At 33.7% G+C, this 105,477-nt stretch overlaps 5 protein-coding genes and 1 pseudogene across 11 annotated transcripts; 3 read left to right on the top strand and 3 right to left on the bottom strand.

The window, feature by feature from the left end:
• Positions 1–3,679: 3,679 nt before the first annotated feature.
• LOC100253610 (protein DETOXIFICATION 21-like) lies at positions 3,680–21,577 on the bottom strand (annotated as a pseudogene).
• A 24,019-nt stretch (positions 21,578–45,596) lies between these two features.
• On the top strand, positions 45,597–47,262 carry LOC100263915 (presenilin-like protein At1g08700). Its single transcript, XM_002267328.5, has one exon. It carries the CDS (start codon positions 45,744–45,746, stop codon positions 47,088–47,090), a length of 1,347 nt encoding a protein of 448 aa, XP_002267364.1. The 5' UTR covers positions 45,597–45,743; the 3' UTR covers positions 47,091–47,262.
• A 3,974-nt stretch (positions 47,263–51,236) lies between these two features.
• On the bottom strand, positions 51,237–62,914 carry LOC100267217 (cysteine synthase). Of its 2 annotated transcripts, none has more exons than XM_002271930.5 (11): positions 62,597–62,914; positions 59,066–59,175; positions 58,643–58,700; positions 58,217–58,480; positions 58,004–58,141; positions 55,487–55,538; positions 55,323–55,372; positions 53,725–53,784; positions 53,415–53,495; positions 51,778–51,952; positions 51,237–51,703 (listed from the first exon to the last, which is right to left on the bottom strand). In XM_002271930.5, the coding sequence occupies exons 1-10, from the start codon at positions 62,864–62,866 to the stop codon at positions 51,863–51,865; spliced, it is 1,173 nt and encodes a 390-aa protein (XP_002271966.2). In that variant the 5' UTR covers positions 62,867–62,914; the 3' UTR covers positions 51,237–51,703; positions 51,778–51,862. The 2 variants fall into 2 exon arrangements, with proteins under 2 accessions (XP_002271966.2, XP_010653156.1); XM_010654854.3 differs by having other exon boundaries at positions 51,237–51,699.
• Positions 62,915–63,678: 764 nt separating this feature from the next.
• Positions 63,679–71,973, top strand: LOC100251893 (uncharacterized). Of its 3 annotated transcripts, XM_010654853.3 has the most exons (4): positions 63,679–63,959; positions 70,269–70,805; positions 71,036–71,175; positions 71,423–71,539. In XM_010654853.3, exons 1-3 carry the CDS (start codon positions 63,717–63,719, stop codon positions 71,138–71,140), a joined length of 885 nt encoding a protein of 294 aa, XP_010653155.1. In that variant the 5' UTR covers positions 63,679–63,716; the 3' UTR covers positions 71,141–71,175; positions 71,423–71,539. The 3 variants fall into 3 exon arrangements, with proteins under 3 accessions (XP_010653155.1, XP_002267243.1, XP_059594851.1); XM_002267207.4 differs by lacking the exon at positions 71,036–71,175 and having other exon boundaries at positions 71,423–71,973; XM_059738868.1 differs by having other exon boundaries at positions 71,036–71,973.
• A 7,912-nt stretch (positions 71,974–79,885) lies between these two features.
• On the bottom strand, positions 79,886–81,338 carry MYB60 (R2R3 MYB60 transcription factor). The gene is made up of 3 exons (NM_001281093.1): positions 81,206–81,338; positions 80,703–80,832; positions 79,886–80,588 (listed from the first exon to the last, which is right to left on the bottom strand). The coding sequence occupies exons 1-3, from the start codon at positions 81,336–81,338 to the stop codon at positions 79,886–79,888; spliced, it is 966 nt and encodes a 321-aa protein (NP_001268022.1).
• Positions 81,339–86,032: 4,694 nt separating this feature from the next.
• On the top strand, positions 86,033–104,958 carry LOC100250039 (uncharacterized). 4 transcript variants are annotated; one of them, XM_002271565.5, is made up of 10 exons: positions 86,033–86,291; positions 95,115–95,277; positions 95,385–95,487; positions 96,225–96,337; positions 100,274–100,342; positions 101,108–101,223; positions 101,315–101,369; positions 103,777–103,897; positions 104,178–104,320; positions 104,669–104,958. In XM_002271565.5, exons 2-10 carry the CDS (start codon positions 95,137–95,139, stop codon positions 104,768–104,770), a joined length of 963 nt encoding a protein of 320 aa, XP_002271601.1. In that variant the 5' UTR covers positions 86,033–86,291; positions 95,115–95,136; the 3' UTR covers positions 104,771–104,958. The 4 variants fall into 4 exon arrangements, with proteins under 4 accessions (XP_002271601.1, XP_010653152.1, XP_059594850.1 ...); XM_010654850.3 differs by having other exon boundaries at positions 86,034–86,291; positions 96,240–96,337; XM_059738867.1 differs by lacking the exons at positions 101,108–101,223; positions 101,315–101,369 and having other exon boundaries at positions 86,090–86,291; positions 96,240–96,337.
• Positions 104,959–105,477: the final 519 nt, after the last annotated feature.

Below are 105,477 nucleotides of genomic sequence, written 5' to 3'. Positions count from 1 at the left end.
TTGGTCCATCTTTCTAAGAAATGGTAGAGAATAAGCATGTTGGTACACTCCTCAATACCAATCAACCAACCATAATGTTGATGATGAAGTTCCTAATATTAGTAAGCAAATTGTTATTGGCATCTCTTTTCCTTAGGTGCAACACATAGATAACCAAGGAACTCATATGATCATCAAAAGTAATCTCAAGGCTTATCCCAATCTAAAGTCTCAAATAGTCACTTGTATTGCCACAATAAGTAATATTAGTCAACCAAAAACATAATGTACTACACTAAAAATTCACCATTGGTTCGAAGCAATACAAGAGGAGATCAATGCTTTAACCCAAAAGCAAACATAGGATTTGGTTCTCAAGCCTTCAATTGAAAATATTGTGGGTTCTAAATGGGTGTTTAAAAGAAAACTGGAGAAAAATGGAACCATAGATAGATACAAAGCATGATTAGTTGCTCAAGGATTTTCTCAAATACTAGGCCTGGACTTTGGAGATATCTTTAACCTAGTTATAAAGCATACTACAATCAGATTGATCCTCTCACTAGTAGTGACCTTGGGATGGACGATGAGGCAATTGGATGTCAAGAATGTCTACTTGAATGGATTTATAAAGGAAGAAGTATTCATAGAACAACCTCCTGGATTTATAAACCAAGACCTTTCTGATCATGTATGTAAATTGAATTGGTGTCTTTATGGCCCCAAGCAAGCTCCAAGAGCCTAGTTTGATATATTATCAATGTCTTCTCCATTTGGAGTTTTACTATGGTAAAGCAGACCTGTCTCTATTTATTCTTCGCAAAGGTCAGCCCATCGTTTTGCTACTTATTTATGTTAATGATATTATAGTCACAGGCAATTATAACAACATCATCAATGACCTCATTAGGACCCTGAGTAGTGAATTTTCTCTCAAAGACTTAGGATCCTTGCATTATTTTTTAAGATTGGAGGATAAATATTCTTGATAGGTTATTTGTTTCTCAAACAAAATACATTAGAGATCTTCTAAAGCTCATAAAAATGTGGAGTATACTCATATCAACACAATCATGACTCTTAAGTCCACCATCACTGTTAGGATAGAGCTCTTAAAAGCATGACATGATGTAATAGATTTCGAATTCATTATTTATTTAATGATATTTTGGTTTACTTTTATATATTTGTATTCCATGCATTGTACTATATGAGCATTCTCATCTGGCATCTCTTGCATTGTACATAAGTTAAGTGCATTAGGAGTTATACGAAATATCCAAGCCATGAGTTCCATGTAAATAGAGGTTGTAGTGCATCACCTACTAATTTGAGGGATGACAGGTCTTGGCTATTATGATAGGCTTCTTATGGTGAGTGCACTAGTGTGTATAGTACACATTGGACAGGACCTACGACAAGTCATGACTTAAGGCTATTAAGTAGTTATGACCTTACCAAGTTACTTCATTGTATTATCTCTTAACCTTAAGAGAATATTGAGGTAGTGTTATAGTTACTAGTGGCTTTGACTTACAAGTGAGATCGTAAGTTAATCATAAATTCCTTATGGATTGGGTTGTTTTTAAGGAAGCTGGTAGCAATAGATATTCTCAATAAAGGCACCATGATATCTCATAGGATTAAGACAGAGTGTCCACTTGGGTGATCCTAAGGAAATGTGTTCATGGAAACTATGGTCATAGTAGTTCCTTAAGTAGAACTTGACATAGGCTCTTTGAGACTTAAGACATATCAGTTGAACACATAATAGGAGAATATGTAACTTAATGATAGTAGATGTAGTCTCGAAAGATTGATAGCTTTTACATTATTAGACTATAGACACCAATTCATAGGGAGACTAAATGCAATGGATAACAGGTCACGGACCTGGGCATATAGTGTCTTGTTGTTATTTACATAGGATACTAGAGTTCAATTAATTCTTTATAGTAAAATGTTAAGTCAACTTCAGAATTAGATTATGAGGGAGCTAGTACTCTTATGGGTCCCAGTAGTCCTCACTTTGAGCTCTTATACCTTATTTGCATGAGTTATGAGGGTCAGATTAGGTCTAGGTTCACTTTTGTGTATTAGAGCATTTTGGTAATTATGCAAGGTTGCACAAGGGTAAGTGAACAAGGTCTTTGGATTGAGCTAATTGATTAATCAGTAGACCATGTTGGGTTAATTAATCTATTAGGACCCAATTTAAGCTAGATTAAGTGACCAAACCTATATGGACTCAAGTCACTTAAGCCCGGTTAGGAACCCTATAAATACCCTCTAAGGGTTAAGGTTTCCATCACTTTTGTCTTCCACCACCCATAGAGAAAGAGAGTCATAGTGTCCACCATTCTTTCCTTCTTATTAAAAGTGTGCCAAGAACAAGGTTGAGTCATCAAGTGGAAGATCAGAAGTTTACAAGACTTCCAATAACTTCGAGGTTATCTTCAACACTTAGAATTTAAGATTTGGGAACATCCAAACCTGAAGGTTAGTACTTTAACCCTAAAGATCAATTTTTTGAAAAAAAAAAATGTATTGCTTTCGTTGCTTGGATCTACGAAGCCAACAATCATACCTTTTGATGAACAACATATTGATCCTACATAATATAGGCACAACTCGTTGGATCTCTCCAATATTGAACCTTCACAAGGCATGATATTGTGCATGCGATCAATAAGGCCTACCAACATTTCCAAGCACTCACTGAAATTGACTTGCAAGCTATCAAATGTATCCTCATATATTTGAAGGAAACAATAAAGTATGGAATCAAGTTTCTCAAGTGAAACTCACTTTGTCTAATTGGTTTTTGTGATGCTAATTAGGCGGGATGCACAAACATAAGAAGAAGCACATCTAGGTATATTGTATTTTGTTTAGGAGCCAATTTTATCTCATGGTCCTTAAAGTGACAACCTACAATTTCTAAATCAAGCACAAAAGTCAAATATCAATTCCTTGCTTCTAGTGCGATAGAAATAACTTGGCTCACTTTCCTTTTCCATGATATTGGCATTCAACTACATGAACCCTCTTAACTACTATGTGATAACCTGCCCTTCACATGATAGTAAATCTCATCTTCCATGCACGCTACAAGCATATTGAGTTAGACTATCATTTTTTCCGAGAAAAAGTTGTGAGTGGCATTCTCATTACTCGTTTTCTTCCATCATCCTTACATAGTTGATGTATTCACAAAGGCATTTCCTAAGACCTCATTCCAAGGTTTTTTTATCCCAGGAATGCACAAGTTACCACTTATTAGCTTGCGAGGGACTAATAAAGGAAAGTCCAACTCAGCATACAATCTACCAAAGTAGAATCTTTGCGTGAGAAGCTTATAATGCAAAGTTGCTGCATGCAATATGCCAAGGAAAAATGTCCACATGAAAATGCAGCCATAATGGAAAATTGCTACTACTCTCCATGTTTGCAATGTGTGGAAAATCAAGACTGGAAAGAAATTTTTCACTTATATTTTCTGTATATATTCCCTATGTTGCATAAAGAAAGTGTGATTTATTTTTTATTCTTTTCAACGTTGTAATTATCCATAGGAAAAGCAAAATGGTAAGCAAAGAGAGTGTGCAGTAAACCCTTGGAAAAATTCTTTTCTATTCTTCACATATTACAAACTAAACTTTTATTATAATCATTCTCAAACAAATCCTATGTTAATGTGTCACATGTCTTGTGTATTAGGATCAACATCCTTAAGTTCTATCAGGTACCATTGGTTTACACGAGCTCGGGCTATAGATACCTATAGAAATGCAGATACACAACCTTTACAATTCTAAAAATTTAAGGAAATAAATTCAAATAAGGCAAGTACCTGTTTTTCCCAATCAGTCCTATAAGTGATTATGACAAGAACAACAATTTGAAGAAATGTTCCAATCAACATTTCCATCCAAACACCCTACAAAATATGTCATTGCAAGGACAAACAATTTAGTGAAGAAACAACTTGCATCTTAGTTTGTCGTGCGACAGCAAATTGAAGTTCATATGATGGGTCATAGAGATTTTTATATATCACATGAGAAACCAAGCTAAAAAGTATTAGAATCATCTAATTGAATCATAAAGATCACACGAAGAACCGGTTCACAAATAATTTTTATGAGCGCAAATATTGTAAAAGTTTTATTAAATCGAATAACTTCCAATATAAGCCATGTATTCAACTTCTATATTAGGAACTTTTTCAAGTCATATAAATTATTATAACAAAATTAATTCAAACAAGTATAGACACTCTTATTAAACTTAAAAAAGTTTTTAACTTTTCAAAAATTAAATATAAACATGACTTTAATCCCCGACTTCTAAAGGATAGATGTAGAAAACATAATCTCATGAATGTGTCTAGTTTTGAAAAAGTAAGTTGACATATATGGTTAATCCATTTTCAAACTCCTCTAAGCTATGCTACTTTCTAACTACAAATCTAGGATGAAAATTAATAAGGAAAGCAATCGGATGACTCACTTCAACTTGAAGATTGACAGTATAACTGAGCACAACTCCAATTGGAATCCCTATTAGGTAATAGCTCGCTATGTTAACACATGCCACAATGCTTTGCCAGCCAACAGCAACTCCTATGAAGATATCATCCTAGTTCAATGATTCAAATCCATACATCATCCCCATGTTTTATATCCTAAAAGAGATTAAGAATTTACATGAGAGAACTGGTTAACACTGTTCAAAAGCATGGAGCAAGCCAATAGAGGGGACAGATCTGTGATTGCCTTGGCAACGTCGTGACTATCTGTAAAAATGTAAGCGAGGAGTCCCCTAAAGAACAGGAAAAATATAAATAGTATGAATCCTGTAGCGAAGGATGTAAGGACTATCAATACAATTGAAAACTTTGCTGCTTGTGAGCTCCCCCTCCCAAGCTCATTTGAAACTCGGACACTGAAAGGTTTCCTGATTACTACTCAAAAAGTGCTATTTGATAGCTTGTAATTAACTCTTTTAAACACTTTTGAGTAGTAGTTATTGCCTTTTAACCCAATTAACATGTTAAGGACCCTTGCAATCAATTCTAATCAAATTGTGTTAAGTTTTGGTGTTTTGATAGCTTTTTGATCACCAAAGCAATCCAAGAATGAGGGAGAGTTGTATATAGTTCATGGAAAAGCTTTTGGAAGCTCAAATTCATGAAGAACCAAGCTTTGGATCTTCATAGCCCTTTGCCAAAGTCGTTCAAAGTATGCAAGGAAAGAACAACGGAGAGAGGAAAAACAGAGTGAAGAAAACAGAGGACAGCAGCTGCAGTCTTATTTTACACTTTTGGAGCACTTTCCGAAGTCCATTTTCTACATGCTATATACCATTTCAAAGCTCAGGAAGTCAAGAATCCAATGCTTTAAGCGGTATGCGATTCGGAGTTGAAACGAAGAAGTTACAGCCACTGCAAGTCAATCACTCTAAGCTGAAGGAAGCATTTTGCAAAGTGTTGCGAAATCACCCTTTTGTTGCGAAATGATTTCGCAGCCTTTTTGTACAGTGCTGTGGATTTCCCCTTGAAGTTTCCCATCACATTGGAAGCTGAACACCACAAGCTGAAAGACCACTTCGCAGCGTTGCGAAATCAGCCATTTGCTGCGAAGTGATTTCGCAGCCCTTTTTGTGCGTCTGCGAAATCTCGCAGACCTCGTTTTCACCTGCGAAATGGTCCTTAGTACTTCCCGATATTTGTGACCGACACTTTTGGATATTTTGCTTCAGATTTTTGATGTCTAAATCCCCATTTTCTCCTTGTAACCCGCCAATTATAGGATTCCTTAGTTATTAAGTTTGGAAAAGGGGTGAATAATCTCAGATATTTTGTTTTGTAATTTTCTTTATATAAGACTCTCGGGGAGTTGAATGATGTAATCCAATGATATATAGATATATAAAATATATAGAATATACAGAGCTGTAGACCCTCTATTTTGTCTTTCTCGCACATGTCGTTTACAGCAATTCCCTGGTGGCCCATTAATACTCGTGTAGCCTATCTTTTCTAAGCCACCTCGGAGACTTTGGTTGAGAGATTATCTGATCCCTTATTGTGACCCTTGGCAGTTCTAACTTAGACTTAGACTTTTCTTGCTTTTTTTTCAGGATAGCTTTTAGGCACCCTAGGCCCACTTAGGTACCCTAAGCCCATTTAGGTAACCCTAGGCCCATTTAGGTACACTTGGCCTATTAGGCATCACTTGAAGCCCATTTAGACACTTTAAGCCCACTTAGATCACTTTAGGCCCATTTAGGCACCTTAGGCCCATTTAGCCACTTTAGGCTCACTTAGTCACCCTAGGCCCACTTAGATCACTTTAGGCCCATTTAGGTACCCTAGGCCCATTTAGGTACACTTGGCCCATTAGGCATCACTTTAGGTTCACTTAGTGCACCTTAGGCCCATTAGACACACTAGGTCCATTAGGTACCGCCTTAGGCCCATTTATACACTTTTCAAGGTTTAGTTTCACTTAGATTTGTTTTCTTGTTTTATTTATTTATTTATTTTATTGATTGCTTTTAAGATTAAGTGAGTTTTGATATATTTATATTATTTCATCATTATTATTATTTGTATTTTTGTTTATTTATTTTATTTTATAATTGCATGAAATGAGTTTTTATTATTATTATTATTGGTGGCTTGAGTTTGACACTTCGACTATTATTATATGTTGCATTAGTTTAATTCTTTTTATTATTATTATTAAATATATCTAACATTTATTTATTTATTTTTAGGTATGTATCCTTTTATCTATGTATTGATATTTTCCTATTTGGGATTTAAGGACTTCTTGAAATTTTAATGAAAGGAATTTTGACTTTGAATGACGGGAATGGTTTTGACTTCATGGATTCTTGCTTTCTTTTTTGGAATTTTTTTTTATTGTTATTTTTCCATGTAGGTGGAGTCAATGGGAAGGTGTGCAGAAGATGCTCATGGAAAGGGACCACACTATTTTTTGGAAAGGTGGATTCGGGGCGTGGAAGCAGAATATAAATAATGGATGAATAAGGATGGTTTTTTGGGGAAGATACAAAGAAGGACCAGAATTGTTTAGAAAGGAAGGAGAATGACACGCGGGTTGATGGATGAATGAAGCCGGTTGTAGGGAAAATTACCAAAGTGGTTTTGGCAAGTGAAAAGGAAAAAGAAAAGACTCAGCATGTACGTGGACGGAATGAGGGCTAGGTCTAAAAAAGAAAAAAAAAGGAAAATTCTGAACGTGCATGGAAAATGTATGGGGAAGGCTGGTTTTTGGAAAGTGAGGCTGTGCAGGAAAAGATAGCATATTCGGTGATGAAGTGGGGTGGTTTTGGAGGGAGAGAGCAGCCTACATGGGACTCAGAATTTTCTCGGCTGCATCTCCAAAAAACACGAGCGCACATGCTAATCAGAAATCTCTCTCCATCGACGCCCCACTCAGCAATATATCCATCCCAATGAAGCACCCTTCGCGGACCGGATATGATTGGGATGCAGCAGCAGCCGCACCCCATCCAAAAGTGAATCACGCACATTCATAAAGGCGGATTACGAGATTCTCTCTAGGCAGCCGCACCATTGAAACAAGAGTGCATCACGCACCATAGCAGGGGAAAGAGGTGCAACTGCACCATTTTAAAAGGAAGCCACGCACCAGCATCAGAAAAACGCATAGCCCACCTTAGGAATTCTCCTCTACCAGCCGCCATCTAGAGATAAAAGCTCCGCGGGCTGTAATTGAATGGGCACAGTCCACTTTGGAAAGTAACTACATGACCACAATGGGATTCTTTTCTTTTGAAGGGAGAGATTTTTTTAGAGATCCAGGGAAGAGATATTATTTTTCTGGGATTATTTTGCTGAAACAAAAAGAGGATTTTTGGGCTTGAGAAGAAGGGCATACGGAGAGATATTATTTTTTTAGGGAACAAAGAGAAGCCTATGAGTGGGAAGAGAGGAGCAGTCGCACCACCATATAGAGGAATTCAAGAGAAGGTAAGTTAGAATTTCTAAGGATTTTAGTTTTAATTTTTTATTGGATTGAAAGTTAGAGTTTTTTATGTATTAATTTTGATTTTTTTTAATTGGATGAAAAAGTTGGAATGTAGTTAGTTTGATTGTGATTCATTGTCTTGGTTTCAAAAGTTAGGTTTTGTTTAGTTTAATTTTAATTCATTATGTTGTCTCGAAAAATTAGAATTTTTGTTTGATTCAATTTTTTTATTCATTGAACTAGATTGAAAGGTTAAAATTTTATTTAATTTATTTTCTATTCCTTGCGTTATTTTGAAATGTTTGAATTTTGTTTAATCTAGTTTTGGATTTTTTTATATTAGATTGAAAAGTAAATTTTTGTTTGCTTAGTTTTGATTCATTACTTTGGTTTAAAAGGTGAGAATTTTTTGTTTTATTTCAATTTTGATTCATCATATTACATTGAAAAATTAGAATCTTTGTGTAGTTTGGATTTGATTCCTTGCTTAGTTCGAAAGTTAGAATTTTGCTTAGATCGGTTTTAATAGATTTAATTTTAAAAGTCAGTTTTTTTTTATGAGTCAGTTTTTTTATTTATTTAGTTCAAGTGTTTTATAATTTTTAGTCTATTATTCTAATTGATCCTATGTAATAAAGTTTATGTTTTTAAGTTTATTTTGATCATGTTTTGGTTCATCTTAGTTAGTTTAGGTACTTTAGAATTTTAGCTCATTAGTCTATTTGATCCCATCTAATTAAATTTATGTTTTTAAAAAAATTGTAGATCGTTTTTCTGATTCATCTTTTTTTAGGATTTAAGTTGATTAGTTTAAGAAATATTTGGTTAATTCTTGGTTGATCCACTTTTAGTTTGTATGTTTTCCAAAGTTTTAGACAACTAATTTAATTAACCCTAAGTCGTATTATTCGTGTTTTGAGTATACTAATCTTCATTCTTGGTTTATCAATATTTAGTTCATGCTTTTTTTTTCTAATGGGTTAATTAGTTTAACTAATCTTATGTTATTTTGCTCACGTTCTAAAATTGATGATTCTAGTTTTTGATTAGTTAATATGTTTTAGAATTCTATGTGCTTGTGTTACTATATTCACATTATTATAATTACATGTTTAGGTGTTTGGTTGATTTTAAATTAGTTCTTGATTGTTTATCTCAATTTATGTGTTTGATTGATCCTTATAAACTCCCGATTAATATTTCGTTAGTTTTATTTGATCTAAAGTCGTTTGGTTTGTTGCTTTGGTGAATATTTATTAAATTTGACTTTTAGAGGCCATTGGAAAATCATGAAGATTGGCCTCTATCATCACCATTATCATTTTTGTTAATTACTAAAAAATTTTACTTTGAGGTTTCATTTTTGTTTTGTTTGGTATTTTATTTCTTATATTTTATTTTTTCCAAATTAATTCCTTTTATTTTAAAATAAAATACTTTTCTCAAAAAATCATTTTAAAAATCTATTTCAAAAACTCATTTAGAGTCCTCAGGATCAAAATCTTTTTTTTATTTTAAAAAATAATATGCAACCATATTTTGTTCGGTTTGCATCCTTCTCGGTTTCTAACAAAAAGTTTGGTTTTGAACAAAAACACGAATCAAAGCTTGTGGTCCCAAATAATGGGATAATTCTGGGCTAAATTTGTGTATATTAATTTGGGGAATTGGTGAAACCCCTACATAAGAAAATCTTTTCAAAAATTATTTTTGTTGGCATTTTTGTCACTTTTTGAAATTATATCTATCTTTTTTTTTTTTTTTTTTAGAAATTGTATACAAGATGAGTGTGATAATTATTGTTTTCATATATTTTGACGATTTCTGCTATGATAATTAGATAACGAGCATGCTAGGACTTCTTATTTTATTGTTTGTTATCTAACCTCTCATGTTTTGTGGAAGCGCATTAGGAGTTAAATATGCTATCCAGGTACGTTCCCTAATACCCACTTTCTAAACCCTATGAATATGTATGCCCATGCTTGTTATCCTCTTTAATTGCCTTGATATACATTTGATGATTGTTTGACTATCTTTGATAAAACAAATGTTGTGTGATGTATCTCCAAACTAATCTCTTATGTTTTATGATAGCGCTTGGGAAGCCGTCCAGGTACGCATTTTTAACTCTCCTTAATTGTGATTTGATTTTGTTTGATATGTTATGTTTTTTTGGAATCACCTAGCCTACTTAGGTATCCGAGATCAACCATTTAATTGCCACGCTTCCCTTAACTTAGTCAATAGAGACCTCTTTAGGGCTTAGAGGGGTGCTACCTCCTAGAGGTACCTTCCCAATAAGTAACCTGATCCCCGGACCAAGACTTGGGTTTTCAAAGACACGCTTTTCCAAAAATTATGGAGTCAATTTTTTTAGGGTTTTATTTCTTGTTTTATTTTCCCTTCAAAAATAAAAATAAAATAAGTGGCGACTCCAACTTTTTTTAAAATTAATTTTTCATAATAAAAAGTGAGTCTCGCCGATCGAGTGGGGGCGCACGTGAAAAATGCGGGTCCATAAGAGCCTTGCTCTGTTTTTCCTTCTCTTTCATTTTCATTTTCTTGCTAGCCAAACATTCTCTGAGGATTTTTCCTTAGAGGATGAGAGGCTAGGCTTTTTGTCTCTTGGAGTGAGGAAAGCCGAGTAAGTTTCCACATGCATAATTTGGAAGTTTTGTTGTTTTAGTTTTTAATGAAGAAAAAGTGTGACCTGTTAATGGTTTTTATCTTTTTAGTTAACTTAAAACGCCTTTAATTCACCTGAGCCAACACTTGGTAAGGCAAGTGATCTCCGTCCATGGAGATTCACTAGTTTATCTCTTGCGAGCTTTTGGGAGGTGGTTTGAAGGTAGGATTTTCTAGAATAGCCAACACTTGGTAAGCTTTTGGACTCCAAGGAGACATCCATTAGTTATCTCTTGCGAGCTTTTGAAGGGAAGTCCAAGGTTAAAGATCACCTTGAATGGCAAATGCTAGGTGAGAGATACGAGCCATTGCAAGGTGTATCAGTGAGAGAGATTTAGCGTTGAAACCATTAATGGCAAGCATCTGTACAACACCGGTTGGAGAAGGAACTATATGTTAATTCTCTAATGCGAGGAAAAGAAACAAGTGACCGGAAATCCCTTTTTTTATGAGGAATCTGAGTCTAGTGATCTGAAACTCCAAGAAACACTTTTCTTTGTAAGTAAAATCAGTTACTATTTTTGGTTAGTTTAAAACCAAACCTTTTTTTTTCATTCAAACATCTTTATGTTTTCTTTTAAAGCTAACCTTGAAATGAAAAGGCACCAATTCAACTTTGAATTAATATCATTTGTGAAGTGAAAACTCATCCCAGTGAACGATCCTAAAGCCACTATGCTATAGTAGCTTTGTCTTTGCTACCCTAGTAAATGGTGTAATAAGTTATAAATTTTGTTGATTACTCCCTCGATGAAGGAGCACCAGTTGGACACGAATCAGCTGAGACACCAATTGGGCATGAATCATTTCCAACCAAAATATGGTTAACGAGTTGGTTAAATTTTCTAAATATATGTTTTTTAGTTGATAATGGTACCTTGTTGTAGCCAAGAATCCAAAAGAGATCATCATCTCCCACCCATTGATGTTGAGGTTACAAATGAGGAAGCCAATATACAGATGAAAGAGAAGGAGCAAAGAGAACCCCAAAAACAAAGAGGGGAAAAAGAAGTACCAGATGGAGAGAGCATCTATGGCAACCTAGGCATTCTTCATGTTCCCTATTAGGAAAACCAATACCGTGTTGTACCAGAGCTCAAGACTGTCAATGGCACCCAATGGCAGTAAAAATCAGTTTTGGATTACTTGAAATGTTTTCTCTAAAAGTATTTTTAGAAGAATCATCTATCAAGTACTTTTTTATGAAGCATTATAAATGTTTTTTCAAGTTCTTTGAAAGTGTTTTCTTAATTTTATTAAAGATCTTCTTTCTTTTTTTTTTTCAAAAATACTTTTTATGTTAGAAACGCTCTTTAAAATCGCTGTCAAATGGCTTCTTCCACATTGGTATAAAACCCAAAACTTCGACATTTTCATAAAAGCAATGATACTATAGTTTAAACTCCCAGTTGCCCCAAAAGCTTAGGCATGTTTGGGAACTGTTTTCAAAAATAGTTTTATATTTTCTAGAACAAAAAAATTGAAAAACATCTTTGGCAACCAGAAACTGTTTTCTATTTTATGTTCTCAGAAAACAGAATATAAGATGTTTTCATAAAATATTTTTTAATTGTTTTCAATTCTTTTCACATGTTTTTTATAGTTGTTTTAAAAAATAATTATACAAACATATATAATGATTAAAAATAAAGTTGTAGATATAAAAGTTATTTTTAAAACATATTTTAAAATATTAAAAATAAGTTCTAAACATTTTAAGTTTTCAAATAGACTTGTTTTACAAAACATCATAAAACAATTTTCAAAAACTATTTTTAAAAACTATTTTTCAAAACTGTTTTCAAAAAACAGCTACCAAAAAATGCCTTGAACTCCAAGAAAATGCATGGGCTACAGCTATGTCTTAACATCATGTTTGGATCTTGAAAAGTAGTAAGAAAAGAAAGGAAATTTAGAAGAGGAAAAAAGAATAAATTTCAATCTCTTAGTTTATTATGAAAAATACGAAAGCAAATGAATAATGAAGATCATTTTATTCTCTTTTCCTCTTTCTCCTTTCCATTGTTGTCCTTATACTTTTATTTATCCAAATGGAGTCTAATCTTATGTGTAATGAGATAATAATGTATATCAAACCGAATAACACTATAAACCTACTTCTGATCAGCAATTTCCTGAAAACTAGTTGACAAAGATCATTTGAAAAAGTCCTTACCAGACCATAACACCAGATGATAGAGAAAGCTTGATTACAGGCCATAGATCCTTTTGAAAACCAAGGATGAGAAACCCTTCCAAGTTTCAGGACATCCTCCATAGAAAATAAGCATGAGCTGACCGATATTTGGAATCCAATACGCCAATGCTGTTGACACCAATGCACCCTCGAGTCCAAACTTGTACTTGACTGCCAAAATCCAAGAGAGAAACACATGGATTACGAGTGAAAACGCTGCCAAATAGGTTATGGTCATGTTCTTGCTTTGTGCTTGTAGGTATATTTTGCAGGTGTAGGACACAATGAAGGCAAACATAACTGGGATTGGCCAGCAAGAAATGTATCCAGCAAGTTTTGTGATCTCTTCTTCCTGGCCTACAGCCTTCAAGATCAGGGTGGTGAAGATGAAAAGCGCTAGAAGAAAGAGTGATGCTATGGTTACAACTAGCCATGATCGTTGAAGATATATGCTTAGCATATGGTACTGCTTTGCACCAAATGATTGTCCACATAGAGTTTGTAAAGAGCATGCCATGCCAAACTGCACACATTCAAAATGAAGATCGAAGTATAAATTAATGATACTTTTGCATCAATTATTATTCAGATTGTAGACAAATTTAGACCTATATATAGCTATGCATAGATGTGCCTGATAGAAGTTGTTACACAGATCAGAAAATACAGAGTAAGAAGAAGAAGAATTGTCTTATTGTTTAAGAGTACATCGGTGTGGGTATTTATAAGCTAGGTGAGGTGGTTAGGTGAGTTGTTACACGGTTGTTCAGTTACAACTGTGGGAGAGGAGGTTAGGTTAGAATCTGTTTGGTTATCATCCCTCCTCAAGCTCATAGGCAGGGAGGTGACTGTGAGCTTGCTTCGTAAGCTACAAAATTGGGAAATAGACAGATGTTTGGTTAAAATATCAGCAAGTTGATCAGTGGACGGCACATAGCAGATTTGAAGCTCTTGTCGCAACACCTTTTCCCTGATAAAATGCAAGTTTAATTCGATGTGTTTGGAACGAGAATGAAAGACCGGATTGGCAGCAAGATGAGCTACACTTTGATTATCACATCATAAGACTAGTGGAGAAGTGGGCAAGCAAAGCTCTTGAAGAAGAGACTGAATCCATACTAGCTCAGTTGTGAGAGAGAATAATCCTTGGTATTCAGATTCAGCACTGCTCTTAGAGACTAAGCGTTGTTTGGAGGAGGACCATGAGATGAGATTTGAGCCGAGGAAGACACAATATCCGCTAGTGCTCCGGCGATCATTCAAACAAGAGGCCCAGTCAGCATCACTATATCCCTGAAGCTCCATAGAAGTGGAAGGTTGAAAATGAAGACCAAGAGAGATGGTGCCCTTCAAATAACGAAGAATGCTTTTGACAGCCAACCAGTGAACATCAGAGGGCTTGGCCATGAACTGACAAGCTTTGTTCACGGCAAAAGCAATATCAGGTCGAGTAAGAGTGACATACTGTAAAGCTCCCACTATACAACGATATTCTGAGGGATCTGGGAGAGGAACACCATCAGACTGAAATAATGTGCGTCTAAGGCTACCGGGTGTAGGGACTGGTTTAGAAGCCTCCATCTGAGTGCGGTGGAGCAAGTCAGCAATATATTTTTGTTGATTGAGATGCAAAACTGAGCCTTACTGTTGAGCCTGAATGCCTAAAAAATATGATAAAGGGCCAAGATCTCTGAGGGCAAATTTGTCATGGAGATAGGAAATGAAATGGGAAACCAGCTTGGGATTACTACCATAAACCAAGATATCATCCACGTGTACAAGAAGAATAAGAATGTCAGAAGCGGTATGGTGAATGAAGAGAGAAGTGTCTGCCCAAGATGACTGAAAGCCATAATCAACCAATGCAACTCGAAGCTTCTAAAACCAAGCTCTAGGGGCCTGTTTCAGGCCATAAAGAGCCTTGTGTAATTTGCAAACATAGTGAGGATATTGGGGGTGGAAAAACCCTTGAGGCTGAGCCATAAAAACCTCATCTTGAAGGTCCCCATTAAGGAATGCATTTTCCACATCTAATTGACGAATTGGCCATTGAAAGGAAACTCCCAAGGCAAGGATGAGGCGTATGGTGCAGGGCTTCACAACTGGACTGAAGGTGTCAAAGTAATCCACTCCCGGAGTCTGGGTGAAGCCTTGAGCAACCAGCCTAGCTTTATACCTTTCTACTGAGCCATTAGGGAGATATTTTAACTTGTATATCCAACGACAACCAACAATGTGTGTTGAGGGCGGAGGAGGAACTAGACTCCAGGTGTGGTTGCGAAGAAGGGCCTTGATTACTACTCAAAAAGTGCTATTTGATAGCCTTTAATTAATCCTTTTAAACACTTTTGAGTAGTAGTTTAGGCATTTTAACTCAATTGGCATGTTAAGGATCCTTTAAAGCAATTTTAATCACTTTGTGCAAGTTTTGGTGTTTTTGTTAGTATTTTGATCACCAAAGCAAGTCAAGACTGAGGAGAGCTATGAGGAATCTTGGGCAAAGCTTAGAAGTTATTTGCCAAGAGTGAATCCGGATTGCAAGGAGTAAAAGCAAAGAGAATATGCCATAAAGCATATTCTTGATGACAGTCGTGGCAGCCACTTTTGGAGCACTTCCTGAAGTCCAAATGATGCATGTTATATACCATTTCAAAGCTCAAGAAGTCAACAATCCAATGCTTTAAACGGTGTGCAATTCGGAGTTGAAAAGAGGAAGTTGCAGCCATTACAAGCCAATCACTCCGAGCTGAAGGAAGCATTTTGCAAAGTGTTGTGAAATCACCCTTTTGTTGCGAAGTGATTTCGCAGCATTTTTGTACAGTAAGGTGTTTCTCCTTCTGACGATGAGATTTATGCCGCGAGAAGGAAGCTAGGAACCTCAAGGTGGAAGCCAACTTTGCAGCCTGATGAAGATAGCTTGGTGTTGCGAAAATATTTCGCAGCCCTCTTGAGTGTCTGCGAAATCTCGCAGACACCATTTTTCTTCTGCGAAATGGTTCCTGAAGCCTCCCGAAGTTTGCTACCGACATTGGGAGATATTTTCCATTAGATTTTTGTTGTCTAAATCCCAAAATACTCCTTGTAAACCACCAATTACATGATTCCTTAGTTTTTAAGTTAGTAAAAAGACTAAATATCTTTGTAACAATTAGTTTTATATTATGTTCATATATATACCTCTCGGGAGCCTGTTCTCAGGGAGGAGTTCCTTCTGAAAACGTTTGGGTAAGCAAGTAAAGTCTCTTTTCTTTCTACTGTCTTACCTTCTCACTTTGTATTTTCATTTTATTTCTAAGTTATGAATTCTCTGAGGAGTTTTCCCCAGAGAATGAGTAACTAAACCTCTAATTCCTTGGAGCTAAGGTTGCCGGGGAAGGTTCCAAGTGCAAGAATGCAAAGCTTTGTGGTTTTAGCTAGTAATGAAGAGGAAGTAAAATCCTTTAGTGATTTCTATGTTTTTAGTTAACTTAAAACACCTTAGAGTCACCTGGGCCAACACTTGGTAAGGCAAGTGATTTCCAACCATGGAAATGCACTAGTTTGCCCCTTGCGGGCCTCTGGGAGGTGACTTTAAGGTAGGATTTTCTGGAATTACCAACACTTGGTAAGCTTTTGGACACCTAGGAGGCATCCATTAGTTATCTCTTGCGAGTTTGCGAAGGGAAGTCCAAGGTTAAAGATCATCTTGAATGGTAAGTGCTCGTGAGAGGCATGAACCATTGCAAGTTGCATCAGTGAGAGAATTAAAGTGAAATCTAATTGAAGGAGTCTCTATACAACACCGGTTAGAGAATTGACTATATGTTGAATCTCTAACGCGAGGAAATGAACCATCTGACCGGAGCTATGTCTTTTGCATGAGGAACCACCCCAGTGAACCTAACTCTCCAAGGAATGCTTTTCTTCCTAAATTATTCCAAACTTCTGTTATGTTAGTTAGTTTAAGTCTAAACCTTTACCAATCAAAGTTTGTGTTTTACTTCTTAAGCTAACTGTGAAATGAAACAAGACCAATTCACTTAGAACTGGTATCATTGATTGCTTGTTAATCATTCCCAGTGAACGATCCTAGAGCCACTATACTATAGTAGCTTTTTATTTGCTACCCTAGTGTATGGTGTTATAGGTATAAATTTTGTTGATCACTCCCTCATCCAAGGAGCACCAGCTGGACACGAATCAGCTGATACACCAACTAGGCATGAATCAGGCCTAATATTCATGTTGCATAGCCTGAACCTAAGGTTCACTCTTAGAGGCCTGATTGTAAGTGTGAGGCTCACTTGTTGTCTGCATAAGAAAGCTTTTTTTCTTATGAATTCCAGATTTTGCCTTGGTCACCATAGGGTGGGTGTTGAGAGGTGAAGGAAAAGAGGAAGGTGTAGGAGAAGGAGTGGGTGCAAATGGGACCTGAAGTAGTGGTGGAAGAGAATTTGAAGTGGATGTGCAATCAGGACTTGAAGTATGGACAGGAAATGACACAGTTGGAGGTGACGATGTAGATAAGAGATGTGGATTTATTAAGGCAGACGTGAGAGGAGTGTGTTGTGGTAAGGGTAAAGGAGCAGGTATTGACTGAAATGGAAAAGAGGATTCATGAAAGAGAACATCTCTGGATATGTATAAACGACTAGTGGAGACATCAAGACAAATGTAACCTTTGTGAGCTGAGGCATAGCCAAGAAACACACAAGCAGTAGATCTATAGGAGAGTTTGTGGTGATTATAAGGTCTTAAGGAGGGAAAACACAAGCAGCCAAAAACTCTGAGATGATGATAGTTTGGAATTTTATGAAAAAGAACTTGTAGGGGAGATTGAAAATTAAGGAGTTTAGTTGATAGGAGATTGATGAGATAGACTGATGTTTGAAAGGCAAATGACCAATACTTGGAAGGTAAGAAGCTTTGAGCCAGAAGGGTCATACCTATTTCAACAAGATGGCGGATTTTCCTTTCTGCTCGACCATTTTGTTGGGGTGTATGTGGACATGAAAACTGATGAACAATTCCATGAGCTTCAAGGTAAGGTTTAAATGCTATGAATTCCCCACCATTGTCAGATTAAATGCATTTTATGGTGGAATTTAACTAGTTTTCAATCATTTTGCGAAATGTAATGAAAGTGGAGAGGGTCTGGTCCTTAGTGGAGAGAAAATAAATCCAGGTATACCTGGACTAATCATCAATGAAAAGAAGAAAATACTGTGCACCTGATGTGGAAGGAAAAGGAGCAGGACCCCATAAGTCAGTGTGAATAAGAGCTAAGGGTTGGGATGCATGAGAAGATGACAAAGAATAAAGTAAAGAATGAGACTTAGCCAATGGACAAATTTTACATGGAGCAATTTTATTAATCTAAAATGAAACAGAAGGATTACAAGAGGCTAAAGCCTTGGAAAGAATAGGAGCTGTTGAGTGTCCAAGTCTGGAATGCCAAATTGCACCAGGAGTGAGAGCAGGAACGGAGCTTGTAGACACAAAAGCATGAGTAGATGATGAAGAAGGAAACTCATACAGACCATCCCTAAGCCATCCCTTGAGAAGTGTCTGCTTGGTGACCTGATCTTTGACAAAGAAATGGGTTGAATGAAACTCAAAAAATACAGTATTACCAATGCAAAATTTGGAAACACGGATGAGGTTAGTGGAGAGTTGAGGAACATGAAGAACTTGATTTAAGCAAAAGACCTTGGAAGGAAAGAAAAATGATTTGTTACCTGTGTTTAGGATGGGTAAGGAATGACCATCACCAATGGTGACCTGATTAGCACCTGAGTATGGTTGAACATGAGAAAGAGTCTGAGCAGAATGATTGAGATGGTGGGTAGCTCCAGTGTCAAAGAACCAAGAATCTTGATGATCTGGTGTTGTAGCAAGCATGGCTTGTAATGGAGAAGAGTCTTGTGAAGGAGATACACCATTGGTTCCTTGATAGGTGATGTCAAAATGGTGATAACACTTTACAACGGTGTGTCCAAATTTACCACACAATTAGCATTGAGGGCGAGTAGGGAGGTAAGGAGGTCTGTGAGGAGCAGATGAGGAAGATCTGTTAGCAGGTCTGTTATGAGGTCTGTTATGGGGTCTGGTATGAGAAAATGGAACCTGCTGGTAACTTCCTGAGTGATGAGATTGGAATCGAGGTTGAGGAGATTGGAATCTAGGTTGATGAGGTCTGAGATGTTGGGTGGAAGGGGCAGCAGCTATGTGGGCAGCCGCAAATGGCAGGTCTGTAGATGAGGTATGTTGATGGTTTAAGCGTTGCTCATAGGTAAGCAGAATGTTGTGGACATAGTAGAGAGAAAGATCATCTTCACGGGTTGTTAAGGAGGCCACAATAGAATTGTATTCAGAACCCAGTCCTCCAAGAAGTTGCAAGATATGATCAGTTTCCTTAACAGGCTCCCCAATAGCAGCAAGATTATCAGAAATAGTCTTGATCTTGAGAATGTATTCTAGCATAGGATCAACCCCTTTCTTTGCTGTCTGAAACTCAAGATGAAGCTATAGAATACGAGCCTTGGACGAGGCAGAAAAGATTTTGTGCAGAGCCATCCAAGCATCATGGGAGGTCTGAAACCTAATGATTTGGCCCATAATATCTGGTGTTAACGTGGAATACAACCAGCTAAGAACCATGCAATCGAAACGTCTCCATTGCACAAAAGCAGGATTGAGTTCGCCAGTATGGAGCTCTTGAGGCGGGCATGGCTTGGTGCCGTCGATATATTCTTCAAAGCCATTAGCGTAAACTACATTTTCCATCTGGGTTTTCTAGGGAATGTAGTTGTTACGATCAAGTTTGATTGGGAGGGCATGGTTGAGGGATAAAGAAACGGGGCTGGAGATTGAAGAAGAAGGCAAATGAAGATCAGAAGAGTAAGTAGATGACAGCATCTTGAAAAAAAATCAAGAAAACAAAGCTAGCTCTGATACCATGATAGAAGTTGTTACACAGATCAGAAAATACAGAGTAAGAAGAAGAAGAATTGTCTTATTGTTTTAAGAGTATATCGGTGTGGGTATTTATAAGCTAGGTGAGGTGGTTAGGTGAGTTGTTACATGGTTGTTCAGTTACAACTGTGGGAGAGGAGGTTAGGTTAGAATCTGTTTGGTTATCAGTGACACAATCTGAAAAATGTTGCATTTAACTGTCAAATATTCTTCAATTAGATCTTTGGTAAGTCTCCATGCATAAATATTTGCTAGTGAATTTTTTTGGTAAAAAAAATAAATTAAATGTTGTTAAATTCACTTCACCCATCTTTTAAGATTCTTTTAAAATATATACCTACATAAAATGTTGAAAATTCATGCTTCTTATTTTTCATCTTTCTCAAACCCTTTATCTTATTTGCCATTCAAGCACCATGCATGTCATCTTTTTTCCACAAAAAGATGATTAGAAGTAAACTTTTTCCACTATTCTAGTGATCGAAGAATTTCTTGCTGCCTTCAAAGTTGCTTTGGCCTTTCTTAATATTTTTGCCTAATTGAAAACCAAATCCACGGGTGAAATAATTAATAGTGATGGAGGTTGTGTCAAGTGAAGATACTTCTTCATTTACGAACTCTTCATGGTTTACAAGTTTGTCACGAAGTCCCTCAAATGAAATGGGAGTCACAAGTGCACAATGTTGCCACAATTTCCTTATATTCAAGGTGAAGAGTATATGAGCATACATCATCACTTTGTATAGATAGCAAGTTCATCAATAATAGATTTAAGACCACAAAGATATTCAACAACACTCTTTGTACCTCGGGCATAGCAGCAAGTTAATTCTTGAGTTGAATAACTAAAGAATGAGATCGATTTGATAGAGTTCTATTATTCAATCGCACACATCTTTGCCGATTTTGGTAGAGGAAACTATTGCAGATTGATTATAGTTGACTAATGCAATTGGCTATTAAACGATGGATGAATTCAGACATTAGGGGATTTTGATAATACCTCCCTCAGACATAGGAATGATTGGTCTGACTACATTAAAATCTTGCGTACTTTGAAATTATAGATTTATTTTTATTTTTATGTTATTACAATAACACGTGACATGAAAGCTTTCACTTGTGTGATATCCCACATCAGATAGAGGAAAAAGTTTTTTGTGGTTATATATATGTATGACCTCTTAACCTATAAGCACATTTTAAAATTATAAGGGCTCTTAAGACTCATAGTGGATAATATCTATATGTTTGAAAACAAATCATTACAAATGGTATTAGATTCAATCATCAAGAGTCTATTTGACCACATAAGAGGTATCTTTTCTATTTGGCCCTAAAATCCCATGGGACACAGCAAGAATGTTGTGTCTGCATGAGGGTAATTGTAATAATCTCATATCGGAGACGGAAAAAGTTCTCCATACTATATATGTATGAGTTTCTCTTAACCTTTTAGACACGTTTTAAAATCATAAGGACCTTGAGGACTCATAACAGACAATACCTACAAGCTTAGGAATGAACCGTTACAACTTGCATAATGAAAATAATAGAAAAGTGTGAAACATTACCAGGATGCCATTTGCAAACCTCAAGAGGACAGTGAAAACCAGAGCATATGCAGCAAGTTCAGCAGAGCCAATGTGGCCGATAAATGCCTGGCTGATGATGTTTAGACCAAAAGTGGAAAATCTAGAGAATATAGCAGGCCTGCAACAACCCAAAGCTTCTTTGTCTCACTCCTTGAGCTTCTGTCCTTTTTCTCCTTCATCATCAACTTCTATATCTCCTCCTAGATTTTCCACTTTGTTTGGAACCAACTTCTTCATCTCACCCGCCATTTCAATGGCCAGAAAACACTTCTACAGCTGTTGAAACATGCACACATAACAGTGATGAAATCAACTTCCCATTCTAACTCTGCAATGTCATTCATATATGTTGAGCATTTATATATATATATATATATATATATATATATATATATATAGATATATATATGAAGGAGAATGGTGCTAGCATTAAAAAGATAACACATAAACAAATAAATAAAATCCATAATGGGTAGGTCAGGTTATAAAAAAGAAACTGTGTAAGACTTTGTATGGAATATATTTAAAAGTTAAAAATACAAATATTTGTTCACTTATGGAGATAGACCCAAATACTTAGAACAATAATATATAATTTTTGTATGGTATTTAAAAGTTAAAAATACTATAAAAAAATGACATTTAAATTAATATAAAAGTTTTAAGATAAGTGAAAAAAAAGGTAAATATATAAAAATAAATTAAAAGAAATATATACTATTGAGGGACGAGCTTACAGATCAAAATCAAGAATGTGCTGCAGCTCTCTCTCTCTCTCTCTATATATATATATATAATGGGTACTGAGCAGAAGAAACCTTAGAGATGGATGAATAAATACAGTAATAATAATAAGATCTCTCTCTCTATATATATATATATATGAAGGCAATATTTTCTTAAGATAAATTCAAGAGTTAGGTGGTGTTTGTTTTTTTGGCTTTTTACTGAAAGTAGTTTGTTTCCAGAATTTAGGTTGTTTGTTTTTTTTACTTTTTCATAACTTATTATAAACTTTTTACTAAATAGAAAAAGACAAAATATGTAGTTTTTTCTAAATAGAAAAAATAATATATTGGTTTTTCTTTACTTTTTAATACTTAATAGAAATAAAATACTATAAAAACAAACAACTTAGTATTTAACACTATTAAGCATTAATTTTCTATTTAGAATTAAGTAAAAAAACAAACGCCACCTTAGTAGTATTCGAAAAATTGGAATAACTAATAATTAAAAATAATAATTAATTATTTGAAATTAAATATAGTTATTATTCTATTTGCTTAGAGGTTTAGATAGAGGTAAACTAATTTATTATAAAAGGAAAGTGGAGGAATCAACATAGACTTCTCAAATTCTAATGTTTTCCAATAAAATTAGCTTAAATGGTATATTCAAAAATCAATTCAAAATAAGGCTAAAAATATCTTTCTTATGAGTCGAAATATAGCTTTTACAATAAACAATAATTTTTTAATTTCATATTAAATTTTTTAAGTCATGAGCATTTTTAGAAAAAATATTTAACTCTAATTGAAAAATGTTGCTTGTCTTAATTTTTTAATTATTTTATCTATCTTTTAAATTTGTAATATTGTGCAAACTTAACTTTAATACGGTTGAAATCCCAAAAAAATTAAAGAGAAAGAAAAAAAAAGAAAATATAAGATTTCTTATTATAGATTCTCTTGAAAATAGTTACAACACTGTTAGAATTTAAATAAACCTAATGAAAGAAAATAAAGACTAATTTTTACCCTTACTTCTAAAAAGAAAAAAGATAATTCTAATATAATAATCAAATATATTAATAACTTCTAACATCCCTACAAACTCATGATACAGTTATAAGAAGTATTGAGAGTTTGTCAACCGAAATAAAAAAAAATGAAATGAGTGTGACTTGATAACCAACTTTGCAATCATACTATTGTGAAAATCCCTTAGTAACGAATCGAGCTTTATATCACTTAATTGAAATACCAAAACTAATACATTATGAACTTAATTGAAGTACCAAAACTAATACATTATGAATTCTGACTATAATGTTTCTCTTATACACATAATTATATTTCCTAAATTTTATCACTAGATAAATAGATTTTGAATTAAGTAAGACATAATTAATACTTTAACTTCTCTAATGAATCTTTAAATTGTTAAGAATAATTTGGATTTCAAAAAGTTGATCCAATTAATTGCATTCTAGATCAAAAGTATTCTAGAATACTTTATTTATAATTTGAGTGTTAAATGTGTGAATGTAATGAAAAACTTAACTCATTTACATGTTAAAAAATTAAGTTTTATTCTTTTTAAAATTTATTTTTAATAAAATACTATTGATAATTATTATTATTGAATCATTTTTGTTTCTTTTTAACAAACAAAAAAAAAATCAATTATAGCTTTATAAAGATGTTAATATCCATATTTTTATAACATAGACTAAAATAGTTTTTTTTTTAAAGAAAAATCTATAATTTATAATTTTATTTTAATATCACTATTCATATTTTATCAAACACTATTTATTTTTTAATTGATTTGTAATTACAAAATTATTTTTTAATAAGAATTAAATTAAATTTAACTAATATTATATAAAATTGAATTTACAATTTTTCATAAAATCAAAACAAAAAATTAAAAACAACTTGTCAAATATTCTTGTTTTTATAAAATACTATAAAAAAAAATTGTTTTAAAAAAATTTATCCTTTAACTTAAAAATAATTTTAAAAAATAAGTATAAAAAAACATGACCAAACATGCTTATATGAAAAGAAGTTCTATTTATTCAAAAGTTAACTAAGTGGGTGTTTCGTAAACCCCTTACTTAATAACTTAATTTAAGTCATTAAATAAATTAAATATATTTGGTAAAATAACTTAATGGTATAACTTAAAGTAAAAAATAACTTTAAATAATAAATAAAAATAATTAACTTATTCTTAAATCCATATTTTCATTTTATTTTTTTATTTTCATTTGTCCTAATTACCTCTACGATATTTTTTTTTGTTCCACAACTTCTATTTTTACTCGAACTCCTTTACAATAATTATAATTTATGAAGATAAATATATCAATTAAATGATTTAGAATAAATTATAAGTTTTTTTTTTTCAAACCACCTTGGTACTTAAATTAAAAATTAAATAACAGGTTTTAAGTGAACAACTTAAATATTATTTAACTTAAACTCAACTTAAGTAATAAGTATTAAATTTTACCAAATAAAAACTATTATTACATGAAAAGGATAATTCACTTCCTAAAGTTATATATATATAGTAACGAGTCACACATGCACTTCACAAATCAAAGGAAGTCATATATACAAACAATGTGTATATATATATATATATATATATATATATATATATATATATATAAGTAATTTGCAAGGAGATTAAATAATTTACAAGATATGGCAACGCAACTCGAGCTTAATTGACTTAGAGGACATGAAGAGCCTAGGACCCCCAGCGGTCTTCCAAACATATGCCTCGAGCAAGCTGGGTTTTCACCATCAGGTGCGCTAACGAAAAGATGGAGTAGGTAAATGCGACCGGCGTCTGGGGCGAGGCTCATCTGCCAGGCTTCAGCCACCACAAGGAGCTTCAGGTTCCCACCATCCGACTTCTGGTTCTGCTCATTCACAGCGAACTCTCCCAAGCTTCGCATCTCCTCATTGTCTGTGGTCTGTATAGGCATCCACTGGGCGTCCGGCGGTCCGACGCTCTGGGATTCCACTTGCTCTTGAGCCATCCTCCGGCGACCTGTGGAGACTTGTCTAAGCTGTGGTTTTTGGATGGGGTTTTGTGAGGTGGCATGCAGCTTGAATTTATAGGCAAAGAAAAGATATGGTGGGAACTAGGAACTGCCTTTAACTCCACGCATCAAGTTTCCGGAAAGGAAATAGAAAGGAAAGGCAGAAAAAGAAAAAGTGAAGAAAATTTGACATAAATAAATAAATAAGGGAATGGATTATTTTTACATAGTAATTCAAATTCATTTAACTTATTATAAAAATTAAATAATTCAAAAATGTATAAAGTTCTAACTAATTCCAATTATATTTGATTTTTTTTATATTTTATATAATACCTTCAAAAAGTAAAAATAAAAAATCATTTTTTTTTAATATTTATATATTTCCTTATTACTTTCTAATAAGCAAACATAACCTAAAAATATGATGTTGGAAGTAACAGGTGGTCATATTATTATAATAATTATAGTAGTAATAATAATAAGAAAAAGAATTTATGACAATTGTTTATTGAATTTATGACGATTGTCTATTTTAATGTTTTGAAATAATTTTAAAAAATCACATTTAGTGATTTGTTTTTACTTTTATTTTTATTTTTTAAACTTAGTATTAAAAATTCAAATAATAATAAAAATATTTTAAAAAAAATATTCTCTCAATATATAACAAATTAATGATATTGACGTATTACATACAAATATTAAAGAATGTTGGAAAATCAAGAAAAATTGAATCACCAAAATCATCCAACCGGAAAAATCATTGAATTTTTTTGACCTTTATTATGTAATTATATAATATATTTTTTTAAACTATTAAATTTATTTATTTAATAATTAAAAAAATATATATGCATCTTGTATGTATAAAAGTAGAAAACATAAAATAAATAAAAATATTTAAATATGATTTTAATCTTTATGACCCTTTTTTCAAAATAATGTGCATATTCATTTTTATATTATTTTTATTATTAAGGTATTACTATATTTCTAAAATATGAAACAATATTTGAGGTTTTTTAAAAATATAATACAATTTTAGAATTTCCATATATATTTTTTATTTTATAAATAGTAAAAAGTTATATTTATGCTATAAAGTAATCCATCATTTTTTTTACTATAAGTTCTATGGTTTTATTTTTCTAAACTCATCTCTTTGAGAAGCCTACAATTTCACTTTTGCTAATTAGTCTCAAATGAAGAAATAATGAAAATCATATGTTTTTTCTTGATTAGTAGGCCATGAATATTAACTTTGCTTTAAAATATCTGCGTGTGCAAGTTTTGATGGAGCATTTTTTATCCTCTTGTAGTAAAAGTCTTCATACTTTCCCTATTTTAAATAAAGTTAAGTACAATCTTATCCTTCCTAATTAAACTCTCAGTCTCTTAACCATAAAATTTAAAGCATAGTTATGTTAAAACTTGGGATGTGATGACACAAGATTGCAAGGTGTTCACAATGAGTATAGCTTATAATTATTGGAACAAATCTACTCTATTATTTTATCTCAATTTTAATCAATATTTTTAATACCTTCATTAAAACTAATTATAAATATCTTTTAATTTTAAAATTTTGTTTCAAAATTTTCTTCTTATATACTTAAGCTAAATGGATTACAAGTTGAACATGTATAAAGAAGAAGATTATAAGAACATATAATTATTCTTGAATTATGACTTTTTGGCATGCAACCTTGTTCTCTAAGGAGTGACTTTAATTTTCCCAACCTACCAAGAAAGGAATACAAGTAGTAACCTTATTAACCTTATCAAGTAAGTAAAGAATTACTTAACCAATATGCATATTTGTAAAGTTCAACATGAATCTTGAAATACATTTTAGGTTATGTTTGTTTCTAGGAAAGTAGCAAGGAAAAAAACTTATTAAGAAAAATAATTTTTTTGATGTTTTGTTTTATAATGGAAATTACAAAGAAAACCAAATATCATTGAATTAGTTTAAAACTTAGGTATTTTTAAGTTATTTAATATTTAAATATAAGAGTTAACATAAATGAAATGAATTTAAAATAATATATAAAAATAATTTATTAACTTCAAATCTTTTTTTTTTCCTTCAGTTCTACTCTTATGTTTTATTTTATTTTCCTCGTATTTTCCCTCAAATTGACCAATGACAAAGCTTAACCTTCTATAAAAACTAGAAGATTATCGAAATATAATAATTCTTAAAGTATAACTATGGTTGGGCATGAAACTTTATATTTTGGTGATTAGTTTAATTTTATAAAATTAATCTAAAAAGAAAGATATCATTAATTAATTTTTTTTAATCATATCCCAATGGACCTGTTTTAAAATCGAAGTATTCACCAACTAACAAACAAAGAAGGATTCACTCGTGTGTCATCAAAATTGTTTACCAATATCTCAAAGGAGTACATGCATCTCTCTCTATCTCACACAGACTAACACACAAATTTAAAAGAAACAAATAGAAAGAAAAATTAGAAAAAGAAAATGAAAATATGAAGGAAAATTAAAAAAATTACTAGAATTAAACTTAATAAGTTAATTAATTTTTTATGTTACTTCAAATTACTAGAAATAATTCTAAAATGTAGATTTTATAACTAATTTTAATTATATTTAGTTTTCTTTGATATTTTTCTAGTAAAACAAAATACAAAAATCCTTTTTTTAATATTTTTCTTTACCTCCTAAGAATCAAATATAACCTTGAATAGAATAATTCTTTGATTATAAGGTCTAACTTTGCTAACTTTATAAGCAAGCAAAGAATTGTACTATCAATTCCAAAATTACTCTTACTTTAACTATGAGTTGTCTTAATATTAAAATTAGAAAAGAAAATGGTTAAATAAAATCACTTTCTTTAATTTTATTTGATTTTTTTTAGTATTTTGCATAACACAACCAAACATAATTTTATTTTTTCTTATTACTTCCCAAGAACCAAATGTAACATGAGAGATGAGGTTGGATATAATGGGTGGCCATACAATTATAATAATATTAATTTATGACAATTGTCAATTTTTAACATTTGAAAATAATTTTTTAATATTAGATAATATTAATTATCTAATATGTTTTCTTTTAAAAAAATAAAGATTAAAACAATAAAATATACTTATTTAATAATTAATTAAATAAGAATACATATTCATCTTCTATGTATAAAAGTAGAAAAAAAAAAAGTAGAATACATATGCATTACTAAGATCTTATGTTAAGTTCAACTTAAGGAATTACTATGACCATAGTTTACATGAATACATCTCCTTAAGATCATCCAAGGGAACACTCTATCTCAATCCCATAAGATATCATGATACCTCTATTGAAAGTACTTGTTACTATCAACTTCCATTAATAGTGACTCAATTCATAGAGAATATATGATCACTTTAGAATTTCACATGTAGTTCAAAACTACTAATAACTTTTGACTACTTGATAGCCTTATCTTCAAAATTTTATTAAAACTTTTGACTCAATAATCTTCTCCCCTGAATCAAAGCAAGAGTTGACTATGTCACTAAGCTTTGAATAAAATACAAAGAAAGTTTGATTCTCTTGCATCCTTATACTCTTAAATTTGGTAGTGAGCATCTAAATTTAAGAACAACTTAATAGCCAAAGTGCATTCATAAGTTAGTGAGAAAATATCCCAAGTTTCCTTAACTCATTTACATGTGGCTATCCTACCAAATTCATCAAGACTAACCCCATTAAAAATATTGTAGAGAGATTAAGCATTCGCATCACTACCCTCGTTGTCTAGTTTGTCTCGCTCTTGTTTGGGCTTGAGTTCTCCAATAGATCTTCCAATCTCATTCAATTTCAATGATGATTCCCATCCAAATTCCACTAAATTCCAAACTTTTCTTCCTTGTATTTTCAAGAAAAACTCCACATGGGCCTGTTTTTTTTTTTTTTTTTTGTAAAACAGGCATAAACATTTGTCAGTGAATTTTTTTTGTAAAAAAAATAAATTAAATGTTGTTAATTCACTTCACCCATCTTTTAAGATTCTTTTAAAATATTCCTATGATATATACCTAAATAAAATGTCAAAAATTCATGCTTCTTATTTTTCATCTTTCTCGAACCCTTATCTTATTTGCCATTCAATGGAGTGTAGGCAATTATGTGATTAGCTTGAGGAGTGGGATGGAGATTTGGAAATACCATGCATGTCATCTTTTTTCCACAAAAAGATAACTAGAAGTAAACTTTTTCCACTATTCTAGTGATCAAAGAATTTCTTGTTGCCTTCAAAGTTGCTTTGGCCTTAAGACTCATAGTGGATAATATCTATACGTTTGAAAACAAATCATTATAAATGGTATTAGATTCAATCATCGAGGGTTTATTTGACCACATGAGAGGTATCTTTTCTATTTTGCCTTAAAATCTCGTAGGACACAACGAGAATATTGTCTCTGCATGGGAGTAATTGTAATAATCTCACATCGAAGACAGAAAAAGTTCTCCATAATATATATGTATGAGTTTCTCTTAACTTTTTAGACACGTTTTAAAGTCGCAAGGACCTTGAGGACTCATAGCAGACAATACCTACAAGCTTAGGAATGGACCATTACAACTTGCATAATGAAAATAATAGAAAGTGTGAAACATTACTGGGATGCCATTTGCAAACCTCAAGAGGACAGTGAAAACCAGAGCATATGCAGCAAGTTCAGCAGAGCCAATGTGGCCGATAGATGCCTGGCTGATCATGTTTAGACCAAAAGTGGAAAATCTAGAGAATATAGCAAGCCTGCAACAACCCAAAGCTTCTTTGTCTCACTCCTTGAGCTTCTGTCCTTTTTCTCCTTCATCATCAACTTCTATATCTCCTCCTAGATTTTCCACTTTGTTTGGAACCAACTTCTTCATCTCACCCGCCATTTCAATGGCCAGAAAACACTTCTACAGCTGTTGAAACATGCACACATAACAGTGATGAAATCAACTTCCCATTCTAACTCTACAATGTCATTCATATATATTGAGCATTTATATACATTCATACATATATATATATATATATATATATATATATATATATGAAGGAGAATGGTGCTAGCATTAAAAAGATAACACATAAACAAATAAATAAAATCCATAATGGGTAGATCAGATTATAAAAAAGAAACTGTGTAAGACTTTGTATGGAATATTTTTAAAAGTTAAAAGTACAAAAAAAAAAAAATATATATATATATATATGACATATAAATTAAGATGTTTATGTTATGAATAAGTAGATAGCTTACATATTCTCTACAGTTTACATGGTATCAGAGCTTTCGTTGGCACAACAAGTGGTATCAGAGCTTGGGTTGAAAATTTCTGAAAGAGTAAAAGATCACAGAGCACACAAGATGAAAACAAAAGGAATTTTCAATGAAAGTGGAGTCGATTGCTCTCTCATGATGATATGATAGGGTATGGAATTTAGTCCAATGTGGAGATTGTTGGGAATTGTCTCAAATTCCTAATTAGTAAATATTCCTTTTTGTAAAGAATATTGTATAAAATATTTCCTAAGTTAATATATTATTGTAATATTAAATTTCCTTATAGAATAAGAAAAATTGTTGGAAATATCTCTATAAATATTCTAGGTTATGAGGGGAAAAAGTAATGAGATGGAGATGGGTCTATAGAGACTATACAAGGTGGATAGAGATGTGATGAAGAATGGGAGGTACCTGGTGGAGCGAAAGGGCTCGTAGTAAGGTATGGATGGGATGTTTCGGGAACCCAATAGTTATATCTGGTTCTGTCCTCTATAATATTCTCTATTGTATAGTGGAATCATTCTCTCTCATCCGTAGATGTAGGTATGATTGGCCGAACCACGTTAAAACCTCGTGTACCATATGTGTGATTGTTTTATCTTTGTATTCTTGAACTTACATTGTTGGTATCAAAGATTTCGTTGGCACAACAATATAAAAGTTTTAAGATAAGTGGAAAAAAAAAGGTAAATATATAAAAATAAAATAAAAATATATATACTATATATTGAGGGACGAGTTACAGATCAAAATCAAGAATGTGCTTCTCTCTCTCTCTCTCTCTATATATATATATATATATATTGGGTACTGAGCATAACAAACCTTAGAGATGGATGAATAAATACAGTAATAATAATAATAAGAAGAAAATACTTGTGTGTCGGTGATGAAAATTAATTATTCTTGCCTGGTTGGGTTAGGCATATATATGCATGTTGTGACAAAATGAGCCATAACTACCCCATGCTTTTGTTTTCTTTCTTCTTCTTTTTTTCAATTTAAATTTATGATGGCATTTTTAAAAATTGATTCAGGAAGATTCTATGGCTACCTACCTTTTTATATATATTTAATTTTGCATACAAAGTGCCAAATGTAAAAATGTTGAGAAAATTAATTTTAAAAATATGATTCGGGAAGATTCAATCAGTTTAATTCACATATTAATTTTAAAAACTTTGTTCAGACAACTAGCTAGTGTTTGGATATAAACAAAAATTATGGTGCTACTATTTATAGTGTCAGTTAGAATTTGAGAAGGCAAAACTCTATTCTCTTTGTAGGAGAAACAAGAGTAAAGGAGTTTATATATTGTTCAAGAAACTCTGTTACAAGAAGTAAAGACAGTTGTAGAGATAGCTGTCATAACAGAAAGCAAGTAAACTATCACGTGGGATTTGTAACCACTTCCTCTATCTTTGACTTATCATCCCCCCTCAAGTGAAAGGGTCTTGGAGCTATGCAAAGCTGTGACTTAAGAGACAAGAACCGAGAACTTGTAAGATGCTTAGTCAAAAGATCAGCTGGCTGATCTTCAGTAGGAACAAAATGCAGTTGTATCTTGCCTCGTATGACTTGATCTCGGATGAAGTGAAGATCTATTTCAATGTGCTTCGTTCTAACATGAAACACAAGGTTCTTTGCCATATGATAAGCACTGATATTATCATACCAGAGCAGGGGAATCGCAGGTATAGGAACACATAACTCTTGCAACAAGGCTTGCATCCATATAATTTCTGCAGTAGCTAAGGCAAGGGCACGATATTCAGACTCGGCACTGCTGCGAGACACCACCTTTTGTTTGGTAGAGGACCAAGAGACTAAGTTACCTCCCAGATACACCAAATAGCCACTAGAACTTCGCCTATCATCAGGTTGAGCACCCCAATCTGCATCTGAGAAGCCTTCGATTGTCAAATTGGTTGAAGGACTCAGCAATAACCCATCTTGCATTGTTCCTTTAAGGTAACGAAGGATTCTTTTTACTGAAAGCCAATGAGCTGAGGTAGGCTGTTGCATGAATTGACATGTCTTATTAACTGCAAAAGCTATATCAGGCCTTGTTATTGTTAGATACTGAAGTGCCCCTACCACACTTCGATATTGAGTGACTTCGTCCATAGGATCACCATCAAACTTGGACAAATTTTTCCCAACAGCTCCGGGTGTTTTTGCTGGTTTGGTATCAAACATTTCAGTTCGATGAAGCAGATCAGAAACGTATTTGGTTTGGCTTAAATTCATAGAGCCTTCATGGTAAGAGACTTCTATACCGAGGAAGTATGATAGTTGTCACAAATCTCTCAAAGCAAAAATAGAATCAAGCTTAGCAATGAGTGAGGAAATCTGTGTTGAGGAGCAGCCAGTGATGATTATATCATCAACATAGACAAGAACAATCAAAGTAGTAGACTCACCAAAGTGTAGAAACATAGAACTATCAGTTCTAGAGTTGCTGAATCCCCACTGTATAAGGGCAGAACTGAGTCGTTGAAACCAGGCTCGTGGTGCTTGTTTCAAACCATATATAGCCTTCTTCAATCGACACACTTTGGTTAGGAATGTAGTATCCAAGTAGCCAGGAGGTTGAGACATGTAGACTTGCTCTTCTAACTCACCATTGAGAAAAGCATTGTGAACATCAAGCTACCTAATTTCCCATTGAAAACTGAGAGCCACAGTTAGTACAATTCGAATGGTTGCAGCCTTAACCACCGGACTAAAGGTCTCAAAATAATCAAGATCTCTCTATGCTCCCATCTGGCTTGTGTTTCAACTTGTATACCCACTTACAGCCTATTAGATTAACTTCAGAAGGCTGTTCAACAAGATCCCAAGTTTGATTCCGATGAAGAGCAGCAATTTCTAAATCCATAGCTTGAATCCAATTTGGATCCTTGAGAGCTTGTTTGAGTGTATACGATTCTGAGATCTTTACAGCAGAGAGATCAAAAATGGTCTTCTTCTTGGTTATACCTCGCATTAGCCTTGTTGTCATGCGTGGAGCAGGGGAAGGAGAAGGAGGTTGATCCTCATGTATAGCTTCGGGTAAGGTACTAGAGGCAGGAGTAACAGTAGGACTACTCACAGAATCAGAAGCTTCACTCGTGGAAGGAGATGAAGAAAGTGAATATGTGTGGCTGCCATTAGAACAGAAGGTTGGAGAAGGAAAGGAAGTTATAATGGTTGGAGTTAAAGTATCTGTTGAAGTGTCTTTGGTTGGGGAGAGAGGGTGAGGTTTAGCTAGAGGAAATTGTCCCTCATCAAAAACAACATGAGGAGTGATGTAAACTCGTCCAGTCAAAAAGTCAAGACACAAAAATCCTTTGTTATGAAGACTATAACCAAGAAATAGACTTTGAACAGAACGATATTGAAGTTTGTGACTGTTGTAAGGATGGATGAATGGATAACACAAGCAGCCAAAGACTCTAAGGGACTTGTAATCTGGAACCTTTTGAAAAAGTGTGAAATAAGGGGAGTTATTTTGGAGTACCTTACTTGGCATTCTATTGATGAGAAATGTAGTTGTTTGGAAAGCATATTGCCAGAATTCCATTGGTAAGGAAGCATGAGCCAACAAGGCCAACCCGGTTTCAACAACATGCCTATGCTTTCGTTCAACTCTCCCATTCTGAGTTGAGTTATACGGGCAAGAAAACCGATGAAAAATGCATGTTTGCTGAAGAAACGTCTTGAATGATCTGAACTCACCACCATTATCAAACTGTAGGCATTTGATTTTAGCATCAAATTGATTTTCTACTTGGAGTTTGAACTTCTTAAAAACAGGAAGGGCTTGGTCTTTTGTTTGAAGAGGATAGAACCAGGTGTACCGTGAGTAGTCATCTAGAAACAAGATGAAATATCTAGCACCAGAGGTAGACTTGACTGGGGCAGGTCCCCAAAGGTCAGTGTGAACAAGTTCCAAAGGTTTGGAAGCACAAGAAAGTGAAAGATGAGTAGGTAATTTGTGACTTTTAGCAAGCTGACACGAGGAGCAAACAGTAGAACAAACAGTATTTTTATTCTTTTCAAAAGAGACATTACAACTCTGCATAATTTGGGTTACAATGTCAGTAGAAGCATGGCCTAGTCTGTGATGCCATAACTTCACTTTATTATCAAAGATACTGGAATTATGAGAGTAAAAAGTACAAGAATTAGTAGCACCAACAAAGGCTACTTTCTTGCTGTTCAAAACTGGGAATTGGTAAAGTCCATTCTCAAGCTAGCCTTGAGCAAGCACCTTCTTCGTATGTAGATCCTTCACAAAGAAACTATTAGACTGAAACTCAATTAAGGCATTATTGTCTGAGCAGAATTTAGCAACACTTATCAAGTTTGCAGATATAAATGGGACATGAAACACCTTTTTGAGATGAAAAGAATGTGAATCAGAAAGTAAACAATGAGAACCAGTATTGGAAATGGATAGGTGCTCACCATTACCAATTGTCACCTTATCTATGCCCGTGTATGGTGAAGAACTGGTCAGATTACCCACACTCTGAGTCAGATGATGATTGGCTCCAGAGTCAAGATACCAAGTGTCATCTGCAAAATTATTAGAAGAGGCAACCATAGCAGGTATAGAGTTTGGATAACCAGCATTTGAGGGAGAAGTATTACTGCTCTGAGAGCTTTGATAGGAGATATCAAATCTGTGATAATAGATTTGAACAGTATGACCAAACTTGCCACACAACTGGCATTGTGGCTTCTCAGAGCTGTTGGAATTGTGCCTCCCATTTTGGCCATATCGACCCCCTCGACCACGACCTCTGTAGGTATAGTTGCTGGTGTTTGGGGTATGATTCTGTCCTCGACTGCCATTATACCTCCTTCCACCACCTTTGCTATTAGATGAAGAGGCATAATTGGCTGATATAGGAGAGAATTGTTCAATCGAGCTTTGTTGCTCAAGGCGATGTTCAAACGCAAGAAGCATACTGTGAACAGCTTCAATAGAGATCTTGTCATCTCTAATATTAATAGCAATTACAACTGCATTATAGTCGGATCCAAGTCCGCCGAGGAGATTCATAACCTGGTCTTGTTCTGAGACAGGTTCTCCAATTGCTGCTAGACTATCTGCAGCTCCTTTAACCTTCATGATATAATCGATCATAGACAGAGAACCTTTCTTGGTTGACTGTAACTCGAGCCTTAGCTGCATAATTCTGGCTCTGGAGGAAGATGAGAAGGTTTTCTCCAATGCATTCCAAGCAGAATGAGAGGAGTTGTGACCAATGATTTGTGCCATGATCGCTGGTGTGAGAGACGAGTAGAGCCAGCTGAGGATCGTTTGATCTTGTCTTCTCCAAGCAACAAAGGCAGGATTGATCAATCCTGAACTGAGTTCTTTATCTGGACAGATGGAAGATCCGTCTATGAAATCTTCAAATCCATTGGCAATAACAACATTATCAATCTGAGATTTCCACAGAATGTAATTAGTCCGATCAAGTTTCACAGGTAGAGTATGATTGAGCATCTGATAAAAAGGATGGGACGCCATTGTAGTGCTTTGTCCAGATCCAATCGAGTCAGAGGATTGGGTGGAAGCGGAAGCCATGATTGGATCTTAAGGAAAGAAATGGAAAACTGAGAGAAATGAGAAAAAATAGGAGAATACTCACACCTTTGATCGAGAAGCTCTGATACCAAGTTAGAATTTGAGAAGGCAAAACTCTGTTCTCTTTGTAGGAGAAACAAGAGTGAAGGAGTTTATATATTGTTCAAGAAACTCTGTTACAAGAAGTAAAGACAACTGTAGAGATAGCTGTCATAACAGAAAGCAAGTAAACTATCACGTGGGATCTGTAACCACTTCCTCTATCTTTGACTTATCAGTGTCAGACATCACAGGATCTAAAATTTATAAAGATGATGCATAATATAATATATATATATATATATAAATCAGAAAAATCCCATAACTCCCTAACCATGAAGACTTCTTCTATCTCTCCATAACAAGTCTTTGTTTTGAACCCCAGCAGTTCGAATTCATCTCCATACTTGGTCAATTCTAGCTCCGACGACTTCAATTAGGTACAACTTCAAATTGTTATATCCAAACTATGTTTTTTTTTTCCAGAAGCTTTGTTTTAATACCAATTGAACTTCTCTTTCTCATAGTTGATTTTACTCTATTTTATAATGCAAATGCAGATATTATTTTATAGCTTTCGAGTAATTTGGGTTTCTTGTTCACTTCGGATTTGGTTTTCTAAATATGGGAATGAATGTTTTGTGGATCTCTCATTTGTCACTTTGTGATAAGAGTTCAATTATTGAATATAAGTTATTGGAACGATTATATAGATTTTGTTTTATGTTATTAAATATTGTGATTGGGGATGAAGAATAAAACTAGAATTTGCGTCTCCTAACTAGGACTCGAAAATCTAGCCACGATCAAACTCTGAGTCTCCTAACCATAAAATTTAAAGCATTGCTATGTTAAAACTTGGGATGTGATGACACAAGGTTGCAAGGTGTTCACAATGAGTATAGCTTATAATTATTGGAACAAATCTACTCTATCATTTGATCTCAATTTTAATCAATATTTTTAATACCTTCATTAAAACTAATTATAAATATCTTTTAATTTTGAAATTTTGTTTCAAACTTTTCTTCTTATATGGATAAGAATATATAATTATTCTTGAAGTATGACTTTTTGGCATGCAACTTTGTTCTCTAAGGAGTGACTTTAATTTTCCAACCTACCAAGAAAGGAATACAAGTAGTAACCTTGTTAACCTTATCAAGTGAGTAAAGAATTACTTAACCAATATGCATATTTATAAAGTTCAACGTGAATCTTGAAATACATTTTAGGAAAGTAGCAAGGAAAAAGAATAATTAAGAAATTTTTTTTTATGTTTTGTTTTATTATGAAAAATACAAAGAAAACCAAATATCATTAAATTAGTTTAAAACTTATGTATTTTCAAATTATTTAATATTTAAATATAAGAGTTAAAATAAGTGAAATAAAGTTAAAGTAATATATAAAAATTATTATTAACTTTAAATCTTTTTTTCTTTTTTTTTTACTTCTACTTTTCTTTTCTATTTTCTTTCCCTCTTATTTTCCCTCAAATTGTCTAATAACCAAATTTAACCTTTTATAAAAAGTAGAAAATTATGAAAATATAATAATTCTTGAAGTATATCTATGGTTGGGCATGAAACTTTATATTTTGGTGGTGAGTTTAATTTTATAAAATTAATCTAAAAAAGAAAGATATCGTTAATTAAATTTTTTAATCTCATCCCAATGGACATGTTTTTAAAGTCGAAGTATTCACTGGTTCACAAAAAAGAAGGATTCACTCATGTGTGATCAAAATTTTTATCAATATTGTTTTCCAATATCTCAAAAGAGTAAGCACATGCATCTCTCTCTCTCTCTCTCTCTCTCTCTCTCTCTCTCTCTCTCTCTCTAAATCATGACATACAAACTTTTGAAACTATGGCTATGTTTGATTCTCCGAAAATTTAATTGAAATAGGAGGGGGGAAATGAGGAAAAATAGAAGAAAATAAAAAATGAAGTAAGATTATAATAAAATAAAAATAAAAAACCTAGAGTTAAAGTTAATAAATTATTTTTTAATATCACTTCAAACCCCTTTCAATTATTTTAACTCTTATATATAAAGATTAAATAATTTTAAAATGCATATATAAGTTTCTAACCAATTTTAATTATATTTAATTTTATTTTATATTTTTATAGTAAAACTAAATATGAGAAAATCATTTTTCTTAACATTTTCGTTACTTACTAAGAACCAAATATAGCCTTAAATATAATAATTCTTTGAAGTACAAAGTCTAACTTTGTTAACTTTGTAACTAAGCAAAGAATTGTCCTATCAATGCCAAAATTTCACCTCACTCATGAAAATATATTTATACTCTTAATTTAATTACAAGTTATCTAATAAATATTGAAATTAGAAAAGAAAATGATTAAATAAAATAAGGTAATATGCAAATTATTTATCAAAACATGTATATATAAGAAAAACTAAATTATTAATTCATGTAAATTTAATAATAATAATAATAATAATAATAATAATAATAATAATAATAATAAGATAAGATCACCAATCACATACAATTTTTTGAAAATAAATAAATAAACATAAACAAATAATAATTAATAAATAAGTAAATAAATAATTAAATAGAATCAAGCACATGCAAGTGTTAAAAATGCAAATCATGCTAACTATGTAAGTCATGCAAGAATTACCTAAAAGGTAACCTAGGTGGGTCAGGATATGCCTAAGTGTACCTAGCGAACCTAAGTAGGCCTAAATGTGCCTAGGTGAATCTAAGTGGGACAAAGTAAACCTCAGTGGGCTAAGTGTGCCTAGGTGGGCCTAAGTAAACCTAAACGGGCCTATGTGAATCTGAGTGGGCCTAAGTGAACCTAAGTGGGCCAAGGTGAACTTAGGTGGGCCTAGGTAAGCCTGAAAAGTTCCTAAGTGGCCTAAAGTGATATGAAAAGTGTCTAAATGTGTCTAAGGTGATCAGAAAGGTGCCTAAGTGACCTAAGGTGTACCTAAATGTGCCCTAGGTGAATCTAAGTGAAGTGTAATGTGTCTAGGTGACCTAGGGCTAGCCTAAGTGACCTAAGGTGTGACTTAGTGGTCCTAAGTGTCCTACGGTGATCAATAAGGTGCCTAAAGGACCTAAGGTGAGTGCGTATAATCTAAAAGGTGCCTAGGTGACCTTAAGTGAGTGTATGCAAGCTAAAAGGTGTCTAGGTGTGCTTGAGAAGTATCTAAGTGAACCTAAGTGATTTAGGATGCATCTAAGTGACCTAAAAAGTGTATCTAAACATGCCTAAGTATGTTATCCTAAAGGTGTACCTCAATGAGCTATCCTAAAAAAGGAAGAAAAATCTTAAGTCTAATTTGGAGCTACCAAGGGTCACAATGAGGCTAAATAAGCCTCTCAACGAAGCGTCCTTGAAGATGTCTCGAAAAAATTTGTATAAGTGTCAATGGGCCACCATAGGATGACTACAAGTCAAGAGAGAAGTACAAGAAAACACCAAGTGTCATATGTGCTAAAAAAAAACAAAATTGAGGGTCTACAACGATTAATGATATTTTAGCAGATTTATTCATAAAAGTCTTACCTACTACAACATTCAAGAAGTTCATACATCAAATCGAAATGTATCAACTCAAAGATCTTAATATTGAAATGAGAAAACAAAGGTTATGCTTAGTTAAGAAAAACACCCAAAAAGGGGGGGGAGGGGGGTGAATTGGGTTTTTAAAATATTTTCAATCACAACAAATTCAAACACAATGTAAGCAAAATAAAGAGATAGAGTTTAGAGAATTCAAACTCGGGTTTATAGTGGTTCGGCACTTCCTTGCCTACGTTCACTCTCCTCAATCTCCTAACCGAGTGAGGGTTCCACTAACTTAAAGCTTCAACCAAGCTTCCAATCTTCTTGCACTTGGATTCCGGCTCCAATGGGCTCTTACACAATCTCTTCAAGATTCAAACCTCTTGAAGGCTTTGACACTCAAATTTTTACAAGAAATGATCCCTCAACCTAGCTTAAGGATAGCTCAAATACAAGACAAAGCTAGGATGACACACAAGAGTGCACTAAAGGATATGCAAGTGGTGATTTAATGCACTATGAAAGAAATGAGAGCTTTTTGATCAAGAACGGGTAGGTAGGCTATTGAATGCAAGTGTTCTCTTGTCAATAAATGAAGTGGAGCTCTCAATTTATAGGTTTCTAAGCTCCAGAGTCAAAAATAGCAAAAGGTAACCTCGTCCGATTGAACTAAGGGTCAACCGGTTCACTAGTCGTTGGAGCATTTAATGCATGACAGGTTACCGTTGTCTCAATCGAACCTCGACCGATAAGAGAATCACCTCGATCGGGAAGAGAAGGTCACTGGGAGAAAGAGAAACTTTTTGTGCATCCTCGATCGGACGAGGTCAATCGGTTGACCGGTTCCTCAACCAGTTGAGCCAGTTGACCATAGCCTCGACGGTTGAGCCTTTTTGGCCCCGAAAAACTATTTTTTTAATTCCTTTCTCTTCTAACACTTAGGGTCTGTAGGTGAATTATTAAGCCAGTTATAAAACATTTTGCCTAAGGTACAATAGTTAAAAACTCGGGTTTTTAATGAAATCAAAGTTTTAAAGAATAAACCGAGTTTTCTAAGTTGCATGAAACGTGTGAAAATCCTAAGTGCACTCATGCATTCATATTAGTTTCTTACGATCACAAGTTTTCCAAGCGTCTCGATCTTGTATCCATTTGATCCTTTGATGAATTTTCAAGTTTATACCTGAGATTCTTAATCATTAAACCAATTAGTCACTTAATCATGGTTTGTTATCATCAAAACCTGATTAGGAGAACCCTTAGGCTAACATGAACCATTAAAGACAACATAATCATGCTATCATAAGGGGGAAGTAACATATTATACTCTTTTTTTCCTTTGTCCAAGTTTTATCCCTTTGGATTTTATTAGTAAGGTTTTTAACAAGGCATTTCTAACAACTAATGTGTATCTAATTTTATCTTAAGTGGTGATAGTCATTCAAGGTGAGTGTTATAAATGTATACGAGTAATTATGAGTAATCATATAGTTCCCTATGATAACCTTTACTCTTTTTTATTAGAGAATTGAATATTGTATTTAATTTTGGCTTTTTCCAACTCTTATAAATAGGAGAGTTGGATCAATAAAATAAATTCATCACAGTTAATTCATAACTCTATTTCTTCTTCTTCACTGTTCATTTTATTTCTAACAATACTTACCTAAACTTAAAAATTCTTCATCTTTTCTAGTTTATATTTTTCTTAAAACTTTCACAAAAAATCCCTTATTTTTATTCTATTTTATATTTTCCTTAAAACCTTCAAAAATTTTCAATAAAATCATATTTTCTGTAAGAATTATTTTAAAACAATTTGAACTTTTTTTTTAATAATATTCTATTTTTTAAATTATTAAAACTAATAAGCATTATTGTTAATCAAACGACTCACACACATGAGCAAAAATAAAGAAAAACATGAGATGTTTACATAGTTCAATTATCAATATGATCCTTACGTCCACAAAGTGCACCAACATCAAGAATTCACTAATCAAATTAAAAAAAAAATACAATGGTAGAACTCTTACTCTTATCTCAATTGTGGTTGTATTCTATTTTTTTTTTCTCTAAAAAAACAAAACCATAAATTATAAGAGGATTGAAACAAAATAGGGGTAAACTCATCATTCAATAAATTTAAAAAAAAAAACAAACAAACAAACAAATCCAAGGGACGTTGGCCATTTAAACCATTGAGAGTTTACCAGGTAGCTTGACCTCCAACATCCTCTACAAAATGTAACAAGATTGATTCAGGTTTCAAAATCCAACAATTTACCACTTGAAGACTTAAACACAAGTAAACATTCTCCTTCAATGATTAATGAATATGGTGCACTCAAACAACATATCTTCAACTTTGGCCCACTGAAGTTGGGCACAACTTCAATTATTTCACTATTATATTTACTTTGGTCAACATGTCAGTTGGATTCTTAGTACCTTGTATCTTCACAAGTATTGATACCCCATCTTCAAGTACAGACTCGATGAAGTGATAAGGAAGTTCTATATATTTACTTCGTGAATGAAATACTGAATTCGAAGTTAGATGTATTGTTCTTTGGCTATCACTATGAAAATACATTTATTACCCAGTTCCCAACTCGGGCATAAAACTTTGCAACCAAATCATCTCTTTACTAGCTTCTATCACAACCACATATTGCATTTCAATTGCTGATAAAACAATAATCTTTTGCTATTGAAAAATTCAACGAATAGCACTAATATCTAAAGTAAACACATACCTTGTAGTGCTCTTCCTATGATCTATTTCACCCAAAAATCAGAATCCACATATCCCTACAGTTTCAATTTGCCCCTTCTAAAGTATGAACACTTTTTTATAGTACCCTACAAGTATCTAAGTATCCATTTCACTACTTCCTAATATTGTTTGCTTAGATTTGACATAAATCTGCTCACTACTCCAACTAAATAGGCAACATCTGGTAGAGCACACACCATGGTATACATCAAACTTTCAATAGCTAAGGAAAATGGGACCTTAGCCATGAAGTTTTTTTCCTCATCTGTCTATGGACAATGCTCCTTAGACAACCTAAAGTAATTTGCTAGCAAAGGTGTTCCAATTACCTTAACATCACTCATGTTGAACCTCTACAAGACCTTATAAACATACTTAGCCTAAGATAATAATAAGTTATTTGTTTGTTTGTCTATGTTATCCTCATCCCAAGTATCCACTGTATTGCACTCAAGTCCTTCATCTCAAACTCTAGAAACAATTGTTTCTTCAACTAGTTGATTTATTTAAATCTACATCAGCTATTAACATGTCATCAACATAAAAGTAGTAAAATAATATAGTTAGTGTTAGGAAATTAAGTTTTGTTTATATATTGGCAATTTTATTCCTTGTAATATTTAGTCATAGAAGTCTTTTTAGATAGTGACTTGTTCTCCATTGAAAATCAAGGGTTGTTATTCGTCCAACCAAGAAGTTACAAGTACATCTAAAAAGGTTTGGCATATGACATATTTAGCTTCTACGAAGTATAAAGAGATTCGATACCTTTTTCTCAAGTTAAAGTAATTTTTATTGATTTTTTAAAGAGAAAAGGATCGCTTAAGAGATCAACACGGTTCAAATGATCAAATCGCTCAAGTAGAATAAGTCTACTTGAGCAATCATACTTGTTCTACTAAGAATTTTTCAAGCGAATTGAATTTAAAACTCTTCCAAAATCAAATCTCTTAGGTTTAGTTCCCTATAAATATCTCATTATTACCCCTTAAGGGTAAGAAGGGATCAAAAAGTGATTGATAGGAGATCACATGTTCTCTAAAGAGGGTTTCCTAGAGAGAACGCCTAAAGTGTCATATCATTCTCGATCTCTCATTCAAGGATTAGATATATGGATATTGGTTTGAAAACATTCATCCCTTCAATGAGGCTAAAGTGATCTACTGGAGTAATTGAAGATTGTTGCAACATGGACGTGAATCAAATACTAGGTACTAGAGAGTAAGTCTATAGGGTAAAGCAACTAGATAAATCTATATAACTTGATTTCGTATAGTGGATTTAAATTAATATATCATAGACCTCATGGTTTATCTCCAAAGTTAGTATGAGGGTTTTCCATGTAAAAATCTTTTTCTCATTGTTTATATATTTCATATTTGATATTTTGTTTGAATTGTTTATAATTGATAAAATAAATTATCCTTAACATTTCACAAGTAAAAGAATTTGGTATAACATATAAATCTTTATTAAATTTTTTTAAATCAACTCATTCATCCTTTCTAGGTGTTCCCTATTCGATTTTCGGTTTTTCATCAAACATAAGAAAATCATTTTTCTTAATTTTTTTTTTCTTATTACTTTTCAGAAACCAAACATAGTTTAAAATTTTATTTCAAAACACTTAAGAAATCTCATAATTTTTAAAAATCCCAAATTTTAAAATTTAGAAAATATAAATAAAATAAAAAGAATAAAGAAAAAAAAACATATTTAAAGTTAATAAATTATTTTAATATACTATTTTAAATTCATTTTATTTACTTTAACTCCTTTATAGAAATATTAAATAATTCGAAAATGTATAATCCATATTTAATTTTATTATCTTCATAGTAGTACAAAACATAATAAAATCATTTTTCGTAATTTTTTTCCTTTTTTACTTTTTAGGAATCACACATAACTTTAAGATTTTATTCTAGAACACTTAAGAAATCTCATAATTTTTAAATATCATGATTTTTATAATTTTTTTAAAAATCTTTTTTTTAGAAAAATCACGAGACACTTGAGCATCCTTGAGGGGATCGCTTGAACTTCGCCATTTGGACATTCAAGCATCCAACCAAGTTTCCCTACTTTTGTACCAAAAGATTGCTCGATTGTTCTTGCTTGCTTTCAAGTGTCTTTTTACCTATCTTTTTAGAACTAAAATTCAATTCCCTTCATTACTTTAACCCAAATTCAAACATATAACTTAGTTACATGAGTATTCAACTATAAAGACTTCTAATTCGGTTTCGAGGCATACAAGTCTTATTAGAAATTAAAGCCCTATTTAGTAAATAGTTTTTTTTTTCCTCAAAACAAAAAATTGAAAAACACGTTTAATAACTTAAAATCAAAAACCAGTTTTTCGTTCTTAAAAACAAAAAATATTATGTTTTTTTTAGAATTTTTAATCGTTTTAAATTGTTTTTACTTGTTTTCTAATAAATATTTTAAAAAATAGTTATATAAATATGAAAAATGATTAAAAATAAAATATTACATATAAAAGTTATTTTTAAAACATATTTAAAATTATAGAAAACATATTAAAAACATTTTAGATTTTCAAATAGATTTTTGTTTTACAAAATATCATAAAACGGTTTCAAAGAACTATTTTTTTCTAAAACATTGGCTTAGGGTCTCGTTTGGTAACTATTTTCAAAATCAGTTTTACAAGATAGTTTTTGAAATTTCCATATAATGTTTTGTAGAATAAAAGTTTGTTTAGAAATGTAAAATATTTTTAATATTTTAAAAATATTTTTTATGTTTAATATTTTATTTTTAATATAATTGTTTTTTAAAACAATCCTTACAAAATAAGTAAAAACGACATAAAATATCTAAAAAATATTTTTTTTAAACATCTTGTTTTCTGTTCTTAAGAACAAAAAATAAAAAATAGTTTTTGATTATCAAACTTGTTTTCCTATTTTTTTTTTAAAAAAAAAAAACTATTCTAAAAAAATAGGTATCAAAAAAGCCCTAAAAAAATCCAAATTAATCAATTTTGGGGCAAAATTATCGCCCAAATGTGTTTTCTTTGACCAAAATGTAAATTGTCTAAGAAAAAGTAACGAAACCTATATGTATATGATACACACATCTTGAAGCATGCCATTTGGTCAAGCTAAGCAGAAGCCTCTTTCTTCAGTCACCGTCTCTGCAGTTTCAAACAACGTAAAAATCAGAAATCCCTAAAGTTTCTCCCTCATCTTCCTGTAAAACCTAACCGTAACCCTAAATTCCCCATGGATTCGAGCATTCTCGATTCTCTCGGAGTCGAAATCATTGGCGTGATGTCGCCGGTCTCAGTCTGCATGCTCCTGGTGGTTCTCCTCGTTTACACCCTCTCCTCCGCCACCTCCTCGGCCGCCTCCGACACCATCAGGACCGCCGCCAACCTCGTCTACCTCGAATCCCCCTCCGACTCCACCACCCAGAAGCTCGAGGGCGCATTGCTCAACGCTCTGGTCTTCATCGTCCTCATCGCTATCGTCACGTTCGTCCTCGTCCTCCTCTACTACTACAATTTCACCAATTTCTTGAAGAATTACATGCGGTTCTCCGCGTTTTTCGTGCTCGGCACCATGGGCGGATCCATCTTTTTGTCGGTAATTCAGCATTTCTCAGTGCCGATTGATTCAATTACTTGTTTCTTGTTGCTGTTTAACTTCACTGTCGTTGGGGTTTTATCGGTTTTTTCGAATGGTGTTCCGATTTTTGTGAGGCAAGTGTATATGGTTGTTTTGGGGATTATTGTTGCAGCTTGGTTCACCAAGTTGCCCGAATGGACCACTTGGGTTCTGCTTGTGGCTTTGGCCGTGTATGATTTAGTGGCGGTTTTGGCGCCGGGGGGGCCGCTGAAGCTGCTGGTTGAGTTGGCGTCGACCCGAGATGAAGAGCTTCCCGCGCTGGTGTACGAGGCTCGGCCTGTGGTTTCGCGGGGTCCGGGGACTCGGGGTTCGGGGACCCGGGGTTCGAATTTGGGGCTTTTGGTGGGTGGAGTTTCAGAGTCAGGGAGTGTTGAGCTGCAGGCGGTGTCTCAGGACAATCGGAATAAGAGTGATGAGGACGTTGGAAATTTAGCAAATGAGGAAGGGGAGACATCGCCTTTGGTGCCTAATTTGCGGGATAGGCCAACATCAAGCAGTGGAAGCTCTGAGTACTCAGTGGTGAATGTTAGATTGGACCGAGGAGCCCAGTTTGGCAATAGGGAATCAGAGATTGTTGTTGATGAGGAAATGTCTCCTCTTGTTGATATGTTGGAGTTTGGGGGCGATAGAGAACAAACAAGGGGGGAAATTCCTGAAGCATCTATGGGAACAAGTCGAGGAATAAAACTTGGTCTCGGAGATTTTGTTTTCTATAGTGTTCTTGTGGGTAGAGCTGCAATGTATGATCTCATGACCGTGTATGCTTGTTACCTTGCAATTATATCAGGACTTGGATGCACTCTTATTTTGTTGTCTGTATGCCACCGAGCTCTGCCTGCCCTCCCTATATCCATCACATTGGGTGTGGTATTTTATTTCTTAACTCGGTTACTGATGGAACCTTTTGTTGTTGGGACATCCTCAAATCTAATGATGTTTTAACTTTATATCATTCATCAGAGGGAACTACACCATTAACAGAACTTCCTGTTGTTTTTGAAAACCTTTTTTTATAGGCCATTAAATGCATTATTCCATGAATCATATCCTTTACAGATTGTAACTTTCTCACAGTTCAAATTTTGGATCATGCAATGGAGCAACTTGAAGGTCATCTGGTGTTGTATTTGAGTTATCACTTGACTTTCTCGTGTCTTTTTTATATCAATTCTAGATTTATCATATTAAACTCCTATTGAGATCTCTTCATTCAGCTTTTAGCTTACTGGAAATATGAAATAATTTCATTCATAATTGGATGAGGAGAACAAGAAGTGCGCCATAATTGAATTAGTACTATCATAGCATGTAATCCTGTCTCAGTTATTGAAATAATGTTAATAAAGACAAGAGTGATTGCTAAAATGGTGCCTTTAGTGTTCAATATGTTGATAGGAAGTGGTTATGTAGGTTTGCACAGTGGATTTTTAGCATCTCTATACTCCATAATTGGGCTGAATTACAGAAGATTCTTTGAAACCAGTTGCCACTACAGAATTAAAACTTGATAATGTACATCATGTTTGGAAGTCAATAAATCTTAATGACAAAATAAAGTTTCATATTAGAATTGCTTTCATAAGTAGCAGTGACTAGAATTTGGGAACTGGGCTAGAAACAAGAAGAAATGATCAAGAACACCTATCGAAAACAGAAAGGAAAAAAATAATAAGTTTGGAGCATTGAGGATATGAGTTTTTTGTTTAGAAACTAAAGCAAGAGTCAAACTAATGATTCACTTCTTTAGGAGACCTTAAATGGTTCGATAAGTTATATACCCCTTGTACTCTCAATTATATCATAAGCAGGTTAGTTAATGTCCATGTTATTCCCACCATGACAAGCTTATAGATCTAGTCATGGGTCAAGATTTTCAAACCATCCAACATAGTTGATAACAGTGTGACCATAATACATCACTTAAGAGTTGATGCATCCTTGTGTGCTGAGTCCAGGGCTTCAAATGAAATCATAACTCATGCAATAGGCCCATGTATTAGAGTGAAATCAAATATCAACACAATTTTAAGGTATATGGTCAAAATGCAGGTGTCATAATTTTAATTCATGCCACTTGATACACCTTCATCTATTCTTTTTCTTTATTTTGAACTTCAACTCCATCAGCTTCATCATTCTCCGTATTGGAGAAGAAAGCATCTAGCTTTAATTTGTAATGGACATATGTTACATTTAAAATGTGTTATTTCCCTAGTTGGGAGAAATCAATTCATCTAATTAATTTTTTGTCTTTCTATTTGAAAGCAACTTGCTTAATTCTTGATGTCTTTTCCAATTAATAAGCTCATGCTGTCTGTACTGTGATAGGCATCTAAAGCTTAGACAATGAACTGAGGTGTAGCTGTCACCTTTTAGAACATTATTTGGAATTAAATAATGAAATATGCTAGATTTTTTTATATATATATATATAAGAAACAATAAATTCGGCAGCTATGTTCTGGTTGTTTCTTTATGGAAGTTTGATTTCTTTGAACAGAGCATACATTCTTGCTTATGACAGTTTGATTTAATTGCAGTTGTCCTAATTTCCATTACTAAAGAAGTCTCATATGTCTTCTTCTTCCTGTCAAAGTTGGAAATTTATGCCCATAAATGAGTTGAGAGGTGACAAATGGATGGTATTTGTTGATTGACCATCTAGAGAGACCATTTATTTGTTACCTTACAACTCTGTTTGGAATAGAGTTGAAAATGCACTCCTCAGCAAGGAATGCCTTCTTCAGGAAGAAGAGTAAGAAAGATTGAAGAGCTGCCCCCTTATGTCTATTATGGACTATATAGAAGAAGAGAAATAAGAGATCATTTGAGATACCATACGAGCGGATAAAACAATCAAACAATCATTTATGTATAATTTTTTTGAGTGGGTTGGAGTGTACATAGGAGATTACGTTTTGTCCATAGTGGACTTTATTGATTGGCTAAGCTCTGTGGGAATTATTTTGTGTATCCCTCCACTTTGTGTGGCCTTTTGGCACCTTTATATACACTGGGTGTACTTTAATGGGTCTTTTTGTTAGGCATTGCTAATATAATGAATATTTGCCTCTTAAAAAAAATAGATGATCTTTGTAGTTACCTTTTAAAGAATGATAAGAAACCCCTGAACATGGGATGGAACTTTTATTTGTTAATACCAGAAAAGACCACAAGCTAGTGAATATTCCCATGAGGATCTGAATTAAAAGTGTGCATCTTGTCAAAACTAATTATGAAGAGCAGGTGTGAGCGTATATACTGAACCTTGGAGTAGAGTTTTAGGAACTGCATGATGGCCAAATACTTTTAATGCAAGTAACAGAAATTGTTAGTGATGTGGAGGAATCAACCTCTATTTGGATGCTTGTGAATGAGACTAATCTTCAATATATTCATACTTAAAGGACCAGCATAGGACCAGCATGAGGGTTAAACCTTATGAAAGCCCTTATTTTCCTGCCATCTTGGGCAATTTATGCAAGTAGCCTTTTCGTAGGCAAATTTGATATGCTAATATCATTCCATTTGCCAAATCCACCTCAATATGATAATACTGTTGCATTTCCTAATCCAACTCAATCCTAGCAGGGCTTGTATCGCTTGCTGTGTTCCCCCATTTGTAGAAGGGAATTATGAGTCAAATTTATATTTGTAGAGAGGTGATGGAAGATCCATTAATAACTCTTTCATGACTGGAGTTCATAGTTTATGAATGATTTACTTTATTCATTAGGCTTCTTGCATTTTATGTGTGTGGCTGCTAAGTGGTTGATTGTTTCTTTAACTGTTATTAAGTATTGTTTGGATGATTGGAACTTCAGTCCAAATTAGAGTCTTGTTTAGAATCAGAAATGAAAAGGTCAGTGTGACAGATACTGACACCTATTTCTAATGAGCCAAGGCTCATTAGAAGACTTCTTGACTCATTAGAAATGTATCATAATATAGCCCCTGGCTAATCACCTGGGTGTATTTTTAAATATGCTCTTCCTTGAGCATACTGCTTCATGCTATCCTTGTATAGTTCCTGGTTTCTGTCACCCATGCTTATACATTCGTTTGGCAATTCCCTCGTGCATCTAGTACAGTGTTGGTTAACCTTACCCTCCTCATTTGAGGTGTGGTCTTGGTGATGCCTAGGTGACACCCACTTCTCCTTTCTCAGTGCAAAGCTCAGGGACAGAGTGCTTAAGGTAAGAGCCCGGTATTTGTATGCTAGACTCTTGTTATTACTGAAGGAAATGTGAAAAAAATCTTGTTGCAGAATAATATAAACTGCTCTCCTGATATCCTGACTATAATTGCTCTGCTAGAGATCAAGGGGGGCTCTGGGCACTGGGTTGGTTGGCTATAGACCGTTGCCTCGAACACTGTTAACTAGCAATCCTGAGTTTGTGAGGGGGCATATCAGCCTTTTCTTTTTTCCTTTTCCAGGTAAAAGGTCACTCACGCTGTTTTCTGGCCAGATTATCTCTTGTTAGGAATCTGCAGTAGGAAAAAACCGCCATCAGGTTAATCAAGAGCTTTCTCAGTTCAGGTGGATAAATGCCGTTCAACTTAATTCTTCACAAAGAAAATTTGACCTGATAGATTGTTCAATGTCGCTAGGGAATGCATTTGTGTTTATTTTCACTTTTAAGGTAAATCTTTCAGCAATCAAGAAAGCAGCTAATTTCAGGGTCGTAGGCGAGAGGAAGCAATATTTGATCTGAATATATGCTCAAATAGAAGGTGCCTTATACCATTTTTTTTCTATTTTATAGGTTATTGCCGTGTCCTGAGGATGCTTGGTATTCCTATGGTTTTGGTAAAGTTAGTTTCCAAGTTTCTTGAACAACTCCAGGATGTGCATAACCCAGAAACCCTAGCATCCCTCTCAAAATTCTGAACCTAACTTAATCCCAACGGACCACCACATGTTCTAGAAGGTTCGTTGCAGGCTCACCCAACCCAATTCAATTCCAAGTCCCACTTCCACACCCTTGAAGCTTGAGAGCAACCTGTTCCAACACCCATAATCAGTCCATATAGAATAACTTTAAACAATAGCATGGATGAGGGCCAGATCATATGGCTAGATGGATAGGTAAAATGATATTGGATGATTCCCATGATTTTTTCTATCTTAAAGAAGAAAACTCTTAACTGATTTTACAAGTTCACTTTTCCATATGTTATGAAATGCCACTGAAATTTTGTATGCAAAATGCTGCAATCTGTCAGATGATCGATAAAAATTACAAAATCTGAATATCAAACAGCCCTGTTATATAAAAGCTGCCTCTTCAACTCAGACCGATTCATACATCTTCCAATATCAGATACCGTCTTTATTAGCAGCTTGCATCTTGGATAAACAATCAAATTTGATCATATTTGCTGGAGGAGAAAAGAACCAAACACAATCCACGAAGAAATGGAGAAGCTGCACATTGAGGACACAATCTCAATCTCAACCGCAGTTCCATTCTCATCAAGGCCCTGAAGCACTGGTGAAGTCTTCTTCTGAACTTGAATCACTTCTCTTAATACCCTAATTCCTGAAACTCTGCCTGAAAGGGAACAAAATGCATCAACATTGAACTGAGAATAACTATTCATAAAAACTATCAGCTAAGCTCTTTACCAGACAAACGAAAATGGTGGCTGCTCTTTCATTTGGGGATGTGGGGGTGATGTCGAGAATGCTTATACTTCTGGAATAGTTCATGCTATCTATGTTCCATTTTTCGGACCTCTTCATGGATAGAATGGAAAAGAATGGTGGGGATATACCTTTCACCAAAACTTGGAAATACAACCTATGGCATTGGAGATCAGGAAAAAAGTAGTGAGAAATAATGATTCAGATGGGTGCAATATGCTAAATGAAACAAACTCAAATTGTGATTTTAGCAGCTTAAAAACTCTTTCATATTCAAGTTAATTCAATATCGATGACAATATATATGATAACACAGGTGTAGATCTGTTGCTGATGGTGAGCCTTATACACCAATATACATTCTTGTGATGATATAAGGAGAGTTCAGAGTGACTATAAGAATGGATGAATCATGTTAAACAACTAAGTTCCCTAAAAGATGTATATCATGCTCTAATGCCAAACATCAGCCAATTCAAACAATCTGTGCCACAACCAGTGTTATCAAAGGTGATCGCCTGGATCGCCTAGGCCATTAGGCGAGGCAAGGTAGATAAAAGTCGCCTTTTGAAGACCTAGGCAAGGCGACTTCAAAGAGACAACGCCTAGGCAATCGTCTTGGGATAAGGCACAAGGCATAGAAGCAATCACCTTTGACTATGAATTAAGATTAAACACACTTAGATTATAATTTCATTCAATCTAACATTGGATTAAACAAAGTATAAGATAAAATATTATATTATCAATCATAGAGATTTCGCCTTAGGCTAAAAGGAGTTTTATCGCCTTGATATCACCTTTTGCTTTTGACAACACTGGCCACAACCTCAGTACAATAGGGCAACGGATAAAATGATAATCAGCCATGTCTCCACAGTCTAAACATAAGAGTGTTGGAACACAATGCTCACATAAACTGCTTTATTAGGCCTTGTAATCTATAATAAATCATTAGAATTAACCCTTGTAAGGACTTGCTGAAAATTAAAGGCAGTATCAAAATGAAACTATTCAAGTTTACACTAGTTCAAGGCTCTATAAAAACAAAGAATCATGGTTGAAGAGCAGGAGCATCACCTAATATAAAATATTCCTACAACTAATGGTAAACGCAAATTCTTATTAATTTAGTGCTACAATCAAGCAGCATTGGTATCTATTACTAACCAAAATAAAATTGGAAGCTCTTTCTTGGAATCTCCCCACACATGGGATTAGAATGAAAACCAACTCCTACTGGAATAAACTCGAATATAACCTTTCTTTGACTTGAATCTGACCACTTACAAACTTTCACTCAAGAACAAGGCATGACAGATGAATGTGGAAAATTTACTGTGCCTCAGCATGTACTTGAAACACTTGGGTGATAAGCTTCATATCTCCTCAAGAACAGATCCTACAACATTGGTTTATTCTGTTCTTTATTTTTAACTTTGATTCTCTGTTCCTAATCATCCTTCAAACACTGGCTTATACCCAAATAAGATGAGTCAAAATTGAAGTTCAATTTAAGTGTAGCATGCATGTAGCTACAAGTTTCTTCCTTTACTTTGCTAAAAGTGCTAACATAAAAGTCTGGTATTAAATTCGAAATTAAAGTAAATTTTCTTTACCGCAATGAGTTTTCCTGCATTTTCTGGCCTTTTGGCTATGCTTATGGCAGCAGCAGCAGCAGCTCCTGAAGAAATACCAACCTAGGAACAAATATGAAATATGAATCATCAAGACCAGCATCATGAAAATGTGCCTTCCAGGATTTTAAAGAGATATTGCTGTAGTTAGCAAGTAAAAAAGAAGATAAAAAGCCAACCCCTGGATTTCATATAGATTGGCATCACTGTAAGGAACGTGCTACTACTAAATAAATAACTAAACATTGAAGACTTCTTAATGCTAGATGCCGAAAAAATATTCGCAAGTTACCAGCAAGCCTTCCTCCAATGCCAATTTTCTTGCCATTTCAACAGCTTCATCATTTGTAACCTACATTTTTACATCACCAAATGCTTAGAATGAAAGACGGATGGCAACTCTTGAGGAAATAAATAATAAAACAAGTGTGAATAGCTCCATGAAGGCATGCAATTTTCAATTTTGTAGTTGAAGTTACCTTGTTGATGGTTTCAATTCAAAGCTCTTTTTATAAATATTTTTGTAAGATTTTCATTCAAGGTGCTTCACTTAGGTACTCAGACAAAGGCACAAAGACGCATATCATCTTTCCACTTTATTTCAATTAAAGTGGCAATGGGTAAATCATTTTGGTAGCTGGTTAATAGAGAGGTGATCAAAGGTTTTAACATGGAATGAGGTGGAACTTTGCTGGTTTTCTCACTTATCATGCATTCAGCCAAATTCTGAGTTTGACATGTGAGCTTCTTTGTTGTGAAAGGGTTTAGAACCATAATATAGAAGAAAAGCTAGATGGTGCCAGTGGGTGAGGCTGATGAGATTAATCCATCTAATCTGGGTTGGGTAATGTTTAACCTTACAAGGCGTTTAACTAGTTCTTACTCTTCTAGCAGGGTATGATTTGGAGAGGATTTTCAACCAAGATTTAAGGGTTGCATGAAGCTGTGCTTATCAACAAAAGATTGAAAATCTGCTTCTAGAAGCATCCTAATGGTATCGCGAGCTGTTCTTCATAATTCCAAATTTGGTGGCTAATGGGCAAGAGAAACTTCAAAGAGTCCTAGCAAGGAGGACTAGAAGGAGTTTAAGCTTCAAAGACAGGAGTGTTCCATTTAAGAGGAAGGAGACATTGTAATGTGAAAAGGCTTTTGAAAATTATTAATAAGTGGGATGCCTCACACAAAAACAATAGGTTTACTAAAGGGATGAGAGGATCCTGTAGTGTGGGGATCTGAAAGGAATTATTAAAGGGGATTGAACATTTCAAAATAGGATAGCTTTTGCCATGGAAGATAGAAGTACTTGCCCTTTTGAAATGATGTCTACTGGAAGAATGCTAAGAGATGAATCTGGTAATCTCATATTCTAGTTTGCCACTTAATGAGTGTGGGATCCAATTGCAGATGGGTTTTTGAGCTTATTGGTGATTGGTGAATAAGTGTAGTTAGTTTTAAAAAATGGCTACTCCTCCTTAGCCTGTCATTTTGGTTCATTTCAAGATGATCTTAGGAAGACTAACTGTTCCATCAGGCATGTGGTTTAATAGAGATAAATAAAATAGCAGTTTTCCTTTTACAGAGATCAAGCCTCTTATTTCAGCCGGATTTGGCAAGATTCCAGAATTTTCTGATATTGCTCCTTATAGTCTGAAGTTTTGAATTATGTATCATCTGGAAGTTTTCTTCACCTTTCATGGAGCTGAGGTCTCTTTCTCCTCTCCATTTACTGTATTCTTTGTTGTATTATTGATAAATTGGTAGATGTCAACGCCAAATGGCCACAACCTCCACAATCTCGTGTGTAGAACTAGTTGTATGCAAAATTAAAAACATGGAACTCTTAGAAAAACTAAATGAAGCTTAAGGGGAGAAGAAGATATTTTTCTTTACCTTTAGAACCTCATCAAGCAATTTAACATCCAAAATGCTTGGAACATAACCTGCATTAATGTTTTTTACAGATGATGAGGAGGTAAACCAACAAGCATCATCCTGAAGAAATGAACAGAAAGAATGTGAACGGTAAAAAATACTGATAGGATGCAATTCCTCACCTGGGTTATCTCCAGATATTACACTCCTATCTGCAGGTTCTACTCCAACTACCTAAGTAAAGAAAGGTACTATAAGCTTAAAATGAAGACATTGTCATGTACCAAGAGTTAATCTAAAAAATAATGCAGCAATGACAGTCATACCCACCAAGGAGAGTCATCAAAAGAATGCAGTTACAAGGGTCCCATCAAAGCAACATATGTCAAATATAGATAATCAGACAACAATTATGATATAATCTAAACATCTCATTGTAGAATCTAAATATTTAAGTAACAATGACATTTTTTTTATAGGCACCAATTGTAACAATATGTTTAAGAATGCTAATGATAGGTAAATATCTCAACTTGCACAAACATTGACAAAATGAGGCACATCAAAAGAGAAGCGTCCTATAGCCACTGTACTTGCTAGAAAGTGCTTCTTTATAACTATTGGATTTTTTTTTTCTTTTTTTTTTTTTTTTTGGATTGGCAAAAGAGAGAGTATATATCAAAAGTGCCTAGGTGGAACCATGGATGCATAGCAAGTACACACAAAGTACACAAACCAAGTCCAGCATAGGCACAAAGGTAAGGAACAAGAAACCTTCTCCTTACTTTTAAGTTCAACCAATCTAAAAAATCTAACATAGACGACGTGTGGTCCTCTATATACACCCTAATCCAATTCACAAAAGTATACATTAAAGCAGACTTAATTGCTTAATTGGACTGCTCAACATCATTAAAAATCCTTTTGTCCATTTCCTTCCAAGTAGTCCGTAATAAGCACAATGGAGTAGCCCTCCATGCTTTTTTCCGTTTTTTATCCATGAAAGAGTCATGTCAACCCAACAAGTTCCCTCTAACCAAAGAATGCATGTGATGGTCCTCATATGATACCAACCCAACAGGTTCCCTCCATGCTTAATGACCATTGGAATCATGTGATGGGCCTCATGGATCAGATGAACATTACAGTAGTTTCTTTGTTGTTTTAGCCCTTTTGGGTTCTGTTAAAATTTTATTCACAGGATGTTTCTTTGTTGCTTTAGAGTATGTTTCCTCAGCATATGGTGCAGAAAAAAATCATCCAACTCCAGCCTCACCTAAGCAATCAAACTCAAACTGCAGTTAAGCAACCCCAAACAATATAAGATTGGATTGGGTTACAAACAACCTGTTCAATTAACGAGCATTTCATTGATATGGGTAACTATCAGAAAATAGCAAGGAAAGTAACATACACAATTCCTACCAAGATTGGATAGAGTAGACCATAAGTGTTGTAAAGCTACAAGAGCACAAAGAAACATTGAAGTGGTCCTTGGGGTTTTAGGCATTTGATGGGACATGACAAAATCGGCTTGTTAGGCAATCAATTTTCCTAAAAGCATAAGCTATTAAAATATGGGCACACCATGTATGACAAACAAACATCCTTCCTCATGTGCAACTTTATACCCTTATGTTGCACATTAAGAGACAAATTAGTAGTTAACCCTTTTGATGGTAAGAAGTCGAGTTAACTAGAATTCATGTTAAACTACTAATGGGCCAACAATGTCGTAGGAATTTGGTGGAACATGTTGAAAGAGGTTAGGATACCAACTTTCCTAAAAGCTTAACTTGCTAAAATATAAGCCCACGATATATACCAAGCTAACCCCTCTCTTACGGGTGCCCTCATACCTGCATAACACCCATGGAGAGACAAAATAGAAGTTATAGTTACAGTTAAATGGATGAGGAATAGATAGAAAATAAATGGTATGAGAGATCGGGTGCAAGACCTCTAGTTAAGCACAACTCTAATATTAAGACCTCTAAATAACTCTAATGTCATATTAAGCTATCAATTAACTCTAAATCATTAGATAGTTGGCTAATATTATATACAACACCAACAATGTATATCAAGCTTACAAGCATATTTGGGTATCTTGCTTTTTAGGGCTTGCACATACGCTTAAAACAATTACATGAAATAAACATCAGTGAGGTTTGGACTCATAACCTCCTGTAAAACAAGCCTCTAATTCCATTATAGACTATTAACTTTCTTAAAACTTAAGCTACTAATACATTGACCCACAATGTATACTAGGCTAACAAGGTTTATTTTCACTGCTTCTAACGATACCCATTAATGAATAAGTTTTTTTTCATTTGATAGTTTATTCAATAAAAACAGGGCAAAGAAGAGCCCTGTTTGCCAAGCCCACATACATGGAGTTAAGTCACCAACGGGCAATACAAGAAATTCAAAAAAAAAAAAAAAAAAAATGTACATCCCTCACCTAAAGAATCCCTGGACCACTGAAAAAATGACTACTGAAAGAATGAATATATTGAAACCACAGTATTTAAATTAGACATTGCTGGATGTGCTTCCATTCATATTTCCAGTATGTCTGATGTATCTTTTAACAACTCAAAAACTTAGGAGATGAAGTGTGCTATAATGCCATAACTTATCAATATATTGAAGCACAATATTCTCACGTTTCTAGTCCAATAAATGATCTTAACCTTGATATCTCTTTTCATCATTTTCAAGTAGCGTCCAGTGCCTGTAACAGTACCACCAGTCCCAATTCCAGCAACAAATATGTCAACACTACCCACAGTATCCTCCCATATTTCTGGACCTGTAGTTTCAAAGTGTATCTGAAATCCACAAAATCATATATTTAGAATATAAAGAAAAAGGCTTTATGTCTGGCATGAGATGACAGAAACAACCTTTGCATTGGCCATATTATCAAACTGTTGAAACATGTATGCGTTTGGCATACTCTGAACAATTTCTTCAGCTTTATCAACAGCCCCTTTTATACCTTTCATGGGATCCGTCAAAACAATCTCTGCTCCAAATGCACGTAAGAGAATCCGCCTTTCAATGTCTATGGATGCAGGCATGGTGACTATAAGTTTGTATCCCTTAGTGGCCGCAACAAATGCAATACCAAGTCCTGTATTACCACTTGTTGGTTCAACTAATATACTCTGCATAAAGACAGAAAACGAGATATACAATGGTACTAAAGACATGCTTTCACCAGGCTTCAGTGATTAATCCCAATTAATAGAGAAAAGGGGTTTTCAGTAATAACAATAGATATTGATCTAAAGAGTGCCATTTCCATAAGTTCAAGAGAAGAAGCTTACCCTCCCTGGAGAAATTGCTCCAGTTTCTTCAGCATCTGATATCATACTATAACCAATTCTGAAATGTCAATCATTAACAAAAAGATAACATCAGTTCAAATCTAAAGCATCGGCCAGAAGGCACTCTTTTTCTTTCTTTTTTTTTTGGATAGGCAAAAACAGAAGGGACCAATGATGACTCAATTAATGCAACAGGACATGGCTATCTATTGTCACTTATCATACATTCCTTGTCAAATAATAACATTCAGCTCTATGATTTGTTTCCCAACAGACAACTTATTGCAATAAAAGAATACAACCGAATATGGATCATCTACAAAAAGCAAAAAAAAAAAAGGGGGGGTAAATAAATGAACCCAATCATTTTATCATGATGTAACAACTCATAGCAAGATATTACAATTAAAGGGGCAGAGGTACCTGTCTTTGACACTTCGGCAAGGTTCCATAGATTCGAGTTTAGCAGCAATATTTGCCACACAGCCTTGTGTTACCTTGTTGAGATAAATCATTGGTGTTCTCCCGATCAACTATATCATTTTAGCTGCTCAAATCAGTCAATGTTTTCAAACATAAAAATAAAAATAAAAAACTATTGAAAGAAAAACTTTTATACTTCAATTTACAGTAATTATGATCTAAGAAAATGAAACTTGTATACAAAATCACTGAATTAATTTTCTCATAGGTAACAGTTTTCTGTATAAAAAAAGATCTTTCATATTCCGGTAGAACACAAGAAGATTTTCCCAAGACTACTGAAACTTATTTGACCAGTCCCACCAATAAAAAAATTTCATTTTGAAAAATGATAGACTGAATAATAACACACATCTAAACAGGAGCATCAAACACTAATTGAAGATTCTCATGAGTGCATAATATTATCTCCAAGATTCAGCTCTCTTTTTCAAAAATATATTAAATATGATAAAGAAATAGATAAGAAGGATGAGGAATCCTCCCTAAAATACAATGAATTGATAAAAAAAGGTATTATTGAAACCTCCAATATGCTTAGTAGACCTATACATTAGCATAGTACCATATGGAATATATATATATATATATATATATATATATATATATATAACAATGCTCTAATATTAGATAAATTCCTCCTTCCAATAAGAGGCCTAATCAATGCTCCTCTCCTACTAACTCAACCCTTTCAATTTACAACATCAAATTTCAATCAATATAAACCACATTGATAGGAATGCCCTTAAATGATGTGGTGCATGAGGCCCAAAAGGAGGAACAAAAATGAATGAAAACCTAAAGAGTCATGTAAGTCCATGTCTTGTCCTAAAAAATCCTAACATTTCTTTCCCACCAAACTACCTATGCGTATGTACCATAGTTCCCAAATCCAGACATTATATAGGAATCAGAATCTTATTGGTGGAGTAAAAGAAATTGATTTCCAGGAAAGTTATGCACTACAAGGCATGGCAGCCGGATGGAAACCATATGACAACATTTGACCTTACATTCAAAAAAGGTTATATACTTCTATCCTAAAAACATAAAATGGATACTAGTATATAAAGAACCATGTAAAACCATTTTCATCATCATAACTAGTTCAAGGTTGCATCATATGGCTTTTTCAAATACTACCACAACACACATGCACCACATATAGTGCGCATGTTTGACACATTCACGACTTTGTTGGAACTTTCCAACCTAAATGAAGTGTTTTGTTACAGAGATGCCATTAATGACCTTTATTGAACAAAACCTATCCAAATGTGTAGTCTCTTTTATTATACAACTTGCTAAATCTGATTCTCTGCCCCTTAAATGTATAGGTCCTAATCTTTCCTAATTTTTCATCTGATGCATCTCTAAATATCTATTGGTTTAAAAGTCATCCATTCCAAAGTCACCAAGTATATCCATAAAAATTGTTACTATTATATAACTTACGCTTTTGAGCATTTAAGTCATCGATTAATGTGGAAAATGATTTACGAATGTGAATTTGGGTTCTGGGTTAGAAAACAAAGAAAATAGAGATTGATTCTCAAATTGAACCATGAGTATAGAAGCACAAATTATTAGGAGAAAAAATAGAAGAAAAAGAAAAGCAAGGCAAACAATCTATTAAAGCAAGCAATCGTAACTAAATATCAAACAAATACTTTAAAATTTATTAGTCAAACATCTTAATTCATTTGTCAAACATCTTAATTCATTTGTCACAATGGACCTTGTTTACAAAGTCTAAAAAAACTTATCCAGATAAAATTAAAAACCTTCCAAATACATCAAATTTCAAGAATTAAAGTGCATGTTAGGTTACAAAAATGAAAAACGAAAACTCTCTTTTTCAGAAACGAAAAAACGAAAAATGACACTTAAACCATGATGTTTAAACTCAAAATGAGTTTTTTGACCCAAAAAAGAAAAAAATACTATATTGACTTTTTTTTTCAAAAGGGTAATTCTTAGCCATGTTGGCAATATATATTTTTAACCTAGTTAAAGTGGTATGATGATACTAATGGCTTTAGTGTTTTATATGAAGCCGCATAATGAAGATACAGCTTCTATATAGAGTTTGAATTTTAGTGGGAGCCATATTTTTATTCCACGACTTCATATAATACACTAAAGTTACAATTTCATCACATGACTAACTTTAAACAAAACAAGTATTGCCAAGGCAACCAAACCAAGAGCATTTTAAAAAATAGTTTGATTAAGGTGGTGTTTGTGTTTTGGCTGAATAGAAAAAGCCAAATATAACAAGTTTACTTTAGTTATGTTGAACAATGTCAACAGGTTACTTTTAACTGAATAGAAAAAGCCAAATATTTTGGCTTTTTCTATTCAGCCAAAAAACAAACACCACCTTAGGTCTTTCCCCTTTTAAAAAAAAAATATATATATATATATATATATAGTAATAACTTCTATAAAAAAAAAAAAATAGAAACTCTTGTATAAAAAGTATAGATTTACCTTATGTCCTCAAAAATTTCCTTCCAAAAATTTTAAAAATTGAGGTAGTAAAAATCTTTCAATACCTTAATTTTTTTTAAATAGTTTTAAAAATCATTGCCTTTTTAATGTAAGCCTCTATGAGCATTTGCATTTTATATAGAAGTTAGTAATATTTTCTATTTAAAAAAAAATCTAAAATAATAATAAATCCTATAGAATAAATAGAATCTATTTGACAAAACATGCTTTTAAAAAACACTTTCAAAAACTTTAAAACTTGTGGTAGTGATATTTTTTTATATCTAAATTTTTAAACACTTTAAAATCATTACCTTTTCAATACAAGTCTCCAAAACATGTTCAACAACACGTTCTCAAAAGCCTATTTTTCTTGAAAATGGGTCATCTTAGCGAATTTTAGAATAGTTCTTTTACAATATGCAGACATTTCAAAATAGAAATCAATAATAATAAAGAAAAAAAATCCCCTTTCCTTTTTCCTTTTAAAAAATGAAAACGTTTCCGAAAACCCCACAATCATATTAGCCCTTCTAAATCACTTGTTCTGAAAAACGTTTCCATCGAGCAATGGTCTTTGAATAAATTTTAGTTCTAGGCAAGCTTCCTAAAAATGGCCAATTTTCAGAAAATATTTTCAATAACAGTTTTCTGAAAACATATCACCAAACAAGTTTTCAGCGTTATTTTCATTTCTTCTAATTTCAGAAACCAAAAAAAAAACTCTCCATCTATCCCCCTATGATTTCAACACCCAGCTACCAAAACCATCTCTAACACCCAAAACGCAAAACCCCTTCGTCTGGTTTGCCAGAAAATGCGGGAAAACGGATAATAGGTAGCCATCACCGTTCTCCAAAATCCCATCTTCCACACTCAAAACGCTAAAAAGCCCCCCCTTTGGTTTGCAAGAAAATGCAGGAAAATCAACATCAAGAGGGAAAAAAAAAAAAGCAGAAAAAAGGTTAAATTAAGAACCTGAGTGACGTCGTCGGCAATGTTGACGGTGTGGATGTCTTCGAACACGGAGGTAGCTGTGGCTGTGGATGTGGTTTTGGTTTTGGTTTTGGCTTTGGCTTTGGCTTTGGCTTCGGCTTTGGCTTTGGCTTTGGCCTCGGCCTTTACTGTGAGTCTGGTGGCAAATCCACCATTGGGAAATGGGGATTTGGGAGATCTGAATGCAACGCGAAGAGGTTGGTAGGTGCTTGGGAATGAGTGAATGTGAGGAAGGAGACCAGAAACCGCCATTGGAGGAGAAGAGAGGTTTTTGAGAGGTTTTGGGACTGGAGGCAAAAACCCTCCATTTATCCTCTTTATTTTAAAAAATAAAATAAATAAATATAAATATAAATATAAATATAAATAAGTAGTTTATTGTATGATTATATAATTAATTGAATTTACATAATTTGTTTAAAATGTTATTCATTATTTAAATATTTATTTAATGCATAAATCAATATATAATTTTAAAAATTATTAATAAATATAAATTTATGATATGATATAAACATAATAACTTGCAATTTATTTACTTTCTTATTTATTAATAATATAATAATCTAAATTTTATAAATATTATTTGAATAATTATTATAAAAAAATATAGAAGACTTCTCATTATATAAATAAATTATTATTTTCAAAAAAAATATCTCAAACACTAAAAAAGAATAAAAAAATAATGATTGTTTTCTCAAACCCTAAACAAATTTTTAAAGCAATTTATGAAATTTATTTTCTAACATTTTATAAAATACAATTTTATTTAAAAATCTGAAATGTATTTAACATGTCTTGTATATTTTAAAAAATAATTTGTATATTTAATATTTTATCCATATTTATATTATTATTATTTTTTAAATCATTATTAGAAATCAAGTAAAAAAACAAAATAAAAGATCATATTAACGCAAAATTGGAAATTATTTTTTCATTGTAAAAATATTTATTTATTTATTTTTTCAAATATGGTCAAATAATTTCTTTTTCTTTTTTTTTTCAGGGAAATTAAGAAAAAATGAATTTATTTGTCAGTGGTAGCCTATATATACTGACTTGGGCCCTTATCCCCCCCCTCTCCTCACTTTTCCAAATGGCAACTCTCCTGAGAGCTCCATTCACAGCACCGCCACCACAAAGCCTCACCTCTATCTGCACGCAATCCCCTAAAGCCTTTCACCTCCCTCTCACTCGCAGATGCGCTCTTAATGCTTCTCGCTTGACCTCTTCTCTCCGCTTCTCCCCCATACTGCACATCCGCTTCCTGCGGTTCGATCCCTTCGCTTCTAACGGCGAGGCCACCGAGACTCAAGAGGTTCAAGACTCGGAGATCGAGGTAAATGGGTTTAATCTTTTTAATCTCTTGAAGCCTTTTTTGGGGGATTTTTTGGTTGGGGTTTGGGTTTTTGGGATGTTTGGTTGGTGGGTAAGTGTTAGGAAATGAGAAAGTTCACTTGACTGGGATTAGCGTAGCTTTCTGAGTCTTTGACTCAAGTGGTTCAAGAATTTGGGGATTGAGGTAAATGGGTTTCATTTTTTCACTCTTTTCTTTATAAAGAAAAAAAAAAATTCTTTGAAGTGTTAGTTGGGATTTGGGTTTTTGGGCTGTTTGGTTGGTAGGGAAGTGTCGGCAAATAAAATGGTTCTCTTGACTGGGATTAACATAACAGTTGTGATCGAAAAAGTTGAAGAATCTGACGTTCAAGGAAACGAGTCTTCCCCCCTCAAATTATTAGTTGGGATTTTTGGTTTTTGGGCTGTTTGGTTGGTGGGAAATTGTTGGAAAATAGAAACGAGGGAATTTTGAATATGGACAATTTTTGCTTGATTAGGCTTAGGGTAAGAATTTGAGTTAGAGTTAAACTTCAGAACTTTGAATCTGAGAATTAAATAGTTCGATTTTTTTAGTTTTTCTTTAAGTAAATTATTTATAGAACTTTGTATCTGTGGCTCTTTGGTTTGTGGGAAAATGTTGGAAAAATGTAGGGAGGATTTTTTTAATGGAAGACTAGATTTCTATTTTGTCTGTTTTTTCTTCAGTTTTCTCACCATCCAAACACATGGTAAATGGATTCTTTTCCATCTAGTATACGTATTAGTCTTCTGTTTTTAACTGATAGTAGTTGTCATTTGGGACTAGAGTTATAATTTGTTTTTATGTGAAACTAGAGTTACCACTCGGATTTTAGAAGTTACAAATAGAGTTGTGATTTGGGTTTCATGAATTGAAATTAAAGTTATGGTTTGGGATTTGGAGCTGAAAGGTTACGATTGGGTTTCTGTTCTGAAATTAGAATTGTGATTTGTGTTGTGTTGAAGTTAGAGTTACTAATTGGGATTTCGTGCTGAAAGTGGAGTTGCATTGAAAAATTATAGTTGCAATCTGTGATTTTGGGATTTTGAGCTGAAACTAGAGATAAAATTTGGGTTTTTTGGAGCTGAAATTAGAATTAAAATCTAAGCCTTTTGAGCTAAAATTAGAATTAGAATTTTGATTTTTGTGCTGTACCTCGACTAATTTGGGTTGCATGAGCTGAAAATTGAAATGGTTGTTTCATCTGAAAAAGAATAATTTATATGTAAACAAACTGTTTTTATCAATATAGTTTTCCCTATGAGTGACCCATCCATGTAAAATAATCTGTTACATCATGTTTGGTAATATGCCTCCTGGATCTTGCTTCAGCCTCTTCCCCGAGCCATTTATTTATTGAGAATAATTCTCAATAGTCATTATTTGTTAAATTAACAAGGTCCTTGGCTTTAGGTTTCACAACACTGTCTTGGTCTCCATGCCTGCCACAAAGTGAAAAAAGAAAAAATGAGTTGGCACCTACTTGACGTAGATCTTAATTCTTGAAGGACAAGCTGAGATTTATTGTTTTGTTTGTTGAATGCTTTTTAATCCCCTTTCCCCTTATTATGGTTCCATGATTATGAGAACTAATTATTGTTTGAGAGAAACAATTTATTCGTGGATAGAGATATTTGTATATTAATTTTTTTCTCAATTTGAACTATACATAAGTTTGTTTTTCTTGCAATATAAGTTAGCATTATGAGTAGAGAAAGAAAAAAGACCATATCATGTCTAGGGCATCCAGAAACCTCTTGTGCTCAATTGAAATTTTTGAGCTTGTTTTGCTTTATTTGCCCTACAACATGAGCTCCTAAATTGTGTTCTTGGACTAACTATGTTCAGCTGTAGTTGTTGTGTGCTACTTGTTGCACATGCGTGTGTGTTATGTGTAGAGGGCATCATAGAAAATTTTCAAAAATTTCTCCAAAAGAAAAAAATGACACATTATATCTAAGGTATACAGAAAGTCTCTGGTGTTCCATTGAAAAATGTGAGCCGTTTGTATCTTATTTGCCTCAAAACATAAGTTCATAAGTTGCATTATTTAATCACCCTAAGAATGCTCTGTGTAGCTTCTGCACTCTAACCAGCCCAGGCCGCTGCGCCCCCCCCCCCCCCCCCCTCTCCCCCCTCTTCTTTCTCTATGCACTCATGTGCGAGTGTCTCCATTCTCTTCATTCACACACATTCAATTTGCTAGATGATATCTGTTCTTCTTTGGTTTTTGTTATTTAAATGTGAATATTTATAATGCCTTATGGAATAGGAGTATATGGGCCTCCCTTCTTGCAGAACTTGAAAAGCATGCACATATCCATACATGTAAAAACTGTACCTTTTTTTGTCCTCCTTTCTCTCTTTTTGTGGGCCTAGATATTTTCTTGGGAAGCTACCTTTTTTTTCACTTGTTTTTAGAACTAAGGAGAGAGGCTTCAGAATTTAAGGGTTTATAATAAGTAGGACTACAACAAAGTAGCCTATTAAAAAAAGGGACTACAACAAAGTAGATGAAATCTAACTCTAGTAAATTAGCCAAAGATAGGGATAATTGAAGTTGTTAAGGTAGATAACCATGAATGAATGTTTCTGTCCTCTAGGATATAACACACCACAGCTTTGAGATTGCAATGGATATCACAGGGTTGGAGCAGGATGGTTAATTTGGAGAAATGTCTCTGGAATGTTTTGCAATCATCAAATACCTATCCAATTAAAGGTGAAATTTACAAGACCGTTATAAGATATGTTTATTGGGCACACAAGAAACAACATATTAAAAAAAAATGAGCATAGCTGAAATGTGGATGCTAAGGCCGATGAGGGGCAAAACTATGAAAGATGATAAGAAATGTATGCATTCATGGGAGACTAGAAGTTACTTCAATTGAAGACAAGTTTTAGGGAAACCATTTACGATGTTTGGATTTGTGCAACAAAGGCAATGAAATATGGGAACAGATCAAGAAGGTATCTACTGAACTTCTAGCATGCTAAGAACATGCTTTTTTTCCTTTTTTTTCTCAAGTATTATGTTTCCAAGAGTACACTTGTTGGGCAATATCCAGTACCCATTAAGAGAGAAATATGAGGAAGAAAAGGAGGAAGGAGGAGATAGAACCCTAGACAATCAGCCTAAGGTATCTGAGCAACACACTCAGAAAAGAAGGTAGCCTTTGTGGGAAGTTTTCTATCAAATCCTTCTATAGATCCTTAGACTTGGTTGCTTGTGATTTTTATTTTTTTTTTACCTTTTTCCCTGCAAAGGAGGTGTGAGATTGAAGTCTCCCTCAAAGATCGCCTTCTTCCACATGCACACATGAGGGGTGGCTTCATGGGGAAGAGGTGTAAGAAAGTGTTAAAAAAAGACCCCTTTGTGCTTGTCTTGAATATTAGAAACAATAGAACAAGATAACCTTCATAAATTTGGAGAGTTTGCATCAAGCTTTGTGAGGATTCCTTTCCCAAATCTCTTTTTTGAGTGTTCTAGGATACCTTAGTGGTTTCTAATCCATTTTTATTAGATTTCATTGATTCTATAGGCTTCCTTCGTTTTCTTTCTAAACACCTTTGGTGCTTTTTATGCACATCCTAGTACATGAGTTGCATTGCCATTGTGCCTAAACAAAGTTTATTTTGCCTATCAAAAAATAAGAAAAAAAATAAGGCCTTGTTTGGTAACTGTTTTTTAAAATAGTTTTTTATTCTTCAAAACCAAAAAAAAAAAATCATGAAAACACATTTGTCAACTAGAAAAAGGAAAACACGGTGTTTTCAGAAAACATTGTTTAGTTGCTTTCACTTGTTTTCTAAGAGTTGTTTAAAAAAATAACTATACAAATATGGAGAATGATTAAAAATAAAGCACTACATATAAAAGTTATTTTTAAAACATATTTAAAAATATAAAAAAACAAATTAAAAACATTTTAGATTCTCAAACAAACTTTTATTCTATAAACGTCAAAATTTGTTTTTTAAAATTGTTTTTGAAAGCGCTTCCCAAACAAAGCCTAAGCCTTTCTTAGACCATACTTCAAGCTTCAAATTCTCAAGTGAGTGTTCATTAACTTTAAAAGAGATGATTACTATGATTTTAGTAGACTTTTAATCCCTAATAACAATTAATCCTAATCCTTGTATAAAGTAATTCTAGGCATCCATTAAAACCTAAAAGGATCATAAAAGGATAAATAACTCCTTACTAGTTCATTGCTATGGCATAGCTACAAACCGTAGACATGCACCTCTTTCATGTGTCTTTACCTTGCAAATGAGATAGAAAATGTCCTATCCTCCTATCAATTGGAGAGAAGCTAGTGAAATTGTTGTCAAAGAACAAAAAGACAACAACTTTAAACATGTTGTGAATATTAGAGTTGGCCTTTTGCTCTTATAGCCTGTAAGGTTAATCCTGGAAAAAGACTACAAACTGATGCGAAAGATCTGTGATTGTCCCAACCACCACCCCAATAACTACAAGCCTCCTTCCCCTTCTTTTATTTCCCTTCTCTTCTAGGGCTGTTGGGAGGAGAAATATTGCTCAGACATCAGCAAATGTACAAAACAAGTTCATAGCACAGCAGCTAAAGAATCATATTAAGACTCTTGAACACATTAGCCCCCTGAACCTTGTTAATGGGCACAGCATCATCTTGATACTCTTTACATGTTTTTCTGTATGCTATTCAATGATAGCCCCATTTTTCATAATCACAAAGAGAAAACATAGAACTCCATGAAGAGCCCACAAAATACTGGAAATAGGTGAGCAGTCACCACCTTTTATATACCAAGTGATATGGGTTCTAGGGCCATGTTTATAAGGATACTAATGAGAGTGTTTGTGTGACCAAGTTTTTGTTTTATATTTATTTTTGTGTTTTTGTTTTATATTTATATTGGTCACTTAAAATAGAAATACAACTACATATATCTGTAAATTAAATAATCATAAAGGGCCATATTGTCCAAAGTTAGAAGGCTCTAGGATGTTGTGTCATTTATTGGAGATGCATTTAATGTTATTTTTGTATTGAGAAAATGACTTAGAATAAGTTTGACATTAGGTGTGGCAAGCTTTTGCTTCACAGAGAATAGGTCAAGCTTTGTTTTTTATCAACTCAAAAAAGGATCAAGCTTTGCTGGCTTTTTAGCCTCTTAGATGTTTGTTTGCCATGGCTCTTAATATTAATTATATGAGAAGTGTTGGTCAGACTATTTATGTGTCTGCTTCTTTAGCTTCATGTTCATGAGTACAAAAGGAAAAAAGAATTAGAGACCTTGAGTGATGAGATGAAGTTTTTGATAAGTATTTGTCATGAATTAAATCTAGAATCTAGGATCCAGGTCTACGACTTTCCTTGGCCCATATTTGGCCTCTGCAACACGAGTATGACATTTGAAATCAACTATTAATAATCTCGCAAAAAGAGAATATGTCACTACTTAGCTGAGATTCTCAAGTGGTCATACTGAACCATTTCTAATGAAGAGAGAAAAATCAACAAATAAGAATCAACAGTGCTGAAACTTCTAACAGTCAAACATCATCAAATATAACAAGTATTACAGTTATCCAAATCAGAACAGAGGAACACAATTGAAACCTAGGCTAGAGTCATAGCTGCTCTCAAACGTAGGTTCAGAAATTAGACTGAACCAGCTCCTAGTTTTTCAGCTATGAACTCGCCATAATCTGAAGAGGCTGTGAAGGGCATATGCTCAATAGCCCAGTTGGAAACCATGTGCATGTTGGGGTTAGTATGGTCAAGCATAATGAAAGAGTTCATGATATGAAAACTCTGATCAGTCACACCATTCAGCCACATGGATTACACAAACACTCCTCTTTTGTACTGGATGATGCACTCTCCCTTTTCCCAACAATGAATACTGGCATTTGGTGCCAAACAACAGAAATCCTCAGCCAGCACTGGAAAACTGCCATCAATGTTATAGCAGTTCATACACATTTCAACAGTTACCCCTCATGGATAGGTTCCAAATCAAAGGCTTTAACACTTATTTCCTAGTTTCAAAAGTATTTGCATTTGTAATATTTTATGGGAATAATTTGTGTAACAATTTGGAGTGAGCATTATTTTTTCAGGCATCCCTTTAGATTGGTTGAGATTTGGACTTGGTTTGACAACACGGTTTTTATGAACATTCATCAACATTTATGATACCATGAAGGCATAATTACTTTTAGTGTTCTTTCATCATATCAGTGCTTTTTCTTAGTATTTTTCTGCATTTTGTTTTGCTAATAGATTTTTGTGGCAGGAAAATTCAGATGGCTACATTGGTGGTGCAGAAGATGCCACAAGCGATTCAGATGCTCCAGATTCAGATGCTCCCAATGCAGAGGAAGAACCTGCTTCAGGCATTATAGTGGCTCTACGATCATACAAAGAAGCTTTAGTGAGCAATGATGAATCCAAAGCAGCTGAGATAGAAGCTTTTATTAAGTTCATTGAAGATGAGAAAATTGATCTTGAAAAAAAAGTGGCAGCCTTGTCTGAGGAGCTCTCATCAGATAAGGAACGGATTCTCAGAATTAGTGCGGACTTTGACAATTTCCGGAAGAGGACAGATAGAGAGCGACTTTCACTTGTAACAAATGCACAAGGGGAAGTCTTGGAGAATCTGTTGCCTGTTTTGGATAACTTTGAGAGAGCTAAAGCCCAAATTAAGGTGGAGACTGAAGGAGAGGAGAAGATCAATAACAGCTATCAGAGTATATACAAGCAGTTTGTGGAGATTCTAGGCTCACTTGGCGTTACTCCTGTGGAGACAATCGGGAACCCCTTCGATCCATTGGTGAGTTACCCAGCTTTTTGAGGCTATTAGTATATGTGCCTACCTATCATCCGGAGCTTCAGATGACCTTTGATAGTATTACCCTCTGGGCAGATACAAACTTCCATTAGAATAATGCTGAAGTGAAAAATCTGGGTTGATGATCAATAAACTCAATGTGAAATTATTGCTCCCCTTTTTTGTTAATTGACATAATGATTGTTTCTATGTTGATCATTGGCTTAATGCAGGTGAGCTTCCGAGCTGGCTCGAAATTCAGTCTAGTACTTGATGAACTTTCTCGAATGCTCTATCAAGTTTGTTCAGGTTTTATGAAGACCTGGACACGCTTTTAACCCAATTCAAGTCTTGATTGATTCGAGTCAGCTTGGTGAGTTCACATGAGTAACAATATACATATGCATATGCTTCAGTTTGTACTTGTGACATAAAATCCATACACAGGATAATGGCCCTTAGACATCATCTTGAGGGATAGTTGGTTATATCCAAAATCTGTCTTTTTCTTTTCATTTTGTACAGTTTAGTGCTCCTACAGGTATGTTTTTCTGGATTCTTTTCATTTGGGAGAGAAGGGTTTCTTGGTTATCTGACATGATTCTCTGTTCTTGTAAAAGTTCCATGAAGCAATTATGCGGGAGGATTCCACAGAGTTTGAAGAAGATGTGATAATTCAGGAGTTCCGCAAGGGGTTCAAGCTTGGGGACAGACTCTTGCGCCCGTCAATGGTGAAAGTATCAGCAGGTCCAGGGCCTGCCAAAGCCGAAGCAGTTGGGTCATCAGAAGAAGAAGCTGTAAGGGTGACTGAAACCGAAACCAGTGGGGAGGGCACCCCAGAAGGAGAGTCTGGTTGAAGACTAAACCCTCAATTCTAGATTGAAGTTTTGTAAAAGCAGCAGGTATCTTACTACTACAATTCAGGAGTCATTTTGGTGTTTTGGCCCTATGGGATGAAAATATGTACTATTTATTTGTCTTGGTTGATGGTGTGGAGGAATGGAAGAAATGAGTTGTACTTGCCAGCATAGGTGCTTTGGGAAAAATGGGAGGAACATTAGTTGGACATTTGCATTGTCTAGGTGCCGGTTGCTTAAGAAACTCCTAAGTCCGGGACATTGGATTCAGAAAAAATTATATTGGAAGGTGGTTTTAGACATATTTACATGAATTTAGATTTGAAACCTTTTTAATGGGTATCATAATGAAGTGGGTTGGCAAAGCAAGTAGACTGTGTTTGTTTTTTTGGTTTTTTATTAAAAATAATTTGTTTTCAGAATTTAAGGTGTTTGTTTTTTTTTACTTTTTTATAACTTATTATAAATTTTTTACTGAATAGAAAAATTTAAAATATTTAGTTTTTTTTAAATAAAAAAAATAATATATTAATTTTTTTTTATTTTTTAATACTTAATAAAAATAAAATATTATAAAAACAAACAACTTAATATTCAATATTATTAAGCATTAAGGTTTTATTTAGAATTAAGTAAAAAAATAAATATCATTTTATATTTTTTGTTGAAAGTAATTTAGTTTTAAACTTTAAATTGTTTATGTTTTTTATTTATGATTTATTATAAATTTTTTATTAAATTGTAAAAGCTAAAATATTTAGTTTTTTAGTTGGTTATATTTTCTTAATTTTTTAATATTTAATAAAAATAAAATATTAAAAAAATAAATAATCTAATATTTAACATATTTAAGTTTTATTCAGGATTAAATAAAATAAATAAACAATAATATTTGTTTTTAATGGTGTAATAAACTTATTGGGCCTTGACAAATTGGATTGTTCATGGGCCTACATGAGTTGGAACCTAGGGTTGACCATTTCAATGACTTGGACACTTAAAGACAAATGAATAATAAATAAATAACCCAAAAAATTTTGTCCACATCCACAACTAATGCACACAAATGTAAGCAAGGCTACTACTATACGTCACCCACGTGATATGTTTCGTTATTATGAGGAATAAGCTATATCTAGCAAATTTGTTTTATCCAACTATCAAAATGGCAAATTATTGATGGTTGGATATTATGAAAAAATTTTAAAATATCAAATAGAAATTAAAAAAAAAAATGCATGAGACAATATCATGAAAATGAAAATTTTCATTTTCATAATATTGAAAATTACCTAGGGATGAGAAATTCACAGTTTTAAAAATATAAAAATTGTATGTTAAAATCGCACAATATCCGTATTAGTGCCAACAGATGATATTAAAGTCAATTTTTATCCAAAAAGTATATGGAGTATGTAGAGTCAATTGCACCTCATGGGTAGTGACTCAACATCAATCTTATAAATACAATATGATACCTATAAAGTGATTAAAAGTTCGTAAACACTGACCCAACATCAGTCCTATATATTAGGAATGATACCTTCAAATTGATTAGATATCAATTTTATGAGTAAGAGATGATACCTTTAAAATGATTGAGTACTCGTGAAAAGTGACCCAACATCAATCCTATAAATTAAGGGTGATACCTTCAAATTGATTGAACGTATTTTAAATGTTGTAATCTTTTATATATATATATATATAAGTGGTGACGATTCTAAATTGACAAATTATGAGTTTAAAACGAACAATATCTATTTAATATCAATAATTGATAATATATTCTCTCCTGGATCATCGAATCAAAATGGGTAACCTAGAAAGCCCAAGGTAACTCATGAGCCTTTATTGGGCTTTGACAAAGTTGTTTCATAGGCCTACATGAGTGGGGCCCAAGGTTGACCATTTCAATGACTTGGACACTAAAAACAAATAATAAATAAATAAATAACCAAAAGTCCACATCATTGTTTGACAACAGATACAACAAATGTAAATAAGTTTACAATATGTCACCCACATTAAGTGCTCCTTTATTATGGGAAACGTCAGCCACATGGTGCTTCCCCATTATGTTAATCAACATGATCAGATTTATCAAAATCAAAGTATATGATAAATCATTTTCAATATAAGGGATATTTTTTCCTAATAAATAATATTTTTCTTTTCAATTTTCTTTTCCCAATTAAAATGAGGTGGTATTATTGTTGACAATGATACTTGTTTATGTTGGCATTTTTTTTTTCTTATGTGATCTCATGCTTATGAAAGATTAAATGGTCCATCCGTCCATATGGTTTAATTTGAAGGCTATAAAGGAGGTCACTTAATGCCTTGGACTAATAGTAAGCAACCCACTTCTTAGTCCACATAATGTCTTAGAATTGATGTTGATTAGTATTGAGAGAGAGAGAGAGGAGGGGGTGGGGGGAGGGAGGGTAGATGTTGTTTAGCATATAAAAGATGGTGATCTAATGCCTATGATGGCCCATATATCACCCAAAATTTGAGGGCTATAATGGAGAACACTTAATGCAATGGACTTGTTTTAAGTAACCCATTTGTTTTGTTTTAGTTCTTTTGGATGTTAATGTTACCATAGTAATTAAGGTTTTCTAATAAGAGATGAGTAAGTACATGATAAATGTCTAAATGAGAAAAGAACAAATAAAAAATGATAAAAAAAAAAAAGTTACGATAATGCATTTTTAGCTATCGTTGAATTTTTTATATGTTATATTAAAATATAATTAAGGTTTTTTAATAAAAGATGATTAAGTACACGATAGATGTCTAAATGAGAAAGGAAAAAGTAAAAAGTGATATAAAAAATGGGTTACAATATTGCATTTTTAGTCATCGTTGAAACATTATCTTTTATATTTTGTTTTAAAATAGGTTTCATATACTATTTGTGAATGTTTTGTACTTTTAAAATTTTGATGATCAAATATTTAAAAATTCATTTTGTATCATTAAAATTCAATAATGAATTATTTTTAATATCTAGGGTAATCTACCAATGATTGTAATGAAGTTACGATGAAATTAAGTGGATGTCTCAGTCTACTAATATTGAAAAATCAACACTAAATGGTCCTTTCGAAAATACGTTACATATTATTCAAGGTAAAACATTATTCCAACGCGGATTGTAAAATCGGTATCAAACTAAAACAATTCTAGATATTAGATTTAGACTCAGAACACCAAGGAGCAAGAGTGAAGAATGAAAAATAAGCTTAAAAATTAAGTACAACAATTAAAATTGCACTCAAAGTGGATGAAAATAGTAATAGGACAATAATCATGATGTACACATCATAAAAGGACTTAAATGCCAAATGGGTGAAACTTTTATTTATCATTGACTTATTCCTAATTTAGAGATTCATTAAAATTGCACCCAATGTGGTCCAATAAATGAGTGACATGTGCCCTTGTTCACATTAATAAGTGAACCATTGGTGTCTAAGCTTGCAGGGTTTTGGGTGGTCCCAAGCCCATTTGGAATTTGGGAAGGGGCCATTCATGAGGATCATAAAACCATTAGGGTTGGCCTCTTATCTCACATGCCAACCATGCAAATTTTTTAGGTGGGAATGATAGTTATGTATGAAAGTGACATTATGGGTTTCATCTAACACAAGGTCCTGATTTTATTCACTCATAAAGGATGTTAATTAATTTGAGGGCTTCCATCTAATCAATGGAAAAATATAATTTTAGAATCTACAATTTTATTTTATTTTATTTTATTATTATTATTTTTATGTGGGATGGATTTTTTTGGTATCTAATAGAAATAGTTTAGGGTTTGCTTGCTAACGATTTTGAAAATGGTTGTTAATTACTTTTAAAAATAAAATTTTATTTAGGAATTCAAATATAAATATAATTTTTTTTATTTATTCTACCTAAAGGTACTATATACATGTGTACTATGTCAAGTTTTTAAAGTATTCTTCATATTTTTAAAATTATTTCTTAAAATTTTATATTAAAAAATACATTAGAGTACCTAAAATTAATTTGTTCTAAAAAAACAATGTATTTTCAAAATAAATTCTAAAAAAAGAATTATTTTCAATAAAAAAAAAAAAAGCCAAACTTATGTTAAAAAATATAAAACTATCTTAAAAAAAACATATATATACTTTAAATCAAATTTTCATTTACCATTTAAAAAATAAATTGATAATGGGCACAAAACCAAGCACCCCCTAAAATTTTAAATATTAAAATGAACTTTTAAACAACAAAAAATTTAAAGAATAATATAATCAAATTATTTTATTGTGATAAATTGGGATTTGAATTTGAAAGGTAATATAACAATCATATTTAATGTGTACAAAAGTAGGCATTTCAATTTTTTTTGGGGTGAAATATTATTGATCAATGAATTAAGCAACCAATTTAAAGTTTGATTGATGTGAAATCACTAAATGAATTTATAAATATTAATTTCTTGAACATTAATTTCTCTTTTTAGTATTTCATTATGGTAAGATTAATGAGTCAGTTAGATGCATGGGATCATAATAAAATATGAAGCCAAGATATGATATAAAAAAAATTAAAAAAAAAAAATCCATTGCAATACCTTCTTAATTATAAAATTAAGACAAAAAAAAAAGTGTAGATATAACATTGTGGGGTTCTCATACATATGGCATCAAGGAGATAATTGATTAAGCATTGTCACTAGTTAGGGTGGTGGTATGGGTCCAATATGATCCAAATTAATTCCTAGATATGTTATGGTTTAGGCTATGATATTTATTTTTTTTTGAATTAATTCTTAAATGAATTTAGTAGTAAATCATATAATTTTTTTTTATAAAAAGTAAAATTATGTTTTTGATTTAATATTTTAAAGTAGATGTTAAAAATTTTGAATAATTAAAACTGAGATTTTGATATCATGTTAAATTATTAATTTAAATGTTTAATGATTAAGTAATAGTTCATTAAAGGCTTAATATATAATAGAAAAATAGAATTACAAGAAATTGCATAATTTTAATTATTAAATTATAATTTAGAAAATAGAAATAAATTAAACAAAGTTTTTTTGTACAAAGCAACATTTAGAAAATTAATTGAAATGATAAAAAGTATTAATAAATTACAAAAATCCTAAATAATCAATAATCCATATCAAATGGATCTAGTCGAAAAGAAGATTACAAATAATAATATATTTCTAATAAAGCTGATTTCACCTACCTTCCCTCAGGTTTTGATTAAATATGTCTGAACCTCATTAATTTGAAATTTAATCAATTATCTCTTTTATTTTGAATAAGATGGGAAATAAGTGAAAATAATAAATAAAAATGATAAAATATTAATAAAATTAAAATAAATCGGATTAGGTGTATTTAGCTAAAACTTCGAGAGAAGTAAACAAAATTAATCATTTCTAATAATTGAAAAAAAGAAATCAAACAAAGTTTTTCCAACACAACACCATTTGTAAATGGGCGAAAAAGACGAAAAATATAAATAGATAATAAAAAGGCCAAATAAAATATCACATGAATATATATATACACACAAGCTAATAACATAGATTTAGCAATTTAATGTTGTTGGTGAATGGGTTAGAATTAATTTTTGTTGGACAAAATAAAGAATCATGAAGAAGACTTTGATGGGGTTTTTTCTAAATTTAGGAGAAAACCCATTTTTTTAATTACCCAAAATGAAGGAAAAGAAACTAAAAATGAGGCAACTTCACTACAAAATAAATGTGTCCAACACCCTCTTTGACAGGCATTATTTTCATTCAATTTGGCTTCTTTTTCACTTTTTGAGTACGCTCACATGCCTTCTTTACACAATATTTATGAGCCAACAAAAGGGAAAATAATTAAAAATAAAATAAAAATAAAAATCTAATAAATACATTAGACTTAAAAAAAAAATGTTATTGTTATTGGTAGAGTTTATGAAATTAATATATAGTTTTGAAAGGTTATTGAAAGTATTATATGTGGTGGTTGATGAAATTGAATCCAAAATTACTACCCTATATTAATGGTATTAATTGTATACATATTTTTTTATATATTGGGATAGGGTCTGAGAGACAAAACACTTTGTGAATATCACTGAATTTAATTGGAATAATGTCTTGCCAGTGGAATGGTGGAGTTGGGTTCAAGATTGACTTGGATTTTTGCTTTTCATTTGGTTAAAAAAATTGATAATCTTTTAAAATATTTTATTCTCTTGTTTGACTAATAATTGGCTCAATCAAATATGTTTTATACAAAATTAAAAAGAAGTGACACTATATATATATATATATATTTTAATATTTCCAAATATTTTTGTGATTATTGTAAAGCCTTACTAACATAAATTTGAATATCATGCCTTAGAATTAAAAAAAAAAATTGAGATTTTAAAACATTTTAAAAAAAGTGAGATTTCATATTTTAGAATTAACAACTTCTTCACATATTAAAAATTTCTTTATACATGTTCATTTTAAAAATACATATCAATTTGAGTTCTCAACATCCTTGATAAGTCATATTAATAAAATTATTCCGAAAAATCTAATACTTATATAAATAAATAAAAATACTGATGTTTTATTACTTGACATTTTCAAAAAGCATCATTATTTAATGTTGCTTGTAAAAGAAAAACTATATTTATGAATTTTTATTTTAAAATTGCTTAAATATATGGAAAAAAATCTATTATCCCAATAATTATCCTTTACTAATTATTTTCCAACCAAATTCCCATAAATCAAATCCATATATTTGATGTCTTGGATGAAGCCACCTAAAGGCAAAATAGCACAATATCAATGGTGGCATGCCACATGCCCTCAAAATTCAAAGAAGCCAACCCCTTTTCTACCCTTTTGCAACCTGTGAAAGGCTTTGCATGGTAGCCATGAAATCATCACTCCACCTTCTTCTACACACCGAAAGCTAAAAAAAGAAATAAAAGGTCACGAGATCACCCTTTTTCCAATATGAATTCCCAAAAAGAGAGCCTCATAGGTGACCCATTTGCCTCATTTGCTTGCAAGACTTTCGTGACACCATACCCATTTAAGTTTTTTTCTTTTTCACTTCTTTGGCTATCATTCCTACCACAAGTCCTATCCTTTGATTGCTTTATGTGTTTAGCAAACTTAATTACCCGCTTAAGAAAAAGGTTGAGTGCATTTGTTGTTCTAGTCTAACCCTAAATCGATCAAAATCTAGTATACCAACTAATGTTTATATCGAGCATGGATGGTTGTATAAATATTACTTTTTGAAAAGAATATACAATTTTTTAAAACTAGTTTACCTAATAGGCTTCTAACTAATATTTACATCGATTACCAACCTTCATATAAATCAACTTTACAATATTAAATTCTAAAAATAATAGTTTGAAAAATTGTTATAACCTAACTAAGCTTTGTTTTTTGTGATTGATATATATCCTCGAGTTATGTAATTTTATGTTAATTGTAAAATACTTTATACATTCTCTTTTATAAAAGAGTCTTTTGACCAAATTTGATTAAAAACGTAGTATTACTTTCAATTTAGGGTTTGGTGTTATGGAAGGTCTCTTTTCTCTAGCTAGAGCCAAAATTCTGATATTTATTATATATAGTTGTTTGATATCAATTTATCCTACTTTTGGTCTCAAGCTAAACTATACTGATACGATATGAATAGTAATTAATAAGGTATATAATTTTCATTGCAATGAACTTTTGTTAGGTTTATTAGAAAAATCTATCGATATTCTTTAATTTACTATTTATTAATTCGAGTCATAGTTGTTATACATTATCATGAGGGCTCGATGAATACCGATTTATCCTAGTTTTGGCCACAAACTAACCAATATTGACCCGACATGAACAGTAATTGTTGGAATATAATTTTCATTAGAATTATCACTAAGTTGCCCCCTATTTTAGAGCAAATAATTAAAAGCACATCACTCAGGATGATAATTCACTCAGAATTACATTCAAGGTTACATTTTGCAAAGAGATCCCAACTTTTCAGAACCCCAACAAGATCACCTTTAAACCTAAGAAGATTAAACTTTCTCTTTTTTTTTTTTCTTTTTTTTTGTTGTTTCCTTTCTTCTTCTTTGTTCTTCTTCCTTTTTATCATTTTATATCCCAAGCATAAAGAAAAAGAGAAAGATATACAATGGTTTTCTTTCTTTAATTTATCAGAATATTGGAGAGAGTTGATCCATCATCTCCTCTCCTTGAGCTGCTGATTCATCCAAGAGCCATTTCTCAAGAAATGATAGAGGAGGGTTGTGCTTCTTCTGATCATGATCCATCTTCATCTCATGATCATGATCATGATCATCACTTGGAATAGTAGCATCAGTAGTCTGATGATGATCATCATTCAGGTTTTCGTACTCAAGAATGGACTCAAACTCGTCGTTGGCGACCAATTCGCCCCCTCCTTGCTCCAACTTAGGCCTGTAACACTGGACAGAAGTCACCGCCGCCACCGCCATGGAGTTTCCGGTCATATCGATACTACCTTCTTCCAAGCTGCTGTTTTGGTGCAGTTTCTCTTTGGTGGCCTTTGGGGAGGACCTCATCCAACCTTCTAGTAGCCTTGAGATGTTCTCAGTGCTGGAGGCATACGTCGAGATCGGGCTGTTTAGGCTCGGGTGAGCCGAGGAATGGCCATTGATGACCTCAAAAGAACTACCCCTTCTGTGATGATCATCACCAGCATAGCTCCTTGGTACAAATTGATGATTAGTACAGGTGCTTGTGGTTGAATCTGAGGCCATATGGGGGCTCAAAGCTGACTGAAACTTCTTGATCTTCTTCTTCAAGTGAGTGTTCCAATAATTCTTAATATCATTATCAGTTCTTTGAGGGAGGTATGAAGCTATGGCAGCCCATCTGTGGAAAAAAAATCCAAGTAGAAATAAGGGAACATAGCCAAAAAATTTGGGACAAACTGGGAAGTTTTCATCCATGGATGTGAATTAGTACAATGAAGATTTTGGGAATTACTTGTTACCCAATAGGGCTTGTAGATGGATGATCATTCCTTCTTCATGGGGAGTGAAGTTACCGCGCTTAATCCCCGGTCTAAGGTAATTAGTCCATCTAAGCCTGCAACTCTTGCTACACCTCAGCAGCCCTTCCATACAAGAAAACTATAAACTTAGACCATTTGAGATGGAAACAAGCCAAACCCAGGTGGGGATGCATCAGCAAAAGTCAAAGAAAACCATGGAATTGTCGGTAAACAAACCAATCCCAGATGGGGATTCATCCAGAAAAGACAGAAAAACAGTAGAAACCATGGAATAATTATCATTAAACAAGCCAAACCCAGATGGGGATTCATCCAAAAAAGACCAAAAAAACAATAGAAACCATGGAATTATCATAAAACCATGGAATTTCCATTAAACAAGCCAAACCCAGATGGGGCTCCATCATAAAATAAAAAAAAAGAAAAAAGAAAAAAAAAAAAGGGAAAGAAAAGCTTGGAATCATCGGTAATTTACCGGTGTTTGTAGGCACTGATCTCCAATTTCCGGGGCCATGCTCTTGGATATAGGAGACCAAGATGATGTCCTCTTCTGGGGTCCAAGGACCCTTCTTGATACCAACTTTATCACAGCAAGGAGGCCTTCCCATGGCTTGTTTTCATCCCAAACTCTCTCTCTCTCTCTCTCTCTCTCTCTCTCTCTCTCTCTCTGTCTCTCTCTCTCTCTCTCTCTATCTATCTATCTCTTCGTGCCTTTCAAATAGTAGCATATCACCATGTGAGGGTGTTTATATACTAAGAGTGACTCATAAAACCTCTCTTTTTTTCACCCATTTCCATTGATCTACCTTGCCTTTTTCTCAACTTTATTATAAATATAGCTTGGTTGATATCCACAGAGAGAACCAAAGTCAGAAGTATGGAGTTGAATTCCTTCTGTGAGTCTCTTTTCTGTTGTACACTCACATGCCACAGCACTTCACCAACAAAGCTAATAGGAAACTTCATAGTCATCGTATTTATTTCACTTCTTCTAAGCCTCTTATTTCAGTAATGGGTTTAGGTGGGTTGACACCATGCATTTAAGCCATGCTATTCATCATTTCATGGACACAACATTTTATATTCTCTTTTATATATATATTTTAATTTAGTTAATTTGGAAGAAGATTGAGATCTGAATTCAATTTTTTACTATCTTGGGATCAGGTCACACATTGAAATCTCATGCATCAAATTTGGTTTCATCAAATATGAAAATTTTTCTTTTATTTATTGTTTAATATTCGAAGTATGAATGGGTTAGGGTTTGTTTGAAATTTAAATAAAAATCAAGTTAAAATTTTTGACTTTTTTGTATTCAGATGAAACATCTAAGCATGAGACTACTATCTTATGATAAATATTGGACCACGTGAGTTAGAAGGTGGAGATTGTTTTTTTATTTGAAGTCTGAATAAGTTCAAATTTGTTAGAAATTAAAATAGAAATACATGTATAAAAATATTATTAATTACTAGATAAATTTTTTTTTTTAAAACTTTTTTTTGTGTTCATAAGAAATATATGAAAATAAGACTTAAGTACTTAATTAACGCTATGAAAAAATTAATTTGTCTCTTACTCAAAACTTTAGCTTTTTTTCCTTAAATTATTCTATGATTTCATTGTAAGAAACTTAAAATTAATCCTAGCAATAGATATTGAGAATTTTAATTTTAAAACATCTTAATATTAAAATTTTAGAGCTATGTTGTATTTATAGAGGTGTCTTACCAAACTTCTTCACACATTTATAGAGGTATCATTTAAAAAAAAAAATCCTTTTTTAAAATAAACATTTTCTCATATTTCTTATTATTTATATCTTTGGATTCCATTATCACTCATGATTTTTATTTTTTTTTTTTAACTTCAATTTTTGTTGTCTTAGTTTTGAAGAAAAGCAATTCCGTGTAAGAACAATGAAATTTTCACTTTTCCTTAAATTTGCTATAAAAGAAAAAAAAAATTAAAAATAAAGAAAGGGTGTTGGCGTTAGAAAGCAAAGAAAGCACTGAAAATTTTAATGATGGGATGGATTAGTCTTGTTTATGAGGAATTTTACCAAAATTAGGAAAAATGAAATAATAGTTTTAAAGTAAGATCCAAGTTAATGGAATGTGGTTCTTATAAGTTATGTGACTATTTTTACTTTCCTATGAATGTTATCTTTTAGAGAGAGAGAGATGATATAAAAGCATATTCTTCTTGCAGATGTTATAAATTAACATTGAATATTTATGAAGTTTAAATTAATTTAGTTGTGCTTTGTAAGAAATATTAGGGGTGGAGTTTTTCGTTGAACTTGTGAGGAATAGGTTGTCCAAACAGCTCACAAAGGTTGAAGGAGTAGCGTTTTTTGAATTTTTTGTTTGTTTATTTATTTGAGCAACGACGATTTTACTCTTATTATATATTTAATATTTTTATGATTTAGAGTTTTGTTTTTTTAGAGTGTGTTACTATAATTGTGAGGAGAGAGAGAGTTTCACCATTATACTCTTTTTTTTGTTTCGTGCTCTTGAGTATGACGATTATCTTAAATTAAAAATTGTTGATTTAAGCAATGTGAAAAGCATTTAAGTCATTAGTTTTGACCAATGAATGGGGAGGTGCCTTCAAATTGACTACTCTCTTAAAAGAGTCAAAGAAACAATTTTAGTTAGAGGGGTAAATAGGTAATTTTAGTTTTTAAACCTAAAATTTAATTTTTTTTTAAACAAATATGAGTTATCTTGATTAATTTGGGATATTCAAGAATATGAATAAAAATTTAATCACACATGCCATATGAAATGTGCATGGAAAACTACTTATACGACCTCTCATAAACTTAATTTTCAAATAGAAAAATCACTATTTTAATCGATAACAAACAAATCCATTAATAATAGGAAATAAGTACACAAATTTATTTAAATCAAATGATACTTTAGAAATTATATTAGTTAGGACCTACACATGCTTTTAGGTTTGTAATGTGATACTTTGTGCTTTTTAATGAACGTCTTATTCCTTGAGGAGATATAGTGGGCCACCTCTAACCTTACCTCAAATATAGATTCGACTCTTGAGAGTTTTAGAAATGTGTAGCAAGATGTTGGCAATCTTGAATTAAGGTGTGTATATTTCAACTTCATAAGCTATATTTATATAATGAAAACCTTGGTGGGTTGGATCCAATAACAACAATTTTAAATTGCATATTTTATAAAGTAAAACAAAATTTGCAAAAATAGACGTCTCAACACGTCATATAAAAATCAATATTTTCCAACCATTTTGACTTGTTTCATACAACCAAATCATGCTTATTCCATTGTCATTACCCTTATCAACGACACTCAATCGTGCTTACTTGAATAGCCATATGTTTAAATTTAATAATGTTTGAAATAAAATTAAAAAGTTAAACTAGATAATCCAACTTCACCAAGAACAAACTTATAAGACAAAACATATAATTTTGTTATTCTCAAAAATTTTATGGATGGTGACCACTATATGAAAGTTTCCTTGAATAACACATCATCAATCAACCAAGTTAACGTTACCACATATTCAAGTTAAAATATCTTTTAAGATGTATGAAAAGAAATGTTGATTGGTTACCAAGTACCCTTCAACAAACAAAACTACTTACAATATCTAAAGTTGTAAATTAAATCCTAAATTAAACTTCAATTCTATAAAGATTAGCGTCTATATCTATATAAGATTTCCTTCACCAAAAAAGATGAAAAAAAGAGAATAAGATATAGCAATTATACAAAGTAAATAATAACAAATGAAAACATGCCTTGAAAGTACTTATTGCGATGAGAAAAACAATTTGAATATCAAGCTATAAGAGGTTTAATTTGTTAACCAAACATTTATAAACTTTATGAGAAAATAATTATTTTAAAAAATAATTTTGGATACATAAAACAAAATAAATATAAGTACTAAAATAATGATTATATTTTTACATTGATTCATGATACCAATAACACTTTTGAAGCGAGATTGAGTCACCTTGTGAATTAAATTGTCAAGGTCTTCAACTCACTACTCTCATATAGTGGATGTGTTACTTGTGTGGTGTATGTTGTTAAAAATAAAACAACAAAAAGACATAAGAATAAGAGTGTGGCTTGAGACTTCAACTTATAAAAAATTGTACATCTTTTAATATTCCCATCAAAGACTATATGGGAGTTATAGTCATTATTTACATCCATTATGTACAAATTAATGGGTAATGGTGGGTTATGAACTTGAATGCATATCTATAATTGCATAGGTTATACTTTTCAATTTTCCCCCATTATTTATAAACATAATGTACCAAATAAATTTCATAATGATAGGGTTACAAAAGTTGTAACACCACATTCATATGAGTTAAATTTTCTAACTCCCTATTTATAATTTGAGTCTTCCATACATAAGACTCTTGAATGCCCAATCAATTGATTCACCTATCAATCAATTGATACCCTTAAATAATATTTACACAAACGTAATTATATATGGTCACACATTATAGGCAAAAAGCTAACATAATCAACATATTAGTGATTCACGAGCTTATGACATTCACATGTCTATCATAACATCAATGATAGATGATATCTTATTAATCATTACATAAAGCTTAAATTTGAATGAAAATATTATAAATGTCTCAATATGACAAAAATAATCATTTCCTTATATCGCTTATTTATCAAAAGAAAACCTCTCCTTACTATTACCAACTGATTGTGAAAAAGAGGATCGTATAACATGATTTCATCCCACTAAATGAGTTTATTATGGTTTCCTCGAGTTTATCCAATGACATACCACACACAAATCTTTTGAATTTGCTTAAACATAAAATTAAGTTCAACCTACCCCATTTTTAAGCTTGTTATGCTGCTTGGAGACCTTGGTTTAATGATTAGAGGGGTTGAATATGGAAATAGAAGAATTATTTTATAGGATACAACCTTAAAAACATTGTCATTTCAATTCTCATTAAGATACACATACATTGGAAATATCGAATTACTAGGTCAGTCATGATTTAATCGAAACCTCAATTCGATGAATAGAGGGTTGGATATGGATAGAGATGAACTATTTGATAAGACACATGTCATTTGATGTTTAGTGAAAATGATTTGTTGAAAATAACATCATATCAAATCATGATTTTTAAGCCAATCTATGTTGATTCGATAAAATTCAAATTTAGCTTCAATTAAACAATTAACGCCATAAAGATTCTTCCCAGTCACTCTTAGGAGTTAGGCCACGTAAAATTGAACCTTCCTATCTTTTGTCCTCTTTTCCTTAACAAACAAGCAAAGAGAGAGAGAGAAAAAAAAAAAAAAAAAAAAAGGAAAAAAATCCAATTAAAAAACAAACCAAAAGGAAAAAAAGAAACAAAAATCTCCCTCGTCTTTTGCCGACTTTTTGAAGCTTCCACCGTCAGACCACCTCTTCGAGAACCTCACCGCCACCGTCGCCGTCGACTACAGCTGCCGCTGCAGTCAGCACTGCGTCTGCGACGCTTGAGACTCGACCCCAAGGTAATGACTCTCACCGGCCTGAGTACGATCCGGATCTGAACCCTAATCGATCTGGTTTTTTGATCTGCTTATTATTTATTGGTCCATGTTGTTTCTTTCTGATTTCTGGTGCGGTGAAGGTTGTGTTGAAGTAGTGCTGATCTTACTGAATTGTTTTGCTGTCGTGTTGTTTTTTGGGCAATCAAATATGGAAACGGTGGTGAATTTAGGTGATTATTAAGTTGTGCTCGAATTGAGTTCGAGTAGAGGTGGTAGCTAATTTAGAGAGAATTCAAATGGTTGTTTCAGTATTTGATGTTTTGAAATTCAGGTGATTGATTTCAGAGTGCGCTGTTTTGCTAATATGTTGGTTTGGCTGATCAAATAGGAAAAAAAATGGTAGATTTAGGTAATTAATGAGTTGGGGGTTGAATTAAGTTCAGAGGAAATTCGGACCATTGTTTCAGTATTCAAAGTTTTGAATTTTATGTGATTAATTTCGGTATTTGATGTTGTGCTGATGTGTTGGTTCAGGCAATCGAATATGAAAGGATGAGTTGATTATTGAGTTGGGCTCGAATTGAGTTCAGCTATAGATGGTAGGTAATTTAGAGAGAATTTTGAGTGATTATTTTGGTATTTGTTGAAATTATAACATAAGCTGTAATGGAACATGGTGAGTTTGGCACTAGCTCTTGATATGGAGATGGCCTTGTTGAGTGAAGTAAAAAGATGGTTAGTTGAGATTTTAGCTACAAAATGTGAAGTGTATTGAATGGAGAAACAAAAATATTGTTGAAATAAAGCTACCAAGACTAAAAACCTTTGATCAACCCTTGTTAAACTGCCTCTGGAATAGCTGGGCCAGGCACATCTACTGCCAAAATAAATGGCAAGAAGATATGTTTCCCGTGCCTCAATTCTCTATAGCCCAAACCCTTGGCTTTGCCATCTTAACAAAGATAATGGAGTCTAAGAATCGCTTAAGCTCTCCTTAACTCAGTACCAAACCCTTTTTGGCACTTCACATGATCCAAGACACCCCAGTTAGTATGATTATAAGCTTTTTCAAAGTCTATGTTAGACATTGTTCTCTCTATAATATTTTTTTATCCTACATAAATTTGTTATTACAGATACTGCATCAAGAATCTGTCCACCTTTAGCATTGTTTTAGCTTTAGTTTCATGCATTGCAAACATGTGTTCAGACTAAAACTCCTTCCATGACCTTATAGGGACTTTCAAATCATGTTAAAGGATTATAATGAAGTGGTCAGGTCTGGTTGCCTTATCCATCTCCATGTCACAAATTCTATGATCTCCTCTTCCTTGGAAGATTTCTCAAACAGTGTGGCATTCTGCTCAGAGAGAGGATACCAATTAACATCTTACTCCCTAGGCATCATTGACTCTTTGGCTGTATACAGCCTAGAAAATAACTAAAAGATTTCCACAATTTGATCCCCTTTTTTAATGGGTAAAGATTTCCATAAATTGATCCTTGCTCTCAATGGCCTTTCCAATTCTCTTGGTACTTAATAATCTATTTCTTTTTTCTTCCATTTAATCCATTCAACTCTAGGTGCTTGTCACTTTTTAACAACCAACTTATATAATATTTCTTCAATATGTTTCTTAGCGATTTTTATAATCTTGATATTATCTTGAAGCATCCTGTCTGCACCCATTGAAAAGATCGATTTGCTATTCTCTCTCTCTCTCTCTCTCATAGGAAAAATAGGGTTAAATATATCATTTAGGGCACTTGAACAAAAAAGGAACAACCCAAGTACAAGTGACATACACAAGCTATGCAAAGGCAAAAGGAAAAAAATTGAAGAACAAAGAATTAAGTTCCTTTGCCAAACTAACCAACTCTTGATTTATCAACCAAGATGAAGAAGGAAAGGTCAATGACTTCTAACTCCTTGTTAGACCAAAAGAACAATATTTAGAAACATATTTTTCATCATCAAAATGGACCATTGCATCCTTTCAAAGATTCTACCGTTCTTGTCTTTTCGATTGTATCTAAAGGCTAATTAGTCCTTACCTGACTCTTTCTTCATGCGAATTTTGTAAGTGTGTTTGAGTTTCAAACCTATATTTCCTAGCGTTTAAATTAACTTCAATCATTCTAAAGGAATGAAGACTCAAGGCTCGTATCTCTCTTCCGTTTGTGCAACCAATTCCTAAGACAATTCTTTTTCAAGCCTAACCTTGAGTGTGCATGGCCTTCTAGATCTTTAGCCAAAATGGGTCTGATTTGTGTTTGTTTCTAAAGCTATTTTTCAAGGTTATGGACCCTAATTAGTGCATATCATAGGAATGATGTTTTGGCTATCAAACCTTGTGTGCCTGTCTGAAGCCTCATCTTTATAGAGTCGTTTAAGTTCCAGGTGCATCAAGTGATCAATCTCTTAGTCTCCTTGTCCCAAGAAGTCTCACAAACTTTGAAGGAGCTGCACTCCACTTTATGCAGGATCAAAGCCTCTGTTATCACCATTTGCAACATCCCTTAGATTTTCCAATTACACCATGGAGTCCACACTATGATTGGAGCATAGTTGTGAAAGGCGCGCCTAGGCTCCAGGTGGCTCGATGCCACCCTCCGGCGCCTCGCCTGAAGGCAGGCAATGCCCCTTCACGAAGGTGCCGCTTATGCCCGCAAGGCGCGAAGCGGTCCATAGGTGCGCCTCGATTCCTTACCTTCTTTTTCCACTTCCTCTTCCTCCTCCTCCTCCTCCTCTTCCTTGTCTTCTTTTTCTTCTTCTTCTTCTTCCCCCTTACCTTCTTCTTCCTCTTCCTCTTCCTATTCCTCCTCCTCTTCCTCCTGTTGCTTCTTCTTCTTCTTCTTCTTCTTCTCCCTTACCTTCTTCTTCCTCTTTCTTTTCTCCCTTACCTTCTTTTTCCTCTTCTTTTTCCTCTTCCTCTTCCTCTTCCTCCTCCTCTTCCTCTTTCCTTCTCCTCCTCCTCCTTTTCCTTCTTCTTCTTTTTTTTTTTCTTCTTCTCTTTCGGCGTCGGGTTGCAGAGGGAAGCCCTAATTTCTTTTTTTATTTTTTAGGACCAAAATGACGTCGTTTGGTCCTTGTTCTTTTAAAAGATCATGGTCCAAAACGACGTCGTTTTGGCCCTTTTTATTTTAAAAAGAACAGGTCAAAACAATGCCGTTTTGGGGCTTGTTCCTTTAAAATAAAAAATAGGCCAAAACGACGCCGTTTTGGCCTTGTTTTCCTTTCCAATCTCCTTTTCTGGTTGTTTTCAACCCGACAACTCTCCCAAATTTTGCCCTAACCTCAGCCGTGTAGTGGAGAAGTGAAGAAGACGAAGAAGTGGAGGAAAAATAAGAGAAAAATAAAGGAGAAATATATGTAAATTAGGGTGCGCCTCACTTCACTAAAGCCCGTGCCTTAGGTGCGCCTTGCGTCTCAGGCTCTAGGACTATTTTGCGCCTTGAGCCTTTTAAAACTATGGATTGGAGGGCCTCACGGCTCTGCTGCCACTTATGCTTCAAACCATTTGATTTCTAGGATGATTTGTTTTGTTTAATACTTTAACTTGAAAGACACTTTTGCCTTCACCATTTGACCCATATTGTTTTGTCATCCCATGCTTAATTCTATTACTGGTAAGACTTCATCAGCTGTGCCACTATTTGTAGGTTGGTTTTGACCTGCCTCCTTAGTCTGCTGGCTGTTGCCCTTGATAACAATTCCATCATAGGTAAGAGATTGGATTTTAAGAGCTACTTGTCTTCTATACAGGTCTTACTGTAAAAGTCTTGTCCTTTCTAGCTGGCTTTGTCAATATGCTTTCTCCTTCTACATTTAACGTGTCCTATTAATGTTTTCCCACTCTTTTAAATATTCCACCCGCTTGTTGATGGCTTTAAGTTGCCCACACGGGTTTCCATCCTTCTTAGCATTGATCTCCATTCATTCTAAAGTTACTGAGTCACACCTACTATTGTCAACAATTCTTCTTGCTTTATAAGCCCTAACTTCCACTGTTAAGGGTCCCCTATCCATACTTCCAATGTAGTAGAACCCTGTGGAGATGCTAAAGTTGTTTGAAATAGTGTGAGCTGGTGCAACTCATTGGTAAAGAATGAACTGTAGGGCCAACATTGAACCCATGTTGCTCTGGTTCAACTCTTCCTCTCTAGATTCCACAAGAGCTTCTTTGTGTTTCCAAAAATAGATTTTACAGCTTTACCTTTATGACCAAATCCAAAAATTCAATGCTTCTTCCGCCTGCTTATTATGAATATGTGAATCGATTTTCTCATATCCACAACTTTTGGCCAATGGTTCAATTCTGGAGCCCCTGGGAATGGATTAATAAACTTTTGGTATCGGCTTAGTCCTTGTATTATGTGTCCACTTGAGCATCTCTATTCTAGTTGTCATCCTTCAACACTTTCAATGCCAAATTCTTGACAATGGACTCATTTGCTTAGCATCAAGTCTGGGCTTTGTCTTTCCAGTTTTATTTGATGCTTTTGACAAGGCAATAAATCTATGGAGTTTAAGAAGTTTTCTTATAAATCTTATACACTTAATAATTCTAGGAAATTTGCATGTCATGCTTTATTTCTTATATGGTGACTAGATATTGGTTGTAGAAATGTGTGGTCTCCTACACACAACTAAAATTAATTTATGAAGATCTGGGATAAGGTTTTCTATCTATCCTGTTTTGTTGCAAATATTGGAAGGTTGAACAATTGAATCTCTCTTTTTCTATACTCCTTGTGTACTTTGGGGTGCTCTTTTGGCATTTATTTTCTAATATACATCTTTTTTACCTATATATATATATATATATATATATATATATAAACAACAATTGAATCTCTCTTTTCATGAGGGTAAAACTTAAAGAGGGATATAACAAATTCTATAGGGGATTTTCTTAAAATGCCTATTTAAGTGTAAATGACACACAATCCTTGAGGCTTGGCCTAAGTGGTATAGGGTTGGGAAAGGTTTGTGGGTGGTTCTAGGTTCAAGTCCCAATGGAGAAGAATTTACCTATCGAAAAAAAAAGGAAAGAGAAAAAGAAAAAGAAAAAAAAAAGAAAAAGAAATTAAAAGAAGAAAAAAAGTCTAAATGACAAAATAGGCCAATAAAGAAGGTGATTGCTAGGTGTCATGATTTTACCTTTTTTTTTTTTTTTTTTTTTCATTGGGTAGATATTTAAGGATGTTTTACATGCTAACATATTTTATCAACTCGTCTTGAAGACTGACCTTGCCTTAATTGAGGAAGCCTTGAGGTATGGGAATGTCCTTGATCCTAAAGGAATTCTGGTTTTTGGGTTCTCTTCTTCCTTCTCTTTTTTTCCCGGTTGGACTCCAAAGGGGGAGTATTACGACTATTTTGGGGCTGTTTGTGAGACCGTCTAGGGGGAAGACTGTCACTCGTTGGGAGTTGCTGGAGATAAATAACGGCTGCAATGAAGTAAGAAGAGTGGAGTTGAACTCAGTTCAAACTAAGCCACAAGAAGTAAGAGGCTGGGAGGAGGTCAGTTGGGAGGAAAGTGATCTGACTAGGTTCAGCAATTTCCTAGGGTTTCTGACAGAGGGATTGGAGAAAGATATTCTGGATTTTTTGGTTAAAATCAGAAAGAGAAGGGAAAGAATTCACAGCAAAACTCTTTTGGAGAAATCTAAATTCGAAAATGAATTAAAAAGACTAGAGTGTACCATTAACTACGAGAGGGGGAAAAAACAGAAATGTGGTATGCAAGGAAGAGGGTGCCAAATCATGGAAGTCCAATGAAGTTAAAGCTTCTAAGTTGGAATGTTTGTGGAGCTAATGATAGTTCTGAAAGAAAGGTGATTAAGGCCCTGATTAGAAGTCAGAGGGTGGATTTGTTTTGCCTCTAGGAGACAAAAATTCAGGCAATGTCGGAGGGTGTGGTGAGGAGTTTGGGCACTGGAAGATTTCTAGACTGGGGTGCCTTGGATGCTTCTGGCTCTGCGGGAGGGATCTTGATTTGTTGGGATAAAAGGACACTGGATGTGCTTGAATTGGAGGTGGGTCAATTCTCAATTTCCTGTAGATTCAGTAATGTAGAAGATGGGCTCATTTGGATTTTCACAGGAGTGTACGGGCCTTTCTCTAGAGAGGAAAGGGAATGTTTGTGGGAGGAGTTAGGGGCGATTAGAGGCATTTAGGATGATCCCTGGTGTCTAGGGGGTGACTTCAATGTCATCCTCTCCCAAAGGGTAGGTAGGGAAGACTAATTGGTGCAATGAGAAGGTTTGCCCAGATTGTTGACGAGCTAGAGCTACTTGACCTTCCTAATGTAAGGGGGGTTGCTTACTTGGAATGGGGTAGGAATAATCGGTTGTGGGCTAGACTGGATAGATTCCTAGTGACCCAAAATTGGCTTGACCAATTCAGTGGGGTTTATATACCACTTTCCTGGTCCTTATTCCAAAGAAAGAGGGTGCTGAGTACTTGGGAGACTTTTGACCCATCAGCCTTTTAGGGGGATTGTACAAGCTTTTGGCCAAGGTGCTGGCAAATAGGCTGAAGAAGGTTTTAGGAAGGGTGGTTTTTGTGGATCAAAATACGTTTGTGACGGGCAAACAGATTTTGGATGCTTCGCTTATAGCGAATAAGGTGATTGACTCCTGGCAAAAACGAAAAGAGAAAGGGTTGATATATAAACTGAACATTGAAAAAGCCTATGACAGCATAAATTGGAAATTTCTTATGAAGGTATTGCATAAGATGGACTTTGGGTCTCGGTGGATGGATTGGATTTGGCGGTGCATTTCAACTGCCAAATTCTCTGTTCTGGTCAATGGGGTGCCAGCAGGCTTCTTCTCGAGCACCAAGGGGTTGTGTCAAGGAGATCCTCTTTCTCCTTACCTTTTTGTCTTGGGAATGGAAGTGCTAAGTGCACTTATAAGAAGGGTTGCTGATTGGGGGGGGGGGGGGGGGGGGGGGGGGGGTTTCATCTCAGACTGTAGATTTCAGGAGAGAGGAGGGATGGAGATAAATGTCTCCCACTTACTCTTTGCTGGCGATACAATCATATTCTGTGAAGCAAGGAAAGAGAATCTAACCTTTTTAAGTTGGATTTTGGCTTGGTTTGAGGCTACGTCCGACTTAAGGATCAACCTGGCCAAAAGTGAATTAATTCTAGTTGGTGAGGTGGAAGAGATTGAGGAAATGGCAGTGGAGCTAGGGTGTAGGGTGGGGTCTCTGCCCAATGTCTACTTGGGGCTGCCCTTAGGAGCTCAGCACAAGGCTCCTTCTATGTGGGATGGGGTGGAAGAGAGAATGAGGAGAAGATTAGCTTTGTGGAAAAGACAATATATATCCAAAGGCAAGAGAATCACCCTCATTAAGAGCACGCTAGCCAGCATGCCGATTTACCAATTGTCCCTCTTTCAAATGCCCAAGATTATTGCAAGAAGGCTTGAAAAATTACAAAGAGACTTCCTTTAGGGAGGGGGAAGCTTGGAAAGGAAAGTCCACTTAATCAAATGGGAGGTCGTGTGTGCTCAAAAGGAGAAGGGTGGTCTAGGCATAAGGAAGATTGTCCTTTTGAACAAGGCCCTGCTGGGAAAATGGATTTGGAGATTTGCCTTTGAAAAGGACAATCTTTGGAAGAAGGTGATTTTGGTGAAGTATGGCCAAGAGGGTTTTGGATGGAGGACTAATGAGGCTCGTTGGACGTTTGGAGTGGGGATTTGGAAGGAGATTCTGAAGGAGGCAAACTGGTGTTGGGATAACATAGAGTTTAAAGTGGGTAAAGGGACTAAAGTCAAGTTCTAGACTGATCATTGGTGTGGCAATGCAGCGCTGTCCCAAAACTTCCCTTAGTTATTCGCCTTGGCGGTCCATAGGAATGCAACGGTTAATGAAGTGTGGGACCCTAGTTTTGGTCAAGGAGGTTGGAGTCTTAGATTCTCTAGAGATTTTAATGATTGAGAGCTGGATTTGATAGGAGATTTGCTTAATATGTTGAGGGACTTTAGGATATCTTCAGATGAGGATTCGGTTTTTTGGAAAGGTGGGGGAAGTGGTATTTTTGGGGTTAAGGATGCTTATAATCTGTTGGTTGCTCCAAACGATTTCGCTTTCCTAAAAAAGTGCATTTGGGTGGATAAGGTTCCGACTAAAGCTGTTTTTTTTGCTTGGGAGGCCATGTGGGGGAAGATTCTCACCCTGGATAGGCTTCAAAAACGGGGATGACAGCTCCCTAATCGCTGTTTTTTGTGTGTTTGTGAAGAAGAAACTGTAAATCATATTCTTTTACATTGTATAGTGGTCAAGGTCCTCTGGGAGATCGTCCTTGCCTTGTTCGGGATTCAGTAGGTGTTCCCAGAGACAGTTAAAGAGATGTTATTCAGTTGGAGGGGCCCTTTTGTGGGGAAAAAAAGGAAAAAGATTTGGATTTCCATTCCATTGTGTGTTTTTTGGACGGTCTGGAAGGAAAGGAATAGATTAGCCTTTTTTTGGGGGGGGGGGGTGTTCTTAGCTATATAGAAGCTCAAAATTCTTTTGTATGTAATTTGTAGAGTTGGGCTAGGGTGTATATTGGAGAGGAGTCCTCTTCACTCTTAGGCTTTTTGGAGTGGCTAGCGTCCACTTAAGGGCTGGTGAGGTTGCTTGTTTTTTGCGTTTTTAGGTTTAGGTTGCTGTGTATACGCCCTGTATGTTTGTGGCTTTTTGCCTTTTTAATCTATTTTGTGCTTATTTATAAAAAAAAAAAATATTTTATCAACTTGTCCTTTGTTTTAGATAAAATATTGTTAACACCTCATGATGATGCTTTTGATGCTGTTTGGATTCTTATGAATAAGTTGTTTATCTTACAGGCTGATCTATCAAGCCTACCCCATGACATCAAAAACATTGAGGAGAAGGCTCCATCATGGAGATGTTGATGGAAAAAGGCATGAGCATTTAGAGACATCGGGTTTGGATGGTTTAAATGAACCTTTACTAGGCAATTATGAATATGATGATAAAGATTCAGAGGTGAGCCTTTTTTTTGGTTGTTTGAAATACTGTTGGTTGATATGGTTAGAAGCTTTGTTTTAATATTTTTCTTTGTTTTATTTGATTGATATTTTGCTACATCTTAGGGGCCTGTGCTTAAAGACCTCTGGGATGATGAACGAAGGAAGGAGCACCAACACTGGACGATATTATTTTCCCATTTGATTGCAGAATGGGCACAATGGTTAGGTGTGTATCTTTTTTAATTTATAGGGAACAAGATTTTATGAAGGGAAAAGGTGGCTGTCCCCTCATTTCTTATGAAAGGGACAAAAGAAAAGAAACTATGAATGCCTAACACCTAATAGCATACTCAAGGAAACACAAAATCTTGGTCTTCATTTATGTGGTTTAATATTTGTAAGACTAAAGAATATAACGCTAGGTCCTTTAATTGGTACTAGATCTTCTGGTAGTCCCAATATGGTTTCAAAACTTGGTTTGTACTTGATGAATACTGGATTATTTACATGGAGAAGAGAGAATGTGACCAATAAGAATGAGATATAGTGTGGTGCTAAGATTCATTTTTTTGGGAGAAAAGAGAACAGAGAGACTACCTGCTTCCTTCAATAGAGGTAAAGTGGTAGAGAAGAGAGCGTGAAGGAACAGAGTGTGTGTGAAAGACCTATGTAGTGTTTGGTCTGTAAAATGAGGTATTACTAATGGTGTAAGATGACATCGGGGCAACCACTACTGGTCCACCCAATGTTAAAAAAGTATAAGAATATTAAAGAAAAGGAGTGACATGCATGCATCTCAGGTAAATTCCTAGGTATGCTTAAATGCACTTGGCCTGATCCAGGCAGAGGCTCTCCTCATGTGTCTTTTTAGTATTTGAGCATTTTTTAGTAGCAGTAGTTGGAAAATCTCACTACCCTTTTAGATCTTTGGTTGGCTGATAAATGTCATATTGGTCATTGTAGCTAATATTGTTATAGGTTCTGGAACGCTCCTTAAACGTCTTTTGCCCTTTGATTCTACAACACAAAATGGTCAAAGCAAGAAGATATTGCCACCTTCACTAAGTCCTTTACAGGTATAATCTATTGTCTAAATTTATATTTGCACTTTGCCATGATTTATTGTATCTTCTAGACAAAAGGAAATTTTAATTTATTTGTAACATATATTATGCATAAATGTATCTTTTTTATTTTGTCAAATGCTTCTCATTGTATATGTTTACAATGATTGTGCAAAACAAATTTATTTGTTTTCTTTGCATTCTTAAGACACAATTGCTTGTGTTATGTGAAGGAAATGGGTGTGCTTAGATGGTGGCTAGGTGTTCCAATGCTACTGCCATATGAAAAATGGTGGTTTCAGTTGGTTAGGTCCCTAAGCACAAGGACCTCTATTGTGGCACTTGGTAAGAGATCCCTAGTGGTCATTTTTCCATATGGTTTATGCTTACCAACCTCAATTTTCAATGAAGGAAGGAGGTGGTACATGGAGTGAATGTAGAAAATCATGAAAACATGTTTATGTGTGTTTTTCTCTAGGATGGATTTTTAAAGTATTGGAATGTAAATGCAAAAACAGAAAATGGGAGAAAATTAAAAGGAATTTAGTGCCCTGTGTTACCTCTGATGAGTCTCATGCATGCAATGTGACCTATGTCTTGGATTGGTGCCATAGTCATAATGACACTAGTGTCCTCAACTTTCCCTTTATTGCTTCGACCAACCTAGGTTATGCTACAAGATAGGCTTGTCCTCTTAACTAGGATTGACAATTCGTGTTGGTGGGTCGTGTTTGTATTGTGTCAAAGTCTAATCATTCAACTACATAGGTTAACCCAATCCCAATACAAATGATATTCAGGTAAAAAACATAAACTCAAATACTATCTAATTATTAAACAGGTGACACGTCGTGTAATCCATTTAACCCATTTAATAATCAGGTCTTTCTATTTAGTAATGAAGTTGAGTTAGGTCTTGCATTAGTCTATATGATTAATATCTCAACCAAACATGTTTATGATTCAATTTACTTATTTATTTAAAACCAATTTTAAAATGAGTCAAATTTGGGTTAAACAGTTTAAAGTTGTAATTAGGTTAATTGACACAATTATTAAATGGGTCAATTCGGGTCAAATGTGTATCATGCTGGTTGACCTAACCAATTTATTCTAATCAACAATTATTGTGCTCCTTGTTTTTTTAAAATAAAAAATTTATTAGACACATTCTTTGAGATGAATTTTTAAGTTAAAGTGAAAGACAAGAAATCTTTCCAAAAATACAAGGGATGATAAAAAAGGAAGAGGGAAATAACCACCAAGAATATCAAGGTAGAGATACATACCAAGGATGAAACAAGAGCATGGACAAAATATAGATACAATGTGTAACTCAAGGGTTAAAAATCCCCTGCAAAAGAATTCATCTTTTTGACTCCATGTTCTACTAATTGATCTACAACATCGTTAGCTAAACACAGGGCCAAGAGAAGGAACAAGCCAAGTTACAAGCTAGATCTAGAATTTGACGAAGACACATGTTGTATTTGCCAAGACCTCTCTCTGATTTAGACCATCATGAGATCTTCCACCCATAAATTGAATAAGATCTAAAGCTCTCCTACCGCATTCATGTGGTCTATAACCTGGCTCCATCCCAGCCCTCTGATACCCCTTATACCGCTTATGGCTCACATGTCCTCTGAGTTGAGTTCATTTCTGCTCTGAGTCAACTCAGGATTTGCTTCTTGTAAGATGATGTCTTCTCCGACCACTGTTATTGTTGCTGTAATGATCCAAGCACCATCTGTAACTCTCAATATCATAGGGATCACTGCATTCTCCCTCACCTCAACCCTTAAGCAAATCTGGAGAGCTAAACAAATTTTGTTGTGTGTGTGTCAATCTCAATAACCCTTCCCCACCCATCAGCATTCCGTAGCAAATGCTTTGCAGTCCACAAATGGAAAGGCACTGCTCTCACCTCAATCTACCCCCTTTGAAGTGATCCCAAAATTGCAGCATTTACACTTGGATTCGGTCTATACACTTTAACCTTTATCTTTTCATTCACTGGAATGAACCTTTTCTCATGCAGATATTTGGCTTTATCTGTAGAATCAACAAAGAAAATTCCTCATGACTCAGAGATAGGAGTAAAGAAAACCACCCCTTTCATCCCCAAATCTTTTGCTAAAGTTCTGCCTGCTATAATCCTACTCACAACTGCTACTAAAAGCTCACAAACCATAGCCCTTGCCCATTTCTTCACTGGTTCAAAACCTCCTCTGCTCAGTCCTTCCTCAGAATCACACTGGAAAAACTGTGCTTGGGCATACCAAAAACTATCTTTTCCTTGCCATTTTCTATATCTGAATTCCTCTAGAATCCATTGTCTGATAGGGAAAAGAAATCAAAGACACTATGGTTTCTCTTACTATTTCCCAACCACTGCTTTTATGTCCTGAAATCACCACGAGAGTTGTTTTCCATCTTGTTATGAACTTTGTGAGTGACAAACATCTATAATTAGGACTTATCATTGCCTCCAAGAGGTGCTCTCTAGTCTTACCTCTGTATTTACAGTTAAAAGTGATCTGTCCATCTCTGAGGCCTTCTTCAAATGGTTCAAGAACCAACCAATCTCTTCTTCCTCAAAACCCACAGAAAAAAATAGCTCCTTAAGTATGGTCTGTGGGTACCACCCATGGCCATCCATTCTCTCTGACAAACCTTACTTCAAAAGTTCTCTCCTCAAAGCAAGTTCTTCTCCAGCTGCTAGGTTTTCTAGAAAGTTGCTAGGTTTTCATAATTGGGCATTCTTACCATCTATTGCCTTGCTGGTGGCTTCCTGATCATGCGGGACTTAGAGAACTGGAGGAGGTGGGGGCATTCTTCATCTTGTGCAAATTCAGATAATTGGATGATGGTTTTTTAATGGGTTTTCTTGGATATATACGAGTGAGTGGACAACCTGAAAAATGATTTAGTGTGTGGAACTTGGAATGGTAAGAGGAATGATTTAGCGAGAAACTCAGAATGGTAAGAGGTTTACAAAAGAATCCTGGGCCAGCAGGGGTTAATTTCAATATTGTCAACAGTTAGGTTTGGTATAAATCAAAATATGTGTATCTTTTTATTCAATTTTTTTGTATGTTTGTTTGGCATACATTGGGGGTCCGCATCCTAACAATTAAGTTTTTAGGCAAGTTGGTAGCTTAATATGATATTAGAACTATGGTTAACTAGAGGCCTAAGTTCAAGTCTCTTCTATTGTTTATGTGCCCATCTATCATCTGTAGTCTTTAAGTGCTAATTTGTCTCCATGTGTGGGTATTGGGCTGCAGTTAGAGAAATGCTTAGCCTGGTTGACATTGTAGGCTTATATTCTAATAGTTTAAACTTTTAGGAAAGTTGGTAGCTTAGTATTTTATATATTAGAAATAAATGTGTAGGAGAACAGGTTTAAATAGGAGACACCCTTTCTGAGTTCAATTGATAAATTTGTTTTTTGATTTAAATTTATTTATTTATTTATTTTTGAGATTATCCTATTTGTTTTCATTTTCTTTTTCATTTATTCCCTTTCTGTGGGTGGTCCATGTATATCCCTGTGTGCATGGGTTTCTCTACCTTTGATGAATTTCATGACCTGTTCCTCTTTGTTTAACATATAAAAATTTTTGGTTCAGGCACAACTGGGCTGTAACTTAAAGTGGAATTGCTTTTGTTGCTTGCTTTTCTAGGATAAATAAAAGTAACAGCATAATCAAGAATTAACCATGCAACTGGAAGGAAATAAATTATTTGGGTCTAATCTTTGGATTGTTGTCCAGACATTATTAAGTTCATTTGCATTTTGTTTGTTACACTTTACAATTGATATGTGCAGTTGTCATTTCTCTCTTTAATAGGTTTATCTTATTGTATGTTTTTGTAAAATTGAGGGTCACTCGTTACAGCACTCTAATTTATCTGTGATGCTGTAAATTGAGTTTTTACTAGGGGGAAAGACTCAGAAATATGCAGCAAAGACTGGAAGTTCCTTTTGATGGTTCTTGCGTGGAGCATCAGGTAGTTGCCATCTGATATATGTTTCCAATCCTTCTGATTGTTCAGCTATCTATTGTTTATATTTTTTTAGTTCTTAAAATTGAGATTTGTTCCAGTTAAAAATGCATAGTGAAAGCATAATTGTAAAGAGAGAATATACAAATTTGTTCTAGTTAAATTACATGTGCTGCCATAAAATGCGATAGATATATTTACCTGTTCATAAAAGATGGGCATTATACAGACCTTTATCATGTTCTTTTGTATCCCTTTTCTGTGTTGTATAAATGCATTCTTGGAATCGTGCTGAGCTTTCCATGACATACAAAATCCAGATGCTGACATTTGCTGTTTCTTTGAATTTTTTGAACGATCTTTATTTATGTGCTGCTTGTCAGGCATGTGCAGAAAATCATCTCAGGTGTGATAGGAATACATTTAGACTCCAACATTGGTTTCAGAAAGATACATGTTGAGTACATGATGCCTATAGGTGTATCTAAGAGTGGTTTTCAGATAGAAGATCATCAATTGGACGTTCCAGAATCATGGACCTGTCACTTATTTTAGAGACACTACTCTAGATCTTATCATTTTCTTTAATCAGTGAACTTCCAGATATCCATATCATGGTTCAGCTATATGTATGCATGTGATACTCACTAGAAATGGGTTCATTGATGGAATGCATAATAGATGTTCAGAGGGAAAAGAAGCACTAGTTAGAGAAAACAGGAGTCTTTTTCCCTATTCTGAAGTTTAATGAATTTATCAATTGGTTTGCAGGATGCACTTAGAGAACTCTGGAGCTTAGCTTATCCTGGTAGGGAGCTCCCCTCTCTTAAGTCAGAGCTCTGGAAGGAGATGGGTTGGCAAGGTACTGATCCTTCGACAGATTTTAGGTGGGTAGAGGACTATACATAAACATATGGTATTTACAGACTTCTCTCATGTTCATGTGTATTAATGTGAATTTGGTCACACACATTTTAGGGGTGGCGGATTTATATCATTGGAGAATCTTATCTTTTTTGCCAAGAAGTATCCGGTTTGTTTCATGTTCTTTCTTTCCTTTTCCTTCAATGACATCACTTGAATTTTGTCCCCCTCATTTTAAGTCATGAGTATTTGGAGAACAGTCTGAGTGGTTTAGTCGTTGAGTAGGTAGAATAAGGTTTCTTTGAGCAGTTGCAATGCCCTAGTCCATGTTCCAGAAGGTGTGGCTATGATCTTGGAAAAATCAAATATGGACTGGTTGAATATAAATTAGTCACTGTTACAAAAGTAGATCAGTGAGATCTTTAAAATTCAAAATTGCATAAAAATGCACTTTTATGTTTTGCATGATATAAAACTTTTGGAGCGTACTTTGAGATGACTTAACATTCCAAGAACCATTCCTAGGTGTTATGGCAGGAGTGAGTATCATGTGGAGCACAAAGCTGTTTCATAAGTCTATCAAACTACCATTGTCGCACGAGAATCCTTCTAATAGAAAAATAATAGCAAATACTAGATGCACAAATTTTTATCCTTCTGAAACAACCACTCAATGCTTTCATCCATGTCATGACATATCATATCATAGCTTCAAATTTTTGGATGCTCTAGTTTTGTTCACAACTAGATGCCCAAAAGAGTTAAGCTAAGAACTTCAATGAATCACTGCATATTTGGTATTTAGGGATACTTATGTACTTCGTTATTCTGCTGTTAATAATTATTGGTCAGTTAAACAATTTATATAGTGTAGTGAACTTCAACAATCAATGAGGATCCTAAAGAATAAAGAAGGTAATGGAATTGGTGGCTTCATGCTTGCCCTGTATTGACCAATGGATTCAACTATGACTTTGAAACTCGGATTAGCAGCCATATGAAATGATATTGCAGCATCACATATTCCTGTCTCTATATGCATGCATGCTTATTCTCTCGCCTCTTTCTTGTAGTCACTAGTCTTCACTCATTGTCATTTGTTTTATCTTGCTATCCTTTCTATCTTGATTACCACCTCTGAATTAGGAGTAGAGGATGCATTCATAGACCTTTTCAGGTATTTTATACACACTTTTGCATTTTGATTGCCTCCAAATTACATCTCTTGCTTTTGATGCATCTTTTTTTATTTTTTTTATTTTTTATTTTTATTTTTTTTATGGTTACTTGCCTACAAAAATTGCATGGAAAAAAATCTACATCTTTCAGGTTTTCAAAATGTGCATACTTCAGTTGTGGATCCTTTCTCAAATCTTTAGATGCCGTTTTAACTTCCTAATGTTGAATATGAATGACAACATAAGTCATAAAAGCATGGAGAATTACAAACTAAGATAAAATCAAGAGAGATCTGAAATAGAAAAATGCCTTGATGATTTTCTCTACAATATTTTTTTGATCAGAAACAAAATATATTCATTAAGATGAAAAAGTTATAAGTTAAGGATGAAAAATTGTTTGAGCATAATCATGCTGGCTGGTGCTCTTAGCTTGATAAAAACCTTGCTTTTAGAATGACTTTCCCTCATAGGGCATCATATAACAGATTTATCTCAATTTCTGGTGTAACATTCTCCTTGTGTCTAAGTGTTGTCACTGTTCTAACGGTAATCTGGATCAACTCATCTGTTTTTGTTATAATTCTCTTTCTTCTTCATATATGAGTTTGTTTCAATGTATCCAAGTTGGTACTGTTGTTCTTCATCCACATTTGCTGGGGAACGCTTCTTAGAATTACATTGCAAATGTGGATACATTACTAATGCTAGGAGATATTTCAAGTTTGAGCATAACCATGCTGGCTGGTGCCCTGAACTTGATAAATTATTTACTATGATAGGGATTTAGGGTCGACCACAGATATTGGTGCTTCTTTGGGGTCAGCCTTTTCCTAGCTTGATGAAAACCTTGTGCCATCTTGTAATGTTGGAGAAAAACAGGCATAAAACAATCATGTCAATCCGAAGGATTCCAGAAGGGGAAGGCAACTTCTAATTGAAAACTTGTTTGCATTTCATATTTCCTCTCTCTCCCTCTCTCTCCTTGTGACACTCTGTATTCTCTCTCTCTGTCTCTCCCTCCTGTTAACACTCTGTTCTCTCTCATTCCCTCATTAACATTCTGTTCTCTCCCATTCCCTTATTAACATTCTGTTCTCTCCCATTCCCTTGTTAAAACTCTGTTCTCTCTCCCTCCCCTGGCTTTAATAATTGATTGATATGTACTTGGTTCCATATATCAAGTCCTTAACACCTATTTTCTTTTATATTGTGTGCTTACCTCCATAAATTGGGTGCTTAACCCTGTCCCCTAGGTGGGCTCCTTGTGAATGTTTGCCTACATTTAATTACACTTCCCGAGCAACAAGGAAGACCACGCAAGTATATATTACTACAAATGACATTTTTTATTCCATTGAACGTGGAGACATACTTTCTCTCCTTTTTCTTCAACAGGATACATTCCAGAGGTTGTTACACAAACTTGACGGAAACAGGGCCGATTGGGAGTATCCCTTTGCTGTAGCTGGCATCAATATTTCTTTTATGTTGATACAAATGTTAGATCTTCAATCAGGTAACATAAATTTCTAAATTTGAAAGTTATTTGATGTTTTATCATGCTAGTTGCTCTCTTTTTATGGTCAATGATAGAAAATACGCGATCAAAATATTGAACATTTCTGTTGTGCCACATCCAACTTCATATTGGATGCTTGCTTCCTGAAGCCCGCTCTTGATCGTAGCTGAAATTCATATTGATCTTTTTTAAAAGAAATACCGGGCTGTTGATTTTCTTTGTGTAAAAACACACGCTGGAATTTTCTCCATGCTAGTTGTTGTCATTGTTCTTGCAGGAAAGCCAACTTCTCAGGCAGCAGTCCGGTTTTTACAGCTACTTGGCGAAGATGAAATGGCATTTGACAACCTCTTCTGTGTTGCCTTTCAAATGATGGATGCTCAGTGGCTTGCAAAGCGCGCTTCATATATGGAATTTAATGTAAGTCATCCCAACAAACCATATTTTATCCCCTGATTTCTAACATGTTTGATGCTTTTGGAATTGCAGAAAACGATTTGAGACTTGTTTGAAATTGAGAACTGTTTTTTGGAACAAAAAATATTTTTTTAACTCAGAAAATACGTTTGACAGACTTTATTCAGAAAACAGTTTTTTGAAAACATGATTTTTAGAATAAATTGAGAAAACAATTTTTCATGATTGAGTTTTCAAGCAGAATTTTATTCTTGCCAGCAATTGAGAACCATTTTTAGAGTTGTCAAAAACCGTTTTTTGAAAACATCGTCGAATAGATGCTTTATTCTCCATTTTGGTTGTTTTCCGTAGGATGTTCTAAAGTCTACCAGAACACAACTAGAGCGGGAGCTTGAGCTTGAAGATGTCTTCAGTGTGAGAGATTTACCAGCATACAACATGTTGAGAAGATAGTCCGATTTGGGTTCGTTTATTTCATCACTCCTATGCAATTTCATTTTTGAACTCTCTAATCGTCATTACAGAAACTAATCCACCTACCCAGTCTTTGGTACCAAAACTGAAATTTGTGTTTACAGTTGGAATGAAATGTGGTTGAGTCCACCATTCAGCAATAAAGTGGTTCAGAACTCATTGATAAACAGAGACCCTAATGGGATGTTTGGTCCTTGGTAAAAGGATTAAAGACAAGAAAACTAGAATCGAGGAAAATGATTTTGTGGAAAATTAAGTATAATTAAAATTTTATGTATTATTAAATTGTTTAATTTTTATATAAGAAAAACAAATGAAATGAATTTTAAAGAAGTATGAAAAAATAATTTATTTATTTATAATATATTTTTTAACAAAATTTATTGTAATATGTGTACAATAAAGCATAATTTGGATATAAAAAAGAAAAAAAGAAAAAAAAAGGAATTGCATGGAAAATAATAACTTCAATTTGATGACCATGACATTTATATATTTAAATAATAAATAAATAAATTAGAAATAGTAAAGCTGTCCTATCTCAGTTAATGTTTTACACCTTAACCTTTTCAATTCTCGTCTCTTAAGCTTTTAACACTTTTCAATAACAAGTGTATTTTTCTTTTAAAATTGTTGTTTATTGTTCTGTCTCAACAACTTGGCCACTGCACTTCATGAAGAAAAAA

The sequence above is a fragment of the Vitis vinifera genome, chromosome 8, assembly GCF_030704535.1.
Source record: "Vitis vinifera cultivar Pinot Noir 40024 chromosome 8, ASM3070453v1".
NCBI classification, from domain to species: Eukaryota; Viridiplantae; Streptophyta; class Magnoliopsida; order Vitales; family Vitaceae; genus Vitis; species Vitis vinifera.
This window is presented reverse-complemented; position numbering and strand designations above follow the sequence as displayed.

Coding starts and splice junctions, on each gene's coding strand:
- LOC100263915 (XM_002267328.5), top strand. CDS start 45,744: ATGGATTCGAGCATTCTCGATTCTCTCGGAGTCGAAATCATTGGCGTG.
- LOC100267217 (XM_002271930.5), bottom strand. CDS start 62,866: ATGGCGGTTTCTGGTCTCCTTCCTCACATTCACTCATTCCCAAGCACC. Junction 55,539..58,003: donor TGATGAAAAGAGATATCAAG/GTTAAGATCATT, acceptor TTCTTTACTTAG/GTAGTTGGAGTAGAACCTGC. Junction 53,496..53,724: donor CATTGGAGGAAGGCTTGCTG/GTAACTTGCGAA, acceptor ATTTGTTCCTAG/GTTGGTATTTCTTCAGGAGC.
- LOC100251893 (XM_002267207.4), top strand. CDS start 63,717: ATGGCAACTCTCCTGAGAGCTCCATTCACAGCACCGCCACCACAAAGC. Junction 63,960..70,268: donor TTCAAGACTCGGAGATCGAG/GTAAATGGGTTT, acceptor TTTTTGTGGCAG/GAAAATTCAGATGGCTACAT. Junction 70,806..71,422: donor GGAACCCCTTCGATCCATTG/GTGAGTTACCCA, acceptor TTCTTGTAAAAG/TTCCATGAAGCAATTATGCG.
- MYB60 (NM_001281093.1), bottom strand. CDS start 81,338: ATGGGAAGGCCTCCTTGCTGTGATAAAGTTGGTATCAAGAAGGGTCCT. Junction 80,833..81,205: donor ATCAGTGCCTACAAACACCG/GTAAATTACCGA, acceptor CTTGTATGGAAG/GGCTGCTGAGGTGTAGCAAG. Junction 80,589..80,702: donor CAAGCCCTATTGGGTAACAA/GTAATTCCCAAA, acceptor TTTTTTCCACAG/ATGGGCTGCCATAGCTTCAT.
- LOC100250039 (XM_002271565.5), top strand. CDS start 95,137: ATGACATCAAAAACATTGAGGAGAAGGCTCCATCATGGAGATGTTGAT. Junction 96,338..100,273: donor CTTCACTAAGTCCTTTACAG/GTATAATCTATT, acceptor AGTTTTTACTAG/GGGGAAAGACTCAGAAATAT. Junction 104,321..104,668: donor CTTCATATATGGAATTTAAT/GTAAGTCATCCC, acceptor TGTTTTCCGTAG/GATGTTCTAAAGTCTACCAG.